At 47.8% G+C, this 104,703-nt stretch overlaps 1 protein-coding gene across 1 annotated transcript; it reads right to left on the bottom strand.

Annotated features, from left to right (window-relative positions):
- Positions 1-1,921: 1,921 nt before the first annotated feature.
- On the bottom strand, positions 1,922-65,688 carry LOC144166232 (spastin-like). The gene is made up of 5 exons (XM_077695809.1): positions 65,399-65,688; positions 41,029-41,115; positions 40,295-40,378; positions 37,579-37,749; positions 1,922-2,135 (listed from the first exon to the last, which is right to left on the bottom strand). Exons 1-5 carry the CDS (start codon positions 65,622-65,624, stop codon positions 1,993-1,995), a joined length of 711 nt encoding a protein of 236 aa, XP_077551935.1. The 5' UTR covers positions 65,625-65,688; the 3' UTR covers positions 1,922-1,992.
- Between the last annotated feature and the right edge of the window lie 39,015 nt (positions 65,689-104,703).

The raw sequence follows: 104,703 nt of genomic DNA, 5'->3' as shown, positions 1-104,703 counted from the left end.
AGTAAGGCATCTCAAGACATCATTGCTTGAAAAATTCTGTGATTTAGCCGGCATTTATTCGCTAAAAGCGACAGCCAGCACATTTTTCTTTCATGAGCGATTGTAGCGGAAGGGCTTCGCGTCGCCGTGTATAAAGCGGAATAGACGAGCGGCATTCTATTAAATCATGACTTCCGAGCGGATGGATGCACTAGTGCTCCGTCCTCCCGCATGCTCCCTCATCGTCGTCGCCGCTGCCAACAATGAAGTCTGAGCTGAGATATAATGCCCGCATCTGTCAGCGCAGCCCATAAGCGCGTTCTCGCATCCATGCTGGCGTAGTCTGGAAAGCATACGTTTTCCATAATGCATGCCACGGGTGCACTTCAGATGGGCTTTACCCGGTTTCACCTGCTCTTTCTTCTGTAGATGACGCAGCCTTGTGTACAAGTATAGGCAGCGGATGCGTTTGTCTGGCCGTTTGTCAGGCGACAAAGCACCGTGCTGTGGTGCGTAGTTCGAAATATCCATCGTGATACCTTCAAGAGTTCGAAATAATGGACGTTATTATGCATAAAGTTCAATGAGGACTCTTCCGGACCAAATATCAAAGTTGGAATTGTCCATAAATGTGAATTATTGATGTTCGTATTATCGCACTTTCACTGTATTCTCACTTCGAGTCTTACGTTTATGATCTATTTCTCTAATTTTATTTCTCACATATCCGGGAGTATGCCGGGTGGGGACCCTCACAGTTGGTGCGGATGAAGCTCTTTTAATTGTAGTTTTCAGACGGGTTGTCATGTTAAGTGTGCTTTGCGCAGGTAAATCAACCAAGGAAGATGTTAGTGCCCTGCCCGAAGCGCTGGTACTTAAAAGAGCGCTGCGGGTTAGTTATGTACGGCCGAACTGGACATCGAATGAAATCTCCGTTGATGAATTAGGGGAGTGTTGACATCTCAATGGTGCAGGTAAAGTATTTGGCTGGACATTTGTTTTCTCTGTGTGGATAGTCATCCAACTGTTCTTACTCACTGACCTCGAATTATCTCGATCAGACCGGCTTCGGTGTCGTTCAATAGATCGTGATCGGAGATCACGCCTGAGAGCTATTAAGGCTACGGTGCAGCTTGACCTTGATGTCAAGATCAGTATTTCGGGTCCGGCTCAGGAGTTTTGTGGTCTTCGGCAAGGTGGTAACTTTTGCCAGGAGTTATCCCGTTCTTTGTTTCTCTGATTTGTTGAACTCCCCGATAATGCTGTCTAGGAACCTGGAAATCAGGAACTTTGATAGTGAGGTAACAGGCTTTGCCTTTTCAGCGGATCAGATTATCAAGAAGCGGAAGTATTTATCGGGTTCCGGAAAAGGAATAGTTGACAGGGGTGGAAACGATATATCCCTGGGGCCCCCTTTTCAGGGACTGATCAGGCTATTTTTTTTTTTTTGGGGGGGGGGGGTGGATTTGAATTTCCAATGAGGCTTAGCCTAGGACAGTTGTATTTTTTACTGACTTTACATTGATGACAAGTGAGTCCCGGAGCTCCCTGCCTGGTAGACAGACTGGGAGCCCATCGGCCGGAGCTTTACCAGGGCTCCGACGGCCACTGTTCGAGGCTTCTACCCTCCACCTGAAAGCTCATTGCAACGTTAGTGACAGCGTAAGTGTGGGGACTCGGGAGCCGCAGTGTCGCCACTACCATCACCTTGAGTAGACAAGGTGCTCATGCGGGATGTACGATACAAAATGGTAGTGAATACCGGACTATACATATATTTGACATTTAAATGTGCCGCACCTCAAGAAAGCATAAGACTCGGTTGCTAGCTAGCTGGTTCATGGTCTTTGAGAAATAACTCTTACGGTGCGACTACGCCATTTTTCCGGAACATACGCCTATATTTTTAAACGGAACTCGCAGGGCATCATACTTAAGCTAATGAGCTGAACCAACAACGATGTTCTGGTCATCTTTAATAAATAGTTTTAATAACTCCACTTCAGGCCACTTTTAGCGCTCCTTTGAAGCTTTAGGTTTGAGCGGAATTTTGGTCCGGAGTACATTGCGGGTCTTGGTGATGGCCTTGGCAGTCGCGGTGCAGGTCGAGACTTCTTCCACGCAAAACTTGTGCCTTCCGCCGTTACGCACCTCCGCTGGTATTTGAAGAGAAAAGAACCAAAACAATATTTTAAACCTCTGAATAAACTTCACTACAAATGTTCCATAAACGATTCATGCTCTGTAGCTTGGCTGGCTCAAAGAATACACCAGTATCACTGCGACAAATTTTCTTTGCATTACAACACCGCAGCTGCCAGTCGTAAGCACACGGTGTCCTCCGAAAATACACGGTGTGGATTATCGAGAAAGTGCGCGCAGGTATTTGCAATGAAAATGTTGCAAAATAATTATACATCCGTTACACGCAACATCAATATCATGGCGTTTCTATTGTAAAGTGTCCAGGAGTTGGCATTTCGGCTGTTGCATGTGACATGCGGCGATGCATTCCGCAGTGGACCGAGTAAGCGACAGAATACTTCGCAGCGACCAGCATGCGCTGAAGCCGCGAAGCAGTACTGTTAAGCTTCGGGATAATTTGGTAGTTCGACGCTCTTCTTGTCACGGCTTATTGACTGTAAATTAAGTTCGCGGTGGTGCTAGTCAACGATAAAGATCAACCGTCTCAACCCGTGATCAGCTAGTCAACCCGTGATCGAACATTCGCCGGTCGTTATAGGACAAACGGACAACTTGTATAAAATAGCGAAAACCACCGCGATCGTTTATTCACTACCGAAAAAAAGAAAATAAAAATAGGACCCAATTCACGCAGTGTAGGTGGTTAGACTGCGAAGCTGTGAACGACACTCAACGGTTACTCATGCGACGTCCCTTGAAATCACACGTGGCAGCTGTTACCTGGCTTTCGCACGGGAGGCATCCCGAACGCAGCAGTGACAGCAGAAAGAAAATAGAGAGGAGCGTCTGGCGAACGATGAGGAGGAGAGCGCCGTCATCTCTTTGATTGAAAGGTTTAACAAGTGTGCGAAGCTGGGCGAGTCGGTAAGGATTCCTGATTAGAAACAGCGCAAGAGAAAGGACGAGGAAACTGAGAAACAGCGCCCGCCCTTGTCAGTTTCCTCGTCCTGTCTCTTGCGCTGTTTCTAATCATGAAAGGTTTAACGCGCCAGCGCAACGCAGGCGACGAGGTGCGCCGTAGTGAAGGGCCCCGGAATAATTTTGACCACCTGGGGATCTTTCACGTGCGCCGAAACCTCGTACACATGGGCGTTTTCGCTTTTCGCCTCCATCAGAAAAGCGGCCGTCGCGGCCGGGAATCGTTCGAGCTGTATTCGCGCTTCTGTTCGGGCTTGTTCGGGCTGACCCTTCTTCGATTCCCGCTAGTCCTCCTCCAAGCGAACAACATGCGTCCGGCCCATAGCGAGTTTAAACCTGGAAAGCCCCGAGCTTTATTTTAGTGGACAAACATATCGGTCGCCTTTGCCATACCAAGTTGTAGGGATATAGCTGTCTATCTACGCATCTACCCAGACCCAAATCTCTCGTTTACGGACGACAGCTGGCAGGGCCCTTTGAGCCATTGGACTTCCACGTTTAAATCGGCCACCAGCACAACCGCCATATCATCGGCCGCGGCATGAAGACCTGATCGGCGCACACGCCGTGCCCCTGCCGCCCCCGGAGGTGCGGTCCTAGCTAGGGATGATATAGAACGGCCAGAATGGCGTTCGGAAAGCCTTTCAAGCTTAGTTTAGCAAGTTTGAGAATTGTAAGAAAGCTGAGGGAAATTGTACAATCGCTACTTATCCGGACCGGTTGCTCATTACGCCTTCTGTAATACCTCTTTGTAACACAACAGAATTGGTATTCCTCAATTTAGAAAATGCAGTCCCATTTGTGGCAAGCAGTGCGCGAAAAATAGAGTTTCTCTAGGGGCCAGATGTCTGTATGTGGTCTCTACATTTTGTTTTCCCGCTCTGCAGGCCAATCCTTAACGTATCTTTGCGTACGACCCCTAAATCCCGTCGGGTCCGCGTTACCCAGAAGGTGCTGTCGAACCAGTTAATCAAAGCGTGCGAAGGAAGCGCGCAACGGTTGCGAATCTGCGCCAAAACAGGCCCGAAACAGTCGTCGCTAACGCAAACGACAAAGCCGTACCGCCGACGCGACGACCAGCTTTATAGATAGGGATCTGCCCATGCCCGCTGATTCTGCGGGCCGAATGTGTTATTGCTTGTTTCATTTTTTAGTGCTTTTTGATGCGACTGCACCGACTGGCGCTGCTTTTAATCTCATTTTCCCGCCCTATACGCGTTTGCTCGGACTGCAATCGTTCTTACTTTATCCTTTTCTGGGTCCGTTGTGCTCAGCCTTTGCCGATTCCCACTACGGCACGTGCAGACCTTCTGTGGACTCGACTATGTGCTGGAATAAGTTTGAAAATGGCACATGGCAAAATACAGTGGCACGGTTCCTGCAAGAAAAACTGACCCTTTTAGCTATTGACGACACTTTCATGGTGAGGAATACCGAAGAAATTATTGATTTCTTGAAGCTAAATAGTGACAAGAGTTTTCTGGCATGCTCAATAGACATCAAAGATTTATATTATTCGCTGCCACATAATGAGCTACTAAAAAGCGTTGGAGAGAGCATTGATCGGTTGGGCTCGGTGCGTTTCCAAAATGCGGCTTTGGTCGCAGTTGACGAGTTCCTTCAGTTACTTTTTATTTTTATTTTTTTTTGAGGTCAAGTGTTGCTCAATAGGATGGGAAATACTATATTCAAAAGGAGGGAGTGTGTATTGTTTCTTGTTTGGCTCCTGTTTTAAGCAACCTGTTTTTAGCCCACTTGGACAGGTGTCTTGCAGACCGGTTAGATGATCTTCATGTTGTGAAAATATGTAGATACGTTGATGATTTTTTAGCAATCTTTGACAACAGTGTTGCCAATTGCCCGATCGCTGTTTTTAAGCTTTTTGCCCTATTTAAAGAGTGTTTTAGTCCTTTGGTGTTAACTCATGAGGTTCCGGACCACAAGGAGCTACAGTTCCTTGATATCAAATTGATGCTTTCTGAGCGACATGTATGTTGGGCATATCACCCGAGAGCAGACAAGGGCCTGTTACCTTTTCATTCGGCTCACCCCAAGCTAACAAAAAGAGGAATAGTTAACCTGTGTTTTAAGAATTCTATTGAATAATCGTGCCACCATTCTATGGAGAGTAGCTTCAAATAGCAAACGGAGCGCACGCTCGCTGCTGGGTATCCGGCGGCCATTCTAGTATCGGTAGCTGTGAGTAACCTCAAGAATTTAGAACTGTGGAAGGGCCGGTTACAGGAGGGTGAAAGGAAAAAAAGTAGCAGTAATTCCATATCTGCACAATGCGTCTCACCGTCTAAAAATGATTGCCAGTGGTTGAACGTAAAGGCTGTTTTCTCTTTTTTTTTTCTTTATTGCCGGTTTTGGACATCAACTAAAACAAAAAGGCATGAACAACAAGGGTAAAACCGCTAACGCTATGGTCGCTAGCGTAGCTCAAATTAAAAACGCGGCATGTTCAATACTTTTTCCACCTCCAAAATCCAGTCCGGTACACACGGCTGGACCTTCCACACTTCTACTATCCGTCTGACGTTCTCGCAGAAGTACTGCCTCGCTGGCCTGGCATCGATATCACTGTTGCGGAAAGCCATGCGAGACCTCCATATGCCGTGCAAGACCAAAAGCATTAACAAATCATAAGGTACACCATTACAGTCTTCTACACACAGGAACCGTATGCCGTGACAATCAAGAGGGAAATCCTTTTTCAGGGTACGCTGTAGCACGTCCCAAAGAAAGACCGCGTCCCAGCAATCCAGGAACACATGTTCAATTGTTTCGGGCTTCTTACACAGGGTAAAGTCCACACCCCACGGGACAAATAGGCCCTTCTCCTGCATCCACGTTTTCACAGGTAAAACACCGGCGTGCAATTTAAAGAAAAAGGATTTGACGCCAGGTGGAACCGCCATTGCTTTGACCCGTTTCAGTACATCTTGGCCAGTTCCTGCACGGTACAACGTTCTATACAGTGGAACTGGCAAACAAACATCAAGGAGATCTCTATACAACTTTTTCTTCTGTACATTGCAGAAGTATTCCATGGAAAATCGTGCGCACAAAAATTCAGCCGCTTGGACAACTTCACGCAAATACCCATGAATACCGCCGGCTAATGGTTGGGTTGAACTAACAACATACTGTGGTAAGACCCTGCCCAAGCGTACCTGAATAACGGTGCGTAAGAAAGGATCTTGCACCTCGCGCAGAAAAAAAAGGCGGTTTACAACTTGACGCAGAAAAAGATGTGCCAGTGACAGACCCCCGGAGCGGACACGTCCAAACAAGTTCGTGCGACTCGTCCGCTCCCAAGTAGACCCCCAAATAAATACGGCAAACACGCGGTGCAGCCTTTGCACATTTGCTCGCGCACAGTGGAGCACTTGCATCACGTACCACACTTTAGCCGCGAAAAACAGATTACACGCTGTCGCGCGAGCGAACATTGACAGCATTTTTCCTTTCCCTTCCCACTTTTCCGTCCTATTGCGCAGCTCTGTCACCTGCCTTCGCCAGTAAGGATCGCTATCGCGGTAGTTTTCTAGTGGCACACCGAGATACTTCGGAGGCGTCTGTTCCCAGCTTATACCTCCGTATATGCTTGGTGTCGCATCCCAGTTACCATGCCACAGGCCCAAGCATTTTTTCCAGTTGACAGAGCTTCCGGTACAATAACAGAATCTTTTTAGTATCTTAACGGCTTCCCCTATGCTGCTTCTGTCTTCAAAAAAAAGAGCGATGTCATCGGCGTACGCAAGCACGCGCACTTCGCATGACTGCAACCGAAAACCGCGTATACTAACACTGTTCTTAATGCTCAAACAAAAGGACTCTATAAATAAACAGAAAAGTAAGGGCGAAAGAGGACACCCTTGACGTACCGACCGTGACACTTTTACTGGAGTGCTGAGTGCCTTGTTTATAACAAGACTTGTGGTGCACTCCTTATACGACATACGCACTCCATCAGTAATAACCTTTCCAACGTTGACGTGCTCTAGAATAGCAAGCAACAGTTCATGTGAGACCTGGTCAAAAGCTTTTTCCAGGTCGATCTGAAGGAGGGCCACAGCGGACTGCATGCAATCGCAGCATTCTAAAATGCTTCGAGTTACATGGATGTTGGTTGTAATTGAGCGACCTTTTATTCCACAGGTTTGGTGTTGCCCTACCAAGTCTTTTATCACAGTCTGTAGTCTTTTAGCGAGTACCTTCATTAATATCTTGTAGTCTACATTTGTTAAAGTTATGGGTCTATACGCGTTTACGCTCATCAACTCCCTTGCATCCTCCGTTTTTGGGATGAGCACAGTAAGAGATTTCGAAAAGGATGGGGGCAAAGTTTTAAGTTCATAGGCCTCTGCATATAATGCACTAAGGATGGGGCTGAGTTCATCTACGAAAGCCTTGTAAAAGGCTCCACACAAACCATCAGGGCCTGGGGTTTTGCCCGGACTTAGCTCAGAAATCGCTTGCTTTACCTCATCGATTGAAATAGAGGCCTCAAGATATGTCCTCATTTCATCTTCTACAACAGGCAGTAACGTCATGAAATCCTCCTTAAAAACATTCGGGTCTATGGGATGACGTGCAAACAAGTTATTATAGAACTCGAAAAACGCGCGTTTAATTACTTGCTGGTCCTTAGACACCGCACCCTTATATTCAATATCAGTTATCATGTTTCTGTTTGCATATCGTTTCTCCGAACTGATGGCCCTCTTAGTGGGGGCTTCACCAAAAAGCAATTTCTCCGCCCTCGCTCGCACTAATGCGCCATGATACCTTTCTTCTTCCATGGCCTCCAACTGGGCTTTCAGTGATTTAATGTCCTCTTTAAAAAGCCCTGGTGATTCGCACTCCAATTCTGTAAGCTTTTTTAAATTTTCACGAATCACCTTTTCGTTTTTCATTTTATTATATCTGAGGACACTAGACCTTTCTAGTGCCGTTATCTTAACGTTCTGCTTGAACATTTCCCACTGGAAAGTCAAGCTTGTCTCACTCCCATCTATTTTTTCCATCATCCCTTTTACATCTGCTACAAATTGTTCATCTTGTACTAGCTTACTATTCATCTTCCACAAGTCCCAGTTAAACTTTGACGCTTTCTTCTCGGGCCTGCCAAGTGAAAACGAAACAAGGCAATGATCGCTAAAGGATATAGGAAGGACAGCGTACTGGCAGCACTCAGGCACAAGTTCTAGCGAGACGTATGCTCTATCCAGCCGGGCATGGCTGGCACCCTGGAAGTGTGTAAACTGCACCTGATGTGCGCCACTAATTAAGTTCCCCACATCCTCCAAGCCAAAATCAGCCATAATTTCATCGAGTACTACAGTACTTCCGTCACGAAAGGGGGTGGTGCTCGATTTATCGCGAGCGGCACACACACAATTGAAATCTCCCAGCACAATAAGAGCACGTTCTGTGCCGAGCCAAGCGCGACACTCTTCAAAAAACCCTTTTCGTTCATCGACCCTTATCGGCGCATACACGCAAATGACCCGCCATTCTTTCGACGCAAAAACAAGATCACACACCACCATCCGCCCCCTCGTATCGGATGTGACGGCTTGAACCGTCGCCCCAATACTCTGGCGAATTAACAAGAGGCACCCAGCTGAGAAGCCCACTGCATGGCTTACACAAACTTGATAACGTGCACAAAAACTACGTACCATACGCTCAGTATTTTCTTCGCTTTCAACTTTCGTTTCTTGCAAAGCCACTATATCAAGGTCTTGCTCATTTATAATACGGTACAGCTGACTTTGTCGCTTGCGGTCGGCTAATCCACGCACGTTGAGAGTGGCAACACGCAACGTTAAGTGGGGTGTGACGGAAGACATTTTGTTCCTAAATGAAGAATATATTCAACTTACGGCGTTCACACACACACACACACCCACACACACACACACACACACACACACGCAACCACACGCAAAAAAGAAAACCGTCGACTTATAAGATACTCAAAACGGAAAATAAACCCTCCCTCCCTCTGCCCTAAACACCCAAAAAAGAAAAACCCAGCGAGCCGACGACCATCCCTAGCGCATAACCTGAACTTTTTTGTTTTAAGTGACACAAAGACTTTCCAACGGCATCTTAGCAGTCCAGAAAAAGTGGTGACAAGTAGCGTGTTCTTACGGGCTTTTTGATGCCGCTGGTCCTCTGTCGTAGGGCGTGCTCGGCTTTGGCTTGAAGCTCGAGCGCCTCGACGAAGTACCCGTTGCAGACACCTTCACAGGTCCAGATCCGTCCCCACCTCCCTGCACCCCCACTTTCTCCTGGCGTGGCCTTTTCGGCAAAGCTTGGTCGTCGTCGTCTCCATTTGAGAAGTCCGCTCCCTGAAGGGGAAGGAAATTTTCTGCACCGGGCACCTTGTCCTCGACGTTCACCGGGCCTCCACCTTCGGCATCACCCGTCTGGATGTCGCTCTGCTCGGGTTGCACGGCACTGGCCAAGGCGGGAAACTCGACCAGGGCCTCCACTTTTTTATCAGAGTTCTCCTTTTGTTGCGGTGCAGCTGCCACCCCAGGGTCGTTGCCGCCCCCTGCTGCCACCTCCTCTGTCTCCCCCTCGTCCATAATATACTCGGTCTGTTCCGGGTCTCCTCGCGGTCCGGCCACCTTCGCGTACGTTCGCACGCACTCGCTCGCTTCATGCCCGAAACGGTGGCAGAGTGTGCAGCGTGGCACCTTACAGTCTCGCCTCATGTGCCCCGTGCCGGAGCAGCGCAGGCACTGCGGGGCCCTGCCAGGTACGACAACGAGTGCCTGCTCACCTGCAACACGGAGCTGGTGCGGCAAATCGTCGGCTCTCACGCCCGAGTTCAGCCTGAGCGTCACCGACCGCGTCGTCGAGCCTTTGTCCTGCACGCCCCTGACGCGTCAGCGCTCCCGGGACACGTCAATGACTCGGCCGTACGGTGCCAACGCCGCGCGAACGTCGTCGTCCGGAACATTGTGAAGGAGCCAGTGTATCTTGAGGCGCACGTCTTGATTTGCGGGGTCGATGACGATACACCGGCGCTCCTTGACCCTGACGTCGTCGCACGAGAGCATCCTCTTAACCCCGGCGTCGTCCTTGAAGGTGACGGCCCACACATGATTCATCTGATACGCCCCCAAGGCAACCACCTCGGGGAGCAGAGTCAGATGAGCCAACATGTCCCGGAATTCTTCCACTCGATAAGGCCGAGCACGTACGTCAGCATGAATAAAAACTGTGTTCAAAACACATCGTCCTGTCGGTAACGTAGGCAGTGAAACTGGGTAATCGTCAGCGTCCTGTTCAAAAAGCCTGTTTCCGCGACCAGTCATGGTCGCACTAACCGCTCCAGCGGAGCCCAGCATCCTGCGGCCGCTCACGAGCGTAACCGGAAGCAGAATCAAAGGCTGTTTTCTCTGCACCTAACAAATTGAACAAAATTTGCAAGTTGACTAACCCCTTCCGTATAGCAACGGTTGTGTGTGTAAAAGCACATAGGAAGCCATGTGTTAAATGCGCAGTCGGTGTGGTGTATGACGTTCCCCTTTTGTGCGGGAAGCGATACATAGTCCAAACTGGCCTATGTCTTAACGACCGGTTAGGTGAGCACAGACGGAATGTCAGCAATTATAGGGATGGCCATTTGTCTGTTCACTGCCACGACTGCGGCTGCGTGCAACGGTTTGAGCAATGTGTGGTACGTTCGAAACATAAACAAAACGTTAGATAGAGAATAGAGGCACATTTGATTAGTAAAGCGGGGTTGTCCTGTGTGAGCGTGCCGTCACATAGTTTAGATAAGGAGGCAACTTTTCTGCGCATGGCTGCAACACGTCAGCATTGGCGGTGAGAGTGGAAAGTGATTGCGGGTAGGCTGTGGGTACTTATATGTGCGTGCATGTTAAATAAAATTAGTTGGAAGTTAGCGCTGTGTTGTGTGTCCTCTTTCTTGTCCTCGTCCATTGCGCTATGAATTCGTCAAAATGTGTCGTAGAATAAACGTCCCACTTCACCAAGTACTCAAGGCCCTTGCAATTCAAAAACCCTCATCTGGTGCTTCAGAGGGATCAATCGTGCTTGTAGCATTTCACCAGGCCATCTTTAAAACAAGGGTTGCTCGACACCCAGCGACTGGCCATGTCTGGAAAAAAGCCCGCGTAGCCAGCAAAGCAACGCTGGTGAACAGCCACAGGGGCAAGATGGAAATGGAAATCGGGGGGAAACTTTTTTAAATGTGAGGATGGGTTGACATCCCCAGCCAACCGCTGCTCGCTGTACTACGCTTCTATAACTTTACAGACTAGAATTTTGCCGGGTCGGCCATTTTCTAACGACCGAAGCGCCACCTGGAGGGCATTTTTGGGGGACGACGTCGCAGACGACGTAGCAGTCCACGCTATTCCTCCGTGCCGCGCGTGCCTATCAGACGTCCAGGCAGCATCGAGAATCGGTGTCATTTATTCGGTACGTCAGCAGCACCAAGTTCAACAGGGCTTTAAAGACAACGTTGAAAGCGTCAGACAGCTGTCAGAGTCCCATAAATTCTGTCCCCAACCCGCTAAGGGGGCGCCCCACCCCACAAGCGCTTTCTCCTGACGGGGGTTGCCTGGGGGTAGGCCTCTACGTTTAACCGTGCAAGCAGAACGCCCGACTTTTCATCCCCAATTGATGTTTATTTTCTTAATTGGGGGTAGGTTACCGTCATTGCCTTTACTTAGTAATGTGCAGTACCTACTAGTTCGGGCGTGATTAAGCCGTCGTTGCCTGCACCAACAATCAGCGTTAGTGCAAAGGGCTCGTGCAACAAACGTGTGAAGTGCACCACGACGAAAGAAGTGTCTGCCTGTGCGGAATCGATTCGCTGCACAAATTTCCTGCTTGAGTGCCGCCGCGAATTGGTTGCCGTGCTGAATCGGAAAGACTTCGAACCAAGCAAATTTGCCAGAATACGTACGGCCGCACGCTGCTTCCGGAAGCACTGTTTATTCACCATCATGTTCAATCCGCCTCTTTCACAACCCCACTGCGCATGCGCAATCCCCTAGCGGCCAAGTCCCTAAGCAGTCCGGCAGGGGCAGCAAACGACATTCCCCACAGCTCCCGCACAAGCGGGAAGGGGTCGTGGTTGTATTTACATCGTTTGATTTTTTGTGTGTGCTCGTTGTGCGCGGAACAATACCCACAACCAGTGTTGCGGAATTACCAATCCGGAATTGGAATGACTCCGGAATCATTCCACATTTTCGCGACCCCGGAATGGAATGGGAATGGAATTGCAGCAATATTTGGAGGAATGGAATGGGAATGGAATTAGAAGCCTTTTGCCCGGAATGGAATGGGAATGGAATTACATGTATTTTTCCAAAAACAAAGCGCTTTCCCTTCTACGCGTTGTTGTTTCAAAATATGCAAAAATACGCAAAAGAACCCACCAGCCCAAGTTCAAACAAAAGGGCACCCCTCAGGTCTCCCCTTAGGGAGCGGCTATACTGTCTAGCGCTGCACGTTTTCTTTTCTTTTTTTTTCCTCTTTCGACACCTCGTGGTGGGTTCGTAAGTGAGCGCAATAATGGCTTTCTAAGAAAAGGGGCAACGACGTTTCAGGCTGACCACACTACCAGCACATGGCTGCCAGTGAGGGGGTAACGAAAAAAAAACGAAAAGGGGCGCTTTTAACACCGCAGATTAGTCACGAGAATGTGCGCCTGCTACCGTGACATTCATGTGAAAGGTACGGGTGACGGGTCAGTGCAGGAGGGACTGCAGGAGCAGGATATTTTGTGCACGAGTTCTCCGAAAGCCAAACTTTCTCGGGGGCGTGCCTTACTGCCGATTTTAGTTAGCCGCGGCGGCCACAGGAGGACCGGTACTGGAAAAGGGGCCATTCTAATTTATGTCCTTAGACAGCGCTGCTAGGATGTTCGTCGTGATTCTCCGCGTAATAACCCCGGATCTAAGCCGTTGGTGTCCGTCGTGGGGAACCACGGCTGCGGTATCCTCCCCCCTCTACCACCAACTGCGCCTTGTGATTGTTTACCTCGGCGGCGCCTTCGCACCGGCCGCAAGCTATCTCCCCACCCTTCACTTTCTTTTTTGCTTCTTTTCTTTTTTGCGAGACGCTAGCGCGATGCTTGTGTTCGCAGGAAGCTTTCGCATATCAGCTTACGCGACATCTCACCTCGCGCTCCCCCCTTCTCCCCAGGACCTTTTGCATTACTATCTTTTCTGTCTAGACACTCGGACGCATTTGCCCGAAGCAGCGTCGACTAAGGCCTAGAATATTGATTCGGGAATTCAGCCGAATCAGGAGAGCCCATGCAATAAGAACCGCGGCCACGGCTGCACCTCCCAGCTCCGACGTGGGGATTCGCGGACGAAGTTTCCAGATGAAATTTCCAAGAACGAGAAGGTCGGTGCTACCACCTTCCCCAGTACGGGATCACCTGGAACCAGATGCCTCTTTGAAAAGTTGTTCACGAGTCGGCTGTTTCCTTGGAGGGTGCCCATGCCGGTTGAAACAGTGAAAACGGGGGCGCGGGTCTTTGTGGCCCGTCTTCAAGGAACTTTGTTGGGTTACGTCCCTGTCTCACTTTCCTGTATAGGGTTGTTAAACTCTTATTTATATTCTTCTCCAAACACTTCCCCCTACTTGCCCACTCTAGCTTGCATTTGTGCTGGTTTTCCAGATGTACCCCCCCCCCCCCTTCCAAAAAAAAAATATATCTGCTAGGCTTCTCTCTTTAGAGACAAACCGTCCTGCCTACTTTGAAGAGACCCAAACGAGTTCAAAAAAAAAAAAAAAAAACATCCCAACTCTTAAAAACATGCTGACCATGTAAATACTGTAATAACTACCGGGAGAACTGCCCCTGTGGGAATTACTAGGGTACTTGCACCGCACGAGATATGCCACAAAGGCATTATCTCTTGGGGAACGAGCCCACTCGTCACAAGCCCACTCGTCACCGGAAAACTCGTCATGGGCCAACTCGTAACATCGGAAAACTCGTCACACTCGTCGCCCTTTGGTACAGTGCCATCACGAGATAGGAACTCTCGTGCAAGAGGTCTTTTCGTCGCATTGTTTTCGTTACACCGCGGCCGTGTGAACAAAAGCCTAGAAGCCCTGACCGGAAATTGGCGTTGTAAGCCGGTCTGAGGCTGGTTTTTACAATGGTAAATTCGTTACGGCTGTTTGGGGGGGCCGTGTAGAGGTCTGTGTGACCAGGAGGTGTGCATAAAGAGCTGTTTTTTTTTTCTTTGTGGGGAAGGAGGGAAAGGAAGGAGGAGTTTAAGTAGTCAGCGCGGCCTGCACTTCAAGTGCTGATCGTCATAGGTGTTGAGGTGATGGTCGTCCGCATTTTCGCGCGTATAACCTGCCCTTGCATACAAACCGCCCCCCTAATTTCAGTCTGCGAATAATAAAAAAAAAAGAATTGGCGAAGCTTGCACTAACTCGCGCAAGGCTTGAACCATAGCTAAGCTGGAGGATTTATTTACATGTAAACACTGAAGGACACACCACCAGGCATTGGATTAGGTTTGAAATTGTTTATTTGTTATTTGATTGATTGTAGGGTTTAACGCACAGACGCTGCACAGGTGATGAGGCGCCCCGTATACGTGGAGGGCTCCGAATTCATTTTGACCACTTGGGGATGTTTAATGTGCGTGCGCCGAAATATCTAACACACCGGCGTTTTTGCTTTTCGTCTCCATCAGAAAAGCGGCCGCCGCGGACGGGAATCGAACCCGCTTCCTTGGGCTCAACAGCACAACGTCATATTCATCGATCCACCGCGGGGGGTAATGGTTTGTTAACACGTTCCGTTGTCACTTTTTGCGGTGGTAGTAGTAGTAGTCATCGTCGGACAGCACCCCCCCCCCCCCCACCCCCCCAGCTCGTACGCAAATACCAAGATGTCAACGATCGCATCGCAAGAATCCTGGCTGATCACAACAGCGGAGCCCCAGTCAACACGCTTCGGAATATTTCCCGCAACACCTGCTTCTGAACTGATGCAGTGAACAACGTCGGAAACTAGCGTTGAAGACGCCTACACAACGAGACAGCGAGACAACGTACAAATAGTGCAATAGTACAAAGCGAGTGCAATAAACATTTTTTTGTTTAATGTACAACCTGTTCACTGCGTCATTTAGAACAATTTGTTTACTTTTTAAGCGTTCCATGTAATACAAATTTGCATATGCGATTATCATTTTAATACAATTAACTCAGTATGACGGCATATTTACATAAATTCCTACGTCAAAAACTTTGAAAGAACACCCGCTCGCCTACATCATTTTTAAATGGGTGACGTATAGCAGGTGGAAATATCGCTTTAACGTTCAAAAACAAGCTCGTAATGCTAGTTTTCCGTGTGACGAATATTCCGATGATACGAGAATTCCTCGTACGAAATGCCCTGTGACGAGTTGGCATTCCTGACCAGTTTACCTGTGATGAGTTAGCCTATGACGAGTGGGCTTAGACCCATCTCTTGACCTAGGTGACATGTTTTGCGTAGTTTAGCAGTACTGAACGCTTGTAATAACATGAGCTTAATAGTGGGTTCATTGGTAACTTTATAATAACCCGATGAAACTACCAACGTGTCTTTCTTACGTTGAGGAATTAGAGGAATGGAATTGCACTGCCCGGCAATTCCCGGAGTGGGAATGGGGGAAGTTTTGGCATTCCGAGGAATTGAAAGGAATGGAATTAAGGCAAGTTGCCATTCCCCGGAATGGAATTGGAATGGAATGGGGACGCCCATTCCGCAACACTGCCCACAACTTGTGCTGCGTTCCGGTGTAACTCGGAGTGCCGAAAAGGGAACGGTGTCGGCTTCTATCACTTCCCGTCGGCCGCACGCGATCGGCTACGGCGGCTTGCGTCGCTCGCGTCGACTCGGGTGATGGGAACTTTAGGCTTAGCATCCTGGCGGATATTTGATCGCCGTTATCTGTGAAACTGCGAATGGCAATCCGTAACACAACTTTTCACCACACTATCATCCCCTTTCTCGCATGTGGAACTTTATTTAAGCTATAACTGCCGTTTGAGCGACCGGTGACCAAGACATCTGCGTAGCCTGATTCGATGCTTCCGCGTAGGTATCGCCATCTCTCGGCCGCTCGGCGCACCGCGCGCAGCGGCGACCCGTCAGCGTAGGCTTGCATCGCAGCAGATATCTGATCGCCGCTTTTAAAATAAGCCCTGACAACAATTCCTAGCACAATTTTTCACCACACTAACACCTACTTTCTCGCATGTGGAACTTCTTTTTAGCGATCAGATTGATTCAGAAGAGCAGCGACAAGCGCGGTTGCTACCGTGGTCTGCGCTGGTTCGAGCCGCTGAGTGTGCCGAGCTGGCAGGCGCGGCCGGCGTGTGCGCGGACTGTTTCCGAAGGCAGGAAACGCTTCACTATTGCTTGCTTTATCCATTTCTTGCGAACAAACGCGCAGAATCTACAAATTCAGCTCAGCGATCATCGTAGTTGACCATGGAGCAAAAGCAGTGGGCGGAGCGACGCCGACGACGCATCTCATGCGCGCATCGGGCCGTCCCAAATTCACGCGTACGACTAGTCGTGGCGACAGCCGTAACGATCAGTCGCATGCGAATCGCGTGTACCAATCGTACATGTGTCCAGCGCTTACAGGCATTTTGCGAACTGCCGGCCTTTGTTGAGCTGGCGATCGCACTTCACGCCAGACGACTCCAAGTACTGCTCGCTCTGCTACTCGGACGGCACACGGATCTGTCCGAGATTTCTCTGCCAGCCCTCATTCAGTGATAAGAAGCCGCCTGGCATTATGTGATGACCAGGGGCTGTCATCTTAAGGCGTTATAACACCAACACAGAAGAAAAACTTCGGCTGGTCCTCGCCGTAATGTGGGATTGCCGTGCACACAACGAGAACGCAGCCGGAGGAAACGCCGGCAAACCCTACCGCTTCAACTTCCGCTAGGCACGCTAGGTGGCAGCACACCGCAATGAAAGAGGCGGATTCCCATCGCATGACCCGCCGCGGTGGCTCAGTGGCTAAGGCGTTGCGCTGCTGAGCACGAGGTCGCGGGTTCGATTCCCGGCCGCGGCGGCCGCTTTTCTGATGGAGGCGAAAAGCAAAAACGCCCGTGTGTACGAGATTTCGGCGCACGTTAAAGATCCCCAGGTGGTCAAAATTAATCCGGAGCCCTCCACTACGGCGCGCCTCATCGCCTGCGTTGCGTCGGCGCGTTAAATCCTACAATCAATCAATCAATTCCCATCGCATGTTTTCGTTCTCTGGAGGTATGGTCTGTTCATATCGTTGACGGGAAGCCGACAAAAATGATCCGGACACCTATGCTGCAGCTCGGGTATGCAAAAAAGTTGAGCCGAAAGCGAAATAAAAGCGTCGCGGTGGCGGACAACGCCCCGTCGTGTCAGGAAATAGCTGTTCGCGGTTCCCACCCGCCCTAAGCAAGCAAACGGCCGTGAAATCTTGCTGTATCAAATAAGTTGCCCCTGACTGGCAGCAGGAAATAGTGTTATGAGGGGGCAAACATTTTACTTTTATGAGCATGTACGTCTAAGTCCTGCACAGTTAAAGGAGTATTTCATGGCCTTGTTTAACAACCAACTCAGCATGAGGTATGGTAGCGCGTATTAAATGTCAACACGTTCGCGCAGCGACAGCAGCAAGCCATGCTTGGAAATTTGCACTATCGCGCGTGCGATCGATGACATTCGCTGATTGCGCCAACCCACTTACTTCTTAGCGTATACGTAGGAGGCATATCAGACCAATAGTTCCTAAGCTGTTTCATGGGAACGCAGGCTTGTTGACGGATGTTGAGTGCGGCAATGTGTCGAACCAACCGTGCTTTCAAGAAGGCGTGCCAACAATTAACGAGTACAATTATATCTATCGTGCACTGAATAAGACTTTTTTTACTTAACTGGTCATTAATCAGTGCCATGACTTCCGATGGTTGCATCCGATCCACCTTCCTTCACCAAGACAATATTTTGATACCCTACACACCCTACCGGAATCACTTTGAATTTCAACTCAATCATTGACTAGCCATGACTATATCATGACGACAAGGAGGACGAATTTATTTATTCCACGCGAATCCCCTTGTCGAGACTCTTAACTTGATACCCACCAGGCCCTATTGCGTCACTCAAAATTTTCACTGAATCTATGACTCACCACCACAATCTCATAACTACACCGAGGAAGCATTTTTATATTTGTCCCACGTGATTACCCTCAACGAGAAATTTAATTTGATACCCTACACTCCCTAGCAGGATCACTTGGAATTTATCAAATCTGACTAACCATGACCGCCATGACTGTAAGAAGGACGCATTATTTATATGCCCCATGTGATTCCCCTAATTGAAACCTTGACATTGATACCCGATTTGCTTTAGCGGCCTCACCTTGAATTTTAACCCAATGTATGACTCAACACGACTATCATGATTAGAACAACGAAGCGTTTTTTTATTCGTCCCACGTGATTCCCCTCATCAAGATCGCAAATTTGATACCCTACGCGCCCGAGAGTGGTCACTTCGAATTTTAACCCAATATAAGATTGCCATGATTATCTCATGACTATAACCAGGAAGCATTTGTGTATTTGTCCTACGTGATTCCCCTCGTCGAACGATTAATTTGATACCCAACACATCCTAGATGCATCAATTTGAACGTTAACCCAAGCAGTGACTAACGATAACTTTCACATGAAATCGCCATACCGCATTTTTGTCCCATGTGATTTCCGTCATCGCACCCTTCAATTTGATGCCCTGCACACCCTAGTGTCACCATTTTGACTTTTAACCCAATTTATGACCTATTATGTCATATGATAATATTCAGGAAGCATTTCTGCATTTGTCCAACGTGGTTCCCCTCACCGAGACCTTTAATTAATACGCCGCACGCCCTTGCGCTATGAATTTGAATTTTAACCCAATCTATGGCTAACCATGACTAGGTCGTAATATAATCATAACACATTTCTGTCCAACGTTATTCCCCTCATCTCGACCTCGAATATCATTCCCCACATGCTTTCGTTGGATCATTTTGAATTTTACCCCAATCTATGATTTATTATGACTGTCTGGTGAATATGCACAGGAAGCATTTTTTAAATTTACCTCGCGTGATTTTGTCTTAGTGCCTTCCACGCCTTAGCGACATCTGTTCGAACTTTTACACAATATATCTCATAATGCGGTCATTGTTCTATCTATACAGGCGTCGCCCAGTCAGTTCAGTTGACAACTAATTTGAAACAGCGCAGGGGACAGCGGCCGGCCCTTCCGCCCTGTGCTCATCTTTTCCTTTTTGACCCTAGAAAATCAAACCGTTAATAGAAGCAGGCGAACAACCAGCAATAAATCGCCACAGTGTGCTTTCCCACCACCCTCTCCCACCATCTTAGAAGATCCACCAACAAGAAAAGGTGCGATAACCATTTTTTATTACTTCACCAGTCGATTATTATTCACACGCCCAGCCACTAAATCGGAACCTCCCCCGCCCCACATCCCCAACAATCGATCATGCGCATCGCGAATGCTGTTGTACCAGCAGCTAACCTGAATGGCGAGCTTAAAGCGGCACATGGAACTTAACCGCCAACCATATCTGCTTCCTAGACTGCTCAAAATGTACTCAACTCAAAAGGTACTCAAAACTCAAAAGGTACTCAAAACTCAAAAGGTACCCAGTACTCAAAAGGTACCCAGTACTCAAAAGGTACCCAGTACACAAAAGGTACCCAGTACACAAAATGGACTCAGAACCCAAAATGGACTCAGAACCCAAAATGGACTCAGAACTCCCAATGGACTCAGAACTCACAATGGACACAGAACTCAAAATGGACACAGAACTCACTCGGTCTCAGGCGTACTCAAACTTTGTCGGGCTCAACCTCACTCAAGCTCAAACTCACTATGCTACACTAGCCTCGCGCTCACTCAAACTCAAACTCACGGGTGAGTTTCAGTCTAAATGAGTTTGAGTGAGTGGACTCTGGAGTGAGTCCGCCGACCTCTGCCCGTCGTGCTAGTTGGTGTTCCGGTGCGCTTATAAAGGGTCTCGGGTAACCGCAGCTTGCCAAGTCATCCCGTACTTTTGCCGTGTCCATCGCCGCATCGTCGGACTTCGAGCACAATCTTTTAGCACGCTGCAGTAGCCTGCTAATTACAGCCGTTTTGTGGGATGCGGGGTGGACGGAGCTGAAGTTCAGGTAGCGGACTGTGTGTGTATCCTTACGGTACACGCTGAAACTTAGCCTCTGGCTCTGCCGAGACGCGAGAACGTCCAGGAACGGAAGTTTGCCATCGGCCTCCTCTTCTAACGTGAACTGAATGGCACGTTCCATACTGTTGAGGTGGGCCAGCAAGCTGTCCGCCGCGTCTTTCTGAACGACGCAAAAACAGTCGTCGACATAGCGGAGGAACACTTTCGGGTGAGGGGCACAGGAGGATGGCGCCCGTGCTTCTACCGCTTCCGTGGTCAGGTTCGCCGCCGTGACTGAAATAGCGGCACCCATTGGAGTCCCCTGCCTTTGCTTGTAGAAATGGCCCATAAAAACGAAGTACGTATTGTTAAGGCCAAAATCAGAAGCCTGCGTAGGTCTGGTACATCGATAGGGGATCTCTGGGGCAACGTCTCATCAGCCTCGAGAGCAGCGGTGCATACTTTGACAGCCAGGTCAATCGGAACGCTCGTGAACAGGACTTTGAAATTCTTCTTTTTTCTTAAAATTGAATTGCGGATGTAGTGAAACAAAGTTATTTTAGGTCAGAGAGAATCGTGCTTTTTAGGTTATTTATGGTGACTTGAGATTACAAAAGCCATAAATGTATAATCTTGTTGAAAAAGCAGGCGATATCTTGTACGGAGTCGCCCGAACAACAACATCCTCATGAACCTCATTAACAACGATCTTTGTATGAATACCAAACTCTGCTTTATTTCGGCCTGGGTCAGTGTATATTAATGTTTATATTGTTAGGTGGCGGCAGAACAGGCGACAGGAACCACAGTGAATGCTGAAGCGATGAATTTACAACATGAGGACGGCATGGCCATAACGGAGACCGCGAAGGGTGTACGCCATCCACGCCCTCGTCGTCGTCGATTCCGGGCCATGGCTGGATGGGGATTTCTTCGCGTATGCCCGGTGACACTAGGTACTTTGTGGCAACCTGGGCACGCGTCCTTTTTACCGAGGGCCAAAACGAAAAATCGGGCAGTTTAGCTGGCGTCAGACATAAAATTATTCTGACCGTAATGGGACTAAAATCTGCATACAAACAACATGGGTATAAAACTTCCTGAAAACCTTGGCAACTTGTATGTAACTCGAAACAATATTGAAAAGTGTAATCATTATAATGAATGTTTTTAATAAAATACTATAATGTCGCCATGAACAAGCTCGCTTTAGCATGATAAGTTTTAGTGCCAAATAGGCACAGTCCTTTATGCAAGTAGAACTAACACAAGGAGGTTTCATCAGAGAAAATTGTCTAACCATTTTTAGAGGAAGGAAACTGGCAATGTACAACGCGCTAAGTCAAAGAAGGCCAGGTTTAGATTGTGGTTTTTCTGATGCAGGGATTGAGGCCCGAGGAAAAGCCGGTTTATATAGGTAGTGCAGCTTTTCTAGAACTACCTCAGTATTTTAAAAAAATCACGTCTCTAAAAACTCGTAAAAGCAGGAAAAGAGCATTTTTCTTCACCCAAACATCTGTAGATTCGGGGAACAGTGGAGCCCAGTGCCATGCACTGACGTGCATTACCTAAAAGAATCGATTTCCAGAACCAAAATAAAAATATAGTCGAGGCCTAGCAGTTTCTTAAAACACTTGGCCCAACAAATGTGCAGAATGAGCAAACCTTGTCACAAAAACCCACTTTTTGTTGAGGGCCATCTTTGTGTGAAAATGGAATTGGAACTCGCGCTAAAGGGATGTATCTTCTAAAAAGATGTAGTATGACGCTGAAAAATAGCGGAATGCCAAAAATTAAACTTTTAACTCCGCCCACTCTGCTATTGGCAATGAGATGTTTGAGTGGCGCCCCCTGGCTCCTGATTTCACTCTTGGAACTAGCGCCGCTGTGGTCTGCTACACTTCGCTTGTGAGGGGTAGCAATGCCTGTACTAGAAATATCTCATTTTGATGCTTTAGTGCATTAAAAAGCGTATTTCGAGTAATTCAGTCGTTTTTTAAACTTCTGACACCTCGAAATAATTTCAAGCTGTGTCCTGCACAAGTCTGCAACTTACGAGGAGCGAGAGAAAGAACAAGGTTATTAGAGCATCGTTCGGAAGAGAGTGTGTAACTCGTCTTTTCTAGCTGATTTGATAGGTTCAGTGCTCAGCGCTCCTCGATAAGTATTCAAAATGCGTAGGCTTGCCTAGAGTAGTTTTCGATATGCTCATACGAGTCAACAGTCTGTAATGCTACGCCCCTACCAGCTGCCGCCTACACACCCATCGCACAGCAGGAAATAAAACGGCTGTCTTCGATTTCTTTCGTTGGTGTTGACCTGGATCAGATTAATGTTTTTTCTGTGCCGAGCGCTTTTATCTTTCTGCACCGTCACAAACGTCTTATTAGGACACTTGGGGATGTTTGGGAGGCTCGAAAAGTTCGTTTGGATTTTTTCTTGAAGCTGTGTAGAATACATTTATTTCTTCACTAATTGGATTTCGTTACGGCTGCGTACAAGAAAGTGCATGTCCGCTGCGTGCGTTATTTGTTAACATACAAATGCAATGAGAAGGTCTCTGCTACGCCACCGCGAAACGGCGCAGACAACGTTGTCGAAAATACTCGAAGGTGCCCTTCGTGCCCAAATTTCTACCGTAATCAGAATTACAATGGCTAACTTTCAACTCGAACAGTTTAACATGATTACGGCGCTGAAGGCCTGATATACCCGCTACTGGACAAATAAATAGTATACGCGCCCGATTTCAGAAGAAGAGTGCAAAACAATAAATATATTGTGAGCATTTGTGTGTAAGCTACGATAGTGCTCGCTTCAAGGACACATGGAAGGTGCCTGCTACTTTCGTGTCCAATCCACCTTGCACTCCGTCTGCTTCTCAAGACCATTATCATCACTATGTCGCACCTCATCTGTTTCTCTTACCCATCCACATCATCATTCCTCGGGCTGGTATTCTCGGTTGCCTCTCGGAATAAACGCGCCGTCCCGACTGACTCTGCGACGTCTCTTCTGGGTGACGGCTGCCTTTGACGTCTCCCTCAAGTGGTGGAGGTGCACCTCGGTCCTGTCCTCGGTCTTTCCCAGTCGCACACCTGGAGCTCCATTCCGGTAGGCGCTTGCCTCTGAGGATGCAGCACGAGAGCGGGAACAGCCCCCCTCCCCCCCCCCCCCCCCCCGGAGCGTCAGCTGCGGTGCCTGCTGCGTTTACCATCACCAGCCACCAACGCGATCCGCCAGGTTTTTATGGCCGTCGAGGTGAGGATGTCGACGACTGGCTGGATAGCTATAATCGGGTCAGCAGCTTTAATCGGTGGGATGACGCATTCAAACTCCGAATCGTCTCCTTCTCCCTGCACGAGGCGGCCAAGACGTGGTTCCGTAACAACGAACACACTATCACAGACTGGACCGGCTTTACTCAGGAGCTACGAAAAATTTTCGGCACGCCGTCCATTCGCGCAGAAGTAGCCAGACAAAAGCTTGCCTCACGCATTCAATGCCCTGATGAGACATTCGCCTCATACATTGAGGACGTCGTCGCTCTTTGTCGCCAAGTGGATGAAACCATGCCAGAGGCTGACCAGGTGCGTCATATATTGAAAGGTATCGCTCCGTTTGCCTTTAACGCTCTGGCTGTGGAAAATTCTGCAAGCGTTAGCGATGTCCGCAAGACTTGTCAACGGCTGGACCAACTACAGTCTCTTCGCCTTCGCCAGGAGGCTTGGGCCTCTCATCAATATGGGGACTCGAACCTGCGCAGTCTCATTCGCGCGATCATTCGCGAAGGACTGCAGCACCACGACTCGCCTTGCTCGTCGCGTGACCTTTGTCACACCAGTGCGCCTGAGCTCTGAGATATTGTCAGAGAGGAGCTAACATCCATTACGGGATATACTCCCGCACGTCCTCCTCTTGCCACCGTCTGCACGCAGTCCTACTCGCCCACGAGTCCTCCCCTGGCCACCGTCTACGCGCCGTCCTACTCCGCGATTGCGGCCAAACCGCCCTTGCAGGTTGAGCCACCGTCGCCGCAGGCCCATGTGACAGCGATTGCCGCAGCACCTGCTTCTCCGCATTATTACACCTCCATGCGACCGGGCCGTCAACGGTTTCCTGGAGATGGCCCAGTGTGCTACTATTGTGGAATCAGGGGCCACATTTCTCGTTTCTGTCGTCGACGTCAGCAAGACGAGCGAAGAGGCTACGCCCCGTTCGAACGTGACTATTCCCGGTTTCCCTACGGCTATCGGCGTATCGAACACGTTTCCCCTCCGCGTCGCCCTTCTTCGCCTCCAGGGCCACTCGAGCCTCCGAGTCATCGTGCTGCACGCCGCCGCTCGCCTTCGCCGTACCGTCGTTCCTTGTCGCCCCTCCGTCCTGCCACCCACGCTACTAACACCCACCAGGAAAACTAGCTTCTGCAGTTTTTGGAGGGAAAACTGCACTAGTGCGAACAACGACAACTCCTCCAGAAAGACCCTCGAACACTGTCAGAGTCGAAGTAGAAGGTGTAAAGGTTGATGCACTTGTTGACACAGGAGCCAGTATTTCAGTCATTGATGGTAATTTTTGTTCGGAGCCACGCAAAGTGAAAACCCCGTACACTGGCCCCTCCCTATGTAATGCGAATCAAGGAGCAATCGAACCTACCGGATATTGTACTGTGCGTGTTTTTATAGATGGAATTTGGCATCACATACAGTGTGCGGTTTTGCCGCATTGCGCCCATCAACTCATTTTAGGGTGGGACTTCCTCTCGTCTGCATCCGCCGTAATCTCCTGTCACCACCCCGACATCGAACTGACGGAAACAGACGATTCAAGTGTTCTTGACGCGCCGCAGCAGCGCTTAGTGGCCAGCGCGGATTACGTCCTCTACCCCTGCTGTGAGAAAGTCATCTCCATTATTTCGGATCAATTTTGTGATGGTGACGTCCTCATCGTTCCCACTCCTCGCTTTCTGGCCAAAGGTCTGGTGATCGCAACGAGTCTCGTGCGATTTTCACATGGAGCTGCCGATATAATCGCCGTTAACACCAATCGGGAGCCCATGCTCCTACGTAAGCGCACTACAATTGCTAGTGTTGATGACTCGGAGGCCACCTGTATTTTCCCGCTCTGTGCAGTGTCATCCCCTGCTCATGTGAATTCCGGCTCTCCTGGCTGTGATCTAACCGCAACGATGGGTTCTGACCTCTCCCCGGCTGAGACCGAAGCGTTAATGGCGCTTCTGACCAAACACAAATCTTTATTTGACGCTAACTGCACCAAACTCGGTCAGACGTCGGTGGCAACGCATCGCATCGAAACCGATGGGTCTCGCATTATTCACCGCCGTCCTTACCGTGTGTCCTCCTCAGAAAGGAAAATTATTAGCGACAACGTCACCGATATGCTTCAGCGGAACATCATTCGGCCGTCAACCAGTCCGTGGTCATCTCCGGCTGTTCTCGTGCAGAAAAAGGACGGATCAGTGCGATTTTGCGTTGATTATCGCGCATTGAACAAGATTACACGAAAAGATGTCTACCCGATGCCACGAATTGATGACGCCCTAGATTGTTTACAAGGAGCGGAATATTTTTCAAGTCTTGATCTGCGCTCGGGGTATTGGCAGATCCCCATGCACGAGGCCGATAAAGAGAAGACCGCGTTCGCCACCCCCGACGGGCTGTATGAGTTTAATGTTTTGCCATTCGGGCTTTGCAACGCCCCTGCAACATTCGCGCGGATGATCGATACAGTTCTTCGCGGTCTCAAATGGAAATCGTGCTTTTGTTATCTCGACGATATCGTTGTCTTTTCTTCGAGTTTCCGTGAGCACCTGAAGCGACTGGACGAAGTCCTCACCTGCCTTGCGAATGCGGGCCTGCAACTTAAAGGGACACTGAAGTGAATTTGTCAAACTCCCGTTTTTGCTTGCACTGCGTAGACTGGCTCAAATTAGCACACTTTTCATCGTTTATCCGGTTGACAAATCGGTAATTATTTTACAAAGCGCGAAAGAAGAAAAACTACCATGCGCGGTTTGCGGCGGCCGCACCAACTAAGGCTGTGACGTTGGGAGGAGGGGCGCCGTGATTGGACGATGCCCAAGGTTAGCAATCACACAAGTTTCGGTTTCGGTTCTGTAAAACATAACCAATGGCTTTGTTGGATGGGCATTCTCAATATCTCAGTAATCATCGTACCGCGCTTCTGCCATGTTGTCGGCTGTAAAATGCACAAGATAAGCCTCCCAGGACGGCTTGTAGTCGTAGCATTCACTAGCCGAGACCTACGCAGTGCATGAACGCCCTCCGCGTACCCGCAGACGTTCAAATGTCATGCGCTTTTCCCCCATATTTGGAGCTTGCCTCCCTCATGCCTGTATCGTAAAAAGCGTGTTCGCACCAGGCCAAGGGTCTGTTCATTTTGGCCTGTGCCCACTGCCTGCAAGCAGTCGGTGCTTATGGCAACAGCACGCCAACGAGAACTCGCTAGCGCGCCAGTGCCAGCCTGCGCGCGTTTTGTGAACTAGTTCGTGTAGCCATGAACGTTGCGGCCCAAAAAAAGGTGAACTCAATATAGAAAACATCGGCGGAAAACAAAAAAGTTAACTCACAAAAAAAAAAAAAAAAAAGCACGTACCCGCGGGGATTCGAACTCGTGACTCGCAAAACATTCGCGGTGAAATCCTAGCGCCCCAGACCGCTAGGCCACGGAGCGGGACGCGAATGCCTTGCTAATATAGGGTATATATTGTACAACCGGTTTACACTTTTATTTAGTTTTGGCATTTCAAGCCGCTTAGGTGACTATTTGTTGTACTGCGATCGTGCAGTAAGCGTCGCCCGAGTTTCAACAGTAGCTCACGTCTAGCAATTGCATTTCGTAGAAGGAAAGCGTTCGCAGATGCGTAGTCGTGCTGCTGACCGCTGTGCTTGTTCGCCCAGCGCAAAAAAGTGCTTCCCGCGCCCTAGTTTTACGCTGTACGGTAAAAATATCAGTTGATTTTATTTGCTTAGTACCTATATTGACTTCGCTGACTCTTCTCCCGCCTTAAAGAGGCCTTATATTTTCCTACTGGCGTACCAGTCAGCGAAGCGTCGCATGTGCAGCGCTTGTGTGAAGCGACCTTGACTTGGAGCTAGATACAGTGTACAAACAAACCAAGTAAAGAAAGGCACATTCTTCCATTCACAAACGTGTCCTGGCTTCGTTTCAACTAAGCGAACGAATTGCGACCAAGCAATTTTTTTTTAACCACCTTGATTGCGACGACCCGCCGGCGGCCGGCGGACGAAACGCTGGGCCGACTGACTCTGTCGGCCGGGGAGCCGTGCAGTAGCGCAGCCGTGGCGCAGCCAATTGCCAGCTCATCCCCTCCTGACGTCACACGAAAACGCCACAGAAAATGGGCGAGCGTAAAGAGAGGAGGACAGCGTTTTCGAATTAGTTTTTCTACTAAATAAAATCGCGTAAACGCGCCTAGAGTGGTCGAAACATGGCCTGGGGACTCCGGACTACAATTTGCGCTAGTAATCCCGCAATGTTTACATATCACTTCAGTGTCCCTTTAATACTAAGAAGTGCCGCTTTGCTAGTCGAAGCATTAAAGTTTTGGGACACGTCGTGAGCAAGGACGGAATTCGCCCAGACCCTGAGAAGATCGCCGCTGTCGTCAACTTTCCACAGCCATTGCATCAAAAGAATCTGCGTAGCTTCCTGGGTCTGGCTTCGTACTTCCGTCGCTTTGTCCGAAATTTCGCTACCCTGGCTTCCCCCCTCAACAAGCTCATGCACTCAGGAACACCCTTTGTGTGGTCTGAAGAATGTGAAGACGCCTTTCAAGCGTTGAAAAAAGCCCTTACTTCCGGTCCAGTACTGTGCCACTTTGACGAGTCCCGACCGGTCCTTCTCCATACGGACGCCAGTGGACATGGCTTAGGTGCTGTTCTCTTGCAGACGGATGACCAACACAGAGAAAGGGTTGTTTCCTACGCCAGCCGCTCTCCCAGTCACGCCGAGAAAAATTACCCGATTACCGAGCAGGAGTGTCTCGCTGTTGTTTGGGCGGTTCAGAAATTCCGCCCATACATCTACGGCCGTCACTTCACAGTGGTAACAGACCATCATGCTCTCTGCTGGTTGCAGTCACAGAAAAATCTGACCGGCCGCCTCGGCCGCTGGATAATTCGACTACAAGAATACGACTTTACCGTAATTTACAAATCCGGCAAGAAGCACCTTGATGCAGATGCCCTTTCCCGATGTCCGCTAGATCCTCCTGACGTTCCTCCTTCGACTACCTCACGTAGCGCACTACGTACCATCGCTCCTGTCGTCGACATCCCAACTGACGATATCTCAAATTTGGCGACCCTTCAACAATCAGATTGTTACTGCCGTGGAATTATAGAGCAGCTCATCGGCTCCAAAACACCCGTGAACAGCCGCTATCGCCGTCAACTTCAACAATTTCGGCTTTTCGGCGGAGTGCTTCACCGTTCCATTCACCACCCCTCAGGGTACCGGTGGGTTCCTGTTGCGCCGCGCTCTCTCCGCCCAAAGATACTTCAAGCCTTGCACGATGATGCAACAGCTGGCCATTTAGGTTTCCATAAGACATACGATCGTGTTCGCAGCCGGTTTTTTTGGCCTGGTCTTGCCACTTGTGTCGCCCGCTACATTGCGTCGTGCGTCTCGTGCCAGCAGCGCAAGTGCCCGACGTCCGCTCCTGCCGGACTCCTACAGCCACTGCTTTGCCCGTCGGCACCGTTCGAAACTGTGGGAATCGACCTTTACGGCCCTTTACCTACCACGACTGCCGGATATCGCTGGGTGGTGACGGCCGTTGACCACCTCACAAGGTACGCGGAGACAGCTCCCCTTCGTTCCGGTTGTGCTGCTGAGGTAGCCGACTTCTTCTTGCGCGCAATTATCTTGCGCCATGGTGCCCCCAGAGTCCTCTTGAGTGATCACGGCCGGACTTTCCTGTCTAATATTGTTAAAGAAGTTCTTCGTTCCTCCAACACAGTGCACAAAACCACGTCAGCCTACCATCCGCAAACAAACGGACTAACCGAACGCTTCCACCGTACTCTATCCGATATGATTTCCATGTATATCCGGCCCGACCACACAAACTGGGACGCAATTCTTCCGTTTGTTACATTCGCTTACAACAGCGCTGTTCAGAAGACCACTGGTTATTCGCCATTTTTCCTCGTTTTTGGCCGCCAACCATCTTTTCTTCTCGACACCACCTTCTTTTCTGCTCCCGTACCTACGTCAAGTCCGTTATCCGAGCAGTTTATCTCTCGTCTCGATCACTGCCGTCGCCTTGCTCGCTTGAACACGGAAGCCTGCCAGCACGACCGCAAACTTCGCTATGACGCCACGCATCGTGCCGTACAGTTCCACCCTGGCGATAAGGTCCTCATTTGGACGCCCATTCGCAAGCCCGGACTCTGTGAAAAATTCCTAAATCGATTTCTTGGCCCTTACACCATCCTGGAGGAAACCTCCCCGGTTAATTATCGGGTCGCGCCTTGTACTCCCCCTACGGACCGCCGCTACAGGGGCACGGAGATCGTTCACGTATCTAGACTGAAACCGTTCACGCCTCGCACTTCGTGAAAGACTGCTCCCAGGTGGTCGCTTCCACGAAGGGGGGGGGGGGGGGAAGTGTGAGCGTTTGTGTGTAAGCTACGATAGTGCTCGCTTCAAGGACACATGGAAGGTGCCTGCTACTTTCGTGTCCAATCCACCTTGCACTCCGTCTGCTTCTCAAGACCATTATCATCACTATGTCGCATCTCATCTGTTTCTCTTACCCATCCACATCATCATTCCTCGGGCTGGTATTCTCGGTTGCCTCTCGGAATAAACGCGCCGTCCCGACTGACTCTGCGACGTCTCTTCTGGGTGACGGCTGCCTTTGACGTCTCCCTCAATATACATACAGCTTTTTATTGTTTCCCAAATCCTTCACGCGTAAAGAACAAATCCTGGCCTACTCGGGATGACGTTCCATGAATTGAAGAAAATTACGCTTGCATTTTCAGTGCAGTGCAGTGCAGCGTCACCTTGCAGGTGGATAATCTCATCTGCTACTTTTCACTGCAGATTCTGCCCTGGATTTTCTGCAAAGATCACGACATCCAGCCACAACTTGTCGCCGCGCCACAACTAGCATGGATCGATCAGCACATGTGCCGCATCGAAGACATGCCCAACGGCCCTCCTCTCGACACCTATCGTGATATGCCTGCAGCCGATGCATCCACGTCATAGGTGACGTCAAGCAACACCGTGTACGTAAGGACCGCCTGGGAGCATCCTGGTTCAGTGGGCACGGAAACAGCATCACCATGCAGGTGGCTAATCCCATCTGCAACTTTTCACTGCAGGTTAGTTACTTCCCATCCCTTTATTGTAAAAAGACTAGTGATCGTACCCCACTGCTGTTTCCGTGCCCAAAAGTGTTGCTACATGTTCTTTGCGATTGTGCGGCTGTCACACGACAGCTTTTGGTAATGGCCGGGGATGTCGAGGAGAACCATGGTCCCGATACCCGCTCCGGCTCGCAAACAACGGACATGACTGAGATAGCAAAACTGCTCCGCGACTTACACATCAGAACGATTGACCTCCAGAACGGCCAAGATATCTTAAAAAAATCCATCTCCGATGTATCTCAGAAACACGACAACATAGATCAGAAACTTGCTGACACTGGCAACCGCCTAATAAATCTCGAAGAAAAAACAGCGGAGATCGATGGCTTGCAGGCCTCCTTGCAAATAACACAGCAGACTGTAAATTCCTTGCCTATCTCCAAAGTACTATCAGGTGTTCCGCAAGGTTCCGTGATCGGCCCACTCTTATTTCTAATTTAAATAAGGACTTACCCGCTAAGCTTCACTCTTCAATTAATCTTTACGCCGATGATTGTGTTATATACAGCAAAATCTCGAACACTAATGACGCTAATTTGCTTCAGCATGACCTTGATACCATCACCAGATGGTGCGAAGATTGGCTAATGACCCTCAACATTAATAAATGCAATGTAATGCTTGTATCCCGGAAGAGCTCTCCTAATTTTAAAAACACGATTCAAAATAACCTATTGCAATCAGTGAATTCATATAAATATTTGGGTGTTCATATATCAAGCAACCTATCTTGGGAACAGCCCACTAACTACATAACTGCTAACGCCAACCAAAACACTTGGCTACCTAAGAAGGAACTTTCGCAATATACCATCATAGTTAAAACTACTACTTTACAAAACATAATTAGACCAAAATTAGAGTACGCTGCCGCTATCTGGGCCTCCGGTATTAATTTACTAACAAGCGCAGTTGAAGCGATACAAAATCGCTCGGCGCGTTTCATTTTAAGTAATAATCACCCTACTGCAAGCGCCTCCAATATGAAATCTACATTACTATTACTAGATTTCCCGCTACGCCACCAACAGCTGCGCTTATGTTTGCTTCATAAAATTTACTATCATCCCACTTTACGCGATGCCTTCCTGTCGAGTCCTTCCTAAATTTCCCGACGCCTCGATCATCGCCACATGATCAGGCCATTCGCATGCGACACCAACACCTTTCATCACACATTTTTTCCTCGCGATTGGAACCACCTTCCCGAACAACTAGTGTCCATACCTGATAATAAATTGTTTAATTCGGCTTTATCCGCCCACTTCTCTATGTAAACTGCTTCAACCACCTTTGTCTACATTTACCATGCCATTTTGGCTGTTTATTGTTGCCCTGGCTGTTTAGTGCGTTTTTTTGTTACTGTTTTGCCGCTATAATATGTCTCTACGCCTGAATACGCTTATCATTGTATTACGCTCGCGCGTATTTTTTGTTAATCTATGAATATCGCCTTTTAATTGTACATTTCTGCGCATGTGCCTGTGTTTTTTATGCCTTTGCAACCAGTGTCCTACGCTTGTTTTTTTGTTGTTGCAGTTTGTTTTGGCACCATGGTGCTCTGTATTCTTCTGCGCGCGTATTGCCTTTTCAGTCGTGTAATCATTCATTCTGCTGTTGCATTTCTTTCTCCTGTACCTTATATGCAGTCATCACACCCACTCCCCTCTGTAGCCCTACCCGGGCCTTGAGGGTACACTAAATAAATAAATAAATAAATAAATAAATAAATAAATAAATAAATAAATAAATAAATAAATAAATAAATAAATAAATAAATAAATAAATAAATAAATAAAAACGGGTAAAAAATCAATAAATAAAACTAAAGAAATAAAAATAAAAACAAATAAATAAATGAATATCTGAATATGGGGAGGATATTTCTGTGGAACATGTGCCGTAAATATCCCTCCAGGTCTGAACAAATCTATTCAGATTCTATTACTGTATCATCGTATACGTGGGTAGCTTGCATGGTACTCACGTATACGATAAAGATACAGCAAACACTATGTTTACTAACACTAACATTATAGTAGCACTGATACAGCAACACGCACAGTGCGTGCGTGTGCGCGCGAGTATGTATGTTTTCGAGTGTGTGTGTGTAAGCGAGTATTCGTGCGTGTGTATGCATGCGTGCGTGTGTGCGCGCGTCACGGCGGAAACGTTCCGGCGGCGCACCTACAGAAATGATGGTAACCGGCTTACACTAGCTCCTCTACGTACTGACTTTTTACATTCCGTACTAACGCTGTATAACGACATAAAAGCAGTAATGAAAAATGGATGTATCCTTCTTCAGTCTCTATGATTTGATTTACTCATACAAGTATCAGACGACGTTGAAACCACGGTTGCTGCGGGGATGAAGCGGTAATGGCACCGTGCCCTGCATACGAGCACAGCCTCCGAGCTTGAACCGACCACGTTAGCGGTATCGGGCTCAATAAACCTCCATGCTGGTTAGAAGCCTGGCATACAAACAGCAAGTGCCCTCCACACAGTTGGTTATTTATAACTCAACCTACATTTTTGCGCCCAGTAGTGCATGTCGGCATACTCCCGTGCTTTGACAACGTAAATGTATGGGATACGATGCTTTCCAGCATTGGGCAAGGTTTTACTGTTTTACCATCTCCTTACATACTATTACCGGACATCATAATGCCTTCTGCCAAAGTCGACAACCCGGAAGGTCTTGCATTTCCGTGGTTGTCGGTAATTAGCAGCTAGCTGTTCCCTTTGTTCTAAATATTGTTTTATGCAGAAGCTGACGTCTATCTCCGAGTCTTCCCGCTCCACACAGGACCAGCTTCGCGAGGAATGGGGCGACGTCGGCAATGTTTCTTCCTGAGCGATATCAAAAACTGTCCGTTAAATAACGCCGAGGGCTAGTTTATGCGATTTTAAGCCCTCTGTTATCATAAAAACGTGAACAGACAAGCGTCAAAAGTCAAACGAGCGCACAGAAACAGCAGTGAGAGCGAGCCCGAGTGAAGCAGAAGACAAATGCGAGAATCGCTAAGCCGGCCTCAAGGATACGCGCTTTTCAGCGCCGCCCGTGGTCTCACTCACCATGAATAACAAGCTACTGTAGAAACATTAAAGCTCGCAAGGCAAGCCATTAAACGTATATCAGACAAGATTTGTCACCATCCCTCAACGAAGAAAGTTTCGCGAAACAGGTCCCAAAGCAAGTTTAGCACAACATACAATGATGCAATGAAAGGTTGTTACGAAGAATTTTGATAAGTTGGGGTCGGTAAGTGAATATTGTAAACAGAAATAACAGGAATAATCACAATGATCATTGTAGTGGTTTGGTTGAAATTCGGTTCAAAGGTGATGCAATCATTACTCCAAGGTTTAGTTGGGGATAAAAAAAACGTGCGAACCCTCACAAGAACATAAGAGATTAAGTTTAGGAGGATTAGGGTATGAACTGTTTTTGTGAGGAGGTTACATTGTACAATAGTTTGACCAAACCAGGAGAGACGCATCCGGATGATGACCTGAAATGAATTATGTGTACGGTATTAGCAAATACAGGCAGCTTGATTCTAAAACTAATGTATTTTGGGGATTTCGGTTGTGCGTCTGGTGCTGCAGAAATGACTTAACCACATAGTTTCAGATGTCCTATCGTAGTTTTGTAAAGGTAGAAAACGATTGGATGTGAGCAGGCATACAAGCATATCAGCACTGAATATCAACTGCTGAATATTGCCGCGAACCATACATTGGGTTTGTTTATTTGTGTTTTGCTTTTACCGCCCGGCTGCGCCGGTCTGTGTTATCTCTGCGCCAAGGGAAGCGCGTGTTCCATTCTTTCTTTCTGTGCCGCATGTGTTATCTGTTGTGATAGGGAGAGCATTCCGATCTAACGTGAACAGCCCAGAATAATCTTCTTGGATCTACTATGTTCTCGATGCGAATCGACGTTTCGAGAACCACGCGCGCCAAAAGATAAAAAGCCTGCAGTGCGGACGCCGGGGCATTCGATTCGACGTCACTCGCCTGTGCAAGTCACTTTGTTGACCGCTGCTTCGCCGCCTCTGTATTCTTTTGAGTTGTTAGGGGAGCACAAGTTCGCTCCAATAAACGTGTTTCTCATTCAACACCACCGCATCGTCCTTGTCTTCGTGACATCTGGTGGAGGTGCTGGGTATGAAGGGTGCGTACCCAGCACCTCCACCAGATGTCACGAAGACAAGGACGATGCGGTGGTGTTGAATGAGAAACACAAGAAGAAACACAAAACACAAACGAAAGACAAGAAGGGCGTGCGGAGATTTCTCGGGCTGTGCGCATACTACCGGCGCTTCGTCGCAAACTTCGCACGCATTGCAGAGCCACTCACGCGCTTGACGAAAGATAGCACCCCTTTCAGCTGGGAAAACGACCAAGAAAAAGCATTCGGCGAGCTGCAAAAACGCCTGCAAAGCCCGCCCGTGCTCGCTCATTTCGACGGAAATGCCGAAACGGAAATGCATACGGACGCCAGTGATATAGGCTTGGGTGCCGTCCTTGTCCAAAAGCAAAGCGGCTGCGAAAGGGTAATCGCCTATGCTAGCCGTGGTCTGTCGAAGGAGGAGAAAAACTATTCTGCCTCTGAGAAAGAGTGCCTGGCTATTATATGGGCGATTTCAAAATTTCGCCCATACGTGTATGGAAGGCCATTCAAGGTTGTAACAGACCACCATGCGCTGTGTTGGCTCGCCAATTTGAAGGACCCCTCTGGCCGTCTTGGGCGGTGGAGCTTGCGCCTGCAGGAGTTCGACGTTACAGTCGTTTATAAATCCGGCAGGAAACACTCCGACGCCGACTGCCTGTCCCGCGCCCCCGTCGACCCACCACCACAAGACTCTGATGAAGACAGCGCGTTCTTCGGGATCGTGACGGAGAGCGACCTAGCCGCCCAGCAGCGTGCCGACCCCGACTTACGCGTCATAATCGAGTACCTCGAGGGATGCGACGTTGCCGTTCCTAGGACCTTCAAACGCAGCTTACCAGCATTCACCCTGAGAAACTCCGTCCTTGTGAAGAAGAATTTCAGCCCCGGAACAAGAGCGAATTACCTTCTCGTCATCCCCGCGGACCTTCGTGACGAAATTTTGGAAGCGTGCCACGACGACCCGTCTTCCGGACATCTGGGCACAGCCCGCACTATCGGAAAAATCAAGGCGAGGTACTACTGGCCCGGCCTTACCTCTGACGTCACCCACTACGTCCGGAGCTGCCGTGACTGCCAGCGACGAAAAACGCCGCCGACAAGACCCGCCGGACTTCTGCAACCGATCGCCGTCCCATCGAGACCATTTCAACAGATTGGAATGGACCTTTTAGGCCCGTTCCCTACGTCACGATCACAGAACAAGTGGATTGTCGTAGCGACAGACTACATGACGCGCTACGCAGAGACCGCCGCTCTTCCGAGGGGGACTGCACAAGAAGTGGCGAAGTTCTTTATAAGCCAGGTTGTGCTGCGACATGGAGCCCCGGAAGTCCTAATCACAGACCGCGGAACGGCATTTACTGCGGAGCTGATGCAAGGAGTATTACGCTACAGCAACACGGATCACCGAAGAACGACGGCGTACCACCCCCAAACGAACGGACTAACAGAACGTCTGAACAAGACAATCGCAGATATGCTTTCAATGTACGTTGACGTTGAACATAAGACTTGGGACGAAGTGCTCCCGTATGTCACGTTTGCGTACAACACGGCTATCCAGGAGACGACACAGCTGACGCCGTTCGAGCTTGTCTACGGTAGAAGGCCGACTACGATGCTCGACGCCATGCTTCCGCACGTAGAAGACGACGACCTCAACGCCGACGTCCACGGATATCTTCAACGTGCGGAGGAGGCCCGCCAGCTCGCTCGAGTTCGTATAACGGACCAGCAGCTGGTGGATGCGGGCCGCTACAACCTCCGACGCCGAGACGCCGAGTACCAACCAGGGGATCGTGTGTGGGTTTGGACTCCCATCCGACGACGCGGACTCAGTGAGAAGCTCCTGCGAAGGTATTTCGGACCCTACCAGATTCTACGACGTGTTGGCCAACTTACCTACGAAGTGATCCCCGATGGTGACTCCGGCACATCACGACGACGCACGCGGCCTGAAGTCGTCCACGTGGTTCGCTTAAAACCTTTCTACGGACGATGACGAACTTTTATTTTCATTTGTTCGGACTGTCGCTTATGTTAGCATCGGGTCGATGCACTCTTAGAGGGGGGGGGGGGGGGGGTAATGCCGCGAACCATACATTGGGTTTGTTTATTTGTGTTTTGCTTTTACCGCCCGGCTGCGCCGGTCTGTGTTATCTCTGCGCCAAGGGAAGCGCGTGTTCCATTCTTTCTTTCTGTGCCGCATGTGTTATCTGTTGTGATAGGGAGAGCATTCCGATCTAACGTGAACAGCCCAGAATAATCTTCTTGGATCTACTATGTTCTCGATGCGAATCGACGTTTCGAGAACCACGCGCGCCAAAAGATAAAAAGCCTGCAGTGCGGACGCCGGGGCATTCGATTCGACGTCACTCGCCTGTGCAAGTCACTTTGTTGACCGCTGCTTCGCCGCCTCTGTATTCTTTTGAGTTGTTAGGGGAGCACAAGTTCGCTCCAATAAACGTGTTTCTCATTCAACACCACCGCATCGTCCTTGTCTTCGTGACAATATATAGGTGAGTAACGGTAACACTTCGCGCAAAAAAACCACGAGACTGACCTTCTACTGGAGACCGGGACTCGGCCCTCTTAAGCCAAGACGGGCCATCCATATTGTAAGTGTCGTGCGACGCGGTCGGCTTCTGCCAGGTACGCCGGCGCCCGAGCGGACTGGCTCGTTTCGCGTCCAAGGGCTGCTGATCACACACCTGCTGGATGTTGTGCAGGGCCTCTGCATAGAGAAGAAATATTTCTGAACCACTCACTTGTGTGTTTGCATTTGCTTGCTTTCGTGCGGAATTGCTTGTGCGTGTGCGCGTATCTTTGTGCGAAAGCACGTTTTTTGTCCGTGCGAGCGTGTAGTTGTGAATTGGTGTGTGCACATCTCTGTGCGTGCGTTTTCTGTGCTTTTGAGCGTGAGTGTGATTGTGCGTTTGAATTTGCTGGAGTGCAACGCAGCGAGAAGGCGCAAGAGTGTAGCCTGAAATTTTTTTTTACGAGTTCGTAACTGCAACCCATATGTTATGAATAAGGGCCATCTCCTGTCAGCCAAGGGGAACTTCGGCGGCGGGCCCTTTGGAGGTAGCGAAGTGGGCGCGAATGCCGCGTCTAGGAATTAAGCCATAGGTACCGACAAAACTGGAAGTCCAATGTTTGCTAAATTCTCTCAGAAACAATTATTCCATTGCAAGGCAAATGACTTTCCAATTACTCGTTCAACAGCCCTATCCGAACTTACAGAGTGTTTTGAGAGCACACCGCACTACTTTCCGAACGAGGCGCGGCTGAATTTTACACTTCAAGTATGCAGAACGTTCGATGCGAATTAGTCCACCCCTGTAGTGAACAAGAATATGGCACAAACTAGACGATGGGACAGATAGAAACAAACGGCACACCTACCACAAGAACAAGTTAACTAGCTCTAGACCAAAGTTTGTTAAAGCCCCATTAGGAACATTGCATAAACACTTAATGAAATATACAAGAGAAACGAGTGTAGTCCCAAAACTGAGCTTGGTATGAGAGCTTTGACGTTTAAACGTGTCTGATCAATTTTCACTTCTAAAATCCGATAAAGAAAATTTACAATTGAGCTTATATACCCTGGAATATGAACTCAACTGCATAAACTGAACAATATAGTTCGTTGCAGTATGTAAACGCGACTGCACAAACAGTTGAAAATAATTTAAGAAATTAGGTTAAAACGTATCCAGAAAGGAATTGCAGTCCTATTTTCAAATTTCCATTTCAAAATGTTCAGGTAAAGTGCATTTCAAGCCATACGTTGTATAAAGGGGCGAGGAAGATGGCACAAATCCTTGCTACATGATTAAGTCACTGATTTATGTTAGGTACTGCCGATTTCACGGAACTTCACTTAAATGAAACAGAAAACTTAGGAGCTCCGCAGTCAGTATTGTACGTGAGTGGGCCATTGTAAGACTGAATTGGAGCATTTTTTAACCATATCGAACAAACAGAGTTAAAAATGGCACGTATTTTGCACTCAGAACTTCTAGCAGCCGAAATTGAAGCAATTACGCCGGAGCAGGTAATTGTAAAAGTCTACAATTTCAAAAACGTAGCATAACTCAACTGTGTTAGCAGGCTAACCCTGACAGTGTCGAGGGCGCTGCACTTTTTTTGCACCTCTCAGCAGCACGACCAGATTTGAAATCAATAACAAATGCGAACAATTAAACGCTGTTTACCTTTCTGAAAGGTGCAGTGAGGGTTCGTGTGGGCTTTTTTACCACTTTAAGGGCTCCATCACTGGTGTTTTCACGGCTCGTGGTACATTGTATTACTCTGCAGGAAGAGTGATAGTGAAAAATCCGCCAGGTTTTGCAATTTCCTCCCTGTAATAGCAGCAGTATTTCCCCCAGGACAAAAGCTTTGCGAGTAGAACCTGTCGGACGTTCGAAAAAAAAACATTAGGTTTCATCTTGACGGTCAAATTTATTGTTAATTAAAGGTTTTGTTCAGGGAATCTGTCAAATAAAAATTATTGACACCTTCAGAAAGAAAAAAGCATTGACGCCGTTACAGAGATAATACTACTGATAACGTCATGTATTATGCATATCAACATTACGTGAGCACGAAAAACGTCCAGGGTACACGTACACACATCATGAGTATCAATCATGTATCGCAGCTTCCATAATCCGAAATATTGTGATGGAGCTGCCGGTTTTAACAGCAGATCTCTTTACCCGGCCGTGACTTCTCCTACGCGAACGGAAAACCTGCAATTAGAAAGAAAAAAAACGCGTCCATTGTAGGGAGTCTAACCTGAGTCTGACGTTCTGAAAGCCACGTCTTCTTCCTTCCTTCCTTCCTTCCTTCGTTCGTTCCGAGAAAACAGTTCACGTGCGTGCGCGCCTCAAATGGGGAGCACAGGACAGCTCGCGCTACAGCCGCCGAGTACGCGAACCCGGGTGCCTCTGGTTCTAGTGCCTACTAACGCGGTCCACGTAGGGATAGATGTGAAAGACTGCGGACAAACAAATCCTGGTCTGCAGTAATGGAGAACTTACAACCGCAAGTTCGAACATTCCTGTGAGGTCAACAGCTGGGTCTCCGGCGAAGGGAGAGGGGCCGCCAGGTCTTCTGTTTCTCCAGCCTTGGACCACTATTGGGAGCTACGCCAATTTTGTCTGAGCGAATGACTGCGTAACTGTCCGTCGGACACTTGGAATGTTGGATTGAACCCCTCCCCTTCTCACGGACATTTTGAGGAAAGAGAAAGCCTTGTGTTGTTTTCTCACCTAAATACTGCAACCTGTTCTTTGTGTTCTCGAGATCAACCCGTATCATTTGAGTGCGCCAGTGCGCTCTCTCCCATGTTGGACCTGCAGTTGGAAACAATATTTTTAACACAGCACCCTTAGCACATAACCTGTTTTTGCTCCTTCAAAAATAACGTGCACCCTAATTAATCGATTGAAGAATAGAACATCTATTCAATTGTGATAAGCAGAATAGAAGAAACCTGTGTGAAAACCCGTCACAGTATCTTCATGAAAACCAGAGGTGGCTGCTAGGCGGAATAACCCTTATATTAGCAGCTGTCAAATACCTCATTGTATGGCGCGTATAATCTGTGGTCTCGATATGGGTGATTTAGCGTGTTATCTTCAGAAGTTAAACAAACCTCTGACTGGAGTAAATATGTCGTACTAATTGTCGATAGTTTGGAGTGCACATGTCTCCAGGAAAAGTAGTAAAAGCTTATAAAGAATACTATAATCCGTTCTTCAAAACAGTCCTATTGTAAAGGAAGATATTGTAAAGGATGACCTTCTAGAATAAGAGGTAATATTTCTGTGCAACAAGTGGGCAAATATCATTGGCTATAATGCCGTCTAACATTTAAAAGTTGCCAGACAGCTTTGGGTTCGATTGATTGATTGATGAAATGGTTTGACAGGAGTTCTTTAAATAAAGTCAAAGTACATCTAAAATTATGTACCCGAAACAATACAAAGAAACAGTGACTAACCTTTTCCGAGGGGGAACTCGACCGACACCGCTTTTTGTAGCTCCTGGGTGCCATTGCGATATAGGCCAATGGTGAGCTCCATGTGTACTGCCAGAAAAAGCATACAAGAATAAAAAACTCAGGAATACATAATTCAGGAATACAAGAATAAAGAAGAATACAAGGATACACAAGAATACAGAATGAAGACAAATTATTCAACTACCATGACATGCCTGGGCTGCAGTGTAAAAGACCGCAGCTGGGTCAGCACGAGTGCCACCACACCACCTGGTTAGGTTTCACTCATACTTGGCGCACGCGTCAAAATGCACAAAGTGTGAAGTACTTTTCGATCAATACAAAGTGGGCAACAAAACATGCGGACGTGATACAGTGCAAGCTTTTTCTTCTTATACACTATCAGCAAACAAATTGACTATCCATCTGGCCGCACATTCTGCTCCCAGATAAGGAAATACATAGGACAAGGCTACACTGCCATACGATGTTTGCCTGAAGTGCGCGGAAATTTCTGGTAAATATAAATTTCACATACGACGTGGTGTCTTGGAAAACACCTGAGTCTCTTATTCATGAAGATGCACCGAAGCTTTAAACAATAAAACTAAAGTTTCTGTGAGCGACAGGTATAGCAGACGGCATTATTCGCCTACTGAAATACGCTGACAAAAATCTTTGCTTATCGCTAAAAAATCTGTCGAATTTCTTGCCAAAAACCAAGAGGCGTTCATGGGACACTTGCTTTTGCGAGGAATTTGAGAAGTGTAGAAGTATTAACGAAGTATTTTTACGTATTTTTAATAAAAATGTCTAATCGATCGCCTAGGTTTAAGGATAAACTTCAAAGATAGCGCAAACGAGACGTCTCCAAACCGGTGAAGGAACACACAACAGTCACCAATAGATAAAGGCGCTGCAGCAACGCTGACCTTTCACGGGGAAGGTCCCCCAGCCCAGGAAGGTGCAACAAACGGCTACTAAAAGTTGCCATTCGGCGAAAAAAAGGAAACACTCCAAAGGCGCAACGATGCACCTAAAACCCCGATTCACGACGCTCCCTTAGCGCGACGCCTTAATGTACCATAGCGTGACCACCTAATACGACGAGCGCTACACCGCGCGACGCATACAAGGCGTGACGAAGCCCACGAATAACAAGGCAGGAACTACAGCGATATAGAGACCGACCGCCAACACCACCAAGCAGTGATACCATTCCTTGAGAGACCCAAAACTCGAATAAGAAGACGTCCAACGTCAAGCTATCCATCGACGGCTTTGATTCAGTCGCACTCGTAGACAAGGGAAAACTATTAGTCATGATCGAATCACTTCATTCAATGATTGATTGATTGTGAGGTTTAACGCGCCGATGCAACGCTGGCGATGAGGCGCGCCGTAGTGGAGGGCTCCGGATTAATTTTGACCGCCTGGGGATCTTTAACGTGCGCCGAAATCTCGTACACACGGGCGTTTTTGCTTTTCGCCTCCATCAGAAAAGTGGCCGCCGCGGCCGGGAATCGAACCCACGACCTCGTGCTCAGCAGCGCAACGCCTTAGCCACTGAGCCATAACGGCGGGTATAATCGAATCACTGGCGATGAAATTAAAGAAATTACGACCAATTGGAATGGTATATATTGCCACACAGCACATCCTCATCCCAGGTGGAACTTGCAAATTTCCCGTCACCATGAAGAGCCCGTGCGCCGCTGCTTTCGTCATGCTTACTAATGAACTTTTTCACCGACAACGATGCTATTACAGATTTGCAGAATAAGTCGGTGAGTTTCTCCGCCTATCACTCCATGTTGCCGTCACACTAAACTTTTTTACACCCTTTTTGGCCGAAAAGGGTGTAAAAACCTTGTCCCATGGCTAACACCTTTAAAAGGTGTTTTCGCAAAAAAAAGGGCGTACGGACGAAAAAAGGGTGTAAGAACAAAAAAGGGTGTTGAGCTCAAAAAAGGGTGTTGAGCTCAAAAAAGGGTGTTGAGGATGCTCAACACCCTAAATAAAGGGTGTTGAGCATCCTCACACCGTTTTTTAAAGGTGATGGCATGCGCAGTACCATGGTGTTGCGCATGTCATCACCATAGCCTTGGAGGCTTGCGACCTATCACCATGGTGTCCTAATGCAATTCATGGCGACAGGTGTATGTCTGGAGGCTCTGTAAGTAAATGAAATGCAACAATTTATGACTAATGGCACAATTTTAAGTTATATATACAGTGAGCCCTCGTGGCATCAAACTCGGATATCTTGAAATATCGGTTAACTTGACATGACACAAAAAAAACGTAGTAGTCTGAATCAAAAAAGAAGAAATAATAGAACTTCACAATTTCATGCACGTGACGATCACAACATTGGTGCACTAGAGGGACCACTGAAAACCGTTATCAGTGTGCTCACTACACATTAGCATTCAAGTGATACAACTAGACAGAACTGGACCCCCACTACAATTGCAATCATGTTTTCTGGTGGTAGCTTCCAAAAACAATATCCCATGTGATGTGCACCCATAGAGAACTTGTATTGGTATTTGTCGTCACAACTTTTTTAAGAGGCAGACAACCACATTTATAATAAATTGCATAATTTCTTTTGTGTCAAAAATCTTGAGACTCAAGCCGAATGAAACCACGTTTTCCGAACAAACTTTTACAATCGACAGTAAATGTTGCAACACAAAAAAAGAAACAAGAATGTTTGCAAAATTCTGTGCATGAATCCTGAGACTAAAACTAATTCACAACCATAAACTATGATTGAGGTGTCTATTAATAAACATTTTGGCAACTTCCCTTAAAACTTCACAGCCAAGCACATACCAAATATCAAGATACAAGCAATTATGAACTTCCTTCCCTCCGAATGCAATGAGGTGGACACAGCAGTCTGAACTATAAAGAACATTTATCTTTGACCCATCCTATAGCCGGTATTCATTGAAAAGTTTAGCTGTCAATTTCTTCGTTTGGCAACACTGAAATAGCCACGAACATGGCTGATCGCGTGGCTCGTGCCACTGCGGCCGCACGCCGAAGAAAAATATAACACCGACGTGCATCGCCTGCTCCGTTTCAACCGATTCTCAACAGTGGTGTCATCAAAGTTGTTATTAAAAGCACTCGCGTTGGAGTCAAGGCATTACTTTGCGTTCGGCGGGCTAGAGCTTGGAATGTCCAAACCATATCATGCGCTTAGCACGGACAAGTACCGCCAGCTTTCGCCGCAGGAGCACCCTTTTCTGCCCAAAATATCATAGGTAGGAGCTTTTCCTGCAAAAGCACCCACCTAAAGGGGTACAAAAAGGGTGCATCATCCTCGGTTCACAAATGGCGCTGCAGGTGTGCAGCCACATATGGCACAGTATGACACACAATTACGGTATGAAACATTCGTGCTTTCCAAGCTCCGTTCTATGAGACATTCCATTAAAGCTCAATGTCAGCTGATAATTTACTTGAACTTTTTGACCCACCGTTGAAACATCCATTTATAAAGTCTAATATTACAGCCAAATTGCAGTACAGAAGTTGTATCATTAGAGGATGTTGATTATTCGAAACGGTGTTAAAAATTCAATTTTATGTTCATTTCGCTAAACTGCAGCGCACATCCTTCAAGCTTCACTGCACAGCATAAACGTGTTATGCAGTGAAAGCAAGTAGGCGTCCAACAGATCAACTGCACAAAAGTTCTTTGAACCTTAAAACCCTTGGCTTCTCAGCATTGCATCAAACTTCCAATCACGGTAGCTACTCGCAATGTTTAGTGCCTTATTCTTGAGCTGAGCAGAACAGCTCAATATTAAGGCAGACCAAATACAATATGTATACTTCCCTACATACTGTGGCTTTATTCTACCCATAAAAGTTGGGTCCCCACTGCCACTTATTTTATTTTACATTATTCTTTTTGCTTCATGAAAAATGACCCCACATAGCAATACCAAGAACTGTAAACATCACAGAACAATGCATATGAGTTCCCTGGTTGAAATGTGATGACATTGTTGTTATAGCAGTATTTTATCATGAGTCTAGCTTGTGCATGGTGCCTTGCATTATGTCCCTGCTGGTGGATGTGGGGTCATTTTTCGATGTTGCAAATGAAAAGCCAACAGCCAGTGCCCATTAGTTTCGTCTAGTATTACGAGGTGCGTCATGGGAACCATCAAACCCGTCTATAGCCCTTTTTAGACTTGACTAGTAGTAAAATCAGCAATATTATCGATAAAACGTTTAGCATCTTTTTTATTAGCAGCTTTAGTGTTGCTACTTTCCATATTTAGGTTTTTTCTGCTTTTCTTAATGACATTTTTGTTTCGCTGAGAAGGTGCATAACCAATGAAAGCTTTTCTGTAAACCTTTGGTAGCTATGCAATTGTTAGAAAATATTTTACTAAATAAGGCAGCTTAAACTTAGAATATTTGCATTTAGAAACATTACAATCAATTTAAATTGATCATACATTTCTGGCTGTTTTTACACAAAGCTGCACATGGGATATTAAGTGCACCGCGAGGAGGGCTCTGGATTAGCTTTGACAACTTTGGGATATTTATTGTGGACTTAAATCTCCACACATGGGCATTTTCACTTTCTGCCTCCACCAGGAAAATGGCCACCAATTTAGAGAGCTATTCTTACTAGTATTTGATGTACATTTTAAAATAATCTCAAGTATTATAGCCACAAAATTATTCTCTACAACAGCACCCAGCGGGTGCTGTTATAGAAAGATTGTGCACTACACCAGACAATGTACCACACTGTCGAGAGCTTTGACATCTACAAAGCAAGCTAATACTGGTAAAATGTTTCATACCATAATTACTGCGTGTTCAAAGCTCACGTGTGAAGTACAGATACTGGTGCTTCAGCAAGAACCGAGGATGAGCACCCTTCCGGGTTCTGAAAAAAAATAAACATGGAAAAATGCTTTAAGCAGGATTAAGAAACAGGGTTGAAAGAAAGTGAGCAAGCAATGCAATCTTTCAAAATATGCAAAGCAATGCAAACAAATATTTATTTCAACTTCATTTTTACAAAAGACAATCTCATTAAGGCTGGTAATGGGGTCTTGGGTAAAAAAAGAGCAGAGAGCACTTATATAAATGCTACAGGGAACCTTCAAGCCGAAAATTGCTTGAGCACTTAAACTAATCACTGTTCAACAAATTCATGAAAATTGAATGGATGAAAAACCAGCGGTAAACACAGGACACAGTTAAAAGAGAACAACGGGACAAGCTTATCCCGTCGTTCTCTTCCGTACCCTGTGTTTTCCGCTGGTTTTTCATCCATTCAAAACATGTACCAACTAGCACAGTCCGACGCCTTGGTATCATAAAAAGACGAATTGTCACTCCTTACAGACAGTTGGAAAAAAAGAAAGTATAAAGCAGGTGACAAAAATAAAATGACAGCAGATTGGTTAACTTTTAATTTTAAGTGATAATATAAAAAATAATGGCATGAGTGAAAGTGAGCAGCAACCAAAGGACCACGATGCTAGGCCGACATTCCACTTTGAAGCAAAATATCCGCTTTCAACGCTACATAGGCCAAACATGCAATGAGGCAACCCTTTAGGCCCACAAAAACATACCATAATCTTTAAGAAAGCTACAATTTAGTTGAGAAAAACTGACCACAACAAATTGGAATTGACAACTAGATACAGTTGTCACACCCAAGCAAGCCGGCGAAAGATGAACAGATATCTAGCTGTCCTACCCCCTATTTGTGCCCTAGCCTCTGATCCGCTGCAGCAAACAAAAAAATTGTTTATATGTAGAACTACAGTCTACGCTCGTTACATCGGATCCGGCAACAACGGACTTTCGGTTACAACAGACCATTTCTGTTGGTTTGTCTGGTACCCATGCATTTTAAATGGAGTCCACTCCGCTCACAACGGACCCGGCTAGAGCAGACTATCGGCTGCAACAGACTAAATTTTAGGCGAAAATTGTTTCGACTGAACGTTTATAGCGGAGTTCCGCGGGGCCGGCGCCCGGTGTGCTTTTTCGTTTATTTTGGCAAGAAAACTATTATGTCTGGCAACATTGCTGGCAGCCGGGTCGTTGGCGCAGCCAAGCCAAGCCAGTGGCTTTTTTTTTTTGTGCGACCAGCGGCATGAGCGGCAGGGTAGCTGATTTCACTGTCGGATAAATTAAGCGTAATTAACGCTGTTGAACACGAGGAAAAACAGGCTGACATCGCCAGAAGTACAGGCCTGTCTAAGCACAGTGTCCGCTGTACCGTCAAGAACAAGGCCGCTGCCGATAAACGCGACTCCGGTGAGATTGAAAACAGGGCAATCGAATACTCGAAGTGGTGCACTCGGAGGCGAGTCTGCCCGCGTCAGTTTTTTTATGTAATAAAAAACTCGGATTCCGTGAAGTTCGGCTTTTATTATTCCCACGCATGCATCGTTCCCGTTCCGTTCGGTGAAAAAGGTAAGAAAGGCCTCAAGTAGGGGTTGTTCCCCATCCATTGTGTGCAATCTGCCGGTAACCGTGCGCAGTCCAACTGGTCTAACTTTCTATTTTACAGCTGACCGTCATCAGATTATTTCATTACATCTGTTTCAATGACCAGAATAAAATCGCTAAAAATGTGGAATCTGCCTTGAGGGAACGTCAGGCAGCGATCCGATTTGTTTGACGAACGGTTTCGGGAAAACCTGCCTCGTCGTGAGGGGATTTAAAAGAGCCTAGCTAATGCTGATGGGCACGACTGATGTTGTATAGCTGGTTTATAATTGCGCCTTGTTATATTCTTGCGTTATTTGCTCAGCTCATCTTGCTTCTTTACACGCTTGACCACATGCGCTAGGCCTTTTCGAAGTGCCGGTGCTAAGTTTTGGAAACGGTGTTTACGCGATTCTTTGCCCTCGCGCGAACACTGTGCAGAGGTGCTGCAGGCGTGTAGAAAGAACAAAGTGTATGTACTATGCATGCAATATCGGTCAAAGTACCCACTGTAAGGCTCATAGCCCCCCCCCCCCCCCCCCCCCGTCGGATACTGCATACTTCGGCTACAGCGCGGACGTTTTTTTCCGGATTCAGAGGGTCCGTTGTAACGGGCGTAGACTGTATTACTCTTGGTCAAACATAGTTCTAATGACGGAGCCAAGTAGGTTCCGAAACGGGGAACGCTTCGGATAAAGTCCTTCGTTAGAGTATTATATTTGTTTCCATCAAACAAAAAAATGCATGGTAAAGCACTGACATTAACTTTGTCTACTGCGGTTCCTTCATGGTGACATCACTACAGCAACCAAAAATACAATACAGTGCATTAAAGGGGCCATTGGGACAACATAGAATTTCTTTTCGTTCGACATATTTCCTGTTTTATAAGTGCCCCCACCACTTGACCGGCAGCAAATGATGCTGCATTCACTGAGAAATTAATTTAGGTTAAAAGTCTGATTCTCCCACCATATCGTGTGTTTTTGGGATGTCAGCAATGAAGCCATAAGTGCGTGTAATCAAACAAACTACTGCGTCACTCGGGTCTGCAGCCTTGTTAGCCATCAGTCCTCCCAGGTGGAGCTACCATACTCATCCACGAACCGTTGTTTGCCATTGCTTTGTTTTTGACCGCGTCTGCACCAGGCTTGTTTTCGTTACTGTAGAAAGTAATGGTTTTGTGAAACATGGGGTATCCTCGACAAACAGGGTCATGTAAGACAACATCGCCTATGCCAATCGGCCAGTGCCGTGCAGGCCAACTCCAAAGCGGCGGAGTGCTGTCCAGCTAAAACAAGCATAGTGCACGCCGTACCAACAGCAGTGCGCATCGATACTTGTATGTTTACGCGTATTTTCGTAACTTTCATTGTTAACTGCACCATTTTTACTGCTGTAAAATGAATATGCATTACATTTAAGCGCAAATAGCTCGTTCGGCATGTTTATAAGGCCTGCCCCATTTGCGTTTGCTTTTGCCGGCCTCAGCCAATCGCACAGCTGGGGACATATGACATCATAGGTACTGCTGTGGGAAATGAGCTAGTGGGTCGCATGGCCATTCCCTTTTTCCTAATTATATAGCTTATTCGAGTGAAGTGCACGTTAAAAATGGTGTGAGTATGATTCTAACGAGGCAATCTGTCGAATGAACGAAACTTGTGTGTTGTCTGCATGGCCCCTCTAAGCAAAGGCAAGGCAGCCAATTTTTTTTATTTAGGCTGCCTTCATGCACACATTAGTGCTCTATTACTGCCAGAAACTCATTACGGGACTCCTGACATATTTACAGTTGCAATAAAAATCAGAAATAGAACGAAAAATCATTGGACACTCCACCATGTCCTAAAAACAAAGGAATAATGTGCGAGTGAGCTACCTAAAACACTGCGACAGAAGATCATATTCATCAAGGCAACTAATAAAAACCATGGCTAATGCATAGCCACCACGCAGCTCATTTGTTAGGAACTTATGTGCGTCCCCACAAGTTGGCTGTGTAAACCCACTGACACCTAACAGAGTCCAAGGTTCGACGAAAACTCGTCAGGGGAGGGTGATTTATTGATGAAATACAAGCAGGCACTCGCCTGGTCAAAAACAAATAAACAAATAAAGACGTTTTGGGGCCCCTACTGGTCCCTTCATCACAATGAAACGGGGTGAAAGGTCGCGATTATTTATAGGTTCGGTGGCGCAGAGTGTGCATGTATATCTCGGGGAGATTACCCCGCGACCGGTGCCTTCACGCTGCAGTCGTCCTAAATAGGATGTTGGTGATAATGAAGATGAATAGGTCCTCAACTTGTGTCTTCCTAACGCATTTCAAGAAATCGTAGCAACAATGCATAAAAACAAAATCGGGAGGGGCCATCATACCCCCTTTGAAAAGAAACAGGCACCCTCCAAACGAAAAAAAAAAAGACACGTGCCCCACCCCTTTGAATGGAAACCACTGCACGCAGTGATCGACATGGCACCGCTCCCGCGACTTCGCATAAAATCTCTCCTCAACCGAAAATATGGATACTATCCTACGCAAGAAGGGGTGGTATGGCAGGCTCAAGTTCATTCGGGGAAAGTTTCAATATCATGAGACCACAGTATACACAGACTCCGGGCTCTACGAAAGCACGAAGCCCGAATTGTAGTGGACTACATTGGAAATCTTTGTGGCTGCATGACCTTCCAACATAAATTAACAAACAAGTGGATGTTGGAGCCATCCTCTTGGCAATTCGAACAGCGGAAGTATCAAATGAAAGCATATCATTACAGGACAATACAGTTTTCTGGAGGAAGAATGCCAAGCGCTTCGCTATAAGATATTCCCATCCATAATGCAGAAAGTTAATAACACCTGGACAGCAGGATCCAATGGTCTGAATTACGAGGTCTCAATGCTTACGAGTTCTTACGAGGTCTCAATACCGAAGAATCACACTCTGTGGACGAAAAACAAATTCAGATATCCGAAAATCCATGTGCGCTAAGGTGTTCGATGGGAACATCAGACATTAACGCAGCAGAAATTAGACGGGAACAAGCTAGTATGAACCCCAGGTCAGCTCTTTCTCCAGCCTTGCATCCTGTCTTCTGAGCAAGCGTTCGCGTCTCTGGTCTCCAGCCTTGCACCACCAATGCAAGCTGCGCCAATTTTTTTTTCTTGGGGGGAGAGGATTTATGAGGAGTACCTGGATGGGCGGAATGTCCACCATGACGTCCAGTCATTTTGTCTCTTTTAGGTGCGCCTAAATTTCACAGAATGGCGAGTGCCGATTTTGCTTTCCCCAAACTCTCCGTTTGTCTTAGGCCAGTGGCCTCCGCGATGTTTACATATGCATTATCAAGACCTAATTTAAAGCCCTTTCTTCGATCGTAAAAATTGGGAGATTGAGGGCTGCTTTAAATGCTATCCTGATGATGGCATTTATTTGGATTATTTCAGGTCGGTCAGCCCTCGTTCCGTAATGATAACAAAATCCGGTTCGTCATCAGTGCCTGCATAAGCCGGCTTTAATTTCTTCCCATTCCAAGCTTAAGCGTTTTACAATGTGGGCCAAATGGTTACAGATTTACTATATTTTGGCGACTGCGAGATTGGTTCGACGGCTTTTCGTACCGCCTGTCTGAATTCGCACGTGACCCTTCTTATGGCCCTAAGAACGATCATGTGTCGACTACACATGTCGGGCGTAGTCCAGGATGTCACCCGGGTGACATTCTGACCTACATTTAGTGTTACTTGTCAACTTGGCCGCATGGGCCCAACCTTTTTTCGCCGGTGAGACCTTTCGGTGATGACAGCGCAAAAATGATTTATAAATTTGGGTTAAGAGACACCAGATATTTCGTTTAAGTTATGACGCGTCAGATTTAGTTTATTCCTAATGACAATCTAGGAGTTTGGTTTCTGAGAGGTTGTGCTGCCTTTTTTTGGTTTGCTGCCGTATATGTTAGCGTCAGCATAAGTTCCTTTGCAAGATGTGCATTGGGAGGACGGCGGGTTCGATTCCCGGCCGTGGCGGCCGCTTTTCTGATGGAGGCGAAAAGCAAAAACGCCAGTGTGTATGAGATTTCGGCGCACGATAGATCCCCAGGTGGTCAAAATTAATCCGGAGCCCTCCACTACGGCGCGCCTCATCGCCTGCGTTGCGTCAGCGCGTTAAACCCCACAATCAATCAATCAATATACTAATCACAAGAAATAAACTAAGGCTGTACGCACGGCATGACTGCATCATCATCATCATCATCACCAGCCTATCTAAGCCCACTACAGGGCATGGCCTCTCCCATTATTCTCCAATTATCTCGGTCCTGTGCCAACTGTGCCCAATTTATCCCCGCAAACTTCTTGATCTCATCTGCCTATCTAACTTTCTGCCGCCCCCTGCAACGCTTGCCTTCTCTAGGGATCCACTCTGTTACCCTTAGTGACCAGCGGTTATCTTGCCTTCGCATTACATGCCCTGCCCACGTCCATTTCTTCTTCTTAATTTCTACTAATATGTCTTTAACACCAGTTTGCTCCCTGACCCACTCCGCTCTCTTCTTGTCCCTTAATGTTACACCTACCATTTTCCGCTCCATTGCCCGCTGAGTCGTTCTCAATTTAAGTTGAACCCTCTTAGTGAGCCTCCAAGTTTCTGCCCCATAGGTAAGTACCGGTAAGATGCAGCTGTCATACACTTTCTTCTTCAGCGACAATGGTAGGCTGCTATTCATTATCTGAGAATGTCTACCATATGCACCCCACCCCATTCTGATCCTTCTAATTATCTCTGCCTCATGGTTGGGATCTGGGGTCACAACTTGGCCTAAGTAGATATATTCGCTTACCACTTCCACTACGCGATGCAGCGATGGCGTAGAGGTAGAACACCCGCCTCGCGTGCAGAAGGACCGTGGTTCGAATCCCGGTGCCGGACAATTCCCACCGGATTAAAAAAAAATCCGCGTGTTGATGAAATTGTACAAAGGGGCTTGGGGTGCGGCCTGACCCCGGCGACCATTGCCGGTAATGCACTCCCTCACCAAAGCAGGATTGGTCACCCTGGTGTAGTAACGGCCACAACCTCCCATGAATACGCTAACTAACGGCATGACTTATTTCGCGGGAAATACCTCCACGCCTACGCACGTATTTTTTGGCTCCGGTTACGAAGCCGTAGTCACCGCTTGCCGTTTTGGTGTCAAGGAACACCCACCCAATTTTTTATCAATATCACGGGACCATCGTTCCTTCTGTTGATCAGCGCCGTATGACGGAGCGACGGTGCAAACTCGGCGAGGGTTTCCGCATGCGCTCTAAACACTCCCTGTACCGCCCCTCGTCTGCTAGGCTCTTCTAGTAGCTCAGCGCAGACGCGTATTGTTTCCTTAGCTTATCACATTGCTTTGCATGTTCCCCGACTTTGTTCGCGAAAACACCCTTTGCGCCAATACTTCACAAATAGCTAAAAAAAGTAGCGCCCATACACCCTGTGAACCTGGTTAGAAAGGAAAGCTCTAAACGGCACCCACAACGAATACCCATGCGAGTTGTATTGGCGTAGCACGTGAGTGGAAACTCTTTTTTTATATAAAATTAAAGCTCAAAGCCGGTGTTAGACTATCTCACTTCTCCGTCTGCCGTCGCGGAGGAAGGACACGAGATCGGCGGCAGACACGAAGGAGGAGGTCGATAAGGAGGAAATACTTCTATTAGCTGAAGCTGGGTAATCAGAGAGGGGCTGGACAGCAGCATCTCTCATTGCTCTTATTCGGTAGTTGACTGAAAGAGGAGGGTGCTCAGGGCTAAAGTCGCAGACCCCGATTATGTGGCAGAGTGTTCCTACACCAAAGGAAAATTTACATTCAGCGTCGTAGCGATTCGGGTGCATTAAGGGAAACGCGTCGGGTGTGGGAAGCAGCCTGATTGTATGAGCCGTAGGTACGTAGTTTGTCGTTCAATGTAAAGGTCAGGCACAAAGGCGATAATCCTGGGCTATGTCCCTGAACGAGACAAGCGGGTGACTGTCCTCGTGCAGCTCTGTAGCATGGGGGGGGGGGGTAAAAGTGCAGGCTTGGTGGGCGTATTCTTTGCCTTCCATGAAAGCGTGAGGGGGTGTCCAGATGAGCTGAAGAATGGAACCATTTGGGGAGTAGTTTTTTAGACCGCGCAGTGAAGGTCGGGACACCAAACCCAACTGGTAATTCCGGAAGGAATGTTGGAAATCGGTGACTACCTTACAAACCCCTGGTTGAGCGAGAGCCAAGACAATGGCTGCCTCTTCTGCTGCCATCGTGTCTTCGGTCTTAAGTGAGGCACAAGCGAGGAGGCTGGTTCTGGAGGTAGCCATAATGATGGCGTACTGCTGCCCTTGATGTTGGGAGGCGTCTTTGTAGATAACTGCATGATCCCAACGAGGGTGGTGTTGAGCTCTTGAGCCCGAGCTTGTCGGCGACCCTAGTCATGTTAGCGGTTCGCATTTCTAAGCAAAGGGAGTATCTTTAGTTGTTGTCGCCAAAAGTCCAGGAGTACATCAACCGGAGTGACATCCTGTGCTTCCCAGCCAATCTAGTGAAGGATGCGGCGACCCGCCGAAGTTCTGCTCATTCGGAGCTTCTGGATAGAAAGATAGCCCTCTAGCAACTCTGGCACCGTGTTTAGAGCCCCGTGCTAAGCAGCGTCTCTGTGGACGCGCTGTTGGGAAGACCAATGGCTTGCTCAACCACCTTTCGAATAATTATCTTAAGTGTGAGAAGCGGTACAGGCTATGTGTTAGCACGTGGACAATCGCCCTCTTCTGGGTGTGCACCCTATTATCATCGCATCATCTTCATCTCGGCGGAGACAGTGTCATCGACATCGCCTTTCTTGCTGGGTCTTCCTAGCGCTGTGACCGCACGCATAAAGTCTCCTGCCTGGCGACTCCGAGAGCCTCTCAAGTGGTGGAGGGTGCTTTGATCGCGCAGTCTACCTCTCGCTTCCACACCACTGGAGCTACGATCAGGTCGTCGATTACTACTGCCCACCAGCACCATGCAGCACGAGAGCAGCCGCTCGGGCAGCAACGCTGCAGCCCCAATCCAGCCTACCTTTACTATCACCAGCCCCCAGCGCGATCCTTCATCTTTCGCTGGCCTCCGCGGTGACGACGTCGAAGAGTGGCTCGACTAATACAAACGCGTGAGTGCTTTCAATCGATGGGATGACTCTTACAAGCTAGTAGAGGTGTCCTTCCATCTAACCAAGGTGGCTAAAACTTGGTTTTTGAATCACCGCGAAGATTTTGACCGATTTGGACAAATTTACCACTGACTTGCGTCGAATTTTCGGTACATCCTCCACGTGCGCTGAAGCTGCCAAGAAAAAATTCAATGAGCGCTGTCGGAAGAAGACCAGGTTCGGGATATTCTGAAGGGAATTGCCCCGTTTGCCTTTCAGTCACTTGCCCTGCAGAACCATTCACGCGTGCCGGACGTCATAGCCACATACAAACGACTCGAAGACCTGCAATCTATGAGGGTGCAGCCAGCCATGTGGGACGACGGCTTCTCCAACGACTTCGACTTGCGCGCCATGATTACGCGGATAATTCTCGAGAAGCTTGAAGGACACGTCTCGCACAATCTCCCAGACAATCGCCACCAGCCTCCGAGTGCTACAGTGCACGCAGCGCCACAAGAACGCTACGTTCCCGGCCTGCGGGATCTCATCAGGGATCAGCTGGCCGCTGTTAAATCCGATCCTCCGTACAAGGCTGAGCACTCCTGCACAAGTCCTGCGGCTTCTGCTTCCACACTGCCACAGGTAATGCAAACGTCGACGCCGCTTACGCTCGTGGGGCCATCCTGCGCGCACGTGGCTCCCATTTCTGTGGTCTCTTCAACTCCGCAGTCTTATTCCGTCTGGCACCCTTCACGGCCGGTTGTTAGTACTGTGGCATCCGGGGCCATATTTCATGTTTGTTTTCGACGGCGCCAGCAAGACGAGTGATAGTTACACTATGAACGCACACCATGATAACAGCCCACGCTGTTATGGACAACCTTTGTTTCCTCCAGCTACCCGTCGCTCTTCGCCTCCCCTCCTGACTCCTATGACCCGCCCCGCACACAACACTCTCCCCGACGTAGGTCACCTTCGCCTTACCGCCGGTCGGCGTCTCCTCTTCGTCCTGCCTCTCACGTTGCCGACCGGCTCTCGGAAAACTGAAAGCAGCAGTTTTCTGGGGGAAACTGCGTCACAGGAAAAATCTTCAAGTCCCCATAAGTCCCCATCAAATACATTGACTGTTTTCATAGAAGGAGTTTGGGCCGAAGCTTTAGTCGATACAGGTTGCAGTGTTTCCGTCATTCATGCAGATTTGTGCTGTAGGTTACGCAAGGTTACAACGCTCTATGACGGTTCGACTCTCCGTGGAGCCAAGGGTGTTACGATTCGACCCTCCGGATTCTGCGCAGCTCGTGTCTTCATCGATTTCATACGTCATCACATACAGTTCGCGGTGTTGTCCTAATGGGCACATCAACTCATTTTGGGTTGGGATTTTCTGTCGTTGGCCTCAGCAGTCATCACCTGTCGCCAACCCACCATTCATATCGTCGATACCTCCATTGCCAGTGTCTCCGGAAAACCGAAGCAACGTCGCTTAGTAGCGAGGACCTATTCTATATTGTACCCAGGAGAAGAAAGAGTTTTGTCCGTCTCCTCGACCACAGTCACTGATGGTGATGTGTTGATTGAACCATCTGGGAATTTTATTTTGAAAGGCGTAGTCATACATTCATTCCTCGTCCGTTTTTCGTCTGATTCAGCTCTCCTTGCTGCAGTGAATACGTCTGCCGAAACAATTTTGCTACCGCAAGGTGCCATGGTCGCTTCAGTTTGTGACGACGAGGCAGTGTCTGTGCTCCCACTGCCTACACTTTCGACAGATCAACACGCCTCCAAGTCGCCAACCCCAGCCTCTGCTTTCGACACGGCAATAAGTTTTGATCTCACACCAGACGAGAAGCAAGCATTACAAGTCTTGCTATCGAAACACCAGCGTTCCTTCGACGTTTTTTCGTCTGTTCTGGGAAAGACATCTGCTGCGGAACATCGCATCGATACAGATGCATCGTCTATTGTTCGCCGCCGCCCATACCGCGTTTCTCCACCCGAGCGGAGGGTTATACAAGATAAAGTCCACGATATGCTCAAGCGGAATATCATTTGTCCTTCATCGAGTCCCTGGTCTTCGCCGGTTGTGTTAGTGCAAAAAAAGGACGGTTCCGTATGCTTTTGCGTCGACTATCGGGCGCTGTACAAAATAACTCGTAAAGACATCTACCCTATGCCCCGCATTGATGATGCCCTGGACACTTTGCATGGTGCCGAGTACTTTACGAGCCTCGATCTTCGCTCTGGATACTGGCAGGTTCCCATGGACGAAGCCGATAAAGAGAAAACAGCTTTCGCCACGCCCGATGGTCTTTACGAATTCAACGTGATGCCATTCGAGCTGTGCAACGCTCCGGCCACATTTCAGCGAATGATTGACACCGTCCTTCGTGGCCTTAAATGGAGAACCTGCCTATGTTATCTAGATAACATTGTTTTTTTCCTCTACTTCTGCTGACCACCTACACCGCCTAGATGAAGTCCTTAGATGCCTTGCCAACGCTGGACTTCAACTAAAAACAAAAAAATGTCGATTCGCGAGAAAATCCATCAAGGTGCTCGGACACGTGGTGAGCAAAGACGGAATCCGCCAGGACCCCGATAAAATTAATGCCGTATCACACGTTCCCCGGCCGACCCGTCTCAAAGACCTCCGCAGTTTCCTTGGCTCAGCTTCGTATTTCCGGCGTTTCATACGAAACTTTGCGTCGCTTGCTTCCCCCCTCCACAAACTTCTCGCATCTGGCACCTCTTACACATGGTCTGATGAGTGCGAAGCAGCTTTCAAAAATCTAAAGCACGCTCTCACTTCTGCGCTGGTGCCCCACTGTTCTGACCAAACGGCAGCGACTATCCTACACACAGACGCCAGTGGGCATGGCCTCGGTGCCGTGCTGTTGCAGCGCACCGCATCTTCAGTGGAAAACGTTGTGGCCTACGCAAGCCGTGCCTTGACACCTGCCGAACGAAATTATACAATCACGGAACAAGAGTGTCTCGCACCTGGGCAGTACCTGGGCGTCTGGGCAGTACAAAAATTTCGCCCGTACCTGTACGGACGTCATTTTACGGTGGTCACTGACCCCCATGCTTTATGTTGGCTCTCGTCGCTCAAGAACCTGAACAGACGGCTTGGCCGCTGGGTCTTGCGGCAGCAAGAGTATGATTTCACTGTTACCTACAATTCTGGCAAAAAGTATATGGATGCGGACGCCCTTTCGCGTTGCCCTGTCTCGAAAAAAGTGATTCATCAGCTCCTGCGGATCAAGTCGCACTGCCAATGGCGTCTTTGGGCGTCGTGAAGCTCGACTGTCCCGAAGACTTGGTTGCACTTCAGCGGGCAGACCATTATTGTCGGAAGGAAACTCATGGATCAACTGAACGGTTTGGCAGAGCCGTCGAACAACCGCTTACGTCGTCAGCTGCAGAAGTTCCGTCTCTTTAATAGTATCCTGCAGCGTTTAAATTACGGCCCCACCGGTGACGACAAGTGGGTTCCCGTCGTTCCGCGTGCTCTTCAACAGCAGATACTGAGCGTTTTTCACGACGACGCTACGGCCGCACATTTAGGCTTTTACGAGACCTACCACCGGATCAAAAGTCGTTTCTTCTGGCCTGGGGTTTCTACCAGTGTTTCCGAATATGTCGCTTCCTAGGCGCCCTGCCAGCACCGTAAACGGCCAACCACAGCACCTGCCGGACTGCTACAACCACTACCTTTGTCCGTCAGCACCATTCGATGTTGTGGGTATCGACTTATGCGGCCCGTTGCCCGTTACCCCAGCTGGTCATCGGTGGGTAGCAACTGCGGTTGACCACCTTACCCGCTATGCTGAAACCGCCCCTCTCCGAACCGGTTGCGCTGTAGAGGCCGCCGAGTTTTTCTTACACTCCCTATTTTTGCGCCACGGTCCACCACGCGCTCTTCTAAGCCACCGTGGGAAGACGTGTCTGTCAGCAGTCCTTGCGGAAGTTCTTCGTGCCGCCAAAACCGTCCATAGAACGACCTCGAGTTATCACCCTCAAACAAACGGGTTGACTGAGCGCTTTCATCGGACACTTTCTGATATGCTTTCTGCCTACATCCGACCAGATCACAGCAATTGGGACACTATTCTGCCTTTTGTGACATACGCGTATAATTCTGCAGTTCAACGCACCACTGGTTTTTCGCCGTATTATCTTGTATATGGGAGCCCACCACCTTCTGTTCTCGATCCAACCTTCTTTTTTTCTCAACCACCTGTTGACTGCACGGCGCATGTTCCCGCACAATTCGTTGCCTGCGGTGCTTACTGCCGCCAATTGGCCCGGGCGAATACTGAATCCATTCAGCATCTCCGCAAGTCTCACTACGATGCGAGGCACCGCAGTCCCTCTTTTCAGCCAGAGGACCAAGTGTTGCTGTGGACACCCGTACGCCAACCTGGTGTGTCAGAAAACTGCTTTGGCGATTCATCGGTCCTTATACCGTGGTTCATCAAACGTTCCTGGTCAATTAACGCAAGGCTTAAAAGAACGCCGTCACCGATCGTCGCTGCCGCGGGACTTAAATTGTTCACGTTTCTCGGCTGAAGCAATAGGTTCATCGTTCCGGGACGCCCTAGGCAGCGGCCAGGTGACCGCTTTTTCAGAAGGGGGAGGATAAGTGTGAGAAGCGGTACAGGCTATGTGTTAGCATGTGGACAATCGCCCTCTTCTGGGTGTGCACCCTATCATCATCGCATCATCTTCATCTCGGCGGCGACAGTGTCATCGACATCGCCTTTCTTGCTGGGACTTCCTAGCGCTGTGACCGCACCAATAAAGTCTCCTGCCTGGCGACTCCCAGAGCTTCTAAAAAGCACCTTGATGTCCTCCTTGCCGAGAAGAAAACAGGGGGTTGACGTAAGGGATTCTCGAGAGGACAAAAGCTTGAATTAATCGGAAGGTGTCGGATTCCTTCAGGCCTCGCTTCTTGGTGGCAACTCAACTGATCATGTGTATGATTTTATTGATATTGTGTTTGAGGCACTGCAAGAATACGTCAATTTTGGTGTTAGCCTGCATATGTAGGCGCAGGATCTTGATGCTGGGGCTTGGAGTGATGGCCTGGCCATCAAGGAGTATTCGAATGTGTTCCCTGAGGTGTCGTTTGGCGTGAGGGTGGACGACAAGGAGCTGAGAGTTTTTACGTGAACAGTGGAAGCCACAGTCTTTAGCACATTTGCGTACTAGAAGTGAGATGCCATGAGTTTTTGTGAGCTTCCTGTAATCCCTATCGCGTGGCATTCAGCGAGAATGCAGGGGTTAAACCAGTAGATGTGCTTGGTGAGTGCACCACTTGTCTTCCCCGTCTCCGCATGGGCTCGTAGCTAAATCGATAAGACAGCGGGCTCTGGCTTCGTTGCTCTATTAGTTCCAGGTTCGATTCCTGGGGGTGCCAGTAAATTATTTTGTTGGTTCGCGGGAGTTTTCTGTTGACACCAACGGTCGCGAAAGAACCCTGGGGGGTAGAGGTAGAAAGCTTTGCTTTAAAACGGCACATTTGGAGATTTGCTCCTGTAATGCTTAGGGTTTGGCTATTAGTCAACGTTAACGGCTGTTCGGCAGGCAGTCCGATAAGCGAGCGAAACCATGGGGGCGGCTTTCAGCTCCTGGAAGAGCCTATTCGACGACGGCGCCGCTGCGCGTGCATAGTACGCATGCGGGAACTCTCGCCGTTTTAGCCGTGTCGTTCCGTCATACCGCGATGATCAACAGAACGGTAGACGCTCCCGTGATATTGGTAAAAAATTGGGCGGGTGTACCACGACCGACTTGTGTACCCAAGAGCTCTTGGTTGAACTAGCTGCTTTAGTCGCCACCAGCCTGGTGGCCACCCCGTCTCCTTAACCCATCTGTTCCTAATAAAGTTATCTCTCTCTCTCTCTCTCTCTCTCCATCTCTCCCTCTCTCTCTCGAGGATCTCCGTTTCAATCCTGAGGCATCCAGATGTTTATATTGTTTACTATGGCCAGCCAGTCCTTCCTGAACCAATAAATCAATATGTTAAAGGTGTTGTGCCACCAAATTTGCTGCTTGTGCATTCTGTGTTGCAAACGTTTTATATTTCTTTAGAAAGCATGATACATGCTCTCACATGCACATATTCTGAGTCAAAAAATTATTATCGCACGATTCATGTGAACAGGATTCGGTTTCGGCTTCAGACGCCGATTCAAGCAGTGACGGCACAGTGTTGCGAGGACGCTCTACCACGTGTGTCTACCATGCGGCGCTGCAGTACGCTGCAACTTTACTGCGGCGTCTGCTCCCGCACACACGTGCTTCACCACAGAAATGAACACGCCGACTCGTCATGTCAAGCCGCGACAGCTGCGACACGGACTCTTTGTCTGCAATAGAAATGCAATTGGATGTGCAAACCATGCCCCTTAAAATCCACTAAAAAAAAAAAGCTTCCCCACCTGGAATTGAACCCGCAACGTTGACCGAGCGGGCGCGACGCGCGAGACCACTGCGCCACTGCAGAAATGATGTCCCACCGCGAAATAGCCGGTGTATTAGATGGAAGCCCATCCTTCTAGTCGTACGTCGTGTTTACTAGCTAGTTTACAGAATTCCTGGCTGGCAAACTGAAATTTCTTAAATAGCGCTTGCGCAGCAAGGTTCCGCGAAGCCCCCGCAATAGCTCATCGCCATCAAGTCTGCTCCTTCGCAAAAGCGCTCGCAAAAATAAGTGTGCCCGGCTGCGACTGCGATTTTGCACTGTATACATAGGGAGACTGCTTGCCGTACTTTGGTTTTATGTTTCACCCTACGTAACTCTTCTTCTGCGCGAAACTGACCTTATATTTTCTACAGGCGAGCCGATCGCGCACGCATATGCAGTTTGCAGCTCCGGGGTAGCGGCGTCGCCTAAGAGCACGGCTGAAGCGTCTAACGACAAAATACGGATCGCATTAGCGCTAGTGTTCAGTTTATGGGCTTGATGGACCTTACTAAGTTTATTACACTCCAGAAACTAACAAAACTAACAAAATAGAGCCGCATTCATTGCGGCACGAATGTTGTCGGGGCGCAGTTTTCGCTTCTCGGTCGATTCCCGGCGACGCGTCGAGTGACCAGTTGGGCAAGCGGTTTTGTTGGCGTCTTCGGTCGGCGGGTCAGTCGCCGTTGGCGACTTTCCATCGGCCGACGTGTTTGTGTCGCCGTCGGCGTAGTGTGACAACGCAGTCTGGCGATTCGGCAGTTGGCCGATGGTTTGGCGACTCTTTGGCGTCGCCGTCGTGTCGGCCTAGTGTGTCTGATACGACCAAGCGACCAAACAAACTGTGGTAACTGGAGTTCACGTTGACGTCGCTCTAGTCGCTAACGTGGTATGACGTCACAAACTTTGTTATGCTTGCGATTCACTGACGTCATGGTTAGTGTCGCTAGCGACGGGTCCCGATCTCCAGAAGAGCTTTTAGGTACTTTTTAGAAGCGAATTAAAATATATATTAAGCGCTTGCTGTACCCAGCACTTCGTGTTGAGGGTCCTTGCATACAGAGAAAGCCTACAGCAGGCATTTTACAGACTTAAAATTTGGTGGCACAACACCTTTAAGATCCACAGCATTATTTTTCCAGCTGGAGTGAAGTGGAATGTTTTAGGCCTGTTCGGGCATGGGGTGCCTAAAGGAAGCCGCTTCACTCAGGGGACTTAGTTTTTGAACCAGACAAGTTATTACACTGATAATTAGTATTTTTGAGAGGAGGCGGTGCAGTGTCATCTTTTATATGGCTGTCGCCACAGGGTATTTGAAACGTTTAAATATGGAAATATAATGGAGTCAGCGTATAATTATGCAGGCAAAATTGCACGACATTTTCGCTAACCGTCAGCCCGCAAAATGATGCCCCCCGCCGTCTAACGACGCGATGGTTTAACGCGAAGCTTTCTCGCGCTGGATTCTTTGGCTGCGAGTGTATGCTGCATTACTTTGCGTAGAACACCCACCGCAACCCTCGGGTGGGCACTTCGTAGGCCGAACGTTAAGGTTTGAGGTGCACGGCGCAAATCGGAACCTGTTTGGCGTACCTGTTCGGAGCAATGTTAAAGGGGCACTGACACAAAAATTTCGCATCTTGTTTTTTATGTTGCAATAAGTAGCTAGTGACCTACTTATAACCTGTAGAAACCTCATTTGCTTCAGCGTGCGACGGTTGTTTAATTAGAGGCATTTTCAATGCGGCCAGTCGCAGTTTCGGTTTCAGCGAGTGCCGCGAAACGATGGATTTTGTGTGAACCAAGCTGACCACGTGACCGTCGGAGGGATATCACAGAGCAGAGCCGCCGTAGCACTGTCGAATCCGCATCGACGGCAGTTTCTGCGAATGCCCTCACGTACTGATCTAGTAAGGGGCTTAATTAAAAAGCGACCGTGGATGTGACGCAGGCGCTGTGAGTGCAAATGCTACCGCGGCTAGAGAACGACGCGCGACGCTCGAGACGGTGGGTGGCAAGACGCGCGCTGGGAGCAGCCGGCCGGTCTGCCTACAGGTCCGCCTACAGATGTGTTCGGCTTAGCACTGCGGCGGATATTCGAGTGCCGCTCTCGTAAGCGGTGCAGATGACAATTTTTAATGCAACCCGCCATCGCATCATTAACCCCTTTCTCATGTAAGCCACCATGGTCGGGACTTGGGGACAATTTCGTGCAGCGGTAACAAGCTATCACTCGAGCTACCTGCGCCGGCCTGGGCCACTTCGCGGCCGTGGCCGCCGCCTGCACAGCGACCGTGCGGCTAGCTCAGTGGACTTTTCGTGCCTCCGGCGCGTTTTCGCATCCAATGGTAATAAACAGTAATAGAAACAGCGTGCCTGGAATCGCTGTAGAACATTGGTCGCGGCCAGCTGCCCGATTAGCTGACGAAATCACGGCGCCTCCGCCGCCAACGATCGGGTCGTTGGTTCTCGAGAGCAGAAGCTCCGCCCTGCGGCCCTCCGATTGGAGCGGCGAGCCGGCGAAAAGCGCCTGCAGTGCGGAAGCGGCAAACAAACTCGTGACGTGTTTGGATGTTGTTTATTTACACAATACCCTCGGGATGTCGATTGCGCGTGGTCCTCTGCTGGCTGCTCGGTTGCTTTTCGCACACTTTAAAATTGATTTTAAATATGTTCTAGGCTGTATTCGCCGCTGATATTTTGCAGATGATGTATATGTGTTCCCACCAATCTATCTCCGAAGTTATCTCGCCTTCAAAATTTTGTGTCAGTGCCCCTTTAAGTGCAAAGAACCTTATTGGTTCGCCTTGTCGGCGTAGCTCGCCCGCTGGACCCAAGTAGAGCCAGACGGCATGCCGTCGTAGCGGCTGTCCTCGCGGCGTAACCCGGAGGCTTCGAAAGCCAAGCGGTTAAGTATTCATAAGCGTTCGAAACTCATGAACCGCTGGCGCTTGTCAAACATCTCCCCGTTGTTTAGCGCAAAGAAAACGGTAGGTACATTTGAGGCCAAATATACGTAATTACCCGCATCACCCGCGTTGGTTTAGTTCGAAAGGCTCGTTGGGTTGGTTTTAACGATAGTAAGCCAAAAACGGGGCAGTGCAAAGCCGGCTCGTCTGGCAGGAAACACAGGCACGAAAAGAACCGAACTCCCGCTGGCCGCAGTTTCAGGAAGGGTGCACACGAGCACTGCGAAGGCGGGAAATTTGAATTGCATTGGGTGGTAGCAGTGAGCGGATAACGGTGCTACAGTCCATTATGGAGAATAACTGCTCTGCACTTCCGACAGCTCTCAAATTGAGTGGAACGGCTTTAATTTATTTTGTGCCGGTTTCAGGTGTTAAACCCCAAGATGTGACATTAGGCCTAACGTCCTAAACATCACAATGGGAAGTTAGGCCAAACGTGGTGTGGTTAACAACCTTGCGGAACGCAGAGGAACACCATTCTTCTCGTGACGAAATCTTTGATTGTCGCTTAGTTTTCAAAATCGCTACGACCATGTCGAAATAGAGCAATCGGACATACGCCGGCTTCATAACGCGAGAAACCCAGGTCCGAATCCGGCCATGGAAGCGTTTTTTTTTTTTTCATTTCACCCACGATAATGCATCGCTGATGATGATGATGATGATTTCTATTGGTTTTCCCTTTGTATCGGGGTGATGACATGTCATCTTACCAAAAAGGACTAATATACATATGTTTTACACTTTTGGTTCAATACTAGCGCTGTTTAGGGCAGGCACAAAAAGCTTATTTGGCACAAAATACGTTTTTTTTTTTCTGTTACAGGTGGTAACTGTCCTAGGCAATATTCCCCTCTCTGCTCTGCTCTGCTCTGCTATTCCCCTCTCTGCCATCGTTGGAGAAAGTAGGCTTTCCTTCAGGGCATATTGGCGTACGACGGCATCAGTACAGACACTAAAGCTTCGCTTTAGAAATAAGATGGCGATCTGTTCTTACAAAGAAATCACAAAGAAACACTCGAGCCAACGTTTCTTCGATCCAGTTAGTCGCATAAACACAGGCTTAAACCGAAGTGCTTCGGTGATTTATTGGCGATCCCTGTCCCCGTCTTTTATGAGATTCGCGAAGTTTTCAAAGTCTAATAAGCTTGTTATCGATGCGCTAACTAGATCACTTATGGGTCGTAATCGCATGTCGTGCATTTCGTTCGGTTAAAAATGAAAAATGAAAAATAGTGACCCTCCCGAACATGTCAACAATTTAAGCCGCACACTTACCATTCTCCTCGTCGTATTCGAGAGCCCTCGAAATGAAATCCCTCCCTTTGTCTTCATGCAGCTTCTGGCGAATGCGCCGATAGACGTAGTCCTCCCGAATCTCATCAGGGGAATCAGCAGCGAAGCACCGGCAAGCTTGGATCACATGGACACACAGGCATCGCAGCACCCACATCACCGAAGAGGCTACGATTAGCATTTTCGACGATGCAATAGCACAAGCCATAGCACAGGAAGAAATGGCCAAATGAAAACGTACAGTCGCGTGCGATTTGAAGGTAATCGCGCGAGCATCGACCAACAACTACAATACCGCCCCCACACGGCTTGTTTTACTGTGCCTGGTTCCTAGTTTACGCATTCTTCTCTCCCACGGTCGCTGTTTAATCAAGCTGCCATCACTACCGCGGCAAAACCAGTAACGCCTTCCTTTTTTTATGGCGCACGCAGCGACGACGTCTCACTTGTATCTTACATCTGTTCTCGAAAAGGTGCGCACAAACACATTTTCGGCAAATACTGGATATTTATAACAATGGCTGCTATCGCTGTTCACGATAACCAAGAAGAAAACGCACAAGTGATTACAACAACAGACAATCGCCACAAATCGGAAAGGGTGGTTTACTAGTAGCGGGAGTGATGACTGCTCGAAGGAACAGCGAGCGAGGGAGAGGAGAATGCATAGACTAGGTCCCAGGCACGCCGAAAATTGCCGCGCGGGGGCGTTATCGTCTTTATCGGTCGAAGCTCGCACGATTACCTTAAAATCGCACGCGACTGTACTCCGACGTGTAATTATTCGAAAAAGCAACTACAACGATAACAACAAAATATCGCGCAGGCACTACATGGTGCTTATGCAAAAAAAAAAAACACATTAAAAGCGCACGTATGCGGTATGTAACGCGACAGGCGATAAGCTTGCAGCTTTCTTCCCACACTCGATGATATGACAGGCTTACACTAAGAAATAGCATGTTTCGTTTGCAGTGTGCAGGGAAAAATAAAATGACAAGACTGCAGTGCATAGCCAGATCTGGATACGTGGTATATTTACCCCCGTATCATTTTCCCTGAGATTATACCAGATATATTCCGGAACAGTTCAGTACGGCGGCGTTTTCTGAACTGTGCAATGACGTAGACTGAACTAGCGTCACACGTGGCGCTCACAGAAAAAACTAGGCGCGTTGGCCAACTTTGCAATAATAAATATCGCTTATCAGAATCCACGCCCACACCTCACATTAAACACCAGAATGAATGAATAAAATCCTTACTCAACAAGAGGTGCTGCTGTTGGGGCACCCCAGAAGAAGGCGTTCTATCTCGATTTCTTTGAGCGTGAAAGGGTGAATGCGCAGTGTCGGGTACTATCAGGGGATGGTAGCGAGGCTGCGGAGAACCTGAGCCCATGCGCTATTCATGCCGTACAATATTACCTGAAATTCCCAACATTTTCTATCTTTCAAATTCCAGGCACCACGCAGGCGCGGCATTTTTTCCCGGCGTTGTAATGCAACCGACTCCAGTAGATGTAATCCAATACACTCCTGCTTTCAAGTTCGAAAATATTGGAGCAGTAGAAGCAGATAACCCCACAAAGTAGGAAGTTCTGTTGTCTAAATGCATCTTAACTTTATATCACGTTAGTAAAAGAATCGGCTACGCTTACTAGAATATTAAATCGTCGTTGCGGGTACCCACGATCTCACGGTTATATTCATTGTCGTGAATGATCCAAGACGAAGCCCGAAAAAAATAAAACCCAGTTCCGCCCAGTGTGAAATCTACTGAAACAGTGGAGTTGTAGTAGTCTTGTTTCGAAATACAAGGTTCGGCAAGATCTCGTATGGTTGTGTAAGAGGCTCATAGTTAAAAAAAACTTGTGGTCACAGACCAAAGGTTTGTTCAAAATGCAAGAAAGACGTTTCGGCTCCCGCATCGAAGCCTTGCTCACAGCGGTGACCACCAGTTTTAACTATGTTTCCTTGTGACGGCTCGAATGTCAACGGATGCTCGCCGGAGAACAAAAGCGCCATTTCCGCGCAAATTCTATATATGGTTCCCGAAAGAAGTCGGCGCCTAAACATCAGAGGCTGGAGGCTCCCACTCGTTTCCCTCCACTAGCGGAAGGGAGAGAAACCCGCCTCTGTGACACCACAACTGCGCCCTATACCAGAGGGTGGCCTGGTCGTCTGGAGGACACCGGGGTTCTGGGAACCAGTTCGTACGCGTGCATAATGGACGACCGCAGCAGACTGATAAAAAAGCTCGACATACAAATGCTCCGCTGTTAGAATTTCAGTGCGGTTACTGGTCAAAATCGAGGCCGCCTTATGGGCTAAATAACGCGGGCACTGCTGACTGGGTAATTAACGTCTGTTAATGTCATGCGTTATTTGGCTAATTTTTTCACATTCCCGTGCCTGCTGGCCGTACGATATCAGCCATGCTCATAAAGGATCCTCGGAAATACGTCATCGCTGCCACAGGAAAGCTACGACTGCGGCAGCCAGAGGCGAAGGGCTAACCTGAATCTGGATTATGGCGCATCGGCTTCTGAAGTGTGAAAGGAGGATAATGATACTGCCACGGAGACGAAATAAAAGATATGCATTTTTAACAGATGCCGCTCCTGCGCAGTGAAGTTAGTTCTACGCTCCGTGGGTGGTAGCATGCGCGGCAGAAACAGCCATCAGCCGTGGCCGCCACTGATGCCACCATACCAAAGCTCCTCTTCCCTGGAAGGTAAAAGAAATTTAAATTTTAGGTAATTTACCAGCCCAAGCCACAAGGCTTTGAGGTGCGCTGTAGTGGAGGGCTCCGGATCAATTTAGATTGCCAGGGGATCTTTACGTGTGCCTAAATGTCGACGCACAGGGTTTCATGTGTTCTGGTTCCATCGGGATAAATTCCGCTGCAGCCGGGAATGGAACCCGCGACTTTGGGCTCAGCAGCGCAACGAATTACCCAAAGAGCCACCGCGCCGTATTTTCTACAGTAACTGATGCTGGCACCAACATTCTGTGCGTGACTAAAATAGGCGGCGGGACATTAACACCACAAGTATTGCAAGTTCGGCTAGTTAGAATGACATTTTTTCGATGGAACCAGCGCGAACGAAATGCAGACGAAGGAAGAAACACAAGGAAGGCCGCTGACACATGAATTAGGAACTTAAGTTGTTGTACAAGCCACCATCTTTGTGTTCCTTCCTCTGTCTTCGTTTCATTGGCTCTGGCTCCATCCAAGAGATTAACGCCAGTCTCTAAAAAATGAAGGAAAGCGTAGATCCAGGTAAGAAAGACACAAAAATAAAACCCGGTATATAACGACTAATTGCAAGAGTTTTCAAAATACTCTTCGATATTACCGCGGTCCTGTCTTCGCCGCAAGTGCTGTTTGGAAAACGAAGGCTGATGCCAGCGGCCAAGTTAAAAATCACCCTAAAATAGGTACGGATGTCCTACCAGAGAACAGTCACTTAAGAATGCTCGACAGGGATCTACAGTCAAGTGGTAGAGCCTGTCTTACAATTGCCTAAATATAAAATATCTCCAACCAATTGCCCACATTATAAAGAAGTGACAAAGCTCATGCAACCACTGATCATAAACCGAGTATCGCAGAGCGTACCTTAGCACTAACTTAGACAAACAAAAGAAAATTAAAATAACACTGTCATCAAGACAGTATAAAATGCAGCCTTCAACCTCGCAATTTTTAGCGTGAGACAAACTAACAACCGGTAGGCCACCAAGGTATAAGAATGGATACCCAGAGGCGGGGTCTAGGAGAAGTCAAGAACATTAGCTTAAGGGAAAGAAGAAATAAAAAAATTCGGAGGCACACAATGAACTCCGGCAGCGGAGGACAGGAACGGGTGAAGGTCAATGCGAGAGACCTTCGGCCTGCAGTGTTCTTAAGTAGGCTTTTGATAATGGTGATTATGATGAGAAGATCCTAAAATGGGGTCAATATAACTCGTTTAAAGAAATCAGAGAAACTACTCTACTAGCACGAAGGGAGCAGCTGGGAACAGAAAGTTGGGACGGGGCATCATATGGAAGACAGGCAACGACTGGGCAACTTCATGGACCTGTCGCAGATCCGGGGGCTCTGCATAAAAACTCTCCTCTACCAAACTGATGGATCCAAACCTACACGAGGACGGGCGATATGGCAGGGTCAAATTTATTCGAGGACAGTTCTCAAACCGTGAGAACATCGTATGCACGAACTCGGAAAGCACGAGGCAGCACAAAAGCACGAGGCAGAAATTGGTGGTGTGAACTGCTCTATCTTTGTGCTGCGTGAGCCACCCAAAAACAGGACCGAAGAAGCGGAAGCTGTAGCCATCCTGTTTGCAATCCGACTAGAGAAAGCATCGGAAAGGAGTGTAAACATCTCTACAGACTCTCAAGGTATATTTGAGTGTTTCGCTGCACGCAGAGCACCTAAATGCGCGAGTAAGATACTCCCATCCACAATCAATAAAGTTAACCATGTCACCAAGACACCCGAAAACAAGGGTCGAGAAAATATGAATACACCGTAGAACAGGGACGCGCACCCACATACCCTGCTTCTTGCGACCACTACTGCCGCACTCCTCTTCCTGAAAAAGGTTAAAAATGTCTCTTCATCCAATGGATAGGAACACGATCCTTCCCCGGGACATAAGAGGATCTCAATGCCGAAGAATTATAAGCACCAAAAGATAAACCAACCCAAGTATCTACAAATCTATGTGGGCGAAGATGTCCGATGGGAAGATTAGACAATAGTAGAGAGTTTTAGCTGACTGTTTTAAATGGTCCGCTCCGTTCCCGACGGCCCGCTGTTATGACTGTGTTGCGGACGCGGCACACCCCAGCGCCGACCTCGGCGCTAATAAGCGCGTTCGTCGGTATCGGCTCGTGCCCCGTGTCAATCCATATTGAATACAGCGGTTCACCAACCCTGCGGCAGCCGCACTCCAACTCTGAGAGGCTTCAGCCGAAGCGAGCAGGCGGGTCGGGGCACGCGACTCCCTGAGCCATCCCCGCACGGGCGATTCTGATCAAACAGCACAGATGGTGTCTTAAACGCGAACGATGCAATCTGTAATCGGCGAGCATCGTTAGTCAAACCCCCAGGCGCGACTCTTACTTGGAAAAAGGGTCTCCCCGTACCAGCGGCACCATCGCATCCTCTCCCTCGTGGTCACGTGGCAAAGTAGCCAAAACGGCTGCGCGCGATGGCGGTGCCGATGTGCGTGATATTGTGGGTCTGTGATTGGACCAGACTGTTCCAAGCTGAATTCCCTAGGGAGTGTGGCTTGAACAAAAAGGCGGCGTTACGAGCCGCCGAGTGCTGCTGTTGTTGCTTCTGTTGCTGGCTGCGCAATTAGTTCCAGGCACAGCATCCAAACTTGTAATAATCATGTAAATACGTGTATAAAGTTTTCATTCTTCATCAGCAAGCATCGGTATCTTGATCAACGTTTCTGATCACCAGTCACGCTACCATGATGGATTTCCCGAACCCGGATTTCACAACAACTGGTGAACGCGGTGGGATCTGACCACGCTAATCGGAACTGGTGGCAGCGGTGGGATCAGACCACGCAAGTCGCAACACCGCTCAGCACAACCGCAGCGACAGTAGCAGAAAGGCTTTTAGCTAACCAATAGCCGCACTCTAAGAAAAAAGGGAGTAGCGCTTCCTCCCTTGAGGGAGGAAAAGCAATGTATCATATGTTGGGCCCTTTGGGGTCGAAATTTCCTCCCACAGCGAGGGGAGAGACTTTGCTACCTGCGCGGGGGAGGAAAACCGCCGCCGTCAGGAACTCTCTCCCTCAAAACAAATATGGCGGTCGACAGACGGGACGCGAGCGGGGCCAGCGGAGCATTGTGAGCAGCGAAGCATGTCATCGTTCTAAATGTGCAGCACGTCAAACGCCTATATCGCGTCTTCGGATCTCATTTAAAACGTCGATTCATCAGAACCGCAACAGCATCCCGAGAGGGAGTTTGAGCGCGAGTGTGTATGGCGTACCGCGCCGATTGCTCTCGACTTGAGTCGTGCTTGACCGACCCCGTTTGCATGCTTGGGGAATATTGAAGGTTTTCAAAACAGCGATCGTTTTTCACGCATGCGAGCTTTATTAAAAGAAGGTGTGACTTGCCGTAAGCGACGACGAATTGCAGTTATCGCACAGAAGGAAGGATTTAAGCGGACACTCGTCCACACTGCACAGAACTTCACTCGCGCGAGTCCACTCGGCGGCATGGTTAACGTTGGGCATGGCTGCACCACACTTGCTACGCACAAGAGTCGCCATCAGCCAGCCAGCCAGCAAAGCGATCTCTCCTAAATTCTCCAAAACAGCCAACCTAACCCACACGCACCAAACAAGCCGCAGCAGCACGGATGAAAAAAAAAATACTCCAGTGGCTTCTGCCATGCTTCTGCCGGTAGCAATAGTACTGCTGGACTAATAACGACTGCACTGCTTTCAAAAGCGCTGGATAAATTTGTTTTCCAGTTGCTTGAATTGCGTGGTAGCCACCGCCATCTAGCGAGAGAAAGTTGAGTTAAAATTGTTTTAAAAATGGCGCTTTCAGAAAAAAAAAAACGGCAAGAGGGCATTTATTGCATACATAACCAGAGTTCAACATCGTAAGTTCAGACAACACACATCCCGCATACAAACACAAACTACATAAACACATCAAGGCGCAAACACATATACAAATAACGTACATACAGAGCCTCTCAAGACAGTTTGTACACTTCAGTGTTTATTTATATAGTCATCATGGCTGTGCGGCACTGAAAACCACTGAACCCTACTGCTCTTTGCAAAATTGCGAAAATAACGAACAAGTATATTCTAAACATTACATTGGTTACTTTTACTACTGTAACAGTGCACATTTATGTCAATTACGAACGGTGAAATATTGGCTGCTATAGCAGCTATGTGAAAATAAAGGAGGTTTGTTTTTAATGGCTGCCCAGCATTTTTCGTTGGTGACCACATAGTGCGTCTTCGGGTTGGAAACTTATCATCACTCCTCATTCTGGGAAGTGTTTGACTACTATTTTGTTTCGGATAGCTCGTGGTCCACGCAAATCTAGTATAGGAAGAAAAAAAGCGGTACTAACTCGTATTTAGTAGCGTATTGCCAGCGAATTCCGCCCGCGCGCGATGGCTTTCCCGGCACAACTCGCATTCCTTTGGACTGCTGTATTGCGTTTATCGCGTTTCTACGCCGCATGGCGTAGCGTAGGTCAGGCTGTATACGACCCAGTGCATAACAAAAATAACCGAGCTTAGCATATAGGCCCATTCACACTGCGACGAAAGCGACGTGAATTCTGTCGCTTTCGTCGCTCGGCGCCGACTGCAGCACTTGGTCAGAACTCCGCCTTGGTGAAGGCTCTCGCTCTATCTGAGCTTTAAAGCACTCAACATTAAAGCCCGTTCACAGTGCGACGAAAGCGACTGGAATTCAGTCGCTTTGTAGCACGGCGACAAAAATTGGTCCCGATCATTCGTCAAAAACTATCGTCGCGCGACAAAGTGACGAAATTCCCGTCGCTTTCGCTTGCTTTCGTTGCAACTGTGAACGGGCCCTTAGATACACTTTAAACTTGAGAGTTTCAGGTATAACAATTGGTCATTGCCTAATTAAGTAATTCGGAGATACTTCTACAGAGAAGCAAACGTGTTGCTTTCGACACCTCTGCAAACCCTTGACTACACAAAGCCTTCCAGGAAATTACTACTTAAATACTTGAACACACAGCAGTGGCATAAGCTTGGACAGAAAAAAAAAGTTCTCTCGACTTCTTGAATTGTCTGCTGAAATCTGTTTTCACCTGGCTACTTCCCTTGTCTCATCTAAACTCACTGCTTCTCTCCTCACCTGTACAGGCATTCTCCCCTACTACCGAATATTTTGCCGAAAATTCCCATAACCACATGCACAACTCCCTCAAAACGGGCAGCCAGCGATCGTATTTAGTAACTGGAAAAAACAGGAATAGTGCCACCGACCGACGCCGCGGTGTTTTCTTTCTTTTTTTTAATGGCGATGCCGGCTTTGATGTTTGTGTTCTACAACGAGATTTCCTTTTTCTAGACGACTGTACGAAGGCTCCCAACCAGGTCAATAGTTTTAATTAATAAATAAAATTCAGAGAAAACCCAACTAGGCGCATTTAACACTTTGCTGCATGTTTCCAGTACAGTTGTTTACGGCTAATTATGCTTATTCCGACATTACAGATTTTGTTTGCAAATTAGCACAGGCTTCGAACCTGGCCCAGGGTTTATAAAAAAAGGTGCCTGTATACGTCTGCATATGGTGGCCATATACCTGAACGCATGAAGGATTCATACAATAGAATGGAATTTTTTTTAATCACTCACAGATGCAGGTCGGACCCACCGCCTGCACTTTACTGGTGGTACCTGCCGTCTGGCCAAATTAATTTAAAAAAATTAATTCACAAACTGCCTCCCACCATCCTCGCTCCTTTATTGTAGCCTGGGTTGCTGCTTGTTTTTCGGATTGGAGCGAATAGAGCTGACACTCTTCTCGTACTTTTAATGGTCCCCATGGTAGCGCCCTTGGTCTTTTCTTTAATTTTTCTGTAATGAATTGGTTCCACTGTAAATTAGCCCATGCAGATTTGGCTATATACACGCAATTTCACCATTTTTGATAATATCCCGTCCTGGAGTCATGAATGGGTTACGGGATTAAAACCGGATGATCCAATCTCCCTTCATATCGTCGACAAAAAGAATACACTCACATTTTTTTACCCTTTCTCAGGAAAACTGTCGCCCGAAGTTCAGAAATGTACTTGTTTAGCTATTGCATAAACTAGCAACTCGAGTTGAAGTCCCATATAAAAACCAATGTTTCCTCATCTTGTCGTGAAGTCTGTTTTATAAAGTATAAACTCACCAATGCTCCAGCAAAAGTTAGACGACTTTTGTACCCTACTTTAACTTGATAGAAACTTCAGTATGCCTGCATGGTCTCAAACCCCTTTAGAGGAAATAATATCGAATTGCTTGAAAAGGCTCTAAGAAAGGCTGTTGACTTTATTTATTCTAAATATAATTGCACAAATTCTGTTTGTGAGATCACGTAAGCTGATGAGATTCAAATATTAGTCAAAGAGAAAGTTTTTACATCTTACATTTCTTTACTGTTCAGATTTATAGCTATAGTCGCACAATATGGTCGCACGGGTTCTGTTTCTGAGCTCATGCAAACTGGTGTGATTCCAGCACTAGGGAAAAAAGGGTCTTAATGCCTTAAATTTTTGCTGTTGTTATCCTACAAACTTGGCCTCGATACAAGACCACGGCATACTCCAAAATATTATTCGTCATTACCATGCCATTCTTTCACCCGTTGTACACACCGGTTTAGAGTTCCTTTTTTTTCCACATGTATTATTGACTGAAAAAATACATCTGAATATATGTCTTGATTCATTTGCATATTTACCTAGTTTATTTTAACCTTCTCATTGCTGCCACATGTAGTATACTGAACTGTTGGTATCTCTCATCTTCACACCTTTATGCCCCTCCTTCTTGGGCCTCTGGTATGCAGTATGCACTTCAATAAAAATTTAAAAAATGAGTGACAAGGGCAGCTAGAGGTGCTGAAGAAAAATTGGTCTCATACTAATTGCAGAAGGCTCTTGGCAGAACACAGCGTGTTTACCCCACACAAAATGACACTCACAGATTAAATTCTATTTGAAAGCAAGACAGCCATGTACAAAAACAAACATGCCCTAGAGATCTATAGATACATGAATTAAGCTTAGTTATAAGCAAAGATGGCTGCGTTTTGTTAAGAGCAGTGATGTCTCAATGAGATACAAAGGTCTAATTCATTTCCATAATTTCCACCTTTAACGCGGCCTTCTGTTTTGAAATGAAGCCTCTTTCAGCCAAAGTTTGGCAAGTAAAAGCACAACAAAAGGTGTTTGTTGAATGCTACCAAATGTACTAAGTATTACAGACTTGAAACACACAACGTTAAGTGAACAAGGCTACATACAACAATAAGTTAAGTTAATGCCGACTTGAAAAAAAAAGATCAGCACTAGATGATGCTAAACTGCAGCACGGTTTATTGACATCTCATCAATGGGCACACAACTCATAACGATCAAGTAGTCCCATGCATGTCGAACCCATTCATTTTGCACCATTCATATTTTTCTTCTTCTGGGTTCCTTAAATATAAATTGATATTTGAGCATCATCACATACACTATGTTCTTGCAATCAGTAAAAATTATATGCACTCAACACCAATACAATGACTTAGAAAAGTGGACAACCAGATTAAACTACGTTGAGCGCTGCACATCCTCTGTTTTTGTGGCGTGCAAAAACTTTGACACCTACTAACAATACCATATACCCAATTAAAAAACGTACACATATGCCAAATTTTTGTAGCTGAAAATGTCCTTGTTTTATCTTGTTGGTTTATTAGCTTCTAGTCAATCCTGTTTCACAACTTTCCTAGGTCACAAGAGGGCAGGAAGAACTGGTATGTTGTTCTGACTGTCTGTCTCCCTTAAGAAACGTGAACACCATGTTAAACAGAAGCTCAATGACTTGCCCAATGTGCTGCTTTGTACATAACATGCATGTCCAACACACAAGTCATTTTCAAACGAGTGGACGTAGTGCAAAAAACCTGGTAGGGTTTTTCAATAACCCCCAGCAACGAAATCATTTGCATTAATATCCCGTATATTTCCTCTACAAAGTAACAAATCCCCTACCTGTTTGATAGCTACGGTTCGCCGCAAGTTCCCGTGAGTCACACACTATATCCACACACCACTATAGGTACACACCACATCCTAGACCAGGACTAATTTTTCTTCAACTGCGAAGTTTCTGAGAGAGCTGTACGGCTATCCTTTGTAGCCGTACAGCTGCATTGAGGTGGATGTCAAACTTTCCTTCGTAGTCACTCACCTCGCTGCCTGTACAGAGACGTCTACTTGTAATCCACCCTGTGTGGTGTGTACTGTGTACTCACATAACAAGGCAGACACATTCAACTTAGGTGATTCATCTAAGCTGCAAACATTTGCTACTGGGTCAGGTATGTAGGTTGCTCTAATGTTTTTTGTGGAACTTCTCTTACGTTGAAGGAAGTATACTAGAGCACCTTCACACGAAGTCGTGTGTAAAAAGCACTATTTTCAATGTCATTAAGCAGCAGCCTCAAGTTCAAATTAATTTACTAGAGGTACCTTTGTCTGCAATAAGGTCATTCTTACCATTGAAAATAACAAGCCCTCATATAATGTATGCATCGCAGAAATTGAGTTCGTTATAAGTGGGTTTGGACGTACTTAATTAGTCAACATATCAACATATCAGCTAAAACAGTCAGCTTCCGACCGTTCTAGTGCCCTTTTCCATTTCTCCCTACGCTGGCACCAGTCAGAAGACAAAAGTGCTACACCCTTTCATTTGTGCTTCTGCACCTGGAATGGCAGCTAGACACACAGCCCAATCAAGGCATTCTCAAGCTCAGGATGCCTGTCGGTTACTTTATACACAAAGCGCAAGCACATGAGCTTAGTGCAACAGGGTGTAGTGGAAGAACCACGCAAGGCAGACCGAGGCCATTGCTGCATGAAATGGGGCTGAAAGCTGTTACTGCATGGGAGCCTCCCAGATGATGATAGTAATGCTAAATAAATGATTCGAGATAGAGAGAAAGCTTTAATGAATACTGAAGACAGCCCCACAAATGGCATTGCTTGCTGCGTCAGATGGGGTGAACACAGTAAATGAAAAAAAAAAATGTGGAAAGAGTATGCAGAAAAATGAATGAGAGGGAGAATGAAATAAATCAGGAACATTTGAAAAAATGGCAGTAGTAGGAAAACAGATCTCAGGATAGAACCTCAACCAATCTAGAGCCTTTGTCCCTAGCATTGTGTCAGCGTGACCGCCAAAGTTCACTAAAGTGATTCAGTTCTGAAAAGTTTTTTCGTAGCAATTGCACAAGAGTTCTTTTCGCTGTTTCGTGTTGGGTTGCATGCTGCGTGCAGTAGCACAAGAGATGACACATGTTCTCTTTCACAGAGTATGGGCCTCCGCATAAGCATTTTGGAAGAGGGTGTTCACTTTGTGGAGTGATTTTTTTAGTTTATTTTCTGATCTTCTGGTGTTGATGGAAGCTAGACCCTCAAGCAGGTGGACAAAAGGCTGAAAGTTGGTAGACACATAAAAACTGAGTGGAAGAAAAATGAGAAGAGAGCAAATGGTGTGCTAAAGCCTGGAAAACCTCGATGTCATTAGCGATGATCTTGAGCCCCACTGCCTTTGACACTTCTGAAACCTCTACCACGGTTGGTATACACTTGTTAATTTCTCTTTTTTTTTAAGTGTGATAGTATGACCGCGTGACCCACCGCGGTGGCTCAGTGGCTAAGGCGTTGCGCTGCTGAGCATGAGGTCGTGGGTTCGATTCCCGGCCGCGGCGGCCGCTTTTCTGACGGAGGCGAAACGCAAAAACACCCGTGTGTACGAGATTTCGGCGCACGTTAAAGATCCCCAGGTGGTCAAAATTAATCCGGAGCCCTCAACTACGGCGCGCCTCATCGCCTGCGTTGCGTCGGCGCGTTAAAACCCTTCAATCAAATCAAAGTATGACCGCGTGTTAAGCTTTTTTGCACAACTTCGGCATCATGCAAAAAGTCAGGGAAAGAGGGCATGCCATGCAATGAAGCTAGAAAGTTTGAATGTCATGCGGCAGATCCAACTTTTACTGCTCAATTATTCCCAAATTTTTAACACTCGAAAACATTGAGCACTTTGAATATTAAAAATGCACTGCAAATTGAATAGCAAACAATATTCGCAAAGTGTTCAACATTTTCAGAAATTACCACACCTCTATTTTATTTTCCTGTGTTTTGCGGGCAGATGAACAATATCTGTAACATACAGCTAAAAACTTCTGTCACATTAAAAAAAAAAGAAGTAACACAACGAATCGAGAGTGCTGCATGCACGCCTAACATTCATACAGATGAAGCTGGACACTCTCAACGAGATTGAGCCCCTCATTTCCGAGGATGACTTGGAGGAAGAATGTACCCAAGTACAGGAGTACACTGACCGCATCATGCAATGCTTGGCACGGCTGCAGCAGTAGTTGTATGGTGACCGAGAGCAACTCTCCGGGTCAAACAGCAGCAATTCACGTAATTGAAAAAACGAACAGTGGCGAACCTCAACAGATGACGTCACAAAAGATGAATGTAAAATTACCAAGAATTGAGCTGGGGAAGATCAGCGCACAACGGTAGGAGTGGCAGCCTTTCAGGGAGCTGCGCAGTACACGAAAACAGTCATGCTGCAAATGTCTGCCATCGAAAGAAATGTGGCTGATATGTTGACCAAGTCCTGGACACTGGACTCAACTGGAGTGAACGACATCGAGGAAACAAACAGCCCACATCCTAACGTTAAATTTTATTTGGAGACCACCAAACAAATGGATGGACATTAGAAGGAGGCACTTCCTTAGAAGCCAATGTCGCTACACAACTTGATAAAACACTTTCTAAACTCCCCAGAATTGTGTCAGGACTACCGATGCTGTGAGCAGAAACTACGACCAGCTAGGAATAGCAAAACTTATGGACAGTACGAGTGAAGCCGATGCCGTTTACTACATGCTGCACTAGGCTGTTGCACATTACTCTCACAAGCTTCGGGTGGTTTTGATGTCTCATCGCACAGTAACTCACCAAAATATTTCAACAACTTCTAAAGCGCACTGAACCTGACCGCCGATTTAGTCAGTCTATAGGGCGTATGCGATGTGCTTTCGAATGCGTGGCGGTGCAATTTGCTAAGCAGCACCGATGCCATCTGCACGGTTGCATTTTGTCGCATGGGCCGTGCCATTCCTGATGCGAAACGTGGTTCTCAGTGTGGTGTTGGCAAGAACGTTCCTATGGCCAGTGTTTTTTTCCCGAGTGATTTGTGGGTTTGCGAATGCCTTGTTACAAGTAGTAGTCAGCATTGTTTTCGCGTCGAAATTCCGGACTGCGCTGTGCACGCTTGCTACAACTGCAGATCCAAAGCAGGCCGCATGACAAAAGCAAGCGTGTCACTTTTTTTTCTTTTTTGCTGCTTCGAAGCAAATCATACCTGCCAGGTTTGCCGAGATGGCATTAGGGAGAGTCCCGGGGGGGGGGGGGGAGTAGGAGGGATACAAAAATTAGTAGCAACAGAATGGAATGATTTACATTTACATGCATTTCTAATTTAGTTACAGCACAACAGAGTAGTAGCTGAACTGTTTCGTCCAAACTACTAACGAGCTACACGACTGGTCAGCTGCTAAATCTTCGATGCGGCTGACGCCGCCTTTTTTAACAGCTCCTGGGAGTACTGCCGAGCATAACAATGTTCGTTCCTGCTACACTTCGCCAAAAGAACGCGACTGACCTCGGATTGTGCGAGAACTTGATGATCGGAACTGGGGGCAAATTATATTTACCATGCTGAAATGCCTCTCGCATTCAGCGTTTCTGTGGTACTGACCAGTTCAACTTGCGTGCATTGCCAACTATGCTTTACAAGTTATTACGATGTCCAGTGGTGTAGGATGCGATTGGGTAGTCAGGTAGCTCCAGCACAATGTGGCTAGACTGGGAGAAAGGTTTAGCCAAACACGGGTATTTTTCGTTTTTCGTTTTCGTTTTCGTTTTCGACCATACAATTGTACAAAACCATCAAAATCCGGGAGTCTCCCGGATAATTCGGAAAACCTGGCAGGTGTGGAAAAGTATAGAGCAGTGCTTGACAACAGTCTGACTTCATGTGACGAATTCACAAAGAAGTTATCGATAATGGGACTAATCAGTACTGAATCTGTTGCACCCGTTTCATTTACCTAAGCTCCCAATGAAGGTGAGCAATTACGCATGTATATAAAATTTGGTGCAGCCATGTTGACAAAGATTCCACCGATAATTTTCAAGTGCATTTTTTTTTTCGGTGTAGACGAGGTGGAAATTATAAGCAAAACGAGGTTATGGAACATGCTTTGAATACTTCAAAAACAGCGCCAAGACAAGTGATAAACAATACTGCTCTAGTTTGTCACTCCAAAAGTCTTCACCTCTGCGCTGTTTTTGAAGTAGTTAAATTGTATAGCCAACGTCAAGTTTTAGCGCATAATCACAGAATGCACTTGGTCATTAAAGAGCAGTCGAAGACGATAAAAGGGTTGGATGCACACTATTACCTGACCAAAAGTTGCATTTCATGTACACGTATTCACCTAAAAACACTCGAAGTAGACAAGGCTGCGGCAGGATGCCCAGTCGGGTTAGCCTCATCGATAAAGTACGCCAGCTACCTTAACACATCGTGTTACAAGCGTGTGCAAGGTATGAGGTGAAAGCTTTGACGCCCGTCGTCTTCACCTGAAATAAAGTGGGCGCGCCTGATTCGGTACTGATTAGACCCATCATCGATAGCTTCTTTGCGAATTCGTTGCATGAAGTCAGACTGTCTTCAAGCACTGCTCTAGCCTCGCTTCAAAACAGAAAAAAAAAGCGACATGCTTGCTTTTGTTGTGCGGCCTGCTTCGGGTATGCGGTTGTGGAAGTGTGAACAGCACAGTCCGAAATTTCGAAACAACAACAATGCTGACTAGTCCCTGTGACAAGGCATTCGCAAACCCACGAATCACGCAGAAAAAACACTGCCCACACGAACGTTGTTACCAACACCGTGCTGCAAACCACGTTTTGCGTCGGGAAGCACGCTGCCTGCACGGCAGAATGCAACCGTGGATATGGTGTCGGTGTCGTCGCGTAGGTAGCATCGTCGCACCGTCAAAAGGCCAGTGCATACGCCCTATTGCGGAACTTCCGAAGACATCAAGTGGTGCTAGGGTCGGATATCAAACAAGCATTTTTAAAGGTTGGCATAAAACCAGTGGACAGAGATGCATTGGGTTTCCTGTGGTTTCAAGCAATACCAAAACCGGGTGTACCACGTTCACCAGTTTTGACTTGCTGAATGACCTGAATCCCTTTCGGAATGATAGCTAACCCATTTCTACTTTCTGAAACGCTTCAACGCACTTAAACAAAGAGCAGTACCCTTAAACTGTGAGACATACACGGATGCCGTGCTCACAGGAGCTGAAATTGAGAAAGCTGCAGTGAAGCTCTACAACAATGCAACTGAAATGTTTGAAGCAGTAAAATGCTACGCCAGTGATTTCAACGCGACTCCCAGGCTACCATGCATCTCGGTTATTTGTCGGGTGTGCTGAAGCTTTTGCGACGTAAGTGGGACCCGTGTGCTGGCCACTTAACATAACATTCTCTCCATGCATGGACTGTATTCATGGCATAAAACCATTCACAAATTGGCCCATGTTGCAAACAATGGCGTTACACCCACTAGGGTGCAACGTGAAAACTTGGGAGAATTGGTGATGAATGTTGAACCCTAATGCAAACGACAGGACACAGCAGTGCTTCGTGTGTCGTGTTGCTATCGCACTGCGTCTTGTCGTCTGCACTGAGGTTCAACATGAACCACTAAGGGGGGAGGGGGAGAGGGGGCTTTCTCTCTTTGTTGTCCATGCCAAGGTCCTGTTCCACGAACTGTGGTGTAAAAACATCGACTTGAACACGCTAGCTAACTACATCACGGCGGCCTGGAAGGTGTAGCTAGACATACTCCCTATCTCCCTGAGGTTCAAGTACCCCGGTACTACAGGTCACAAACAAATAGAGGGAGGGCGGACTGCTTTCACATTTCTGCCGATACCCGTCCAATGGCATATGAGGCAGTTGCCTACCTCACCCTGGAGGGTGGAAACGGTACAAGATCGACAACTCTGGTAAGCAAACAAAGGGTGGCACCAGGCAAGGAAATTACACTGGCGAGACTGGAACTGATGGCGTGCCTGCTTGCTGTTCAATTGAGTGGCTTTATTTTGGAAACCCTCACTCCATTGGATTCATGAAGATGTTGGCAGCTGGAAGCCGTTCGCGTGCAACTGAGTCACTAAAATTCAATGCCTCGCAGACAAGTACGTATGTAGACATTATCCGGCAAAAGAAAATCCAGCACGCAAGACCCCGGCCATGCAGCTGGCCAAAAACGTACTGTAGCGGAGCAAAGCACTGTGGATTTGTCCCGCATGCATATTGGGAACGAGTGGTTCCGAAAGCGATATACGATGAAATCGAACTAGGGGAAAGGAAGAAAACAAGATCATTGCCTGCAGCGACATCGCCAACTGCTGAGTCGGGCATGATCAATCTGGAACACTATGGCAAAATCTTAAAGCTAATCAGAGTCACAGCTCGGGTTTTTCAGTTCATCGCTAGAACCAAACAACAAAGCAGCAAATTCGGACCCCTCATATTCGATTAGATTAATCAAGCTGAAAAATACTAGATACGTTGGGACCAAAGAGGGATTCTCAAAAGAAGTCATGTGTGCCACCCACTGAACACGAATTACCCCCGATTCAGCTTTAAGAATGTTCACTGATGATTGACAGTGCTGGCATTTTAAGAGTTCCGGGAAGACCAAAACATAGCCAACTTTGCTGTGGCTCAAAGCAAACAACAATAATAAAAAAGCGTAAATGGGCATTTGAAAAGGTTTATGATAAAAACCATTTTGTGAACATGGTGTGTAAACATTACTCACAGGAATATGTCATGACTGCATGATGATTACATTAACAATAACCACGTGCTTCACTAGTAAAGGTACTTTTTCAAATAGTGGTGCATGGAAGCTTTACCTAGTGCCTATACGCAGCATGCGTAAACAAACAACAGCTGCAAGTGAAATGACCACGAAAACTAGTCCCAAACCGAAACAGCATCTCGCATGAAGCACCCTTCACGTAACCAGGCAGTGCTGAACACGAAAAAAAAAAGACAGCCTGGACACACACTGCAGTTGCTGCTCAAAGCACAGTTGCCACCAAATCACAAGGCCACTAGAATAGGCAAACTAGCGGAGCACTCACGTCGCTGGTTTGGGAACGCTGCAGTCCACCAGCGGCACCCACATTTTAAAACGAAGAAAAACCGCCACACATCACCACCAACGGCGCAGATATACACAGGGGAAATGATGTAAAAGGTGCACCTCTCGGATGCGATGTGTTTCTTGCAGTATCGGAGATTGCGGCGCCGTAGCTCCACATACACACATTCAACTCCGGGAGAACTGCGACGTACCACACACGTCAATCGCATTATCGTGGATTTTGGTGCACACGGCTGATTGCGAGAGCCAAACTTCGATACATCAAGGGAAGATAACAGCACGGCGTACGCACTTGATGTGAAAACTTGCACTGTACACAAGCGCTGACCGGCGCGCGGATTTCACGCACAGTGACCGTATTTTGAACGTTGTCGATGATCCCAGCGCGGAGACAGACCTTGACAGCTCCGAGCGCGCGAGAGCCGGGCCACGATGAATTGGACTTATCGGTCCTCTCGCGCTAGCGATGAGCGTATCTCTACACACTTGATAGAAAACGAAAACACAGCGCACCACACCGCAGACGCTGGTACTGGTGCCTTTTCTGCCTCGGCTCCACACAAAGCGCGAACATTTGAAATAGACCAACGATAAACGCATATCGTACTACCGACTCAGGACCGACATTCTCTGTCGTAACTTCTGCAAGTGCTTGTCGTTTTGATATCACAATCAAGTTGTGCGACGCACGATGCACACACACCGTGCCCGCAGGTCGCCGCCGCCATGTTGCCGAAGGCCGATGGGCAGAGCCAACTCGAGTCGGATGGCCGAGCCGGACGGCTGAGCCGGATGAATTCGCTCGCCGAGCGAATTAAGAAAAAAGCAGCCTTTACCATTGCTAAAATCTATCAAATACAACCAAAAGAAAGCATACCCGACACTATTCGTGGGCAACCTCAGTTGGTACACCGGATTCTAGCAAGTTTTCTGTGTGTAGAGATGCAGCGCTGGCAATGGCTGTGATCTTGCCTCACTAGTACTTTGTAGAGACGCTTTTCCCCTCTGAACAGGCTTTGTACATCCTTGCCCAGAGTTTACACTCATATGTGAACATGTTACCTTCACACGATTCCCAGTTCATGTACTCTGATATTACACTGTCTCAGGATGTCATATTTTCCTGCTTGTTTGTTCGTTGTTGCCACCGCAGTTCCACTACGTTGCTTACTCTGCGGCTCAAGTGAAGGCACGCCTAAAGGTGATTGGAGTCCCTGCGGCGACAGTATGTACGCGTACCAGCATTGGTCACCGCATCGAGCGTGCCAGTGCATTATGTATATATGTATATCCTTGTAAATAAAAAATTGTGTTTGGGAAAAAAAAAAAAATCGCGTGGTCGAGCGGCTCCGAGCCGGACTTATACTTTGAAGGTCCGTGGTTCGAATCCTGGTAAAGCCCTTGTTCTTTTTTTTTTTTTGAGGCGACAGATTGATCAGCTTTTTTACAGGGTACAAACAGAGTGCCAGAGTACCTTTCCTTTCAACGTACAAATGACGTTCCACGGTAACCGCAGTGTTACGGCAGCGCTGAAATTTGTTTTGCTTACAATTTCAATTCCTGAACGTGCAGTCGGTACACAGCATGAAGGTTAAATCAAGTAGCAAGTAAAGAAGTTGTACGAGGTGCGTCTTCGTTTATCATCCTATCTTATTTTTGTTCTGATTTGACCGTGATGGCTCGAGATACATTTCGCAGCATTTAAATATTTGCCCGCCAACATACTTAGCAATAACTAATGACGACAAGCGATTTTTTTTTTTTGTTGGGGGGGGGGGGGGCTAAAGCTAAAGTCTGGATAATTGCAGTTCAAGAATCGACAATAACTGCTCATAAACGACTTCAACAGGATGTCATACGTGTCCAGCAACGCCCGTCGACGCAGCGACTTGCGCGCGACTTCGCCGGTCTCATGCGGTTACTCGCCCTCTATTGCGTGTCGACGCGCTGCCGCCGAACGACGCAGCCGCTCGCGCTAGCGTCACTAAATAAGCTACGCTAAAAAATTATAAATAAGCTACGCTACGATAAACGAGAAAACGCCAAAAGCGTACGCTTGAACGCTGAAGAGTCGTCCACACCTCACTCCTCCCCGTTCTCCCCGTGCCGCCGGAGGGAGGAAATTCTCTCCCTCTGAAGGCTTCCGAAAGAGGGCGCGCAACGTCTCATCATTGGAGGGGAGGAACGGACGGGCGCAAGGGAGGAAAAGCAGGATTTCCTCCCTTTTCTCTCCCTTATTTCTTAGAGTGCGTATTTCCCTGGACCGGGAATCATTCGCGCCACTGGTCGTGCTCTGTGGGCGTGTAAACCAAAACGTCATCCAAACGGAAACATAACGATTTATATTTTTGTCACAACAAAGAAGCAAACTGCCTTGTCTATTGCCTTATTGAACATGTTTTTATATAACATAGTCGCTGACACAGTATAATGGTACTACATAATTCAAAAGAAGCTGTTCAACATTCCAATAGCCAAGACGAGGCTGTTTTTCTGGGAGCTGCGTAGTGGGCTCTCCCTTCGGCCGACGTTTTCCGCACCCTAGTTGAGGTGTAAGGCATCTTCGTCTATTCGGAAGAGATTTCGTTGTTTCGTCGCTCATGTTTACACTGAAGAAACGGAGTTCGCCGCAGTGCGCTCGCCTCGCTGGTGGCAGCCATGTTGGAATTTGCCGCGGCGGTCCGCTCAGCGTGTCCGGCGAGGGGACCGGGCCCCACTCCGCTAACGGCGCTTGCGCGGAGCGCACCACGCATGCGCAATGGCTCTCTCGCTTGCTATGGGAGCGGAGCGGCTCTCTACTAACTTAGAACTCTGGTAAATTTGGAGAAATATCTTGCCTTTTCCACGCAACCGAGCCGTGTCTAAGGGTATGCTTAGGGGAGAACACCTGAAACATTTCATGTTCCACATCTATCGACGGATGAAAGGCAGCATTGACTACCTCGTTTCCTCAAGATCAACGTGTGCTGACTGAGAGGGCGAGAAAAGGAGCTGCTGCACCTGGGGTCCCGGACTTCAGGTTTCACCTTTCGGATCCATTCCATCTCTTTAACCATTCTCCCTAAACGCCAACTATTTCTTCCTCAACAAAGCTCCTAGATCTCCTCCCTCTCTCTCTCTGTGCTAAAAAGCCAAAAGGTTCGGTCCGGCCACGATTTGGGAGAATAAATACTTTGAAACACTGACTCTGTCGCTGTCGCCCTATCGCTTTACCTGGCAAACACCCGTAGTCCCAACCTTTCACCTTCGCATCATAGGCGGCAGAATCCCTACAGGCCTCTGTCTCTCCTGGGTCAAGGCGATTAAAAACCCTTGCTGCCAGTCTTTCTCTTTTCGCTGACCTTCAGTGCCCGTGAAGCATAGCTAATAAATGCAGCAAATTCGTTCCAAAATGCTCCCTCGATGTCAAATTAAGGCTATTGCGTCACACATCTCAGGACTCAAAGGTATACGTCCTGTGCAACTTTTTAAAGGAGAAAGCACTAATGGAGACTTTGAGAAGAAAAGCCGTCGTTCGCGCGTGCAACCGCGAAACGTGGGAAGAAACCGGTTCTAGCGTAAGAAAAGACGACAGTATTCGCCACTGGGCGGTAGAACTGTAGCATGCAGCCGTTAAGGCCATAGAGCCCATCCGGGTGCACAATCAGTGCCTGGATTCGGCCCCTCATACGTCGTCCTCCTGCAGAGTTGACTCGCTGCAAGTAGGCCGGGCAGTGACTGCAAGTTATTTAGTGATAAAAGGTCAAGTAACACATGTGACAATAATTTTGAAGTGTCTGTAGTGTCACTGCACCGACCTCCTCAGTCCCAGAGCTAGTTGCAGTAGCTGCATCTAACAATATTGATACTAGGAGCTGCACAGAAATGGAAAGGGGCAATCCAGCCTCCAAGCTGCCTCTCCGCTACAAAGTGCGAGGCTTATGTGAAAAACTCCAGATTAACCTTCCCTGCGCAGAGAATCATACCGACATTGCCCCATGTACTCTTCGGGCGTGGGTGACCAATTTTGTTCTTGTCGTCCTCAGGCTATTTACAAGAGCAACCGAACCTTTGGTTTATGTACAAGGTATAATAGTTTGTTGTGCTTGTACGTAGAATACAATTTATGCAGTGAATGCACCCGTTGTATTCCAGCATTGCTTATCAGGCAGCTTTTTTTATTTCAACAAATACCGAAATCCCAGTAGCAAACCAACTACACACAAAAGCAAACCATGGGAAAATTGCATACAATGACCACATTAAGATGAGCTTAAGAGGTTACAAGCTACTGTGACTCTCGTTATTGCCGAAGACAAATTCGCCCCGCCAACCGAGCTCCAAGAATACCTGCAATTTTGTGGGTGCGGGCCACATGAGAAAAGCTGGAGCAACGGTCCTTCCCGTGGCCATTATCTGAATGCCCAACCAACGATATCCGACGTTATCGCTAGTTGGCCATTCCCGATGTCTCAAGAATCGGCATACCGCGCTTCTGCCATGTTTTCGGCTGTGGATGCGTCAGATATACCTGCCAGCACTGCTTAGAATCGTAACATTCACTAGCCGAGGCGTACGCAGTGGATGAACACCCTTCGCGTCATCCGAGACACTCAACTGCGTGACTCTTCGCCCCACCTTTGGAACTTGCCTGGCTCGTCCCTGTGTCCGCACGTGTTCGCGTGTTCGCAACGGGGAGAGAGTCGGCCGATTCGCCACTGTGTCGGCAAGAAGTCGGTGCTCACGTCAATACCACGCCAACGAGGAACTCGCCAGCGCATCAGTGTCAGTCTGCACGAAGTCTACGAACTTGCCGGTGGAGCAATGAAGGTGGCCGCGCGGAAGGTTGAATTCAGTAAAGAAAGCATCACATTCAGTACAAAAAAAGTAACTCCAAAAGACACAGAAGTGCTATCCAGGATTCGAACTTGCTAAAGGCGATTCACTGAACCTTCTGTGTTCGGACCAGTCGGCAATACATCGTATAGCCTGTTTAGTTTTTTAGTTTCAGCATTCGCAGCAGCTTAGATGAGCATTTCTAGAATAAGCCGTGTGCAGCAAGCGTCCCCCAAATTCCCACGAATACCAACTGCGGGAAGTGGTTGGTTCGAATCTCACCGCCGGACACCCACCGGTAAAAATTGGGACAATCGGCCCTCGGCCTGGCGCTCGGCTTTCATAGATGTGTCCACTTGGGAAAAGCTCCGCACACCCCGCTGCGCCCCTTGGGGCAACAATTTCGAACAGCTCAGCCTGCAAAGGTGGTTCCTCCAATCTTACGTCTAGCGACTGCATTCCTTCGGCAGGAAAAGGGATCGCAAACGTCTGGTCGTGGTGCTTACCGCTGTGGTACTTTACCCAGCGCATAGGAGTGCTTCCCGTGCCGTAGTTTTACGCTTTACAATAAAAGTTTCGGTTGTATATAATTTCGTAGTACCTATAATAACTTTACTGACTCTTCTACTACCTTTAATCGGCCTTAAAGGTTCTACTACGAGTGAGCGAAGCGTCGTCGCATGTGCACTTGTATCGAGCTACTTTCACTTCATAAATTTTAAAAATGATAGATGCAGTGTACGAACTAGCAAACTAAAGGCACATTCTTGCAGGCAGAAATCGTGTCGTGGCTTAGTTTTAAATGTGCGAACAAATTGTGCTGACCCGGCGGCGGCTGGCCGAGTGACTCTGTTGGAGGGTCGGTGATCCGCGCAGTCATGCCGGGACTCCTCGAGTACACATCATAAGAACCGTCATAGAAAAATGGAAAGGAGCATGGAGAGAGGAGGATAGAACTTTAGAATTGAATTTCCTACTAAATAAGGTCGCTTAATTTCCCCGAGAGTGGTCGAGACATGGCCTAGGGACTCCAGACTACAAGATTGGCAAATAATCCAACAATGTCTACAAATCACGCCAGTGTCTCTTTAAAGGGACACGGAATGCAAAACCCCAGCTGGTCTTAATAGATAGATTGGCGTCCCCAGAAAGCGAATATACCAGTGTCTGTGCAGTACCTTTGAAATTATCTCGCAAATATTATAAAAATGAAGCTTTCAGTCACCCAGCAGAGATGACGTAAATAGCAACTGAACGGATGTTCGAAGAGTCACGCAAGGAGTCACACAAGGAGCAGCACGCACACACGCTATAAAAAAAACACAAAATCTTTGTTTGCACGTTCAGTTTTATAAGTAATAAACAATTATAAACGCACAGGTATAATTCAAGCCGTGCCGACTTGCGCAAGCTGCCAAGCCGTGGCGGCGATCGGTTGGGATGGTTATTGCAGGTTCGGCATAGTTACATGCCTGTTACCTCCAACCAACCTTTTTAGATTAGCACCTTATCTAAAAACGTTGCCTCTAACTGTACGTGTACCAAGGCTGCGGTACGTAAACCCATTTGTCGAGCCGTAAATTGGAATGTCATTTTCGAGTATTCCGGTGAAGGTGCACACGCAAGGCTGTATTCGCCCCGAGCGCGAACAGAGTCGGCCCCTGGCGGCGGCGGGACGAACCGCTCCTAGTGTGGATGGCGCTCTCGCGTCGTCTGCTTTCTCACGTTGCGTGCGGCGCAAGACGCGTGCTGCACACGACAAAACAACCAATATATGTGCTCGTTTGGCAGTAAGCACTGACATAGTTACCTCTGCTTGCGCATTTCCTCTAGAAACGCAATAATCAGTGGCCGTTGCGGATTAATGCGCTGGTTTAATTCCACGAAACATCTTCGCCCTGGTCACCGCTTGAGTGTGAAACGTGTTATAAACATTGTTTCCAGACATTGCACTTTTCTTATTGTTGAGTGCAGTCGTCTGCCGTTTCGGGAACGTCGAAGGGTGCTTTTTGAAGGCGGCGTGGTGATTATTTAAAGGATAAAAGTTTAGTACGCGAAACGGGTAAGAAGCGACAACACCTGTGCATACGCGTGCAAATTCCACACCCTTGTAAAATTGCGCTGTGTCCTTATAGAAAGAAGAAACAAACAAAAACATTTACACTGCACACGACCCGTGCGCTATCGCCCATATATTACCGGACACGTATTTTACACCCGCAAGCGCCTGTGTGATCGTGTCCTTCCCGTACCTTTTCTAAAATAAAAACCATTTTTGGGCAGTCGTTGTTTACACTGAGGAGGAAGAATAAACATTTTTCAGCTGTATCAAGTTGCTAATTTTACGTATTATTTAAAATACGTTTCTATGGATGCGCAAGAGTATTTAGGGGGAATTTTTCGGTAAAATTAAGCAGTTGTGAGTTTGCGTCTGTCATGTGGCATTTCGTGTGTCATTTTCATATATATCATTTTCAAATCCGACATGAATCACCTTGTCCAGAAACGTGTCTCACTCAGCATAACCAAATGCCTAATATGGTCACGTCTTAACCTCTGAAGGTGGACCTAAGTTTAAAGAAAGAGGAGAAAACGCGTAATATAATGCACGTTGTTGCCCACATGTGTGAGGGGTGTGTGCCATAGCTCGCTGTTTTTTTTTTTTAATTTTTTCCCACAATGCTTTCTTTCAATACAATTTTGAAAAAGGCGAGCCACAATTCCTGGACAATACCGGACCAAAGGGGGGTTAATCAGTGTTGAAAATACGTACTGCTTTTTCACCGCTACAGAACACGAGGCCTAGTGTAGTTTCGATTGTAAGTAATACTGATAACCATAGTTTGGCGTTTCGCGTTACATGCGTTCTCTTCTCGCTGCTCTTGCAACGTTGGAAGGACCCCCCCCCCCCCTTCCTGAAAAAAAAAACTAGATGCACAGAATTAAATTTTTTAACCAATCCTCAAGAATTAAATGCCAAGACCAATGCGATATTCAGTTTAGAAAACAGAGTAGTTGCCGGGAGCCCGTTGCGCTGATTCGCAACGAGAAATAAAAAGGAAATGTTTTACTACATTTGCAACAGCGCAACTTCATTTATTGCCTTCTTTAGGGTTCGTAAGCGACCTTATACGCAAGAATGCAAACACATCTCGCTGTTGCAGGCACCTGTTAGATTTTAAAAGGAACGCAACTGGTCAACAGAGCAGCCGTAACAGAAAAATTCTGCTCACTGTGAGGTCCCAGAAGTTTGGTTTGCACACTGTAAACCTGCTTGGCACTTTGCGGAAACCTAGTTAAATATGAGATGTTGATTGTACTGCGTGCATTGGCAACTAAATTCGCAAGTTCACTTGCGATGAAAGCCGTAAATAAGTGATCCGAAACCGTTATTCATCAAACCTTCCTTCAGAGTCGCTAAAATTTCATTTAAAAGACCCGTTAGAGCGGTTACATTTATATCTTTCCGCTGATCAAAATTCAGTAATTTTATGTTGCCTTTTGAACGCACAAAAAATATCGTAAGCTCTTAGAAAGAATTTAGGGGCAGTTAAGCAGTGTTACCATTTCAGTGCATCCCACAAATGCAAGAATGCGTCACGCATGCTACCAGTGAAAGCGATTGAGATTGCCGTTGTAAACTGAATTTCAGAGATCGAGGCTGCCAGATTTGTTTCTATTTATGCTTTTATTGAAGGCTCAAAGCCATAGTCTGGAAAGATCGAGCTTGCTACGAGCTACAGCATACAAGTTCATTGTCACAATTACAGTCATTCTGAGATTCCCGATGAGTCGTCGCTTTTTTTTTGGCGTATTACTGAAAACTGACTGCCGCTTCCATGCTATACATTGAACGTTGAGGAACCGAACTACAGCATACCACTCTTGTTTGCACCTTTCATGCGCACATACGGCGGGAAAAAGGCGCGAAGCGCGCCCACAGTGTGCATTCTTACGGGCCGCTCAGCGGAGCATCCACACTAGCAGCGCGACGCTGTCGCCACCTACATGTCGAGCTCGCGGCGAATAGCAATAGGAGGTAAATGCTCACGCTCTGCCATTCAGGTGCTCGTACATCGGCGTCCCTAGGCTCGTTTTCACACTAGGCATTCGGCGCGGTTACAAGTGGAACTAACAGATGGAGCCGCGTATCACGCCGAGTAAATCGATGCTACGAAAGTAAACTTTCCATAACGACATTGCAGAGCATAAAGCGACCCTGACGTTCTCGCTGCGGTTGCGCTGTCCGCTAGACGTTTTGTAGGTAAAGTAAAAGTCCCCGTGGTGCATTGACGTCGTTTAACCGCCATCGAAAGTACCGTACGGTACCACGGCTGACACACACAGAGCGGCAACCTGCGGACATGTACAGCAGGAAAGTTGTGTCGTATGCGCAGAGAGCGCGACTAGGAGCTCCTGCTGCCGTGATGATTCGCTTGGTAGGTTTTAATTTTCCTGCTATTTCACACAGCTGTTTCAGTCGCTTCCAGCCTCCGTTGACGTCACGCCAAAAGTTATGAAATGGAGGGATGGATGAAATGCGTTTCTCAATTGCGTCGCACGCCACGACTTCGTACGTTGAATTCAGGGGCAGCCAGCAAAAGTGCGCGTGGCGGGCCATTGGAAGTGGCAGCGCTGGGATCAGGGGTGGCCTCGGCGGGAATTTCTTTCACTGTGGCGAAATGCTTTAGTTTTGAGTCCTGCTCGCTCGACGACCCTTGGACAGCTCGGACTAACCAGCAGACGCATTAGACGCGCACGGCGTGGCTTGGTACAAGGACTCGAATGTCGTCGTGAGTGTAGAGCGAAGTGCCGTATACATTTTTCCGCACAATCGGTGCGGTGCGCTATTCAATGTCGCGTTGTTCCCATAACGGTTATGTGTTTCAAGCTGCTGTTTTCACGCATGCCATTTTTGCTTTGTTGTCCCGAAACAAACAGGTGATTTCTGTTTCTTGCCTGTCGGCGTGACTTCGTCGGTCGGGGTCATGCTCGCGTGCCCTTCGCACATGACGGAGGTTCCTTCAAGCTTCATGCTCAATAATAGCTGTTCGGGCGTGGTGCTGACAATTCTATTACGTTTCTCACTGCCCGTTATGGGTGAGGGAATGATTCGTCCGTTCGGCAGCATCTACCACATGCCAGACAGAAACATTGGTCCTACTATGGAGGAAATAAATTCTTAGGATAGGCCCTGATGTGACCTCTAGCGAAGCGGGGAAGCCATTATTCGGAGATCGCGCCTTTTTAGATGTGTTTTCCGTGCCCACGTTGCCTTAACATCCATCGGTCGTTCCACTCTCGTCCGCCTATCGACAATTGCTACCGGCTGGGCCGCGGAGTGACGTAGGGCCTCGGTTAGGCGGCCTTCAGCGCCGTTGCTAAGACTCCCAATGAGCGTCAAAAAAACAGGTGACTTCCTTCATACTTCTCCCAATGCGCAGGTGACCGCCGGTACCTCTCCTAAGAACTTTTTTTTTCTCTTTGGGCCAGGCGGACTCGCAGCATCAATCATGCATCAGCAGTAAATCACATCAGAGCGAGTAATCTTCTAGCACACTGTACACCATAGAGTTTCATACTAATATATACTAGAGGGAAATTTGTCGCTGCAGTCGCGGGCCGCCCTTGGCGGCGCCATTGCTGCTAGCGACGTTCCTCGCCTGCTAGCCATACGGCTTCTTTTTTGTCTCAAAGGCAAAATCAACAAAAAAAGTGACTTTTTTTGTTCATCGTACATTAAGCTTCTAAAAAACTACTGACATTTTGGATGTTCAATTTTATAATAACAAAACAAATTTCATGAACCATCTGCGGTAATATTGTTGCTTTTTGCAGCCATAGCCAACGTTTCAGCCTGTTCATTAGCCATGCCAAGGACAAGTGGAACGTACCTGCCGGGTACATGACGGCACGCACGCTAAGCGCGGCTCCCTCAGGCATAGAGATAATATACTGACTCTAGAGGGAAAGCGCGCCGCTGAGCCAATGCATTGGAACCGTACGACACACAGTAGCAGACATAATACAACGATTTGAAGGTTGCCAGCTGAGCTTTTGCTTACTAAAAACGGCGAAAGCGATGAGTTGTAATCTGGCAACGTGCTACTGTGGCGTTTCCGCAGTTTCCGCGTGCGGCTAGCGAAGCATGCCGGGATTAATTGTAACATGGCGGCCCGCTGGCTAGGCGGATTTTGTGTAGGCGGCGTCGACAGCATTGCGTTGTTTATCTCCTGCGGGTAGGTAACCAACGTGTTTTCGGTTTAGCGCGTAAGTTATATGTACTGAGACTATTTGAGCAAGATGTGGCAGCGCTTACACAACACTTGCGCGCAAGCTCGAATGCGACTGATCGCATGCGCGAGGACGCCAAGGAATCAGCTGATCCGTACTGGGGCGCACAGAAAAATGAATCTCGGTCATGATCTCCATGCATTTCGGCGCTGTGCCGCTTTATTTGCCATTCTGTCAAGTTTTGCGAGTCGCTCAATGCTTTTCAAACGAAGTGAAGTGAACTGTGGCTTTAGCTGAGTGTGAAACCTTTATTGACACACACAACGTTATCGCATGGGACGCTAATATTGTCGGTGAGTCGCGGCCCCTTGCACAAAAAAAAAACGTTATCGCATGGGCCAACGCTGATATTGCCGGTGAGTCCCGGCCATTTGAAGCACAGGAACGAAAGAGCGCGGTCGATCGCAGGCCAACGGAGTGGCAGAATGCATGCCAAGGAAGTATGCGAAATACAGTCAGTGGCGTGTCCCGTTTTCCTTTCTGTCTGTATTCGTCAAGTTCTGGCTGCTTTCCACCACTTCAATGGGAAAGCTTGCGGGACTGAATGGGCAGTAATTTGGCGCACAGAGCGCGCGAGGAGAGAACAGTGACCTATTGTGACTGATTAAAAAAGAAACCGCATTTCGTTACCTATTTTTTCGTTCTACCTTCACGAACGTTTGCGCGAAAGTTCGAAGCACGGAGAGCTGTATGAAGTTCCATGAATAAAACAACTGAAACGGAACGATTATAAAAGCTGCTTTTATTTCTTTCCAACGGGAACGATCACTGGCTGCCACTCCTTAGCCTGTAGTGAACTTGAGGTAGTCAAGGTCAGATCGGAATCGCTGTTCCGGCGTCAGTTCAGGGGCAATAAAGGTGCTTAACGTGAAGAAACGAATGACAGCCTCGCAAGCGCCCGGGGAGGCACTTGCTCAGCGCGTGCATCCCATTTGTACCAGTTGTACACGTTTTGCACGTTCGCAGATCTGAGCTGGAGACTGCACACACACACTGCGCAAGTCAGGCGCAAGGGCCTCGCCACTTCCTAGCACACTTAAAGAAAATCGAAACCAAAACTGAACTACACACTTGCTCTTTGTTCGCTAATTAGAGCTTAATTACACTAAAAAAGTTTTTATAGAGGTAGTTTTAATTACTGAGGCCATTATTTGTAACTATTTTTCTTCAGTTCTTTGTTTTAGTTAAAAATTACAGAACAACCTTTTAGAGGGCTGAATATAACTGCTCTGGCAACCATGGGAATTGTATCATGTCAGCGCCCACGATTTGTACGGTCTCGGAGCTCGCTTTACCCCCCTGCCCTCCGGCTGCCCTAGACAGTGGCGCCAGATTTCCCTCTAGTATATATTAGTATGAAACTCTATGCCGTGCACCAAATGCAATGAAAGCAGTGTTACCAGACGGATGAGGAGCATTCCTCCAACTGCAGAGGATGCTCCAACGCGGCGTGTATCGTCTGCACAGCTTGGACAAACGTCCCCGATCCCAGCGGTGCCGCTCCCGAGGACCCGGCGTGTGCGCATCTGCCGTCCCTCACTTGTGTTTACGCCCAGCTTCGTGACGTGCGGTCATGTGATAGGCAGCGTGGTGAGACAGTGGATGGATGTCGTCTCCGTCACGGCCGGGCTGGAGGAGCGGCGGGCGCGCACTTTCATACGGCCTGCGCTTCGGGTATAGTTCCCACCTTTCACCGCCGCTAGTTCGTGGCGCTGCGGACCAACCCTCGCCGGTTGACCTACTGCACGGGCGGGGTAGAGCGGCGGCGCGCGCGCATTTGCCACTGCCCTAGCCCTGCCGTGGTACACGTGATACCTGTCCGTGTAAATTTACATGTGCGCCATTAAAATAGGCGACTCCTTCCCCCCTTCTGAATTTTCGGTCTAATAGGGTCAAACAGCCTAACATTATCACTCGGAAGCGCTTAATCGAAAAATTGAAAGAAACATTTTAACTCGGGGCACATGTAGAAAAATGTGCGAGGCCTTCATATCTTATCAGCGACTGTATTATACGAAAATGGTGAGGCAGGCAATAAACGCGGCATTTTCTGTGACTGAAATATCAGTTCTTCTTTTTCCTTTCGGATGATGCCTTGGTTTGCACGCGCACAAGGCACGACCAGTGACGCGAATGATTTCCCGCCGAGGGAGATACGGTTATCGCTTAGCTAAACGTGTTTTTGCTGCCCACGCTCCGGTCGGGCTGAGCGGACCGCTGGCAGCGAGCGCACTGTCAAAAACATACACCTGAAACTCTTAATCATGCAACTGAAGTGCACAGCGAGTCTTCTTTTTGGTGAAATATAGCAGCGAAGGCATTAATTGGTACCGGTAATATTCCGCGGCAGATCCAAAACACGTGCGGCAAGCATTGTCGGCTCGTTCGGCAAGAGGCAATGCGTCGACTAAGAAAAAAGAGGGTTGGGAGGGTTGGTTTGAAGCGCCCTCACTCTGTGAAGAATCTGTTCTATGGTTTCCTTGTTGGGTGCGCAGGCCGTATGAAAGTGCGCGTTCTCCGCTCCTCCAGTCCGGCCGTGTCTCCGTGTGAATAAAGCGTTCCAGACCCCTACGGCGGCGCTTCCGAGGGCTAGCTGCCCGCGCTTGTGCGGGCAGCCCACGTATTAGCACTGACGCGTGACGTGCCATGACTTATTACGCAGCTCGGGGAGGAGTGGAGGTATTTTCTTCGCCTTGTGAACGCCCCTTGATCGGCGCATTTATTTCACGGCCGGCTTAACAACGCCCGCATACGGGGCGAAGCAGCTGCCAAAAAATCTGGAAAAGGAAATGTGGTCGCGTAGTGTGGTCGTGTGTTCTCAGATGCACGCTGTATTTTACCCCGTGTTACGGATACCTGATTCTTCCGGCGCAGTTTAGTTCATGACGCTCAGATGTAGCACACAAACAAGTATTTGTCTCTTTCATTTGCCGATCCTGAGCAGTTCTGAGCTTCTTGTTGCCCTCCATAACTGCCAGAAATTATCCACTCTAGTCCATAGCTCCTCTCGCATTGAAATTTCCATTAACGAGATACGCAGCTGCTGCAGCGGAGTTCTGGGCCGTCAAAAATGACAAATAACTTGTAAATGACAAATAACTTCAGTGAAGCAATAAGATGACTTCAGGTGTGCATCCTGGGCTAGTCCCTACGTCCGGGGTGCCATTAGTCTTGCACGCTTCATCCGCTACGAATATCAACTGGCGCTGACAGTCAGCGTTCGAGACCCTATAGGCCGTCGCCAAAGGGTGAGGTGGTGTTGAGGTTATGCAGCGCCTTAAGGTGCGGGGTGGTTGGAGAAGGGCAGGAACATACGGTATACAGATGATGCCGCGGTCCTGCTGGCAGTTGGGGTAAGGTTTCGGTTTTGGTTGGACGCCATAAGGGACCTCCAGGCAGGTGGTGTTTTCGTGGGTGCTTCCTCAACAAGGATTGGGGTGCGGTCGAGTTAAGATAGTCTTTCCTGCCGGGGTATTATCGGGTCTAACCAGTTGGTTGACGCAGCGGGCCTCCCATACTTCTGCAAGGATGTTGTGAGCGCCCGTCTTGATGGGTCACTGCATGGATTACGAGCCCGGAAGATATAGGGCCGTTTTGGAGGCTTTTCCGACATAGTTTAAAGTTAGGCTCGCTCAGCTTTTGAGAGGTTAATATAGGGAGCCAAGTAGGCTACGCGGGAGATGACGACAGCTTATACCTTGGAGGGGTGTCTGCTTCCTTCGCCTCGCGATGTCTTGTGCAGTTCACAGAATCACGTGGCCTAGTTGGTTCAAATGTTCCTTGAATAGACTGATCTGATTCTCCATCTGTTGTTAAGTCCAATGTGGAGGCTCAGAATCCGGACTGGCTTGCATGTCGGGCCTACGATGGGGAGGTAGTCTTGTTAGATTGCATTTTCTTTAAAGTTGCCTGTGTTAATAGACAGTAGTTCTGTTTTCTGGGGTACGGACTTGAATCCAATGGCATGCCTTTGTTCGGTAATGATATCTTCGGCTTCTTGGGGTGTGTCTTGGAACTTGCCCCGGGCATCCGGTTAGGGAGTTCATGACGTAATGCCATCGGCATAAAAGCGCACCTTGACGTTTGGGATTTGTTGTAGGGGAAGAAAAGTTGAGTTGAAGAGTAGTGGAGAGAGGACTGGCCTTTGGAGGGTGTCCCTGTCATCGATCTGGAGGGTGTCCGACAACAAGCTACAAGCTATTTTCGCTGTCTGTCGTGTTAAAAAGGAGTGATATAGTTGTAGTCGCGACACACGCAGTCGGTGCAGGGGCGCGTAGAAGGGACCCATAGTTTTCAAAGAAGCTTTTTAGGTCCACTTCTAGTATACCTATGGGAGTATTCCGGATTGTCTTGTCAAATATGTCTTCTTTTCAGTGGAGGAGGGGTTATGAATAAACACACCAGGGCCTTTTATATGCCTAAACTCTTTCGCCAGAAAATTGCTGAACCTGCGAGGTTTAGGCCTGCAGCTTCACTGTAATTTTGTGTTTTTTTTACACTTTTTTGCTGTGTACCCGTATATGCCTCGGTTTCCACATTACCAGGCATGAACAAATTGGCGTTCACAGGAATTTTTTTGCAGCAGAGAGTTTATATTTCGCGTTTCCTTCTTGAAGGGTTCCTGAAATGATGTTTTGGTCAGCGTTCGTCTTGGTCAGATTGTAGGGTTCTCGGAGCGAGATTTTGGCCTGTGTCGTTCACATCTAAGCATGCCCACGTCACCGGTTGCTGGTTATGCGTTTACGGAGGGAAGGGGGGTAGGAGAGGCCGTGCACCCGCACACAGCCCTGATGCCCTCAACGGTGATCTGCCCCTTTGCCGGTGGGGCAATTCAATCTGAACGTCTCACTGCTCAATGTGTAGGGACCTGTCTCTTCCATGGTCCGGCGGTTTGGGTTGGTGTGTTTAGGGGTACTGTAAGCAAAGATGGGTGAGATCTGCAAGGGTTGGGTTGAGGCAGTAGAGAGATGAGAATGTTTCGAGGGGATTGCAAAATTTGCGTAAAATGTTATTAAAAAATTGCAGCCCTCCCACTCTGTACACAGGGAAGTCCAGTGAAGCTGGGCGTTGGTAGGTTTTGGCATGTCGCTTGTTTAGCTATAGCGGGGAGTTGCGTAATTGAATTATTGGGACAGTGACCCGATCCATACACCACATACTATGGACAGACACGATTACTGGCACAATCAATGATGTTTTATTGTTATTTCATTGCTACGCCTATCCCAGTGCAGGCTGTAGTACACTGCGCGGGTTCCCGCGCAGTGCACTACATATCAGGTTGGAGAGAGACGCCGCGCGTGGCGAGGAGTATACAGGACTCGACAAAGAGACAAAATTGGCTGCTTAAAATTAGCTTTACATCTAGGCACATATGCATTGCTCGGAAAACATTTTTTGTTGCTAAGATAAGCGATTTTATATCAAGATGGACAAGGCCTTAGACTTTTTTCTTATTCCTAAATTTTTCAGACGAGGAACACACGCCGTGAGGTAATTGTTCTCGGTGGGAAGAAAACCTGGAATCTCATCCTGAGACAGCTTCGCTGTAAAAATCCTCGAGGCATCATGTCTGTCTGTGTGCTTTGACGGCGAAATCCTGCTGCAACATCGCATTTGCGTCGCTTGCTTCGCTTTAATTTGTTCGCCTTACGGTGCGAATTACGTCAGCCAGCTGATTGGCGCACCCCACAGTTTCCCCAGAACCAGGGTTTTGCACAGCTGGTGAGCACCCGTTCTACTCATGTGTTATTACGTCCGGATGTCACTCGAAACAGTTAACCTTTCCATTTTAAACTCACAGTTTTCTTATTTTTGGAAGCGGGGAAACACTGGCGGTACGACGGAAGCGAGATGCAATCTTGCTTATATGAGCGGAACCGAATGGGATCCATGGCAATCAAGATGCTTAAGACGAGTCGCTGCTCGCCAGTTTTTGGATGATAGACACGACATCACCACAAGGAGCACGCTTTCTTGTGAATGAGCGTATACATGGGAAAGAAGCAACCGCCACCTGTGCAATGATGTACCATCATAACTTTTACACGTGGTATAGTTGTGGTGAGAAAACAGCCGCGGTGCTTAGCCCTGCTGCTTGCACCTGCACTTGACAGTACCTTTCATAAATACGTCAAGGTGCCCTGTGCCAACGTTCACTAACTGGCTCGTGCCATTATTTCAATCGGGATAAATCTCCTCGACCATCCACAACTTACGCATGACCAGCTACACGAGACTGCGTAAAAGAGCACGATTTGGCAGGAGTAGTTGTAAATTTCAATAGCGAACCATTCGCTAACTTGGTACGTCGGAAATCCGGCGTCTTTAATATCGTGACACCCCACAAATGGCCGGCGCCATAAATAATAAAAGCATGCCCATGATTTCTCCGATTCACGCCAGATTTCTTTTGAGAAGGTTATGTAAACATCGCAAAGTTAGTGAAGTGGAGAAAAATAAGGCGAATTGAGGTCTGAGGGTGTAGCCAAACCAGCAGCCTCCGGGTATCGAAACGAGAACACATCCGCGACACCACCACAGGCCTGTGAGTTAGGCTGAGTAAAAACAGTCCTAATGAAGGTAGAATAAAAGCTGTGCGGTCGTCATTTGTTTCTTCGTGGCACATACACACTTGCTGGCTTGGTAGCATGTCCGCTTCACCAATTGGTTCATTACTTTATTTGAAGCGTAATTCTTGCAGAATAATGCGTGTTGCATTACACCAGTACGTGAGGGTGCGTGAGTAGGATAGGTGCCCACCAGTCACCCAGAAAGCTAATTCTAAAGAAGGTGCGGCATGCGCCAGTCTACTTGCTGAGATAATTATGCGCGTAAGACAAAGAAAAGGAAGCTGTGAAGAGACGCATACAAGGTGAAACCGAAAAGAATTCCCATGAAGCAACGCGGTCCTAAAGACAAAGAAACAAAAGCGAATAAACGATGGCAATGCGATATTGCACCAAAAATTTGTTAATGAGTATCGCGAGGCGCTCGCTTTCAAAGCACCTAAGCAGACCTAAATCCCACGAGGTATTTCTTATTATTTACTTTTTACGGCTCCGGCCAATGCCTTTTCCGCACAACTACAACGAAAGCAACAGCAAACAGAAAGGCGCTTTTATACAAAGCGGTGCAACTAGGCTTTCGCCTAATATGATGCCCTGGAAAATAGCCTGCCAGGCGATATTTCGGCTGCGGGATTAGAGGGAGGGAGGGTTCACTATGCCTCACGGAAGAGCAACATGCGGAGAAGTGAAGTTTCACGGAACATAGCCGACAAGAACAGTTCATTACCATAAAAATACTTGGGCCCGACGGTTAGTGCTAATGGCACAAGCACTCAAAATGCAAGTGCGCTGTTAAAAGTGAGTATTTTCTAGCCTGGAGAGTTTTATTAAAGTCTATTTGTGTAAAGTTGCCACTTTGTGTAAAGTTGCCAATTGGGTAAAGTGTATTTGTGTAAAGTGTAATGCCACTGCCCCCGATTTGCAACTCAACAGGCAGCAGATTCGAAGGAACTTGTGCAACTCTGTCGTGGACGTGTGCTAGAACATTTCCACTTCCTCGGACATTGGCAAAATTTTGGCGAAATCAATTCACTGAAATCAATTTTAGGAAAGCGAAATTTACACAATGGGTTGCGCAAAACGATTGCGATGATAAACGCGGGAACGTCAAGCGTGTCAAGAAAAAAAACGCTCGCCGTTGTCAGAATCGAAATTGCGTCCCTCGCGTTATCTCTTCGACTTCTAGATGCCTTCACCTATCCGACACCGTTGAATCAGTTTCAATTTTGGACTTTGAATTTGACTCAGCTTGCAACGGTGAAGCCTTCGCGTGTTAACCACCTTTATCGTAAAAAGGTGGATATGATTTCTTTATTTTAGATTAATCACGTCTATCATTTTTTAAATGGGCGCAACTAATAAGCCACAGAAATCCACTTCTCCTGGAATGTGTTAAGTGAAGGATCATCATCATCGCCAATAGTAGTGAGAAGGCCGATTAGGGAATGATCCCAGAAGAGCCGAATAAAAGAGTAGAAAAGTAAAACAGACAAGCGCCTGTCTGGTGCATTCGTTAATTTTTACTTCTGTTTTTTACGGCCCTTTAAAGTAATATCATCATCACCCTGGTGGATGCTCATCTGCTGCTCGCGCCCACATGCGAAGGTGGCGGCTGAACCAGCCTCAACACAGAACACGGTCCCGTCTTCCAAGTAATGCTCCGCTCGTAACGGCCACAAGACACCCCACCGGCGTCTAACAGCCGCAGCGTGGCCGACATGAGCGGCGACACCTCCTCACTCGGCAGCCCGTGTGCTTCCTGCAGCTCAGGCTAGGCCGGGAACAGTGGACCTACCGAGCTCTGCGCGGGGTCTTCTGGCTTCCCCAAGATGTACCCAAATGCTGTCAAGAGGGGCTTCGACTTCACTCTCATGGTGATCGACCTCCGTTAATTCAATGTTCATGACGGACGTTTCCCCTGTAGTGAGTACCTAGGGCCTCCTCACCGCGTTATAAAAATTACTGAAGCTGAGAAAACGCAATTGCTTCTGAGGGAAGGCTATTTCAGCGTAATGCTGAACATCTTCGATAGTACGGCTTTGATGATGCTGGTGATAACACCACCTGTTATCCACTTATTACCAACTACAGCGAAGCTACCTGCACGGACTACTTCCTTGCTGAATCAAGAGTGCTTCGCAAAGCGCATGGAGCGTATAACTAATTTATACCAATGGCATGAGCATATTAGGAGACGCCTCAAGCAACGCAAGCCAGAACTGCAAGGAAATCCCCGCTTATTTCACCTGGAAAACATGCCCTTTGACGTGCCCTCATAAACAATAAGAGTAGTTTTTGTGAGACAGTAGTTGACGGCACCTGAAAAAAAAGGACGGCGCAGAGAAGCACAAGCGGAAGACAAAGACATTTTTATGCGGACACCACTTAACTCCTCGAAATCCTTCAAGGTTACCGAACACAGCCGCCTCGCTTTATTACAACCTGATGACGTCTCATTGTGACATGTGTTCTTTGCCCTGTGTTACTTAGAGGGTTATCTTTACTTTGCCTCTGGTGCCACCCTACAGTTCCCGGATTTTGTTCTGGGAACTCTCTTTTTGAAATGAACGATAAATAGTATTATGTTGCTTTCTCACCACTGCCTTGTGAATCTCTTGCTAGTTAAAAGATGCGCGACAATTCACCCCGTGAAGGTGGTTGCAAAGCGAAGCTGTGAACGACACTCCCAACGATTACCCATGCGACGTCACTTGAATTCACACAGGTGCCTCTGCAAAGGGTGAAGCCACGGACAAGTGAAATGCACTTAACCAGATCCTTTATTACTTCAAAATATATTTTTGCTAACATTAAGTCAATGCATGATCTATTAATGTGGTTGGTTAAGTTGTATTGGTGGAACACTTGAGTGAAAACTCTTTTTTTTTAAATTGAAGGTAACTCAAACACGGTGATAAACTATCTTACTTCTCCTCCGCCTTCTCTTCCGCCGCCGATAGAGGCGAGGAGGTCGGCGGTAGAGACAGAGGAGAATCGACTTGCCATGGGTTAGTGTGAGCTTCGTTTAATTTTTATAACTCTTAGCGCATTCGCAAGGCGCGCATACAGCCGCTACACGTGCCGAGGGACAGCGTCGACAGCATGACGTGCCGTGACACAATGACAGCGTCGAGAGAGGTCGCGTGGCGCTGTGCCGTGGCATTCAGCGAGAACACAGGCGCCGATGTGCTCGGTGAGTGCACCGTCTGTCTCTCCCGTCTCCGTGTGGGCTCGTAGATAAATCGGTAAGACGACGGGCTCTAGCTCCGTTTCTCTGTTAGTTCCAGGTTTGATTCCTGGCGGTGCCACTAACTTCTTTTATTTGTTCGCGGGAGTTATCTGTTGACAACAATAGTCGCCACCGAACCCGCGGTTATAGGCAAAAAGCTTTACTTTGTCCGCTGGAGGCCGCTCTTCTGATGAAGGCGAAAAGTGAACACACCCGTGTGCTCGGAAATTCGCCGTACGATAAAGATCTCGTGATATGTCGAATTTAATCCGAAGCA

This window comes from Haemaphysalis longicornis, unplaced genomic scaffold (assembly GCF_048455015.1).
Source record: "Haemaphysalis longicornis isolate Haplotype H1 unplaced genomic scaffold, Haemaphysalis longicornis Haplotype H1 scaffold_1, whole genome shotgun sequence".
NCBI classification, from domain to species: domain Eukaryota; kingdom Metazoa; phylum Arthropoda; class Arachnida; order Ixodida; family Ixodidae; genus Haemaphysalis; species Haemaphysalis longicornis.
This window is presented reverse-complemented; position numbering and strand designations above follow the sequence as displayed.

Coding starts and splice junctions, on each gene's coding strand:
- LOC144166232 (XM_077695809.1), bottom strand. CDS start 65,624: ATGGCTTGTGCTATTGCATCGTCGAAAATGCTAATCGTAGCCTCTTCG. Junction 41,116..65,398: donor CGAATACGACGAGGAGAATG/GTAAGTGTGCGG, acceptor TTTTTCTGGCAG/TACACATGGAGCTCACCATT. Junction 2,136..37,578: donor GTCCCGGTCTCCAGTAGAAG/GTCAGTCTCGTG, acceptor TTCAAATACCAG/CGGAGGTGCGTAACGGCGGA.